General features: G+C 59.9%; 4 protein-coding genes and 1 non-coding gene across 17 annotated transcripts; 4 read left to right on the plus strand and 1 right to left on the minus strand.

The window, feature by feature from the left end:
- The first annotated feature begins 535 nt into the window (after positions 1-535).
- Positions 536-52,206, plus strand: ARID3A (AT-rich interaction domain 3A). 4 transcript variants are annotated; one of them, XM_055250065.2, is made up of 9 exons: positions 536-692; positions 3,970-4,604; positions 6,892-7,216; positions 35,726-35,798; positions 40,185-40,368; positions 40,775-41,022; positions 42,490-42,786; positions 44,331-44,429; positions 48,361-52,206. In XM_055250065.2, exons 2-9 carry the CDS (start codon positions 4,237-4,239, stop codon positions 48,543-48,545), a joined length of 1,779 nt encoding a protein of 592 aa, XP_055106040.1. In that variant the 5' UTR covers positions 536-692; positions 3,970-4,236; the 3' UTR covers positions 48,546-52,206. The 4 variants fall into 4 exon arrangements, with proteins under 4 accessions (XP_055106040.1, XP_055106042.1, XP_055106041.1 ...); XM_055250067.2 differs by lacking the exon at positions 536-692 and adding an exon at positions 751-831; XM_055250066.2 differs by lacking the exon at positions 536-692 and adding an exon at positions 838-969.
- Positions 52,207-59,190: 6,984 nt separating this feature from the next.
- WDR18 (WD repeat domain 18) lies at positions 59,191-70,281 on the plus strand. Of its 5 annotated transcripts, XM_055248463.2 has the most exons (11): positions 59,191-59,295; positions 59,397-60,800; positions 62,105-62,215; positions 65,756-65,889; positions 66,228-66,369; positions 66,858-67,001; positions 67,102-67,166; positions 67,241-67,365; positions 67,677-67,843; positions 69,721-69,789; positions 69,945-70,281. In XM_055248463.2, the coding sequence occupies exons 2-11, from the start codon at positions 60,555-60,557 to the stop codon at positions 70,074-70,076; spliced, it is 1,335 nt and encodes a 444-aa protein (XP_055104438.1). In that variant the 5' UTR covers positions 59,191-59,295; positions 59,397-60,554; the 3' UTR covers positions 70,077-70,281. The 5 variants fall into 5 exon arrangements, 3 of the variants coding, with proteins under 3 accessions (XP_055104438.1, XP_063476089.1, XP_055104439.1); XR_008652040.2 differs by lacking the exons at positions 59,191-59,295; positions 69,945-70,281 and adding an exon at positions 68,023-69,103 and having other exon boundaries at positions 59,526-60,800; XR_010116391.1 differs by lacking the exons at positions 59,191-59,295; positions 69,945-70,281 and adding an exon at positions 69,127-69,566 and having other exon boundaries at positions 59,705-60,800.
- A 5,608-nt stretch (positions 70,282-75,889) lies between these two features.
- GRIN3B (glutamate ionotropic receptor NMDA type subunit 3B) lies at positions 75,890-85,509 on the plus strand. The gene is made up of 9 exons (XM_055247108.2): positions 75,890-76,570; positions 78,886-79,478; positions 80,261-81,293; positions 83,395-83,540; positions 83,627-83,742; positions 83,911-84,062; positions 84,375-84,539; positions 84,615-84,685; positions 84,937-85,509. The coding sequence occupies exons 1-9, from the start codon at positions 76,145-76,147 to the stop codon at positions 85,364-85,366; spliced, it is 3,132 nt and encodes a 1,043-aa protein (XP_055103083.1). The 5' UTR covers positions 75,890-76,144; the 3' UTR covers positions 85,367-85,509.
- On the minus strand, positions 85,449-96,883 carry TMEM259 (transmembrane protein 259). 6 transcript variants are annotated; one of them, XM_063620022.1, is made up of 11 exons: positions 96,504-96,882; positions 90,019-90,303; positions 89,049-89,166; positions 88,273-88,383; positions 87,883-88,005; positions 87,709-87,809; positions 87,558-87,615; positions 87,397-87,480; positions 87,184-87,316; positions 86,897-86,996; positions 85,449-86,696 (listed from the first exon to the last, which is right to left on the minus strand). In XM_063620022.1, exons 1-11 carry the CDS (start codon positions 96,726-96,728, stop codon positions 86,151-86,153), a joined length of 1,884 nt encoding a protein of 627 aa, XP_063476092.1. In that variant the 5' UTR covers positions 96,729-96,882; the 3' UTR covers positions 85,449-86,150. The 6 variants fall into 6 exon arrangements, with proteins under 6 accessions (XP_063476092.1, XP_063476093.1, XP_055103067.1 ...); XM_063620023.1 differs by having other exon boundaries at positions 87,397-87,429; positions 89,049-89,148; positions 96,504-96,881; XM_055247092.2 differs by having other exon boundaries at positions 89,049-89,148; positions 96,504-96,881.
- A 371-nt stretch (positions 96,884-97,254) lies between these two features.
- LOC129467183 (U6 spliceosomal RNA) lies at positions 97,255-97,361 on the plus strand. The gene has a single exon (XR_008652306.1). It is a non-coding gene; the product is annotated as a U6 spliceosomal RNA (small nuclear RNA).
- Positions 97,362-101,372: the final 4,011 nt, after the last annotated feature.

The raw sequence follows: 101,372 nt of genomic DNA on the forward strand, positions 1-101,372 counted from the left end.
GAAGCTGGTGACAGCCGGGCCGGGCAGGGTCGTCCTGGTTTCACAAAGGGGCTCCGGGTCCTTGCGCGCACCTCCCCACCTGCAGCCCGTCCCTCCCAAGAGGGAGGCCGGCGGGACCCTGGCTCCCTCCCTCCGACGCCGCCTGCCCAGGTTTGCACCGGGTCTTTCAAGCCCATTTCACAGACTTGGAAACGGCGGCTCCGGAGAGTGAAGTCACTCTCAGGGTCGCTCCATCTAAGGGGCGAAGGTGAAACTCCGAGTCCACGAGGCCCTTCCTAGGTGCTCCGTAAGAAGGGAAGAGTCTTGGTCCCGGATCCGGCTCCGATGTCCCCCGCAGCCCGCCCGGGCGGAGCCCCAGTCAGTCCCCTCTTCCTCCCCCGGGGCGCTCCCGCCCCAGCCCCTGCCCCTCGGCACCCTCTGCGCCTGGGGCTGCGTCACGCACTTTGCCCACCGTCCCTAGGCCGGGGGCGGGGCCTCCCGCGGCGCTGTTCCCCTTCCCGTTTATTATTTATTATCCTTTAAAGGGGCCGCGACCTGAAAATTTCCGTTCACTCTGCCCGGCTCCCCAGCGCCCCCGGGTTGGTTGCGCGTCGTCAGACCGCGGGAGGGAGGCGAGGGGGCGTCCGGGGAAAAGTGGGGAGCCCTGGCGAGCCCCTCCCGCGCCCGGGCCGCGGCGCTGAATCACCGGCCAGGTATTTGCATCCGAGAGCGACTCGTCCCCTGGTGATTTGTCTGGGGGTGGGGGAGGGGCGGGGCGGGGGCCGGCCGCGCGCGGGGCGCCTCTTACCAATCGGGCGGAGGGGTGTAGACGCGGACGCGGCTGGCGGCTCGGTGAGTCGGCGCGCGGCACAACCCCGTGGGTCTGGGGCCGGGAGCCAGCGGCGCGCACCGGCGGCTGGAGGCCAGGCGGGCCCGGGCAGGCCGACCCCAGGCGCGGGGCCCGCGCCCCCCTACGAGCCGCCCTGCGTGGTAAGGCTGGCGGGCGCGCTGGCCGTTCCCAGCGCGGGTTCCGGTGCCGGGGTGGGCGCAGTGCGTCCTGGAAGCCAAACAAGGGGATCCCCAAAGTTGGGCGGAGATGTTGGTGGGGGTCCCGGGCTGGGAAGGCGGCTCTGGCGGGCCGGGGTTCGGGGAGTTTTCTCTGCGCCCCGCTTGGAGACTTCACTCCCCACTGGATCAATCGCTCAGGGGCGAGCAGGGGCGATCGGGGGTCGCGAGTGCTCGCCCCCCCGTCCCCAGCGGAAGGAAATGGTCTCTGCGCGCGCGCGGGGGGCTACACCCCGATATTTTATTTCATTTTTTATTCTTTCTCCCCGAAATCAGGGGTTTATTCGGGAGCCCAGAGAGGAGGGAGGGTAGTTCCCGGCGAGCCTTCCCAGCCGGGCTGGTTTATTTATAAAGTGTCCGCTCCAGCGCAGAGAGGGGCCCCCGGGGGAGACACCGCGGCCCCCGCGCGCCGGGGTGGGTTGGGCCCTGGCGCCCGGTTCCTCGGCGGGGATACCCAGGAAGAGCCCCCTGACCCGTTTCAGGGCCCCCCAGACACAAAAGCGGGCGCAGGAAGCGCTGGGAGCGCGCGTTTGTCAACTCCAACGTTCGGCGTCGACCCCAGGCGGCGGGTTCAATTATCTTCCGTTTTTAGGCGCTCAGGCTGGAGGGGTTCCCCCCCCATGCAAATCGGCCGCTTTCCAAGAAGCCTTTGAAATCCGGACCAGGGTTTCTGTCTTCTTGTTTCTTCTCCTTCTTGAGTTTTTTTCTCACTTCCTCCAGGCCCCCCCAACCCAGGACTTTCTTAGCCCCCTCCCCAGCTTTCTGCCCCGCCCCTCCCCCTCCTCTTCTCTTCGTGGAGTGAGGGGCCCCTTTCGCCACCCGCGGGCCCAGGGCCTTGCACAACTCTTTAAATAACCATGTTTTGCAAGGCCCGGGCCGAGCGGGTGACCTCTCTCCGGAGGCCTGGGGGGAGGAGGGTGTGGCCCAGGATCCCTCCGCCCCCCACCCCTGCCAGGTCCAACGACCACCCAGCGCCCCGTCCCAGCCTCTCCCTTGGGGCTGTCATAAAATGGGGGTGGGGGTCGAGGACAAAGGGCTCTTGGGGGGAGGGGTCTGAAGGGGGTGGGCGTTGCCAGTTTAGGGTTAATGGCGGCGATGGCGGGGGCACCCAGCCCTCACCTAGCGGGGAATCTGGGATCCCCACCTGCCCCCTCCACCGGCCCCAACGTGGAGGTCTGTCCTGCTCCCCTCCCCCACCCGGCGACCCGGAAGGGTCATTAAACCCAGCAGGGCTCAGAGCGGGCTGGTGGGGGGAGTGGCTTCCTTTGGCCTCTTCCTTCTGTGCCCCCAAAGAGGGGGGGCTTTGCTTGGAGCTCTTCCGTGGGGGGGGCCTTGTCTTGAAGTTGTCCCAGGTGGGGGAGGGGCGACAGACCGGACCAGACCCTGAGTCAGAAATGCCCCCTCAGCACTTTCTTGGGTTGGGTGGGTGGGGGGTGACCGCCGGCCTGGGGGTGGGGGGCTGGGTGCCGTCCTGGTGGCCTCTGGACCACCAGGCTCTCCTGGTCACAACCGAGCGCTATGGCCCTGAGGTCTTTGTGACCTGGGACCTCTGTCCCCACAACAGATGGAACAGAGGCTATTTTGGAACGTGCCCTCCCTGCTTTCTCTCAGGGGCCACCCACCTGCCCCCCACTGCCTTTCACCCATGGGGCCGAAAGACTCAGGGGTTTGGGTAAAGGGTGTCTGGGGCAGAGGGGCCGCAGGGCTCTCCTGTCCGGTTACTGGGGAGGCTTGGGGGGGTCTGCTGTGCAACACTGACCTGGGTGGGGTTGGGTCACGGGAGGGATCTGAGTCCCAGGGGCCCCTGCCTCCTCCTGTCTCCAGGCCTTGTCTGCCCAGGAGCTGTGTATGAGTCTTGGGGGCTCCTTTGCCAGGGTAAGGGTTGGGGGTGGCCTCCTGGGCCCAGCTGCCTCTCGGGAGGGTGGAGCTTTGCCCCCTCTGCTGTCCCCATGATGTGCCTTCCCTCTGGAGTGTCACTCCAGGCCTGTCGGGTTCTGCCCGGCCTGTTTTATTGGCGGCCTGGGTGGGTAGAGGTGTGGCCTGGGCTAGGGGGTGGCTCGGGTGGGACCCAGGCCCCAGGAAGTCTCTGTTCCTCACCCAGGCCATTAGGACTGGCCCTGGGTGGAAGGGACTCTAGGCTGGGTGAGTGTGTTGCCATCCGAGACATCTGGCCCACTTGGGGTTGCCCGGCGGAGATTGTGGGGTCTGCGTGGGAGGCTCTGCGGTCACCCAGACCTGGGTTCAAAACCCAGCCCCATGTGTCCAAGCAGAGGGTCCCTGAGCCTCAGTTGTCCTCAACCATGAAATGGGACCACCCTGGTGCCCCCTTCTCTGACACCTGTTGGTGCCCACCTTAACCTCCTGAACTCGATTCATCCCTCCTTGAGTGCCATGGGGCGGGGGTGGGTACTGTTATCAACACTGTTTTGCAGGTGGGGAAACCGAGGCCCAGGGAGGTGGCTTGGGCGTTGCTGTTGAGTGGCTCTATCTCGGCCAGCCCCTGCCTCTGTCTGCCTGAGATGGGAGGATACCTAGATACCTGGAGGCCAGGCTGGGCCGCTCCAACAGGGACTCAGGCAGCAACTGGAACTTAGAACCCACCTGACTGGGGCCCGGAGCCCGCTAGCCAATCACAGGCCAGGAACGCCCATTCCCCCACCCTGCTTGTGAAGCAATAATCCAAGATCTCCTGGGGCAGACAGTCTGGCCACAGCGTGTTTCTCTGTGGCCCAGTGCGGGGCGACCTTGCTACCCAGGCCTACAGTAGGCTGTATGCGAAGAGCCTGCGCCTCTGCCTCCAAGAAGGCCTCCAGGTCTGCATCCTGCATGAGATGGACATGAGAGCTGATCCCTGGGGCCTTCATGGGGAAGGAGGGGGCCTGAGGAGCTCAGGCCTGCTCTGACCGTCCCTTTTTTCCCCCTCAGGTTTCTGCAAATTCGTGAATGAGCCGGACGCCCGCCTCTGTCCCCTGGAGCCCAGCTTGAGGAAGAGGCATGCCCCATCAGCCTTCAGCTTGAGCCCGGCGGCCCCCGCCCCCGCCCCTGCCCCCTGCCACCCTGCACTGCCCCGGCTCCCCCTCGGCCCCCACGCTGCAGTGCGGCCGGGCCCCCTCCCCGCAGGGGCCGCCCCCGCCGCCCACCCCTAGCGCCCGTGGTGGTGGTAGTGGTGGTGGTGGCCCGGGCCGCAGGGCCATGAAGCTACAGGCCGTGATGGAGACGCTCTTGCAGCGGCAGCAGCGGGCGCGCCAGGAGCTGGAGGCACGGCAGCAGCTGCCCCCCGATCCCCCTACTGCACCCCCCAGCCGGGCCCGGGCTGCCCCTGACGAGGACAGAGAGCCCGAGAGTGCCCGGATGCAGCGGGCTCAGATGGCCGCACTCGCAGCCATGCGGGCTGCAGCTGCAGGCCTGGGACACCTGGCCAGCCCCGGCAGCTCTGAGGATGGGCCCCCAGGCTCGGAGGAAGAGGACGCGGCCCGGGAGGGGACACCAGGCTCACCTGGCCGAGGCAGAGACGGGCCGGGAGAGGAGCACTTTGAGGACGTGGCCTCCGACGAGGACATGTGAGTTGGGGTCTGGGGCAGGGCCTTCTGGGGGCTGTTACTGGCTCTGAGTGACACTCTGCTCATCTGTAGAATGGGAGTAAGGGTCTGGTCGCAGGATCTCCTTCCTGTAATTCCAGCAGTTTGAGAGGCCGAGGTGGGAGGATCATGTGGGCCCAGGGGTCGGAGATCAGCCTGGGCAACATAGCAAGACCCCATCTCCACAAAAAACTAAAAAGTTAGCCAGGCATGGTGGTGCACCTGTGGTCCCAGCTACCGGGGAGGCTGAGGCAGGAGGATCCCTTGAGAACAGAAGTTGAGTTGTGATCGTGCCACTGCACTCCAGCCTGGATGACAGAGACAGACCCAGTCTCAAAAGAAAAATGGTTTTTTTAGCTGGGTGCTGTGGCTCACGCCCGTAATCCCAGCACTTTGGGAGGTCGAGGTGGGTGGATCACCTGAGGTCAGGAGCTCAAGACCAGCCCGGCCAACATGGCGAAACCTCATCTCTGCTAAAAATACAAAAATTAGCCAGGCATGATGGCAGAAGCCTGTAATCCCAGCTACTCGGGAGGCTGAGGCAGGAGAATTGCTTGAACCCAGGAGGCGAAGATTGCAGTGAGCCAAGAACCAAGAATGTGGGTTTTTTGTTTTTTTTTTTAGACAGAGTCTTGCTCTTTTCACCCAGGCTGGTGTGCAATGGCACGATCTCAGCTCACTGCAACCTCCGCCTCCTGGGTTCACGCCATTCTCCTGCCTCAGCCTCCCAAGTAGCTGGGACTACAGGCGCCCGCCACCATGCCCGGCTAATTTTTTGTATTTTTAGTAGAGACGGGGTTTCACTGTGTTAGCTAGGATGGTCTCGATCTCCTGACTTTGTTATCTGCCTGCCTCAGCCTCCCAAAGTGCTGGGATTACAGGCGTGAGCCACCGCACCCGGCCAACTTTCTTTCATCTTAGTTAACTTAAAGCAACCTAGCCACCGATGTCTACTGCAGATTCAGCGGCAGGGGCAGATAAAATCTGCAGCCAGCCAGACCTGCATAGCGTGTGGGTCCCCCCCAGGGCTGGCTGAGGGCTCACTTGCTGTGGGACCCTGGCCTCCAGGAACCGGCATCTTCCTGGGAGGACCTGAGCAAGCAGAGATGCCGGGTGTGGTGGCTCACACCTGTAATCCCAGCCCTTTGGGAGGCCGAGGTGGGAGGATTGCTTGAGCCCAGGAGTTCAAGACCAGCCTGGGCAACATAGTGAGATACCATTTCTACAAAAAGTACAAAAATGAGTCGGGTGTTGTGACATGCATCTGTGGTCCCAGCTACTCGAGAGGCTGAGGCGGGAGGACTGCTTGAGCTCAGGAGGTCAAGACTGTGGTGAGCTGTGATCATACCACTGAACTCCAGCCTGGGCAACAGAGAAGACCCTGTCTCAAAAAACAAAACTGGCCGGGCGCGGTGGCTCACGCCTGTAATCCCAGCACTTTGGGAGGCTGAGGCAGGCTGATCACAAGGTCAGGAGATGGAGACCATCCTGGCTAACACAGTGAAACCCCGACTCTACTAAATATAAAAAAAAAATAGCCGGGCGTGGTGGCGGGCGCCTGTAGTCCCAGCTGCTTGGGAGGCTGAGGCAAGAGAATGGCGTGAACCCGGGAGGCGGAGCTTGCAGTGAGCCGAGATCGCGCCACTGCACTCCAGCCTGGGCGACAGAGCGAGACTCCGTCTCAAACAAACAAACAAAACGGCTGCCAAGGAAGTCTAGGAGGGTGCCGTGGAGGGGCAGTGGCGAGGGTGGGCGGATTTCAGATAGTGGTGGGAGAATTCTCTCTGTGGAGGGGAGGGGCGGTGGAGCTGGGACAGCATGCATGGTGCAGGAACCAGCCTGCCACAGTGATTCCCGTTGTTTTTTTTCCGAGAGAGTCTCGCTCTGTAGCCCAGGCTGGAGTGCAGTGGCGCCATCATAGCTCACTACAGCCTCCACCTCCTGGGCTCAAGGGATCCTCCCGCCTTGGCCTCCCAGAGTGCTGCAGGGATTATAGGTGTGCGCCACCGTGCCTGCCTGCGTGATGCTTTTCAAGGCCCCAAAATTCACGCTGTAGGGACGGCTTGTGCTGTTCTGGGCTAATTGGGAACAAAATGGGTGTCATGGGTGCTCCATGCAGGCTGTGCTCATGGGTGCTCTCTGCAGCCTGAGCTGGCGGCAGCCGGCTCTTCCTATTTCCAGAGAGGGAAACTGGGCGGGGAGTGGTCTTTCCTTGGGCTGGGACGAGCCAGCACCTTCTCCCCTGACTCCTGCCCTCTGCTCACCCCAGGAAGCCCAAATGGGAGGAGGAGGAGATGGAGGAAGACCTCGGGGAGGATGAGGAGGAGGAGGAGGAGGATTACGAGGATGAGGAGGAGGAGGAGGACGAGGAGGGGCTGGGGCCCCCAGGCCCTGCCAGCTTGGGCACCACGGCACTGTTCCCCCGAAAGGCCCAGCCACCCCAGGCCTTCCGCGGCGATGGCGTTCCCAGGGCGCTGGGGGGCCAGGAGCGGCCGGGGCCTGGCCCTGCCCACCCTGGAGGGGCCGCCCACGTAGCCGCGCAGCTGCAGCCGCCTGACCACGGGGACTGGACTTATGAGGAGCAGTTTAAGCAGGTGAGTGGGCGCGTCCCGCGTGGCGGCCGAGGCACCTGCTCCCGGGCCAGTGGGGCCCTTCGAAGGCCCACGTTGCGTGGGGTGTGTGCTGAGCCGGGCGTCGAGTTGAGAGCTGGGGGTTCCTGCGGTGGCTGTGCTTCCTGTGCTTCCCTCCTGGGCGTGGGCTCGACCGGCCCGCTGTTCGTTGCTCTGATGTGGGATGTGTGAGGAGCACCCGGCCGGGTAGGAGAAACCTGGGGGGCTCCACGGCCCTCATATCGGAGGTGATGGGGCAGAGATGGAAAAGCGGGTCTGGGAGGGAGAGGCTGGCGCCGGGCCGAGCTGGGTGTGGGCTGGAGGAACCAGGCATGCGGGCGATGCGGGCAGAGAGGCCGGGGCCTTGGTGACGCGGTGACTTGGCCTCCTCTGTCCCCTGGCAGCTGTGGAGAGCCATGGGGGGTTGCGGGCTGCAGCCGGCAGCCGAGGGGACGTGGGGGTGGCTCAGGTGTGACTGCAGGAGACGCAGGAGCCAGGGCCTGCGAGGCTCTGAGTGGGCGGTTAAGGCCGGGGCCGGCAGGGGGTTCTCAGGGACCCCAGGCTGAAGGAGGAAGTAGGGGCCGCCCCAGCCTTTCCCCGCAGGCGGCCAGGCCAGAGGAAGTGGCCGAGCGGGGGATGCTTTGAAGTTGGGCCGTGCTGGGCCGGGCAGATGGAAACCAGATGGTGGCCAGGCTCACATTCCAGCCCTCGGCCAGCTGGGCTCTGCCGCGACCTCTGGGTGCGGCTGGGGGGAGCCACCTCCTCGCCCGGGGCTGGAGCTGGTCTGGGCTCCCACAGGGAGGTGGATGATGGACACGCTGGGACATGCCTGCCTCGGGGCAGCCCCGTCGGCCCTGGGCTTCCAGAATCCGCTCTGAGGAGTCTCCTAGGAGGGGCCAAGGCACAGACACCCAGTGGGGCCTCCCCGGGGCTCCTGACTCCAGCGGCGCCTCGTAGCTTAAGGGACGGCTCTCACCCCAGCAGCCCTCAAGAGACTGAAGTTTGGGCTGCTTGGAAACTCACAAATAGTAAATTGCTGAAAGCCGGACACGGTGTGGGAGAACGGCCAGGGCAGCGGCGGGGACTCGGGGTGGGGGGCGTCTCGCTGAGTCCACCCTGCTCCGTGCCTCAGTTTCCCTCTCCTGCAGAAGGGGATGCTCCACGGGCCACACCGCCGTGGGTCCCATTTTGCCAGTCAGAAAACAGAGGCTCAGCGTTGGGAGAAGGGGTCTTGTGATCTTTTCTGGGTTTAAGATGATACAGATGAGCATGTCGAGAGTGGATTCTCTTTAATTTCATTTGTTTCTTCACCCAATATTGGCCGTCTGCCCGGGACTCAGCCTGCAGGGAGCCCTGGGCTGGAGGGGCGGGCAGGAGCTGGACAGAGACCTCCATCCCCACAGGGTTATAGCCAAGCCGAGGGGGAGGGTCAAGGCCCCCCATACAGTTGGTCCTTTGGGGTCAGAGGTGGATGGGACCCCCTGACCCTGGACACACACTCGGCCCAGACAGCCCCGGCCTCCAAGGCCCAAAGCAGATGGGGGAGTTTTGGGGTGACTGGCCCAGATCAGGCAGGGATGAGGGGCCAGGCGCCCTGACCCCACAGCCCGCAGCGTGTCCGAAACGAAGGCAGGAGGCAGAAGCCACTGGCCGCCACTGTCCACCTTGTCTGGGCGACACCGCAGGTCGAGGTCGTAGGTGCCATGCAGGGTTTTTCTGCAGCGGGAAGCCGAGATGGGGAAACTGAGGCCAGAGCAGGGAGGGGGTCACTGTGTCACCGGCAGCCTCAGGTATTCCTGGAGCTCCTGCCACCCCTTGCCTGCCCCCTGGGTGTACTGGGCAGTGCAGAGGCCCTGAGGTGGACTAAAGCTCGGCTTGTGTGTAGGGACCCAGTGCCGCCTCCGGGCTGGGTCTTGTGTATAGGGACCCGGTGCCGCCTCCGGGCTGGGTGTTGTGTGTAGGGACCCGGTGCCGCCTCCGGGCTGGGTCTTGTGTGTAGGGACTGGGTGCTGCCTCCGGGCTGGGTCTTGTGTGTAGGGACCGGGTGCCGCCTCCGGGCTGGGTGTTGTGTGTAGGGACCGGGTGCTGCCTCTGGGCTGGGTGTTGTGTGTAGGGACCGGGTGCTGCCTCTGGGCTGGGTGTTGTGTGTAGGGGCCTGGTGCCGCCTCTGGGCTGGGTCTTGTGTGTAGGGACCGGGTGCCGCCTCCGGGCTGGGTGTTGTGTGTAGGGACCGGGTGCCGCCTCCGGGCTGGGTGTTGTGTGTAGGGACCGGGTGCCGCCTCCGGGCTGGGTGTTGTGTGTAGGGACCTGGTGCCGCCTCTGGGTCTTGCAGGAGATGGGATTGGAACTCCGAGAAGATGAGGGCTGAGGGATGGGCGTGGGCAGCAGGGGTGAGGGGAGGCCCCTGCCCTGCAGTCCTGTGATTTTTTTTTTTTTTCTCTAAAGGGCTTTTGCTGTGTTGCCCAGGTTGGTCTCAAACTCCTGGGCTCAAGTGATCTGCCTAACTCAGCCTCCCAAAGTGCTGGGATTACAGGACTGAGCCACGGTGCACGGCCAGTCCTGAGATCTTATCCTGGGCCGTTTGTGGCAGGTCCAGCCGCCGATGCCGCCACCCTCCCAGCTGGCCAGGCACCTGCGTTCCCAGTGTCAACAGTGGCCTGGGCCCAACCAGCCCAGTCAGTGTTACCCCCCCACCCCCGCTGGGGCCCCTGTTGACTCTGGCGCCTGCCCCACCCCCTTCCTGGCACGTGGCAGGCCTGGCCCGCCGGCCGGCCGCTTGGCACCGTCTCTGCCTCTTCCTCCCGGGTCCTGGCAGGGCTTGGGGCTAACTTCCGCCTGCAAATCCTCGACAGCTGTGAAATTCTGCTGTCGGCTGCAGGTCTGGTGGGTGGCCAGGCCTCGGCGGGGGTCGGGCGCAGCAGGCTCAGGGCCTGGGTTCTTTCCGTGGACACCTGGAACCTTGCTGCCTGGGGCCTGGGGACGTGCAGTTTTGGAGGCCAGCACGTGTGGGGCAGTGATTAGGATCTCAGCCTTCTGATGTCTGACGTAGCCTCCTGGTGGCCTCCTGTCACCCACACAGCAGGCCTCGGTTCTAGAAAGCGGCCATGGTAGGATTTTATTGGATTATTATTATAATTTTTGAGGCAGGGTCTTACTCTGTCGGGTAGGCTGGAGTGTAGTGGTGCTGTCCTAACTCCCTGCAGCCTCGATCTCCTGGGTTCAAGCGATCCTCCTGCCTCAGCCTCCTGAGTAGCTGCGAGTACAGACGGGCGCCACCAAACTCAGCTAATTTTTGTAGAGACGGGGTCTTGCTATGTTGCCGAGGCTGGTCTAGAACTGCTGGGCTCAGGCGATCCGCCCGCCTTGGCCTCCCACAGTGCTGGGATTACAGGCGTGAGCCACCACACCCCACCATGGTAGGATTTTATTTATTTATTTATTTTTTGAGATGGAGTTTCACTCTGTCGCCCAGGCTGGAGTGCAGTGGCGCTATCTCGGCTCACTGCAAGCCCCGCCTCCCAGGTTCACGCCATTCTCGTGTCTCAGCCTCCCGAGTAGCTGAGACTACAGGCGCCCGCCACCATGCCTGGCTAATTTTTTGTATTTTTAGTAGAGACGGGGTTTCACCACGTTAGCCAGGATGGTCTCGATCTCCTGACCTCGTGATCCACCCGCCTCGGCCACCCAAAGTGCTGAGATTAGAGGCGTGGGCCACCGCGCCCCACCTGTGATGGGATTTTAAACGCACAGGCTGTTAATCACAGATCTTCAGCTGCTTAAGGATTTGAACCTTTAGTCTCAACAACTCTAATAAGTATTGAATGAATTTGAGATGAATCTTAAAAAACAGCTTTATTGGGCTGTAATTCATATGCCATACAATTCACTGTTTTAATTGTACTGTTCCGGCCGGGCACAGTGGCTCACACCTGTAATCCAGCACTGTGGGAGGCCGAGATGGGCAGATCGCCTGAGCCCAGGAGTTCTAGACCAGCCTGGGCAGTATAGCAAGACCCCGTCTCTACAGGGCGTGGTGGCGCACACCTGTAGTCCCAGTTACTTGGGACCCTGAGGTGGGAGGATCCCTTGAGCCCAGGAGGACAAGGCTGCAGTGAGCCGTGATCGAGCCACCACACTCCAGCTTCAGTGACAAAGCGAGACCCTGTCTCTTAAAAAAATAAGAAGGATAGGGTGGGTGCGGTGGCTCATGCCTGTAATCCCAGCGCTTTGGGCGGCCGAGGCGGGCGGATCACAAGGTCAGGAGATCGAGACCATCCTGGCTAACGCGGTGAAACCCCATCTCTACTAAAAATACAAAAAATTAGCCACGCGTGGTGGCGGGCGCCTGTAGTCCCAGCTACTCAGGAGGCTGAGGCAGGAGAATGGCGTGAACCCGGGAGGTGGAGCTTGCAGTGAGCTGAGATTGCACCACTGCACTCCAGCCTGGGCGACAGAGGGAGATTCCGTCTCTAAATAAATAAAATAAAATAAACCCTGACCCTTTAACTATTATCCCCCTATTCTACCAACACCCCTCAGCCCCTGGCAACCACACATCCCCTCCTGCCTCTGTGGATTGGCCGGTTCTGGACATTTTATAGAAATGGGATCACACAGCCGGGTGCAGTGCCTCACGCCTGTAATCCCTGTACTTTGGGAGGCCGAGGTGGGCAGATCACCTGAGGTCAGGAGTTTGAGACCAGCCTGGCCAACATAGCAAAACTCTGTCTTTACTAAAAATACAAAAATTAGCTGGATGTGGTGGCGGGCACCTGTAATCCCAGCACTCGGGAGGCTGAGGCAGAATCGCTTGAACCCAGGAGGCGGAGGTTGCCATGAGCCGAGATCGCGCCACTGCACTCCAGCTTGGGCAACAGAGGGAGACTCCATCTCAGAGAAACAAGAACAAAGAAAAGAAATGGGATCACACACTGCGTGGCCTTTCGTGTCTGGCGTATCTCACTGAGCGTGACGTCCTCAAGGTGCATCGGCGCTGTGGCCTGGGTCAGAGCCTCCTTCCTTTTCATGGCTGAGTCATATTCCGCTGGATGGATGTGCCGTATTGTGTTTGCCCGTTCCGCTGTCGATGGCCACTTGGCCTGTTTCTGCCTTTTGGGTTTGTGGTGCTGTACAAGTTTTTATGTGGGCGTACGTTTGTATTACTTTTGGGTGTGTGTCTGGGAGAATTGGTGGGTCTGCTGGTGACTCCATATTTACCCATCAGAGGAACTGCTAGACCGTTTAGCAAGCAGCTGCCCACGTTACCTTCCCGCCAGCCACAGATGTGGGTTCCAGTTCCTCTGCATCCTCACCACTTGTTATTGTCAACTTTTATTTTTTATTTTTTATTTTGAGACAGAGTCTCACTCTGTCTCCCAGGCTGGAGTGCAGTGGCGCGATCTCGGCTCACTGCAAGCTCCGCCTCCCGGGTTCACGCCATTCTCCTGCCTCAGCCTCCCGAGTAGCTGGGACTACAGGCGCCCGCCACCAAGCCCGGCTAATTTTTTGTATTTTTAGTAGAGACGGGGTTTCACCGTGTTAGCCAGGATGGTCTCAATCTCCTGACCTCGTGATCCGCCCGCCTCAGCCTCCCAAAGTGCTGGGATTACAGGCGCCTGCCACCACATCCAGCTAATTTTTTGTGTTTTTAGTAGAGACGGGGTTTCACCGTGTTGGGCAGGGTGGTCTTGAACTCCCAACCTCAGGTGATCCTCACACCTCAGCCTCCCAGAGTGCTGGGATCACAGACGTGAGCCACCACGTCCAGCCTATTGTCGACTTTTGATCCTAGCCTCCTTGTGGGGGTGGCATGGTTTCTCCCTGTGGTTCTGATTTTCATTCGGTGTCAGGATCCCTCCCTCTGCTTTCCAAGGTAAAGCTCGCTCCCCATGTAACTTGCAGATGAGCTCAGAGGTGTAGGAATGATGGCACTCATCAGTATCTGTTGCTTCACTGTGTGAAGAAAGTGACTAAGTGTTTTAGATGGGTTAGCTCACATATCCTCACTTGATCCCACGAGGAAGGAGCTGCCGTTGAACCTGTCGGGCAGACGAGAAACTGAGGCATGGGGCGATCACATGACCGTGCACAGTCTCCTGGGGACGTGTCAGAGCTGGAATTTGACCCCCAGGATGCACTCGCCAGAGAGGACCCAGGGGTGTGTGGATGGATGGCCCAGGGAGCTGCTGGCGGGACGGTTTTAGGGAAGCCCAGCTGCCCCTCCGTTTTTCTTTTTGTCTGGAATAAAAGTGGTTAGACCAGGGCAGATCTCAGTGCTGTGCTCGTATCCTGGCCTCCGGGCCTGACAGCTGGGCGTGTGTGGGCCCTGGGGCAGGGACGGCCACCAGCAGCCTCTCGGGCTCAAGGTCAGACACACCTCTCTGGACCCAGCCCCAGAGACCACTGGGTCCTCATCACGGTGCCTGTCAGGCAGCTCTCGGGGGTGAAGTAAGACCCCAGCAAGAAACGGGCGTCCAGGTTTTGGTCTTTTTTGGTCTTTTCAGCTCTTTTTTTTTTTTTTTTGAGACGGAGTCTCGCTCTGTCTCCCAGTCTGGAGTGCAGTGGCGCGATCTCGGCTCACTGCAAGCTCCACCTCCCGGGTTCACGCCATTCTCCTGCCTCAGCCTCCCGAGTAGCTGGGACTACAGGTGCCCGCCACCATGCCCAGCTAATTTTTTGTATTTTTAGTAGAGACAGGGTTTCACCGTGTTAGCCAGAATGGTCTCGATCTCCTGACCTCGTGATCTGCCTGCCTCAGCCTCCCAAAGTGCTGGGATTACAGGTGTGAGCCACTGTGCCCGGCCTCATTTGTTTTTTTTAACTGTGGAAAATACACATAGATACATCTTTTTATCCTTTTTTTTTTTTTTTGAGATGGAGTCTTGCTCTGTCACCCAGGCTGGAGTGCAGTGGTGCAATCTCGGCCCACTGCAACCGCTGCTTCCCGGGTTCAAGCGATTTTCCTGCCTCAGCCTCCCAAATAGCTGTGACTACAGGCGCCCACTACCACACCTGGCCTATTTATTTATTTATTTATTTATTTATTTATTATTTTAGACGGAGTCTTGCTCTGTCACCAGACTGGAGTGCAGTGGTGCCATCTTGGCTCACCGCAACCTCCGCCTCCCGGGTTCAAGCGATTCTCCTGCCTCAGCCTCCAGAGTAGCTGGGATTACAGGCACCTGCCACCATGCCCAGCTTGTTTTTGTATTTTTAGTAGAGACAGGGTTTCACCGTGTTAACCAGGATGGTCTTGATCTCCTGACCTCGTGATCTGCCTAACTCAGTCTCCCAAAGTGCTGGGATTACAGGCGTGAGCCACCGCGCCCGGCCTGCCGCCTGGTTCTTTTCAGCTGTATGGATGTTCCCCTCATGGCACTGGACACCCCCACGTCCACACACTTCCCTCGGTCATTTCCCTGTTGTAAACAATACTGTAATGAACATCTTCAGGGCGTGAGAGTTGCTCAGAGCAGTGTGGGGAGGAGGTGGGGAGCTGGAATTGCCAGGGCTCTGGGAGAAGCGGGCGCACATTTTCTTCATCGTGCCCCAGAGACCCCCAGGCTGGTGGGAGCCAGAGCTGGATGTGAAGGTAGCATTGGGATCTGCCCTGGCCTCACCACGTCCATTTCAGACCGAGGCCCGGAGGGGCTGCTGGGCTTCCCCACATCCCTCGAGGGGTCAGGGCTGGGCTAGAGGGGATTGAAGGGGAGGCTGCCCAGAGGAAGGGGCATTGGGGCTGGGGCTTTGCAGGATGTGTAAGAGTTCGTTAGCGAGCCAGAGCAGGGCAGGGCCTGCCTCTTGGATTGCTGCGGCTGGAGCATAATGTGTAGGGCCAGAGTGGCCAATTTTTTGGCTTCCCTGGGGCTACATTGGAAGAAGAAGAATTGTCTTGGGCTACACGTAAAATATAGTAACACTAATGATACTTGATGAGCCAAAAAATAATTGCAAAAAAATCTCATAGTGTGCTAAGAAATGTACACATTTGCATTGGGCTGCATTTAAAGCCATCCTGGGCCATGGGTCAGTCAAGCTCGGTGTAGCAGGAGGGGTGGGCAGAGCATGAGGGCACTTGGCAGTGTTTGGAGCTGGGAGAACCCCTTCTGGAGCCTGTTTTGGGGACAGAACAGAGGCACCCTTGGTCCAGGCAGGAGTAGAAGAGGCCAACACTGCAGCTGGGCTTCTGGGGCCTGAGAAGAAGGAGAAGGAGAAGGAGAGTTTTCCCAGCACAGGCAGGTGCTCTAGGCAGATGATGCAGCCGGGGCCTTTGCCCAGAGGTCAGGCCCCAGCTTCCGAGCGCACAGAGGCAGCGGCTGTTTTTGAGACTGAGTGTGTTTGTCGAGAGCGCCCCGAGCCAGGCCCTGGCCGCCAGCCCTGGTGCCGGTGGCTGCACGTGAGCGGCGGGGAGGGCTGTCGGGAAGCCCCCCGGGCACCTGGTCCTCCCCGCCGGGGCAGTGCCTGCCTCATCAAAGCCACTGTGGCTGCTGGCGCTAGGCCAGCTGGGCCCTGGCGGGTGAGGGGCGGGCGCCTGCCCGCCAGCCCCTGGCAATGTGCCCCGGCCCGTGCCCGTGCCAGGAGCCTCGCTGACTCAGCCGGAAGAGCCTTATCTGGCCCCTGCGCCACCGCCTGGCCACCGGGTCACCACCGCGGGGTCACCGCCGCCGTGGCCTGGCCCCACGCCCACCGCCGGCGTCCCACCCTGGTGGCTGCTGCCAAGTGCCGGCCCCGCCCCATGCTTTCTAATAACACACGCGGCGGCCCGAGGGAGCGGTGCCCGCAGGCAGAGAGTGTCCCCGCGCGGTGCCTGGGCAGGGGAGTGGGCGTGGTGAGCCGCCGTGGCGTGCGTGTGAGTGTGCACGCTGGGGCTGTGGCCAGGCGGCTCGTGGGTCCTGTCTCGTGGGACCCTGCCTGGGAGGGAATCTTGCTCCAGAGACATCTTTGGACCCTCCATGGCCTCTGCCCGCCGGGCACCCGCTGGATTCTGTGGGTCTCGTGTGTGGGGCTGTGTGCACCCAGCCAGTGGCACCTCACACGCCCGCCTGCGCTGCACCCCACACGCCCGCCTGCGTGTCCCCAGCCAGCACCACGGTGTTTGTTTAGGTCTCCGTGTGCCGAGTGACGTGGCAAACTTCCCATGTCCCTGTTTTGCGTGGACCTGTTGGTGAGTGTGTCCAGACGTGCGTCTGCCCTGACGTCCTTTGTGAGTGTCTATGTTGGGGTGATGGTCTCCTGTGTATGCATTTTTTTAACTATAAAGTTGGGGTCTTGCCATCATGTTGCCCAGCCTGGTCTCAAACTCCTGGGCTCAAGTGATCCTCCCACCTCGGTCTCTGAAAGTGCTGGGATTACAGGCATGAGCTGCTGTGCCGGACTGGTCTCTTGTGTTTTGTGTGGATGTGGCTGTGTGTGTGTGTGTGTGTGTGTGTGTGTGTCAGGGGTGGCTGCAAGCGTATGTGTGTGTGCACGTCGAGGCTGGAGAGTGTGTGTCCAAAAGCGTGCCTGTTTGGGCTCCCCGCGTGTGCACACGTGTGCCCGTGATGGGCGACCTTCTTGTGTGCCTGAGCGTCTGGGAGCCTCGTGCTGGACCCTGAAGCATGAGGTCACGGTGGGGCCTGTTAACCATCAGCCCCCCAGGGCTGCTAGAGAGTGGCGCTGTCTGTCTTGGTCAGCGGAGTGCGTCGATCGCGGGGCACAGATCAGCGTCCGCCCTGTCCGCCGTGGGCTCTGGAGCCGGCCTAGCCAGTGGAGCCCCAGTGACCACCGAGCTATGGACAGGGCCACTGGGTGTGCAGCCCCACCCTTTCCGACCCCGAGGAGCTGCCAGCAGAGCCCTGTCTACTCTTGCCTCAGTTTCCCTGCTGGACACAAAGGGCTGAAGTCCAGGTCCCTTCGATGGCCCAAATTCTCTGACTGTCGGTCCTGACTGGGGCGGCGGCGACACGGGCCCCGCAGCTGCCCCGCAGCGGCACCCAGGGGCTTCACCCACGAGGGACACTTGACTCAAGGTCCTCTCCACTGGCGGCCGGGAGCCGGGCCAGGAGCCGCTGCGGTGCCGACCTGGTGGGTGGCACACGGGGGGCGGCTGCAGACCGCCTCTTCTCCGCTCTGCCGGCTGCACATGGCCAGAGGACAATTGGGGGTCACAGGGTTAAACGGTGACTAATCTGGCCATTGAAGGCCCCGGCGCCGGGATGCAGCCTTGCCCCTTGGTCAGGGCTGGGCTGGGGGTCCCGTGGGCCCAGGCGGGTGAGCAGGGAGTGGGTGGAGACCGCCCCTCCCGCTGCCCCGCAGGCCCTGATTCTGGCGAGGCTCAGGAGGTGAGCTCCCTGGGGACCCAGGCCCCATGCCCAGAAGCCACACTGGACACAGTGCCCAGATTCCATGCCCAGCAGCCTCCTCTGCCACCCTCGGGGACAGAGAATGTGAGAGCAATTAAGAACCCGCCTTCCAGGAGGAGCCCCGTCCTGGATTGGATGGCGTCCCCCAAAACTCACGTCCACCCAGAACCTCAAGATGGGACGCATTTGGAAATAGGGTCTCTGAAGACGTCGTTAGTTTCAGTGAGGCCCTGCAGCGTAGGGTGGCCCCAAATCCCATGCCGGTCGGTTGTCCTCTAAGGGGGAGGTCACACCTGTGATCCCCGCGCTTTGGAAGGTCAAGGCGGGAGTTTTGCGTGAGCCCAGGAGCTTGAGACCAGCCTCAGTAACAGAGTGAGATCCCTGCCTCTACGCAAATTAGCTGGGTGTGGTGGTGGCGCCTGTGGTCCCAGCTACTCAGGAGGCTAAGGCAGGAGGATTGCTTGAGCCCAGGAGGTCGAGGCTGCAGTGAGCTATAGTGGCAGCACTGCACTCCAGCCTGGGCGACAGGGCAGGACCCTGTGTCAAAAAAAAGAAAAAAAAAAAAAAAAGGACGGGCGCGGTGTCTCACGTCTGTAATCCCAGCACTTTGAGAGGCCGAGGCAGGCGGATCACCTGCGGTCAGAAGTTTGAGGCCAGCCTGACCAACATGGTGAAACCCTGTCTCTACTAAAAGTACAAAATTAGCCAGGCATGGTGGCAGGTGCCTATAATCCCAGCTACTTGGGAGGCTGAGGCAGGAGAATTGTTTGAACCCGGGAGATGGAGGCTGCAGTGAGCCGAGATCGTGCCGCTACACTCCAGCCTGGGTGACAGAGTGAGACTCTGTCTCAAAAAAAAAAAAAAAAAAAAAAGAAAAGAAAAGAGAAATTTGGACACGGACACGTAGAGAGATAGCTGTGTGGAGACAGAGGCAGAGGCTGGAGCGATGTGGCCACAAGCCAAGGACACCTGGAGCCCCCAGAAGCTGGGAGAGGAGGGCAGGACCCTCCCCTGAAGCCCCAGTGACATGCTGATGTCAGACTTGTGGAGAGAAGAAATCTGCTGACGTGGCACCGTGCCCTGGGTAAGGTTAGGGCAGAAACACCAGGCTGTACCTCCCTGGGCACACATGTGTCTGAGCCCGACCCTTTCATGGGCATTTATGGAGCACCTGCTGTATGGCAGCCCGACCCTCTCATGGGCACTTATGGGGTACCTGCTGTATGCCAGCCTGACCCTTTCATGGGCACTTATGGGGTACCTGCTGTATGCCAGCCTGACCCTCTCATGGGCACTTACGGAGCACCTGCTGTATGCCAGCCCGCCTGCGTGCTAGGGACACAGCCGTGCATGGAGCAGAAGCTCCCGCCCCTGGTACTGGAGTCCTGACGGCGGCAGCGCGGTGGAGGGCGGGTCTGTCTCGCCGTTATCTCCCGGGCGTGTCTGCTCCCCGTGTGTCTGGCTGCAGGGGCGCGTCCAGGGTGTGTGTGTGTGTGTGTCTGCGTGGGAGTGTCTGGCTGTGTGTCTGGGTAGGAGTGTCAGTGGGGGCGGTCCCACGCGGCCATGGTGTGTGTCTGCCATGGCCTCAGCCCCGTTGCTGTGGTTGATGCCCCCAAACCTTGACCCATCTCAGGGGCACCACGCTCACTGCTACAAATGTGGGTCTTCCGGGCAAGTGAGCGTCCCCTACCCAGGACCCCCGACCCCGGCCCTGGGAGGGCCCGACTGCCAGCCTGGCTGGACCTCCTTCATTGTCAGGTTTTCGGGGGTGGATTTTGAGACAGGGTCTCGTGCTGTCACCCAGGCTGGAGTGCCGCGGTGCAGTCATAGCTCACTGCAGCCTCGACCCCCCGGGCTCTGGTGATCTTCCCGCGTCAGCCTCCCGAGTGGCTGGGACCACAGACACTCGCCACCACACCCGGTAACTTCATTTTATTTTTTGGAGATAGGGTCTTGCTGCATTGCCCAGGCTGAACTCCTGAGCTCTTAGGGGAGCTGGGATGTCCCCGGGTTCTGCAGTCGCTCTCCGTCTGCATCTCTGCTTTCTCCTCTCCCCTGTCTCTCTCTGCCACCCGCCCCATCCCCTCCACCACGTCACCCGTAATTCCTCCTTGACGGCCATTTCTCCGGGAGTGGCTGGGCGTCTCTGCCCCAGCTGGCGCTCTGCCCAGCGACTGCCCACCCCCCCCCAGTTGGCCACATGCCCAGCTCATGGGGGCACTTGGACCTGGTTCCTGGGGAGGACCTAGGCAGATCATCTCTGTGGTTATTCATTGCTTTAATGCCACCTGGGGGAAGAGAGCCTGGCCACACCAACGTGTGGAGATCCCAGCTCTGCCTGACCTGGGCCAGCCACCTGTGAGCGCCTCCTCTGGGCCTCAGTTTCCCCGCCCATAAGATGGGGATGCTATCGGAAGGAGTGCAGCTCCTATGACTTCGTTTTCATCCTTGGCCTGTACGGTTCACCACGTTTCTCCTCTGACTCCTGTAGAGAGGGGACGGTGTGCGGCGTGGGCCCTGCTGCCTGCCCCAGCCCACCTCCGTCTACTCCCTGCAGGGGGAGGTGTCCCTGGTGCCCCAGCCCACCTCCATCTGCTCCCTGCGGTGGGTGGGGGGGGCTGTCCCTGGAGCGGGCAGAGCTTTGAGTGACTGCTCCGAGGCTGCTGCCCATGGTAGGGGCAGTTCCTGTGCTGCCCTCAGCCTGGGGTCTGGCAGAAGCTCCAGCCAGGTGTACCCCGAGGGACCCTGGACCCTGAGCCCACCAGGGAGGGCCCTTCCTCTTGACTCCTGGGTGGGAGGCGGGAAGCAGCCCCTTCCTTCCTGCAGCCTCTTTGGGCTCGGACTCCGGGCGGGCCCGTGTCCCACTGTGGGGATGGCGTCGACGTGGCCGGGGCAGGCGTGTTCTGTCCCCTTGGACTGCCCGGCTCCTCCTGCTGGTGCTGGGCTGCGTTTCTGTTCAGAGAACCTGGGCTGGGAGTGATGGGACCGCAGTCTCCCGCCAGGTGCCTCTTTCTGAATGGACACTTGGGCTGGGGATGACACTTCTGGTGCTTTCTGGGACTGGCCAGGTCCCGTCTGCAGGGAACCCCAGGACGGAGTTAATTGCCGAGTGCCCAGCTCTGGGCAAAGTGCTTGGACCCCGCGGTTACTCCGAGCCCATCTCTCAGCAGGGGAAAATGAGGCTCGCGGAGGCAGGGCCCTGGTATCCAGGTGGGAGCATGAGGGCGTATTGTGGGTGGGCTGGCCGGTCTGCGGGGCGGGGACCCTGTACAGAACGCCCCGGCCGCGTGGAGTGGCAGGTTCGTCACTGCTTAGGGGAAGAGGACACTGGGTATTTCATTTTTTGGTTTTTTTTACTTTTAGTTTTTCCTATTTATTTATTTATTTATTTATGAGACAGAGTCTTGCTCTGTCGCCCAGGCTGGAGTGCAGTGGTGTGATCTTGGCTCACTGCAAGCTCCGCCTCCCAGGTTCAAGCGATTCTCTTGCCTTGCTCAGCCTCCCGAGTAGCTGGGATTACAAGTATGCACCACGACACCCGGCTAATTTTTTGAATCTCTTTCTTTTTTTTTTTTTTTTTTTTTTTTTTTTTTTTGAGATGGAGTCTCACTGTCTCCCAGGCTGGAGTGCAGTGGCACGATCTCGGCTCACTGCAAGCTCCGCCTCCCGGGTTCAGGCCATTCTCCTGCCTCAGCCTCCCGAGTACCTGGGACTACAGGCGCCCGCCACCACACCTGGCTAACTTTTGTATTTTCAGTAGAGATGGGGTTTCACCACGTTGGCCAGGCTGGTCTCAAGCTCCTGACCTCAAGTGATCTGCCTGCCTCGGCCTCCCAAAGTGTAGGGATTACAGGCGTGAGCCATTGCACCCGGCTAATGTTTTCTTTCTTTAACCCCAAAGGCTTCAAAACTAAAACTCTGTTTGTTTGTTTGTGTGTGTGTGTGACAGGGTCTCACTCTGTTGCCCAGGCTGGAGTGCAGTGATGTCATCTCGGCTCACCGTAGCCTCGAGCTCCTGGGCTCACATGATCCTCCTGCCTCAGCCCCCCGAGTAGCTGGGATTACACGTGTGCGCCACCATGCCTGGCTAATTTTTTTTTTTTTTTGTAAAAACAGGGTTTTGTCATCTGGCCCAGGCAGGTCTCAAACTCCTGGGCTCCAGCAATCCGCCCGCCTTGGCCTCCCAAAGTGCTGGGATCACAGGTGGAAGCCACTGTGCCCAGCCCACACTGAGATTCTGCATTTGTGGCTTCCTGATGCTTTGAAATGTTTGCTGGGTGCCCCCCAGTGCTGGGCACCGTGGGGTGGGGCGTGTCTTGAGTGTGGCCTGGGGCACCCCCTGCCGTCAGCCCAGATCTGCGTCTGTGTCCACATCTGTGAAACGGGTTTCCTGGCAGACAGAGGGGCTGCTTAAGGCCAGTGCCCTGGGCGGGGACTTCGTTAGGGACTGCAGGCCCGGGATTTCCATGTCATATCTTGCCGCCATGGGGCTGCCTCCTGCCTCCTCTGCACCAACTTTCTGGAAGTGCCTGTCAGCTGATCCCACCCCGGCCACATCCCAGCGCCAGGCCTGTCGCTGCCGTCCCGGACTCGTGGGCCTCAGTTTCCCCAACTGTGAAACGGGCCGGCGGCCGGCCAGCATCTCCTCCCTGAGCGAGGGACTCCCCCATCCATGTCTCAGCCCCCACCCAGATGCCCCAGGACCGCTTCACAGATGAGAAGACCGAGGTTCCAGGGTGGCACTCGCGCAAAGGGCCCGTCACGGGAGAACGAGGAGGGTTTGGCGTCAGCGAGCTCCCGCGGAATCTCGTGATCCGGAAATCCACAGAGAAGCACCTTCGCCGCGCTGGCTTCCCGGGCCGCGCTTCATGGTCATTTCTGGAGCGTGTTATTAATATCCGCCCCGTGGGTGCGGCGCTGTGTATTTCCAGAGAGGGGACTCGGGCCCATCAGGGCCGGGGGAGTGGAGCTGGCAGATGTTCGGCCCTGCCCAGAATCACTTCCCCAATTTCCCCACGCCCGGCGGGGCTCTCAGCATCTGCATCCGCCGAGGCCCGGCTGTGCTGACGGGAATTGAAAGGACCTCGTGGCTTAGGCAGGCGGGGGAGCCCCCGGCTGGTCAGGTGCACCAGGAGCAACCCATGGCTGGGCAGAGCCCAGAGAGGGCGGGGAAGGGCCTGAGGTCACACAGCAGACGCTAGCTAAGTAAGCGCCTGCTGTGTGCGGGCAGCGGGTCACCCTGTAAGTAAGCGCCTGCTGGGTGTGGGTGACCCTGCCCTCCCCGACCCGTCAGTTCAGGTCGGTCAGGGCCACCTGTCCCCTGGTGTTTCACTTCGAAGCCCACCCGCCCCAGCTGACTTCTTCCTCCTGCTCCCTGAACCGGGAAGTCCGGGCCCTTTTTGGACACTGCATCTCCCCGGCATACAAGATAGTCCAGGAAATACAAGAGGTGCTCCATAACAGCTGCAAAGTGCACTGTCCTGGCAGAAACCCTGTGGACTGACAGCCCCGTGCGGCTGGCCCTGTGGTCCGCACTCAGCTCCGCCGCCTCTGTCAGTCCTGGGAGTTTCCGGAATGGGAAAAACACCAAGACTCAAAATCCCCCGGCCTCCCGGGGCCGCAGTCCTGTGGGACCGCAGCGCCAGCTTCTGCTTCTTGATGGCGTCGGCCCCATCCCCACCATGGGTAAACTGAGGCCCGGAGAACGGGCAGACTGGGGCGTGAGACTCCAGGTCCTCCTGCCCCCCTGCCCTCCTCCCGCCTGCAGCCCAGGCTCTGCCCAGTCTTCATTCCTGCTTCATTCCTGCCTCATCTGTCCAGCTGTTCATTCCTGGCCTCTGGACTCTGTGGGGAGGGGGAGAGGGGTGAGGCCTGGAGTCTTTTTTTGTTTTTTTGAGACAAAGTCTCACTCTTGTCACCCAGGCTGGAGTGCAATGGCGTGATCTCCGCTCACTGCAACCTCCGCCTCCCGGATTCAAGTGATTCTCCTGCCTCAGCTCCCGAGTAGCTGGGATTACAGGTGCCTGCCACTACGCCTGGCTAATTTTTGTATTTTAGTAGAGACAGGGTTTTACCACGTTGGCCAGGCTGGTCTCAAACTCCCGACCTCAGGTGATCCGTCCGCCTCAGCCTCCCAAAGTACTGGCATTATGGGATTACAGGCATGAGCCACAGCGCCCGGCCATCCTGGAGTCTGCAGCAGTGATGTGGCTACGGGGGCGCACTCTGGCCGCCTCCTTCCCGCCTCTCTGGGCTGTGGACAAGTGAGGGGCTTTGCAGGTTGCTGGTGCTCTGCAAACCTGGTTACCGGAGAGGTGTGGACCCCCTCCCTGCCTCAGTTTCCCCAAATGCAGAGCAGGGCCCCAGGGGTGTGGGGAGGCAGTGCTGGGTCCCGCCCTGTCCACCCCTCCCAGCGGCAGCGTGGGTGCTTGTGTGGAGGGGGAGGCCCCGAGGCCCCCAGGGACCCTGCCCACCTGGGGAGCAGCAGCCGCAGGTGCTGAGTCATCTCAGCCTCTGCCCCAGGCCTCCGCCGTGTCCGATAGCAGGGTTATCAGGGCCTCTGGGAGGGGGCGGGGGGCTGAGGGTGCTGTCAGTGGATGGGAGCTGCCAGGAGTGGGGCTTCACAGAGGGGCCAGGAAGGGGACACCAGCATTGGAGGAAGGAAAGCTCCTTACGGCCTCTTTCTTTTCCTTCTTCCTCCAACTCCTGGCCTCGAGCCATCCTCCTGCCTTGGCCTCCCAAAGTGCTGGGATTATAGGCAGGAGCCGCCGCCCCTGGCCTTTCCCTCCCTCCAGTGGACGCCTGCTGGATTTCCGCCACTGTGCCCCATAGACCCTGATTCTGTCTTTTTTTTTTTTTTGAGACAGAGTCTTGCTCTGTTGCCCAGGCTGGAGTGCAATGGCGTGATCTCGGGTTACTGCAACCTCTGCCTCTCAAGTTCAAGTGATTCTTCCGTCTCAGCCTCCTGAGTAGCTGGGATTACAGGGGTTCACCACCACGCCCAGCTAATTTTTGTATTTTTAGTAGAGACGGGGTTTCTCCATGTTGGCCAGGCTGGGACTCCTGACCTCAGGTGATCTGCCCACTTTGGCCTCCCAAATGCTGGGATGACAGGTGTGAGTCACCACATCTGGCCTAGATTTTGCCTTCATGGGTGGGAGGTAGGCAGGAAAGATGGAAAGAGGCCGTCCCCAGAATAAATGGATGAGCACCCAGCCTGACCCCGGGAAGGTGCCGAGGGTCAGCGCAGGCCGCCTGCTGCTGCAGGAGTGAGAGGGGCCCACGCAGGGAAAGGGGGGTTCAGGGAGCAGCCAGCGTGTGTACAGATGGCTGTAGCCATGTGGAGGCTCGCATGGGGCCCGGCAGGCAGGCGGGGAGTTGGGCCTTCTCCTGGGAGCGGTAGGGAGCCATGGTTAACCATGGAGCAGGGGAGAGACCTGGTTTGATCTTGATCTTGACTTCTAAGCCCCTTGGTGCCTCCAACCTTGGAGGCTGCTGGAAGGAGGGGGCATCTCATTTACCATCCTAGCTGCTTCATGGGGATTTGGGAGATAAAAACCAGCTCTTTCAGTTTAACTTTGGTTGCAGGAGTCACAGTAAGTTAGTTCTTTATTTTGTTTTTTTTTGAGATGGAGTTTCACTTTTGTTGCCCTGGCTGGAGTGCAATGGCACGATCTCGGCTCACCACAACCTCCGCCTCCCGGGTTCAAACGATTCTCCTGCCTCAGCCTCCTGAGTAGCTGGGATTGCACGATCGCGCCTGGCTAATTTTGTATTTTTAGTAGAGATGGGGTTTCTCCATGTTGGTCAGGCTGGTCTCAAACTCCCGACCTCAGGTGATCCACCCGCCTCAGCCTCCCGAAGTGCTGGGATTACAGGCGTGAGCCACCACGCCCGGCCTCACAGTGAGCTATTTCTTGTCTCAGAACCAGAGAAAAAAAAAAAAATAGGTGCGATGATTATACATGCATGTTCAAACCAGCAGGACTCACGAGAGCCAAAAGGTGGAAACAGCTCAGGTGTCCACTGAAGGATAAATGGACAAATGCAGTGTGGCCCATCCACCACGGAACAGACACAGCCGTGAACAGGAGCCAGGCTCTGACCCGGCCACAGCGCAGGTGAACCCTGAGGACGTCACGCTCAGTAAGAGGTGCCAGACACAGAAGGCCACACAGTGTGATCCCGTTTCTATGAAATGTCCAGAACAGGCCCAGCCACAGAGACAGGAAGGGGATGCATGGGTGCCGGGGCTGGGAGAGGACGGGGAGTGAGTGATGGCTGATGCGGACAGAGATTGTGGTTTGCATAACACAGTGGATACACTAAATGTCACTTAATTGTAAACCTCAAATTGGTTTACACTCCAGCTGGAGGCTGGAGTGCAGTGGCGCGAACTCACAATCTTGGCTCGCTGCAGCCTCTGCCTCCTGGGTTCAAGCGATTCTCCTGCCTCAGCCTCCCAGGTATCTGGAATTACAGGTGCCCACTACCACACCCACCTAATTTTTGTATTTTTAGTAGAGATGGGGTTTCACCAGGTTGGTCTCAAACTCCTGATGTCAGGTGATCCACCTGCCTTGGCCTCCCAAAGTGCTGGGATTACAGGTGTGAGCCACCACGCCTGGCTGGTTAATTTTATATTATGTAAATGTCACCTCAATAAAGTGTTTTTACGATTTTTTTCTTTTTTTTTTTTTTTTCTTTTTTGAGACAGATTATCAGCTCTTGCTGCCCAGGCTGGAGTGCAATCGTGCGATCTTGGCTCACTGCAACCTCCGCCTCCCGGGTTCAAGCAATTCTCCTGCCTTGGCCTCCTGAGTAGCTGGGATTACAGGCATGCACCACCACCACGCCTGGCCTATTTTGTATTTTTAATAGAGACAGGCTTTCTCCATGTTGGTCAGTCTGGTCTCGAACTCCTGACCTCAGGTGATCTGCCCGCCTCGGCCTCCCAAAGTGCTGGGATTACAGGCGTGAGCCACCACAACCAGCGTTTTATAAGATCTTTTAAGGCCGGGCGCAGTGTCTCACGCCTGTAATCCCAGCACTTTGGGAGGCCGAGGCGGGCGGATCACAACGTCAGGAGTTCAAGACCAGCCTGGCCAACATGGTGTGAAACCCCATTTCTACTAAAAATACAAAAATTAGCCAGGCATGGTGGGGCACCTGTAATCCCAGCTACTTGGGAGGCTGAGGCAGGAGAATCGTTTGAACACGGGAGGTGGAGGTTGCAGTGAGCTGAGATCATGCCACTGCACTCCAGCTTAGGTGACAGAGCGAGACTTCATCTCAAAAAAAAAAAAAAGATCTTTTAAAAGTTGACTGCATTGGCTGGGCGCTGTGGCTCACACCTGTAATCCCAGCAGGTTGGGAGGCTGAGGCGGACTAATCACTTGAGTCCAGGAGTTCGAGACCAGCCTGAATGAGCAACATGGTGAAACCCTGTCTCTACAAAAAATGCAAAAATTAGCCAGGAGTGGTGGCAGGTGCCTGTGGTCCCACCTAATCAGGAGGCTGAGGTGGGAGGATCACTTGAGCCCAGGAGGCTTCAGTGAGCTATGATTGCACCACTGCACTCCAGCCTGGGTGACAGAGTAAGACTCTGTCTCAGAAAAAGGAAAAAAAAAAAGTAGACTAAAGAACCAAACCTCAGAGTTCCCCGGCTGGTCTGGGTGGGCCCGGCCGTTGGATAAATTCTCTTTTTCCCTCTGACCCTTCAGCCCCGCTGGGTGCGTGGGCGCCTGGGAGGCTCAGGCCGCTGCCTGGAGGGGGCGGCTGCTGACTCAGATCTATTGCTGCCTCTTCTGAGCATCCGCAGACCTATATCTGGCCTTAGAGGAAAACATACTTCTTCAGTTCCCAGAAGCCATATTGGACAGTGCAAAAACATGCCTTGTAGAACATTTCTCAGGCTGGGCACGGTGGCTCATACCCAGAATCCCAGCACTTCGAGAGGCAGAGGTGGGAGGATGGCCTGAGGTCAGGAGTTCAAGACCAGCTTGGCCAACATGGTGAAAGCCCGTCTCTTCGAAAAATACAAAAAAAAAAAATTAGCCGGGCGTGGTGGCGCGTGCCTGTGATCTCACCTACTCGGGAGGCTGGGGCAGGAGAATCGTTTGAATGCGGGAGGTGGAGGTTGCAGTGAGCCAAGGTCACACCACTGTACTCCAGTCTGAGCGACAGAGCAAGACTCGGTCTCAGAACAAAAATAAAGTGTCTCAGGCTGGGCGTGGTGGTTCATGTCCAGAATCCCAGCACTCTGGGAGGCCGAGGAGGGAGGACCGATGACTTGAGCCCAGGAGTTTGTACCCAGCCTGAGCAACATAGCAAGACCCCATCTCTACAAAAAAAGTTAAAACTGGGCATGGTGGTTCGTGCCTGGAGTCCCAACCACTCCAGAGGCTGAGGCAGGAAGGTCACTTGAGCCTGAGAGGCTGAGGCTGCAGTGAGCTGTGATCGTGCCAATGCACTCCAGCCTGGGCCACAGAGCAAGACCCTGTCTCAAAAAAAAAGAAAAGAAAAGACAATTTCTCTTCTTCTGACGTCTCTCTGCCAAGTCTCGGGCCGACCCTCCTGGAGGCTCAGGGCTCGGCAGTCCCTGGACGCTAGACACTTGGATTCTTTCTTGGATTTCGCTGAATTCTGTGGCCAAAGAGAGCGTCTGAAGGGCTGCAGCTGACCAGGTGCCTCCCAGCTCCAGCACCGCCCCCCCACCCCTGCCGTGGCCTCATCTCCAGGTGGGGCCTCATGGACTTTGGAGCCTCCTGGGAGACGGGAGGCCTGGGGGGCAAAGGTTCTCCCAGGGGGCCCTGCAGACAGGCAGTTTCCTTACAGCCTGGGCCTCTGGGCCCAAGGACACCACCCTGGGCCCCCCGCAGCTGCTGGGACCTGGTGGGAGTGCCCAGGTGGGGCCTGCCTGGGGACTGAGCAGGGAAACCACAGCCCCAGCGATGTGACCTTAGGCGCTGCTCTCCTGTGACCTTGGGCACTGCTGGGGGAGGGGCCGCCTGTGCTCGCCCTGGCCACCTCCTCCTGTCCTGGCCAACCCTTTCCTTGGATTTCCTGCAAACCTCTGGGGTCTTTTTCTGACCTTCCTCCCATGTCCCAGAGCCGGTGGGCTGGGGAGGGGAGTCCTGAGCCAGGGCTGAGCTCCCTGGTTCCAGGGGGGTCCGGGTGGCCGGGGAACCCCCTCCCCCCTCCCAGGTGGCCCTGGGACTTATCTTGCACCCTGTCCGCCAGCAGACTCCACTGACCCCCTCGGAGCTGTCGTTTCTCTGCGAGGTGGGGTGGAGAAAATAAGCAGCGTTTCGCCACAAACAAGAATTTCCTGTTTGCCCTTCCAGGGCTTGGGGGGTGGCGGTTATCTCACTTTTTCCTCCCCTCCCCCACCGGCACCACCACCTGAGCCCCGTCGCCCTCCCTCCTCACAGGTGCCCCTTCCAGAAGGGCCCCATCCTCATCAGGTGGGGGCAGCACCTCCCACCCCCCCCCAGGCCTCCCACACCCCCAGTGCAGAGCCGGGCGAGTGTCGGGGACCGGGGGCGTCTTGCCTCTATCCCCAGAGCCACAGAGTGTGTCTTGCAGATCCGTGTAACGGGGCTCAGGCGTGCAGCGTTCTGGGAAGAAAACCAAAGAGGAATGAAGGGGTCAGAGGCTGAGGGGGGCTGTGGAGGGGGCTCTGTCAGAAGGCGACGTTTGGGCGGGAAGGCAGGAGCCGAGCAGGGACCTGGGAGCTGCATTCCAGGCAGAAGGAACAGCGCAGCGGAGGCCCTGGGGTGGGGGCGTGTGTGTTTTACTCAGCCGCCAAGGCTGGGTCTGGTGGCTCCTGCCTGTAATCCTGGCGCTTTGGGAGGGTGAGGCAGGAGGATCACTTAAGGCCAGGAGTTTGAGACCAGCCTGAGCAATATAGCAAGACCTTGTCTCTATAGAAATGCAAAAATTAGCCGAGCGTGGTGGTACCCGCCTGTGGTCTCAGTGGCTCAGGAGGCCGCAGTGGGAGGTGGAGGCTTCAGTGAGCTGGGGTCTCACCACTGCACTCCAGCCTGAGTGACAGAGCGAGACCCTGTCTCTAAATAGGGCAGCCCAAGGCTGGGGCGGAGGGAGCAGGAGAGGGCAGAGAGGGGCCAGGAGGGTGCTGGGGGGCCCTGGGAGGCTGTGGCCAAGGGAGGGTCATGCTCAGATGTCTGTGAAAACCCCCCCACCCCACCCCACCCAGCTGCTGAGCGGGGAAGTGTCTGGCAGGAGGGGCGGCTGGGGGACCTGGAGGTGGCTTGGCTCCATGCGCTCTGTGCCTCGGTTTCCCCTTCTCCGAAGCAGGTGGTGCTGGGAAGGGGAGACGACGGGCCCAGCCTTGGTAATTAGGGGTCCACACCTTCCATCCCCCACAGCAGGAAGTGGACAGAGGGGAGGGGACCCCCTCAGGGAAAGACCACCAGGCCTGCCCTGTGGCCCCACATTTTCTCGGGATCTGACTGAGAAAGCAAGTTCATTTAATTTGTATTTATTAGGCAACTGCTGTGTGCCCGATTTTGGATGCTGGCAACAAGATAAGAATTCCGCATGTTCCAGGGCAGACAGACGAGAGACAAATGCGTGAATCCACACAGCTGGGGCCATGCGAGGGCCGGGGGAACAAGGGGGGTAGTGAGCCAGAAACCCCGTGAGGCCGGTAGTCGGTAAAGGTGGGTGGGAGCGGAGCATCTGCAGAGGTGATATCGGTCCTGGGAGGACGTGGGCTCCCCTCCAGGGAGGGAATGACCACAGGGGACCCGGACGAAGGGAAGGGGCTGAGAAGGCCCTGCAGACGAGAGGAACAGCCCAGGCGAAGGTGGCCGGTCGGGGCTGATGGCAGGGCGGTGGGGGTCTCAGCGGAGGGGCACCTTCAGAACCTCACACCCGACCCCTCCCGTGATCAGAGCAGGCCCCAGGGAGGTCAGGCAGTGGGGAGGGGAGGGCAGGCCGCTTATCTCGGCCCTCAGCCCCCGGGGAGGGAGTTTCCGGAGATTTTGCCCAATCTCCAGCCTGGGTTTAGGGCTCCTGTGGGTGTGTGGTGGGTGGCTGATTTCAGAGCTTTCTGGTCGATGTTTCAGAGGGGCAGGGTTTCAGCCACAGAACCCAGGTGAGAACCAAGGCCTGGGTTTGCCGTGGGGTGTGCTGTGGCCCAGCAGTTCAACCTGGGATCTGGCCCACAAGGGGGGCCTGGACACCGCCATGGGCAGCCTGGACACCGTCCCCTGCTTTCCCATCCCTGGGGCCTCCGCCAGCTGGCCAGGGCGGGGCGCCCCCCGCAGGGGAGCGGAACCGGGGGGCCGGAGACCCATAAAGCCCAGGTGGCCTTTACTGCTGGCTTTGTTGCTGGCTGCCCACAGCAACGGCCATTAGAGCCGCCTCCCCCAGCAGCTGGGGCCCCCGCAGGTCCGCCCTTCACTGCCATGCATCAGTGCCCCGGCCCCACGGGGGTCCGACCGTGCCTCGCCACTGGCCCAGTTCGCCACCATTTGGCCTGGGAGTTAATGGCTTCCCCCTCCAACCCCAACCTTGGATGGCTGTACATGGGGCAGCTGATTGCTGCCTGGCGCCTCGGTTTCCCCACCCGGGATGTGAGGATTGCTGGGGCGCCAGGTGCTTGGGATAAAGCTGCTGTGTTTTCTCACACACTCTCCTTGAGAGGTGGGGAAACTGAGGCAGGAGGTGCGGTGAGGTTTCTTGTAGGGGCTGTGCTGTGGAAGGGGGCGTCTAGGCAGGGTAGACCCTCCAATACCGGGTCAGAATCTCGGAGGAGACGACCTTCCGCTCGCCCTGGAAGGGCCCAAGGTGTGCCGGCCTCTACGTCCGCATCTTAGCGGCGGGGGGGCTGCATAATGAAGGACCTCAAACCACCGGCGTAAAACAAACGAAACCCGTTCTCCCTCCGTCCTGGAGCCCAGAGTCCAAAATCAAGGCGTCCGCAGGGCTGCGCTCCCTCCAGGGGCCGCAGGAGGAGCCTTCCACCTCTCCCAGCTCCTGGGGGCTCCGGGTGTCCATTGACGTGTGGTCGGCCTCTGTCTCTGTGCGACCGTCTCCATGTCTGAGGACACAGCCCTGGATGTAGGGCCCACCGGCCTTCACTGTGACTTTTTCTCAATTTGGTCACATCTGCAAAGGCCCTTTTTCCAAATAACGTCTCGTTCTGAGGTTCTGGGCGGATGTGAATTTGGGTGAGGGGTGGCGTTCACCCCAGCACAGCCCCAGCGGTGAAGTCCTCCCCATTCCAGTACCTCCTGCCTCAGGCGTTTCCCTGTCCCCCTCGTCCCCGTCCCCCTCTCCGCCCTGTCCCCCTCTCTGCCCTGCCTGGCTCACTTTTGCAGCTGAGAAAGTCAAGGTTCAGATAACGAGCATTTATTAGGCAACTGCTGTGTGCTCTGCCGATTCCAGACTCTGGGAACAAAATGGACTAAACCCCAGAGAGACTCCTAGATCCGTGACTCGGTGATGGACGGGGTCTCGAGGAAGAGTGTGGAGGGGAGGGGGCGGGAGCCGGGCCGGGGTCAGAGGACGAGGCCGGGCGTGTGGCCATGTGTGCGTGCCTGTGCTCATGGGACCCACCAGCCCAGCCAGCCGGGTCTACCTGCGGGCCCCACACCCCTCAGGCAGCTGAAGGGGAAAGGACCTCCCCCACCACCATAAATCAGCGCAGGAATGCAGGCTGGCCAGTCTGGTGCTGGCCGGCGTGGGGCGGAGACAAAGGCCAGGCAGCTGGACCTCGGGCAGCCTCGACCACCCAGGGCAGAGGTCAGGACTCCTGCCTGCCCCCCCCCCCCACCACCAGCCCCTTCCCAGAAGGCCTCACTGGGCCTCCAATACACAGACAGGGAAACTGAGGCCCAGAGGGGCAGGATGGCTGCAGGGTGATGGGGCCTTGGCCGGCCTCCCCAGCACCCAGGGTGTCCTCGCAGCAGGGGCTGGGCGTGGGTCTCCTTCCTGGGCCCTAATGACGGCTCATCCCAGCTGAGGCCTAATTGGTGGTTTCAAGGCTCCCCACTGCCCACAGCCAGCCACATTCCCCCGAGCTTAATTGGCAGCCTGGTATTTGTCGCAGCTCCTCCTCGGCAAATTGGCCCCCGCCTGAACTCTACTTTCTAATTATCCCTGCCGGCGTTCCCCCACCCTGCCCGCCCCTGCCTGCCCGCCAGAACCAGTGGGCGGGGGGCTGGGGGACCTCCTGGCCCCTTGTACCCCAGATGGAGCCTCTTTCCCCTCTGGAAGACATTCCGAGGCCTGGTGATCTCCTTCCTCCCCAGCCACCGCCCTGGCAGGCAGAGGCGGTCGGTGGCTCATTTCATAGCTGGAGGCCGAGACTTCAGGCTCCAGGTGCGGGGAAGCCAGCAGGAGGCAGGAGGACCGGGCTGGGAAGCAGGACGGGGCTCTGGGCCAAGTCCCCGACAGCCCCCAGCCTCTGGTTCCACACTCACCACTGTGCCTCAGTTTCCTCATCTGCAAAGCAGAGCCAGTTCTCGGAGCAAATGCGCTCCTGTCCGACCCTCAGGACAGCCCCGGGAGGCATGCTGGTGATTTTTTGCAGTGATTTGCTGTGTGAACTCAGGCAGGCACTGTCGTAGGGTAAATTGTGTCCCCCAAAGAAAAGGTGGAGGGTGGTGGCTCCCGCCTGTGACCCCAGCACTTTGAGAAGGTAACATGTGAGGATCGAGGGAGCCCAGGAGTTCCAGACCAGCCTAGGCAACATAGAAAGACCCCATCTCTACAAAAGAAAATGTAAAAACTTACCGGGTGTGATGGCGAGTGCCTGTGGTCCCAGCCACTTGGGCAGCTGAGGCAGGAGGATCCCTTGAGCCCAGGAGGTTGAGGCTGCAGTGAGCTATGATTGCGCCACTGCACTCCAGGCTGGATGACAGAGTGAGACCCTGTCTCTAAAAACCAACAACAAAAAAAGACTTTGGGAGGCTGAGGCAGGCAGATCACTTGAGGTCATGAGTTCAAGACCAGCCTCGCCAAATAGTGAAACCCCGTCTCTACAAAAAATACAAAAATTAGCCGGGCATGGTGGCAGGTGCCTGTAATCCCAGCTACTCAGGAGGCTGAAGGGGGGAGAATTGCTTGAGCCCAGGAGACAGAGGTTGCAGCGAGCCAAGATGGCACCATTGCACTCCAGCCTGGGTGACAGTGCGAGACTCCATCTCAAAAAATATAATAAAAATTAAAAAAAAAAAAAGAAATAGGCCGGGCACAGTGACTCACGCCCATAATCCCAGCACTTTAGGAGACTGAGTCCGTTGGATCACGAGGTCAGGAGATCGAGACCACGGTGAAACTCCGTCTCTACTAAAAATACAAAAAAATCAGCCAGGCGTGGTGGCGGGCGCCTGTAGTCCCAGCTACTCAGAGAGGCTGAGGCAGGAGAATGGCGTGAACCCGGGAGGCGGAGCTTGCAGTAAGCCAATATCGCCCCACTGTACTCCAGCCTGGGCGACAGAGCAAGACTCCATCTCAAAAAAAAAAAAAAAAAGAAAGAAAAAGAAAAGAGGAATAGGTTCAAGCACTGGATTCCCAGTACCTCTGACAGGACCTCATTTGGAAACGGGGGAACTTACTGACGTACAATCATGTGTTGACACTTTGGTCTACCTCAGACTGCAGATGGGATGGTGGTCCCACAGGATTAGAATTCCGTATTTCTAGTGGCTCATGCCTGTAATCCCAGCACTTTGGGAGGCCGAGGCGGGCAGATCACGAGGTCAGGAGATTGAGACCATCCTGGCTAACACGGTGAAACCCCGTCTCTACTAAAAATACAAAAAATTAGCTGGGAGTGGTGGTGGGCACCTGTAGTCCCAGCTACTCGGGAGGCTGAGGCAGAAGAATGGTGCGAACCCGGGAGGCGAAGCTTGCAGTGAGCCGAGATCGCGCCACTGCACTCCAGCCTGGGGACAGTGAGACTCCGTCTCGAAAAAAAAAAAAAAATTCCATATTTCTCGTGCACCGTTCCTGGGTTCAGCTGTGTTAGATGCACAAACACTCACGCTCGCGTTGCCGTTGCCTACAGGACCCAGGACAGCCACAGATTTGTAGCCCAGGAGCGCTGGCTGGGCTGCGCCTGTGCCTGGGTGTGTGGGAGGCTCCACCTGTGACGTGTGTGTGACTCACTCTTTAATGTTCACGCTGACGAAATCACCAACAGACACATTTATCAGGACGCATCCTGCACGAAGACAGAGGCAGAGGCTGGAGCGACACGGCCACAAGCCCAGGAACCTGGAGCCCCCAGAAGCCGGGAGAGACCGGAAGCTTCCTCCCTTGGAGACTTTGGAGGGAACGCAGCCCTGCAGACACCTTTTGTTTTGTTTTGTTTTTAGAGACAGGGTTGCGTTCTGTCGCCCAGGCTGGAGTGCAGTGGTGCGGTCTCAGCTCACTGCAGCCTCCACTGCCCAGGCTCAAGCAATCCTCCCACCTCAGCCTCCCGAGTAGCCGGGACTGTAGGCATGAGCCACCCCACCTGGGTAACTTTTTGTTATAATGTAGAGATGGGGTCTCACTATGTTGCCCAGGCTGGTCTTGAATTCCCGGGCTCAAGCAATTCACCCGCCTTCCAAAGTGCCGGGATTACAGGTGTGAGCCGCCACCCTGAAGAGAACTCGGTTTTGGACTTCTGGGCTCCAGGACTGCGGGAAAATAGATTTCTGTTGTTTTAAGCTGCAACGTGTGGCTGTAGGGAGTTAAGGATTGATTTGAGATGACGTGGCCCTAAAACCAGCAGTGTCCTGAGAAGAGGAGAGAGAGACGGGGAGACGGTCTTGTGGAGATGGAGGCAGAGACTGGAGTGCTGTGGCCATAAGCCAGGACGCACCTTGATCTGGGGTTCCCGGGCCCCTGGACCGGGAGAGGACACTGTCTTGTCCCACCTGGTTTCTGGTGCCTCCTTGCAGACCCTCTGGGAAGCTCGTTCACTGGCATTTCTGTCTCACAGCCTTGCGGTTCTTCACCTGTCCAGCGCCCAGCGGGGCCTCTGGCTCTGTTTCGGCTCTGGCAGTGGCTCGGGGGTCCTAGGGGAGGCAACCCCTGCTCCTGTCCTCCTGTCCTGGCCTCCAGTGCAGGAGGGACATGGTTCCCACACCTGAGCTCTGGCACCAACTAACCCATCCCCTCTCCGCCCTCACAGCTCTACGAACTCGACGGGGACCCCAAGAGGAAGGAATTCCTGGATGACTTGTTCAGCTTCATGCAGAAGCGAGGTGAGCCCTCTGCCCCCACCCCCCTGGAGGGAGGTCACAGAAACAGGGCTGGAGGAGGGGCCCTAGTGGCTCCAGGTATGTCGGGGCGGTAGTGAGCACCCCGTGGCTGGAGGCATCCAAGGCTCCTAAATCAGGAGGGACTTCGGGGTGTCTTGGGGGGAAACACATCCTGCCTTGGAGGTTTGATGCGGGAGGCACGCCTGTGAGTCTTGGTGGGGGCAGGGCAGTCTCAGGGCCCCAATCCAGAACAGACAGTTCAGGTCGTCTCCTTAGCATCCAGGGTGCAGTGAAGTGGGGGTCCCCGCTACTGGGTGCTGGGGGAGTGGAGCCAGCCTCTGTGTTTAGGGAGTGGGGTCAGATCCGGGCTGGCCAGGTGCGTGCAGATGCCCCAGCCGCCAGATGGCTTACAGTCTAATGATCTCATGGCGGCCGATGCGACGTTTGAGTCCTGGCCCCTCCTGTCCTCCCACCAGGGCCTCAGCTTCCCATCTGTAAAAGTGGGCCAGAAACAGTCCCTGCCCAAAACTCAGTGGCCAGCAGGTACCCCCGATGTGCTGAGTGCAGGGCCGCTGTTTACTGTGTGCACTTATTGGGCACCAATGGTATACCAGGCTCTGTGCCCCCGAAGTCTCCTGGCCTGGGGAAGGCAGGTCTGGGCTGGTGTCCAGGTGGGGAAACTGAGGTCCAGACACAAGAGAGACTCAGAGACGACCAAGGGTAGCTGGAGTGTCTCCAGCGGCCATTCCCAGGCCTCACCCCAGCTTAGAGGGACCACGGGGCAGAGAGAGTGCAGCAAGGGCTTCCGTCTCGCCTCCACGTCCTCGTCGGCTGGGGAGGGTCCTAGGAGCGTCTGCTGCCAGGTAGGAGCTGCTCCACCCCCCGGACACTCCTCTAGGGTAGGGAGCTCGCTCCGATCCCCACTGTTCAGACGGGGGAGGAGGGGAGGAGGCCCGCACAGAGGCAGGAAGGGGAGGGGCAGAGGGCTCTGTCCCCGCACTTGGGGCCTTCGCAGGGGCCCGCTGTGTCCCAGCCTCCGCCCACCCCTCCCCTGGCTTCTATAAACACAGGCCCCAGACCCGCCACTGCCAGCCGCCCGGAAGGGAAGGAGAAGGAAGAGGGCTGTGGGCCCCCCGGCCCACACTGCCCAGTGGCCTCCGTGTTAACCCCTCCCGTGCTGGGAACAGAGGATCCAGACCCGGGACCTGGGCGGGGGCCCCTCCTGTGTTATCCTACAAGCCCAGCCTTGACCAGGGCCCACTGCCCCTTATGAAGCTGGACAGATCCTCCCCATGACCCTTTATCATCCTGTTCACACCTGCTCAGCCCTGACCACTCTGCTGTGAGGCTCCAAGCTCCTGGGTCCAAAGCCAGCCTGTTTTGCTGTTACCCGTACCTGGTACAGTGCCTGGTGTCCAGGGGGTACTTAGAAAGCACGGTGAGGGCTGGGCGCGGTGGCTCACGCCTGTAATCCCAGCACTTTGGGAGGCCGAGGCGGGCAGGTCACGAGGTCAGGAGATCGAGACCACGGTGAAACCCCGTCTCTACTAAAAATACACACACAAAAATTAGCCAGGCGTGGTGGTGGGCGCCTGTAGTCCCAGCTACTCGGAGAGGCTGAGGCAGGAGAATGGCGTGAACCCAGGAGGCGGAGCCTGCAGTGAGCCGAGATTGCACCACTGCACTCCAGCCTGGGCGACAGAGCGAGACTCCGTCTCAAAAAAAAAAAAAAAAAACAAATACAAAAATTGGCCAGGCGTAATGGCAGGTGCCTGTAATCCCAACTACTTGGGAGGTTGAGGCAGAAGAATTGCTTGAATCCAGGAGGCAGAGGTTGCAGTGAGCCAAGATCGCACCACTGCACTCCAGCCTGGGTGACAGAGCAAGACTCTGTCTTTAAAAAAAAGAAAGCACAGTGAGGCTGGGTGAGGTGGCTCGCACCAGTAATCCTAGTGCCTTGGGAGGCCAGGGAGGGAGGATTTCTTGAGCCCAGGAGGTTGAGGCTGCCGTGAGCTATGATTGCATCACTGCACTTCAGCCTGGGTGACAGAGTGAGCCCCTGTCTCAAACAAACAAAAAGCAAGCATGGTAGGCTGCTCACGAGTGTGGGTGAGATGGGGCCCCGGGCACGTGGGGCCGTGAGGGTTGGTGTCCAGCTTTACCTCCCTCTCCAAGCTGGGAATTCCTACAGGACAGGAGCCAATGAGCTCCTATGCATCCCTCAAAACCCACCCTCAAAGCTCCCTCTTCCTTGCCTTCCTCCAGGAGCTTCCTGCTCTGTAATGGGGGCCGTTGGAGCTAAGAATCTGTCAGGTGAACCCGCCCATCACCCCAGACTCCACAGTCTTCCTCTCCTTCACTCCAGACAGAGGGAAATATTTTTTTTGTTTGTTTTACTGTGTTGCAAAGTAAAAACCTCTAAATTTCTCAGAATTCTGTGGGGGCTGGAAGTGAGGGAAGGGTCCTGACCACACCCCCTTCCCTCAGCAGCAGCAGCTGGACCACCTGACCTGCTGTTCCCTGACAACCTCCCCACCCTTCCTTATCTGGGCCCCACGACGGGCCCTGGTGATGCTCCCAGCTCCTTCTGTAAACATCCTCCTCCCGCCCGCCGCCGCAGAGCCAGGGCGTGGCCCTGGGAACTAACCCTCTGCTGCCGATCCTTTTTTTCTTGAGACAGAGTTTTGCTTTTGTTGCTGAGGCTGGAGTGCAATGGCGGGGTCTCGGCTCTCTGCAACCTCCACCTCCAAGGTTCAAGTAATTCCCCTGCCTCAGCCTCCTGAGTAGCTGGGATTACAGGCGCCCGCCACCACGCCCGGCTAATTTTTGCATTTTTAGTAGAGATGGGGTTTCTCCATATTGGCCAGGCTGGTCTCGAACTCCTGACCTCGGGTGATCCGCCCGCCTTGGCCTCCCAAAGTGCTGGGATGACAGGCGTGAGCCACCGCGCCCGGCCTGATGCCGTTCCTTTTACTTTGCAAATTCTGAGGCCTAAACTGGTGTCCAGAGTGGGGCCGGGCGGAGGCTCTGGGCAGGTTTCCCGGCTGATCCTGCAGCTAAAACCCGGCACGGCTCCTCTCGCTTAGGCTGTAAAGTGGGTTTCAGGTGGGGTCGGGTCTGAGGCTCATCTTCCTCCAATCCGGGATCTCCTCCATTCACTGGGGGTTTTGCAACCTGGGAAGGGCCTGGAAGTGGCCGAGGGTGGTGGGAGGTGGTTCCGGAAGGTCAGGCACCGGGGGTCCCGGGGGTAGCAGGCATCACCCAGGCAGAGGGCCGGCCGCTCATTCAGGGCTGCACCCGCTCTCCAGCCAGTCACATCCCAGAACCTTGATGTCCACGTCCCTATCCCTAACGGGGCGATGGGCGTCCCCTCCCACCCCATGGCGAGTGGGCAGCAGCTGTGGCCCGGGCCACCTGCACTCACTGGTCTTCACTGAGCACCTACTGTATGCCGCTGGGTGCCGGGACCCCACGTAGGCAGAACATGGGGTGGGGGCCACAGACAGTACACAATTGATCTCATAAGCACAGAATTTCACTGACGGGATGAGAGGTTTAAATAGGGGCTTGCCTACTGTCAGGCCAGGGAGGGGCTGGGCAGAGGCGGAGCTGACAGCTGAAGCCAGAGGCTCCCGGTGCAGGGACAGCCTGGGAGAGCCCTGGAGGGGGCAGGTAGGGCTGGAAGGGTGGGGAGGGGCCATGTCTGCAGCCGGCTCCAGGAGATGAGGTTGCAGGAAACTGAGTCATCCCAGCCCCCTCCTCTTCCTGGGCTAGCCCACCTACCGCCCTTCCCGTGCCTAGGCTAATCCTCCCCCTTTCGCACCCTGGCATAGCATAGCCCACAACCCTCTCCACCTGGGCTAGCCCAACCCCCCATGTCAGGGCTAGCCCATCCCCTTCCCCTCCCTAGACCAGTCCACAGCCCTCCATTCTCCAAACTCGAAATTGGGTAAGCCAGGCTTTACCCCTCGCCTGCCTGAGGCTGCAGAGCCCCTGTCAGTGTGGAGGGAACAGGCCTCTGGGAACACAGGCAGAGTTGTTTTAGCAGCTGCTGTGGTGTGTGGCGTGGAGAAGGAATAACAGATCCAGGCGTCTCCCGCACGTCCCTCCTCTCAGTAACCCTTCTCCCGAGGGCTGCGCTGTCCCTAAGCCCAGGTTACTGGTGGACAAACTGAGGCAGAGCTTCCCCCTCAGCACCCTCTAGAGCAGCGGTTCCCAGCCTGGATGATCCTGCACCCACAGAGGGCCCTGGGCAATGTCTGGAGACCTCTGTGGTTGTCACAGCCTGGGCGGGGGAGTGCTCCTGGCATGGAGAGGGCGGAGGCCAGGACACTCGGCTCCCTGCAGTGTCCAGGTGGCCCCCAACCTCCCTCTCGCCCCTTCCCCCAGGGACACCTGTGAACCGTATCCCCATCATGGCCAAACAGGTCCTTGACCTGTTCATGCTGTACGTGCTGGTGACGGAGAAGGGCGGCCTCGTGGAGGTCATCAACAAGAAGCTGTGGCGTGAGATCACCAAGGGCCTCAACCTGCCCACGTCCATCACCAGTGCAGCCTTTACCCTGCGGACCCAGTGAGTGGCGGGCGGCTGTGCCGAGGTCGGGCCAGGGCACTCTGAGCAGCCAGTGCAAGAGGCCTGCAGAAGAGGGAGGGGGGCAGTAGGCAGCTGCAGAGGAGGGGGCGGTGGGCAGCTGCAAAGGGCACAGGGCCACACTGTGCATCCAGGGCCCGAGAGTGTCAAGTAGGGGTACGACGACCACACAGGCTCGGGGTTATGCAATCAGGGGCCATTGCGAGGAACAGCATTGAGGCACAGGGAACAGCATGGGCAAAGGCCCGGCAGCTCTGGGGGCTGCTGAGCAAATCCACGGGAGGAACCAGGGATGGTGGTGCCACAGTGGGGTTTACTTTGTACTGAAGGCCAAAGGGAGCCATAGGGGTGACCTGGGTGCCATCCTCTTCCCTCATCCCACCCACAGATACATGAAGTACCTGTACCCCTATGAGTGTGAGAAGCGGGGCCTCAGTAACCCCAACGAGCTCCAGGCAGCCATAGACAGCAACCGACGGGAGGGCCGGCGCCAGAGCTTTGGGGGCTCCCTCTTTGCCTACTCACCAGGCGGGGCACACGGCATGCTCTCCTCACCCAAGCTGCCCGTGTCCTCCCTGGGCCTGGCCGCAAGCACCAATGGCAGCTCCATCACCCCCACCCCTAAGATCAAGAAAGGTAAGGGCCTGTATGGGGCCTGGGGCGTGTTCCCAACTGAGCTTCAGCATGGCTGCCTGACCTTGGGGGATACCTCTTCCCCTCTCTGGGTAACCAGGATGAAAAACCCTATAGTTGGCATGGAAAAGGGCTTCCAATCTACCAGTCTGCTGTCCATGGCAGACATTACCAATCCATCACCATTTTCTAATCCCACACAGGTGGCAGGCAGACATTGCTAATCAATCTGTGTTTCCAGTCCTGTGGCCAAGGCAGACATTACTAATTGATCACTGTTTTTCCAGTCTACACTGAGGCAGGCATCATCAGTTGATCAGTTTTCCCTCCCACTGAGCCTCTGAATCCTTCATAACAGAGAGGTACCAACAGCACACACAGCAGTGTCGCCTCAGTTTGCCTGTCTGAGTTCCCATTTCTCATCTGGGCAACATAGTGAGACCCCATCTCAAAAAAAAAAAAAAATAGCTTGGCGTGGCAGCATGCACCTGTGGTCCCAGCTACCCAGGAGGCTGAGGTGGTCAGATGGGTTGAGCCCAGGAGGTCCAGGCTGCGGTGAACCAAGATTACACCACTGCACTACAGCCTGAGCAACGGTAGTGAGACCCAGTCTAAAAAAATTATTTTTAGGCCAGGCACGGTGGCTCACGCCTGTAATCCCAGCACTTTGGGAGGCTGAGGCAGGTGGATCGCTTGAGGTCAGGAGTTTGAGACCAGCCTGACCAATATGGTGAAACCCTGTCTCTACTAAAAATACAAAAATTAGCCGGGTGTGTGGTGGCGCATGCCTGTAGTCCCATCTACTTGGGAGGCTGAGACAGGAGAATCGCTTGAACCCAGGTGGCAGAGGTTGCGGTGAGCCAAGATCACATCACTGCATTCCAGCCTCGGCAACAGAGTGAGACTCCGTGTCAAAAAAAAAAAAAAATTAGCTGAGTGTGGTGGTGGGCACCTGTAATCCCAGCTACTCAGGAGACTGAGGCAGAAGAATCACCTGAGCCTGAGAGGCGGAGGTTGCAGTGAGCTGAGATTGCGCCACTGCCCTCCAGCCTAAGCAACAGAGTGAGACTCTGTCTCAAAGAAAAAAAAAAAAGCCAGGTGCGGTGGCTCACGCCTGTAATCCCAGCACTTTGGGAGGCCAAGGCGGGCGGATCACCTGAGGTCGGGTGTTGGAGACCAGCCTGGCCAACATAGAGAAACCCCAACTCTACTAAAAATACAAAATTAGCTGGGCGTGGTGGCGGGTGCCTATTTCTCAGCTACTAGGGAGGCTAAGGCAGGAGAATCACTTGAACCCGGGAGGTGGAGGTTGCGGTGAGCTGAGATCGCACCATTGCACTCCAGCCTGGGCAACAAGAGTGAAACTCTGTCTCAAAAAAAAAAAAAAAAAAGAAGGTGCATGTTCCTGCCTTGAGTGGAAGGCAGGGCCCAGCCCTTCCTGGCTACCACTTCCCCTTCTTTCCTACCTAGAGGAGGACTCAGCCATCCCCATCACAGTCCCTGGCCGCCTGCCTGTCTCCCTGGCGGGCCACCCTGTGGTGGCAGCCCAGGCAGCAGCTGTGCAAGCAGCAGCTGCCCAAGCAGCTGTAGCCGCACAGGCAGCTGCCCTGGAACAGCTACGGGAGAAGCTGGAGTCTGCAGAGCCTCCTGAGAAGAAGATGGCCCTGGTGGCTGATGAGCAGCAACGGCTGATGCAGCGGGCACTCCAGCAGAACTTCCTGGCCATGGCGGCCCAGCTGCCCATGAGCATTCGGATCAACAGCCAAGGTACTGCCCTGGTGCCCAGACCCACTGTGCTTCCTGTGTGTGTCACACAGTGAGGGCCTTGGAGCCTACATATGTAAAGAGCGCCAACAAATCAATAAGAAAAAAAGGCCAGGTGCAGTGGCTCACACCTGTAATCCCAGCACTTTGGGAGGCCGAGGTGGGTGGATCACTTGAGGTCAGGAGTTCAAGATCAGCCTGGGCAACATGGTGAAACCCCATCTCTACTAAAAATACAAAAAATTAGCCAGGCATGGCAGCACCCCCCTGTAGTCCCAGCTATTTGGGAGGCTGCGGCAGGAGAATCACTTGAACCAGGAGGTGGAGGTTGCAGGGAGCTGAGATAACGCCACTGCACTCCAGCCTGGGCAACAAGAGCAAAACTTCATCTCAAAAAAAAAAAAATAAAGTAAACTGGCTGGGCACAGTAGCTCATGCCTATAATCCCAGCACTTTGGGAGGCTGAAATGGGAGGATTGCTTGAGCCCAGGAATTTGAGATCAGCTTAAGCAACACAGTGAGACGCCATCTCTACAAAAGTTAGCTGGGCGTGGTGGCACGCTCCTGTAGCCCCAGCTGCTTGGGAGGCTGAGGGGGGAGGATCACTTGAGCCCAGGAGGTCGAGGCTGCAGTGAGCCGTGATTGCACCACTGCATTCCAGCCTGGGTGACAGAGCAAGACCTGGTGTCAAAAACAAGGTAAAAAAAAAACAAAGCAGAATATGGACAAATACGCTTATTCAGCAAATAAATATTGAGCACCTACTGTGTGCACTGGTGACAGCATGAATGTGACAGACACTGTCTACACCTTGTAAAGCTAAAATCTAGTTGGTGAGACAGACAGAAAACAGAACATGTCACAGGTGTCTTTATGATCAGAAATGGCAGTTTTGGCCGGGCGCAGTGGCTCATGCCTGTAATCCCAGCACTTCGGGAGGCCGAGGCAGGCGGATCACCGGAGGCCAGGACTTCAAGACGAGCCTGGCCAACGTGGTGAAACCCCGTCTCTACTAAAAATACAAAAATTAGCTGGGTATGCTGGTGTATGCCCATAGTCCCAGCTACTCGGGAGGCTGAGGCAGGAGAATTGCTTGAACCAGGTAGAGGTGGCAGTGAGCCAAGATCGCGCCACTGCACTCCAGCCTGGGTGACAGAGTGAGACTCTGTCTCAAAAAAAAAAAAAAAAAAAAGAAAAGAAAAAAAAGAAACTCATTTGCTCAGCCGGGCGCGGTGGCTCACATCTGTAATCCCAGCACTTTGGGAGGCCGAGGCGGGTGGATCACAAGGTCAAGAGATCGAGACCATCCTGGCTAACATGGTGAAACCCCGTCTCTACTAAAAATACAAAAAATTAGCTGGGCGTGGTGGCGGGCGCCTGTAGTCCCAGCTACTCGGGAGGCTGAGGCAGGAGAATGGCGTGAACCCGGGAGGCGGAGCTTGCAGTGAGCCGAGATCGCGCCACCGCGCTCCAGCCTGGGTGACAGAGCGAGACTCCATCTCAAAAAAAAAAGAAAAAAAGAAACTAATTTGTTCTTCTTCCCACAGCCTCCGAAAGCCGTCAGGACTCTGCTGTGAACCTGACGGGCACCAACGGCAGCAACAGCATCAGCATGTCCGTGGAGATCAACGGCATCATGTACACAGGTAGGACCCCTGAGGCCACGCCCTGCCTGGACCTCCCCTCTTCCGCCACGAACTCAGGACCCTGAGTTGCGCCTGGTCCCACCTACTTGAACCCAGGTGTGCGGGCAAGCAGGGCACGGCCAGGGGCTTTGCAGGACAAACAGTTAAGGCTGATGGAGAGGATACCATCGTTCACCCAGTGCCATGCTCAGCCCAGAGGGGGTCATCCACAGATACATATTCAGTGTGACCTTGGATGGTTCACATTCCTAGTTTTTTGTTTTAATGAGATGGAGTCTTGCACAGACATTCACCAACACACCTGGTTAATTTTTAAATTTTTTGTTGCTCTTTAAATTTTAAATTGCTAGGCCGGGCGCGGTGGCTCACGCCTGTAATCCCAGCACTTTGGGAGGCCGAGGCGGGCGGATCACGAGGTCAGGAGATCGAGACCATCCTGGCTAATACGGTGAAACCCCGTCTCTACTAAAAATACAAAAAAATTAGCCGGGCGCGGTGGCGGGCGCCTGTAGTCCCAGCTACTCGGGAGGCTGAGGCAGGAGAATGGCGTGAACCCGGGAGGCAGAGCTTGCAGTGAGCCGAGATTGCGCCACTGCACTCCAGCCTGGGGGACAGAGCAAGACTCCGTCTCAAAAAAAATAAATAAATAAATAAATAAATAAATTTTAAATTGCTTTGTTGCTCAGAACGGTCTTGAACTCTGGGCTCACGCAATCTTCCTGCCTCGGCCTCCCAAAGTGCTGGGATTACAGGCGTGAGCCACCACACCCAGCCAATCCCAGCATTTTCGAAGGCTGAGGAGCAAAGAATGTATAAGCCCAGGGGTTAGAGATGAGGCTGCAGCGAGCTGCGATGACGCCACTGCACTCCAGCCTGGGCCACAGACCAAGACCCTGTCTCTTGAAAAAAAATTTAATGAATTTCTTTTTTATTTTTTTTAATTTTTAATTTGTAATTTTTGTGGGTACATAGTAGGTATATATATTTATGGGTTTTATGAGATGTTTTATTCTGGCATCCAATGCCTAATAATCACATCAGGGTAAATGAGGCATCCAAAAAATTGAATCTAGGCTGGGTGCAGTGGCTCACGGCTATAGTTCCAGCACTTTGGGAGGCTAACACGGGAGGATCACTTGAGCCCAGGAGTTCGAGACCAGCCTGCGCAATGTAGCGAGACCCCATCTCTCCTAAAAATACAAAAATCAGCTGGGTGTGGTGGCAGGCGCCCATAGTCCCAGCTACTCGGGAGGCTGAGTGAGGAGGATCACTTGAGCCCAGGAGGTGGAGGTTGCAGTGAGTCAAGATCACACCATTGCACTCCAGCCTGGGTGAATGAGTCTATATCTATATCTAGATATAGATATAGATTTAGATTTACATGTATCTGTATATAAATATATATTTTTATATCTATATCTATATAGATATAGATATATAGGTTTTTGTTTTTTTTTTGAGATAGTCTTCCCTCTGTCACCCAGGCTGGAGTGCAGTGGCGTGATCTTGACTCACTGCAACCTGTGCCTCCTGGGTTCGAGCGATTCTCCTGCCTCAGCCTCTCCAAGTAGCTGGGACTACAGGCGTGTGCCACCACACCCAGCTAATTTTTTTTCGTATTTTTAGTAGAGGTGAGGTTTCACCATGTTGGCCAGGCTGGTCTCAGACTCTTGACCTCAGGTGATCCGGCTGCCTCGGCCTCCCAAAGCGCTGGGATTACAGGCATGAACCACCGTGCCCAGCCTATGTACACATATTTTTTTAATAAAATGAATTAAAAAGTTGCCGGGCACAGTAGGTCACGCCTGTAATCCCAGCACTTTGGGAGGCCGATGTGGGTGGATCACGAGGTCAGGAGTTCAAGACCAGCCTGGTCAACATGGTGAAACTCCATCTCCCCTAAAAATAACAAGAATTAGCGAGGTGTGCTGGTGTGTGCCTATAATCCCAGCTGCTTGGGAGGCTGAGGCAGGAGAATTGCTTGAACCCAGGAGGCGAAGGTTGCAGTGAGCTGAGATCACGCCACCACACTCCAGCCTGCGCAATGGAGCAAGACTTCATCTCAGAGAAAGAAAAAAAAAGAATTAAAAAATTTAATTAAAGAAGTGGAGTCAGAGCCAGGGGCAGTGGCTCACGCCTGTAAACCCAACACTTTGGGAGGCTAAGGAGAGAGGTTTGCTTGAGGCCAGCCTGGGCAACACAGAAGACCCCATCTCTACAAAAGAACATAAGTAAATGAATAGTTTTTCTTTTCTTTTCTTTTGAGATGGAGTCTCACTTTGTTGCCCAGGCTGGAGTGCAATGGTGTGATCTTGGCTCCTGCAACCTCCGCCTCCCAACTTCAAGCGATTCTCCTGTCTCAGCCACCCAAGTAGCTGGGATTACAGGTGCATGCCACCAGGCCTGGCTAATTTTTGTATTTTTAGATGAGATGGGGTTTCACCATGTTGGTCAGGCTGGTCTTGAACTCCTGACCTCGTGATCCGCCTGTCTCGGCCTCCCAAAGTGCTGGGATTACAGGCATGAGCCACCACACCCGGCTGTAAATGAATAGTTTTTCTTAAAGTGGAGTCAGGCCGATGGCTCATAGCGGCCACCAGGTGGCGCTGTCAACACTGAGCAGCCTTGTTGCAGGCGCCCTGGCTGTGGTCAGAGGCTGAGCTGAGGTCAGTAGTGTCCTCACAGGTCCACAGATGGATTTTTGAGGGGTCTGTGCCCTCCTGAAATCAGACGTAAAACATGTGTACATTCATATTGAATCTTAGAGGGGAGAAGGCCAACTGTGTGCTAGGGGTCCCGCAACCCCACGTCGGCAAACCATGGGCATCAGGGTTCTCCCTGCAAGAGCTGTGTGCATGCTGATGTGCATGTGTGGATTAAACACACGTGTGCACTCATGTGCATCCATATATATGCACATGTGTGTGATGTACGAGTGAGCAGACACAGTGGGGAAGTTTAAGCTGGGCTCACGTCTGTAATCCCAGCACTTTGGGAGTCAGATGCAGGAGGATTGTTTGAGGCCAGGAACTTGAGACCAGCCTGGGCAACATATTGAGAGCCCATCTCTACAAAAAATAAAAAATTGCTAAAAAATTGCCAGCCGGCCGGGTGCAGTGGCTCACGCTTGTAATCCCAGCACTTTGGGAGGCCGAGGCGGGCGGATCACGAGGTCAGGAGATCGAGACCATGGTGAAACCCCGTCTCTACTAAAAATACAAAAAATTAGCCGGGCATGGTGGCGGGTGCCTGTAGTCCCAGCTGCTCAGAGAGGCTGAGGCAGGAGAATGGCGTGAACCCGGGAGGCGGAGCTTGCAGTGAGCCGAGATTGCGCCACTGCACTCCAGCCTGGGCGACAGAGCGAGACTCTGTCTCAAAAAAAAAAAAAAATTGCCAGCCACGGTGGCTCACGCCTGTCATCCCAGCACTCTGGGAGGCCGAGGTGGGTGGATCACCTGAGGTCAGGAGTTGGGAGACCAGCGTGGCCAACATGGTGAAACTCCGTCTATACTAAAAATACAAAAATTAGCTGGTGTAGTGGCAGGCGCCTGTAGTTAGTTCCAGCTACTCGGGAGGGTGAGACAGGAAAACCGCTTGAACCCAGGAGGTGGAGGTTGCAGTGAGCCAATATCGCACCACTACACTCCAGCCTGGGTGACAGAGCGAGAGACCATCTCAAAAAAATAAAAAATGAGCCAGACGTGGTGGCACGCCCCTGTGGTCTCAGCTACTCGGGAGGCTGAGCCGGGAGGATCACTTGAGCCCATGAGGTTGAGGCTGCAGTGAGCTCTGATGGCACCACTGCACTCCAGCCTGGGGGACAGAGTGAGAGAGTTGTTTATTCCCTGGAGCACCCCACTGGGTCTCCTTTGTGGCCCGCCTTGCATCTTCTGAAACTCTGCATGGCATACGTCTTCTGTTCTTCCCTTAGGAGTTCTGTTTGCTCAGCCGCCGGCCCCCACGCCAACCTCTGCTCCCAACAAAGGAGGCGGCGGCAGCGGCAGCAGCAGCAACGCAGGCAGCCGGGGAGGAAGCACCGGAACCAGCGGTGGCCAGGCTGGGCCAGCAGGGCTGTCTGCACCCTCCACATCTACCTCAAATAACTCGTTGCCTTAACCGCATCACTCCCCACCCGCCACCCACCCTACAGCCTGCCGGCCTGGGCAGGGGGTCCCAGTGGGCCACACAGGGGCCAGGATGGCGGAAGATACGGGTGGGGAGGGAAGATACCCAAAAAGGAGCCACAGCTGACGCCAAAAAGAAGAGAAAAAAGATATATATATATATATACGTATATATATAAAGAGAATTTAATAAAACAGGGGAAAACCAAGGAACACTTGAATTTCTCAGGTTTTGGACATTCAGAGAGATGAATTGTGAGAACAGCAAAGGAAATCCATCAGAAAAACAGAAAGAGGCAGACGTTTCCCAGGGCGTTCCGGCAGCCCTGACGGACCGAAGGCTCTGGTGTCTGGTTTGGCCCCACAGCAGCGTGGGCCGATCCTGTTTACCTCATACATCCCTGCACTGTGTGTTTTCATTTTTGTCTGTTTTAGTTCTCTTTTATTTTCTATTCACCACACACTCACCACTTCCAGCTTCTCGTGTCCAGTGAAACCCCTGAACCAAGATCACTGAATTTTTTTTTTCTTGTTGCTTTGGGAAATTTTTTTTCTCTGTAGGGTTTTTAAGAGGTTTCGGGGGTTTTGTTGTGTAAATATTCTATTTTATTCTTGGGGGGATCAAACCTTAGGAAAAGGATATCTATATATCTATATAGCTATATATTTGTGTTCCTTCAGGGAAACTGGTTTTGAAAAAGCAAGAAAAAAAAGCAAAAAAAAAAAAAAAAAAAAAAAACTCACCTTTTTATTTTTCCCATGACCAATTTGGGTCCCTTTGTCCGCTTCTGGGGATGCGTTGGGCAGCTGTGAGTCCAGCACATCAGATCCCTGGGGCTAGAGCCGCAGAGCGAATGAACTCAGGTGCTGTGGGCCGGGCTGTGGCAGGGGGTGCATGCTGGGGGGCCCCGTGACAGTGATTTGCTGACTGTGATATTCCACGATGCTTTTGCTTGTGCCGTACTTGTCTGCTGGGCTCTGCAGTCAGGGGCCTGGAAATTTTTTTTTTTTTTTTTTGAGACGGAGTTTTGCTCTTGTCGCCCAGGCTGGAGTGAGTGCAATGGTGCGATCTTGGCTCACTGCAACCTGCACCTCCCAGGTTCAAGCGATTCTCCTGCCTCAGCCTCCCAAGTAGCTGGGATTACAGGTGCCCGCCACCACGCACGGTTAATTTTTGTATTTTTAGTAGAGATGGCGGTTTTGCCATGTTGGTCAGGCTGGTCTCGAACTCCTGACCTCAGGTGATCTGCCCGCCTCGGCCTCCCAAAGTGCTGGGATTACAGACGTGAGCCTCCGCACTGGCCGGGTCTGGAAATCTTATCTAAAAAGTAGCAAGTGCTGGAAAAAGGGCCTGGGGGGCGGGGGTGGTTCTTGTCGCAGCCCCCAGGCTCCTGTCTCAGGGATGAATGTGGCGTCTCATTGGGATTCTTCTCTTGCCCGAAAGGGCTGCTTTTGGGGACTATCAATACTGGGGAGTGGGGGTGAAGCCGGACCTCGCTCAGGGTGAGATTTCAGGGCCCCGGCATCCTGAACACCCCCCACACCCCAACATTCTCCTCACTCTGTCCCTTCCTCTTCTCCTAACCCCTTTTGTGCTGGGGCTGCGAGCTTCCCGAGTTCTGCGGTGACTAAATCCAGGCAGAGAAGGGAGGCTGCCCCCCACCACCCCGTGGGTCAGTACCCCTCCTCCTGGCTTGGAGAAAGTGGGGTCACTGCAGCTGAGCTGGAGGGGTTATTTTGGCTGGAGCTGCTGGAGCAGAAAGGCTGGGTCTGAAATGCCCAGAAGGGTCTGGGGACCTTGTTGGACCCGCGTGGTGTCGGGCGGGGCTGTCGCGTCCTACACGGGAGCTCTGGGCTTTTATTTCTCTTGGTGTGTGGTGGGGATTAACTCAGCTATTCCCAGGGTAAGTCTGGGTCTCTAATTGGGCCCTGGGAGCCCTGTTAGGCCACCAGCATGGGGGCTTGGTGAGGAAGGGGACTCCCCAGCTCCCCCAACTCCCAACCACCTCCCCCTTGCCTTGGAGACCCCTGGGGAGGGGGCTGGGGGGCTTCTGAGCCCCTGAGTCTAGGTTCGCTTTCCCGTCGGGCTGTGGGAGGGGACTGTCACTTTCCTGTGTCTTTGGGGAGGGGACCCCACTTCCTTCTCGGATCTCAGGGCCGTGGACACACACCCCCTTTCCAGGAGGGGGTGGTGGGCATCTAGGTTTTCCTTGTCCCTTCCTGGGGCCAGCACCACAGCAGCACAATCACCCCGGGAAGGGGGTGTCTTTTTGCCTCCAGACGCAATCGGGCCCCACTCACAGAACCACCTGGACTCTGTCCGTGTCCGTCCCCGGCCTCCAGGGCTGCTCTCCTGGGACCCCTGTCCCACGCCTGGGGAAGCGCCTGCTGCCTATCTCTGTCTACCTCAGGTCTGACTTTTGATGCCAAAATCTGAGCCCCTGGGGTGCCTCTCCCCCGCCTCCCATGCACCAGGGTCTGCAGCAGCCACTGGGGCCTGGCTGCCCGCTGCATCTGGCGGCCCTGGACCCCCGGGGCCCCCCGTGCACCCGCCCGCCTCGGAGCCTGGGGAGGGGCTGCGCAGGGCCACGGGCTGGGTCGTCTCCCTCGGGCTGCGTGTGTGTGTGTGGGGAATCCTGCGTGTCGTGTCTGTGGGCGATCCAGCCTCCCGGCGGTGGGTGGACCTGGATTCTAACTCAGGGGACTTGGGCCTGCTGTTAACTCCGATGATTGTAGGGACAGGCGGGGTGGGTGGGGGGTGGGCACGAGGCTGGATCCCGGTCCAGGAGAAGGAAGTTGCTGAAGGCAGTGGCCATGCTGGCCGTGGAAATGGGAGGTGGTTGCAGGGGGTCTGTGGGGCCCGGTCCTGGATATTCGGCAGGAAGCCGTGTCTCCAGATGGCCCTCCCTGTCTCAGGTGGCCCGGTTCAACCCCAGCCGTGCCCATCTCCCGCCACCGCCTGTCGGTGGGGGTTTAAATTCGGGGTGGCTTTCTGGGGTGCAGCTCAGCACCCCCTCTTATGCAGACTGGGAGGGGGTCAGGCATCCCCCTCAGCCACAAGGACCCTGGACAGGTTCGAGTTCACTTGGGACCGTGGGACCTAGCTGCGTACTGAGTGGAGACCCCACAGTCAAGGCCAAGGGGGGCTCCCCTTGCTCTGAGATGTTGGGGGACAGGCAGCTTCTGGAACCTTCCGTGGGACCCGTAAGTGGCCGTCCAGACAAGCGGGAGGGTGGGCACAGGGCACTGGGGGCAGCTGGGGTCGTTGTTAAGGGTCGGGCATCTGTACAGTCGAATTTCCTTTCTTTTATCATTTTTTTACCCACCTTGTCCCTTTTTTCCCCTAATTGTGCTTTTGCATTTTTTTTTTCTTGGCAAATGTAAACTCAGCCTTTCATTCATGACGTGTGAAATTTCAGTTTCTCTGGAGTTTGTCAGACGGCGTGGCGACCACGCCTGAAACTCAGGTAATAGGAGAAAAAAAAAAAAAAAACTTAAAAAAAAAACACAAAACAAAACCATAAAACTACTCTCTACCTCTGGCTGGGCCCAGCCTGTCTCGCCCTGGCCGCGGCAGGGTGGCCTGTAACAATTTCAGTTTTTGCAGAACATTCGGGTATTAAAAGAAAAAAAAAAAAAAAAAAAAAAAAAAAGACCAAAAAAAAAAAGGTGTGATTTTGAAATTTAAAAGAACACTGAAAGTTTACATTTTATAATAACATTATTATGCAGATTGTATTTAAACTTCAGAAATATTTAAGACGATTGTAACCCTGTAAAGCTGATGAGATATTAAAACGAGACAAAACACTTCTGACTTTTAACAGAAAACTCTGTCCTGTGGTGTTTTTTTTTTCTTTCGGCGTCTCCCCAACCTCCAGCTCCACCCTATGCCCCTGCCCAGCACAGCCAGGGGTGAGTGGAAGGGGGTGCTCTGTCCCCCTCTGCTCTGCATCGCTCTAGGTTTGGCTCTGGGCGGCAGAAGACAGCTACAAAAGTGGGGGTCTGGCCAGGCGCCGTGGCTCACGCCTGTTATCCCAGCACTTTGGGAGGCCGAGGCGGGCGGATCACCTGAGCTCGGGAGTTTGAGACCAGCCTGACCAACATGGAGAAACCCCATCTCCACTAAAAATACAAAAATTAGCCAGGTATGGTGGCGAATGCTTGTAATCCCAGCTACTCCGGAGGCTGAGGCAGGAGAATTATTTGAACCAAGGACGCGGAGGTTGCAGTGAGCAGAGATTGCGCCATTGCACCCCAGCCTGGGCAACAAGAGCAAGACTCTGTCTCAAAAAAAAAAAAAGAAAGAAAGAAAAAAGGCCACGCGCAGAGGCTCATGCCTGTAATCCCAGCACTTCGGGAGGCCGAGGCGGGCCAATCGCCTGAGGTTGGGAGTTTGAGACCAGCCTGACCAACATGGTGAAACCCCATTTCTACTAAAAATACAAAATTAGCCGGGCGTGGTGGTGCATGCCTGTAATCCCAGCTACTCCGGAGGCTGAGGCAGGAGAATTACTTGAACCCGGGAGGCGGAGGTTGCAGTGAGCCGAGATTGCACCACTGCACTCCAGCCTGGGCAACAAGAGTGAAACTCCATCAAAAAAAAAAAAAAGAAAAAAGAAAAAAGCAGGGGTCCTTAGCCAGGGTCTGTGCCCCCAGGGGGACCCTGGTCCATGTCTGGGGGCATCTGTGGTTGTCACGGCTGGGGGGCACTCCTGGTGTGGAGCGGGTGGAGGCTGGGGATGCTGCTCAGCACCCTGAGTGCCCAGGACGGCCCCACCCCAGAGAAGGATCTGGCCGCAAGGTCCACAGGGCCGAGGGGAGCTGCTGGAGGCCGCTCTGGGCACCCCTGTGCCTCACTGAGAGCCCGACACCAATACCGTTTTAGGGATTTGGGATGACAGGTGTGGCAGGGCCAGTGTGCGCGCCCCCAGCCACCTGCCGGCGAGCCTGACCCCCTCACCTCCTGGAGGCCTCCTGCCTCAACGGGGCTCTGCATGCGGGCGCCCCTGGTGTTATCTGACCGGAGCTCCCAGGGCAAGTGGCCCGGTCCAGCCTCAGGGCCTTCACACAGCTGTTCCACCGCCAGGAACAGCCCTCTCCCCCTTTGCTCTGACAGACTCCTCTCCATCCTCTGCAGCCGACACACGGTCCCCGCCTGCCCCCAACAGGAGGGTGCAGCCCCTCGGGTGGCAGGCACAGGGCTCCCCCGTCCTCCGCCCTCTGCGCGGCCCAGATGGAGGCCCTTGTGCCCAGCGGGACACCCTGTTCCCAAGCCCCCCATAGGTTTGCCCTCCTTTACCTCCTAGGCGACCCCAGGAACCAGCCCACTGGTGAAGCCGCCTGGAGCTGAGGCCTCGGGTTCAGGGGCGTCCTGGTGGCTGGGGGAGAGAACTTTTCCAGTGCTGGCCACATTTTCACCTTTTCCCTTGCAACACCATGCGGGTCCCAGGAAACAAGACCAAGGGCCAGATTCGGTCCCTGGACAGCCAGTTTGCAGCCCCCAAACCCAGTACCTAGTAAAGGCACTCAGCTGGGGTCAGAGGTTCACACCCGTAATCCCAGCACTCGGAGGCTGGAGCGGGAGGATGGATAGAGCCCAGGAGTTTGAGACCAACCTGGGCAACATAGGGAGACCCCATTTCTACCAGAAATTAAAAAAAAATAAAAGCCGGGCATGGTGGCTGCGGTGAACAGTGATCATGCCATTGTACTCCAGCCTGGGCAACAGCAAGACCCTGTCTCTCTCTCTCTCTCTTTTTTTTTTTTTTTGAGACGGAGCCTTGCTCTTTCTCCCAGGCTGGAGTGCAATAGTGCGTTCTCGGCTCACTCCAACCTCTGCCTCCCAGGTTCAAGCAATTCTCCTGCCTCAGCCTCCCGAGTAGCTGGGAGTATAGACACACGCCACCACACCGGGCTAATTTTTGTATTTTTAGTACAGACGGGGTTTCACCATGTTAGCCAGGATGGCCTCCATCTCCTGACCTCGTGATTTGCCTGCCTCGGCCTCCGAAAGTGCTGGGATTACAGGCGTCAGCCACTGTGTCTAGCCTCTCTTTTTTTTTTTTTTTTTTTTTTGAGTCAAGGTCTCAACCAGGCTGCAGTGCAATGACACGATCTTGGCTCATTACAACCTCTGCCTCCTGGGTTCAAGCAATTCTCCCAACTCAGCCTCCCAGGTAGCTGGGATTACAGGCACGCGCCACCATGCCTGGCTAATTTTTGTGCTTTTAGTAGCAACGGGTTTTCACCATGTTGGCCAGGCTGGTCTCGAACTCCTGACCTCAAATGATACACCCACCTTGGCCACACAGGACCAGCCGGGACCCTGTCTCTTAAAAATAATAATAAAAGGCCGGGCACGGTGGCTTACGCCTGTAATCCTAGCACTTTGCGAGGCCAAAGTGGGTGGATTGCCTGAGCTCGGGAGTTCGAGACCAGTCTGGGCAACATGGCAAAACCCTGTCTCTACTAAAATAAAAAAAAATTAGCCAGGCGTGGTGGTGTGCACCTGTAGTCCCAGCTTCTTGGGAGGCTGAGGCAGGAGAATTGCTAGAACCTGGGAGGCAGAGGTTGCAGTGAGCTGAGATCGACCCACTGCACTCCAGCCTGGGTGACAGAGCAAGACTCCATCTCTAAAAACATTAATTAGGCCAGGCGCGGTGGCTCACACCTGTAATCCCAGCACTTTGGGAGGCCGAGGCGGGCGGATCACGAGGTCAGGAGATCAAGACCATCCTGGCTAACACGGTGAAACCCCGTCTCTACTAAAAATACAAAAAATTAGCCGGGCGTGGTGGCAGGCACCTGTAGTCCCAGCTACTCGGGGAGGCTGAGGCAGGAGAATGGCATGAACCCAAGAGGCGGAGCTTGCAGTGAATCGAGATCACGCCACTGCACTCCAGCCTGGGTGATAGAGTGAGACTCCGTCTCTAAAAACATTAACTAATTAATTAATTAATTAAAAATTAAAAAATAAAAGGCCTCTCGTTCTTAGCCCACAAACCCAAAGAAAGTGGTATTGCAACATTTTCCCAGGAAAGGGTTTCCTGGGCCGCCCAACCCACTGTCCACCCTCCCATTGCCCATGCCCAGGGGACGTGACTGGAGGAGGGTCAGCGTGGCCGGAGGTGGACAGGCCCAGACTCAGCTGCCCGGCCTCCCGCACACCATCCTGGCTGAGGCTGGCCGGGACACGTCCCTCCCCAGGGCTGTGTTGGAGGCAAGGGACCAACAACGCCCCTACATCTGTCCCAGCCGGTTGGTTCCCGAAACGAAACCCACATTAGGCCCCGGAAGGGAAAATGGCATTTTCCACTCCAGCCAGAAATGAGTCTGCTAAACCCTGGGTCGGGGGGATGGAGTCCCACTCACTGCCTGGAGGAGCCCGCTGGCCCCAGGGAGAGAAGGGAAGAACCCTGGGAAAGCCCCCACCCCAAACTGGATCGTCAGGCCTTGCTTGTTCACCCGCAGCTGAGGGCCTCAGAGGCAGGGAGTCAGGGAGGGGGTGCACCTCTCAGTTCCCCAGCCTGGGATGGAGGGGCTCAGCCCCCACCTCTCCCCAGCCAGGGAGGGACTCAGCCCCCCACCTCCTCCCCAGGCCCTCACCTCTTCCCCAGCCAGCGGGGGACTCAGCCTCCACCCCTTCCTAGCCAGGGAGGGACTCAGCCCCCCATCTCCTCCCCAGGCCCCCACCTCCCTCCCCAGCCAGGGACGGACTCAGCCCCCCACCTCCTCCCCAGCCCAGGAAGGGCCCAGCCAACCCCTAGCCTCTCAGAGCCCAGCCGCCTCCCTGGGCCGCCTGCTAGGTGCTTGCTAGGAGGGCGGGAGGCTCCCGGAGGTGAAGCTCAAACCCTCCTCTGATAGCAGATTTTCGGAGCCTGCCAAGAGCCCAGCCTGGAGAGGCAGCGGCTGAGACGCTTCCAAAAGCAGAGGGCTACCAGAGCCGGCTGCTGCTCTCCCCACTGGCATAGGTAATGATGGGGCTGCCGCGGGACGGCCGGAGCTGCTGGATTGGTCTGTGGGGCCAGGACCGGGGCAGCCAAGCCGACTGGCATCTGGCTGGGTTCATCAATGCCTGCAAACAGGCGGTGCTCCATAAATGTGCAGGGGATGGAGAATGAGGGCCTTACACCCCAAGGGGAAAGTTCCTGTCTCTGTGCCTCAGTTTCCCCTTCCTGGCTACCCCCCCTTCACAACCTCCAGCTGGCACCAACGAGATCCGGCCGCCGGGTGGTCTGGCGATGCCCCCAAAGTGTGGCTTCTGTCCCCCTGCTCCAACACAATTGGTCTGTCCTCATTCCAGGAACCAGGCTGGGGGCGGGGTGACCTCTGACCTCACACTGCAGCCTGGCCTGGCCACGTCCCCAGGGAGGGGAGGAGGGGAGGAAGGCCTGGCTCGGGCTGGGCCACAGCAGGAGGCCTGTGAGAAGGTGGAGACTGTAGTCCATCGGCTTCCTGCTGCCCCTGCCCTCTCCTGCCTGTGGCAGCAGCCCACACCTGCCCGGTCTGCTGGGTGTCCTGGAACCCAGGAATTTAAAAACTTCCAGGCTGGGCCGGGCGGTGGCTCATGCCTGTAATCCCAGAACCTTGGGAGGTGGAGGAAGGAGGATGGTTTCAACCCAGGAGTTCAAGACCAGCCTGGGCAACACGGCGAGAGCCCCATCTACAAAAATTAAAATGTTAGTCAGGCGTGGTGGTGTGCACCTGTGGTCCCGGGAGGCTGAGGTGGGAGGATCGCCTGAGCCCTGGAGGTTGAGGCTGCAGTGAGCTATGATGGTGCCACTGCACTCCAGCCTGGGTGACAGGGCCAGACTCTGTAAGAAAAACTAAAAATGAGCCAGGCGCGGTGGCTCACGCCTGTAATCCCAGCACTTTGGGAGGCTGAGGCGGGCAGATCACGAGGTCAGGAATTTGAGACCAGCCTGGCCAACATGGTGAAACCCCGTTGTTACTAAAAATACAAAATAAATTAGCCGGGCGTGGTGGCACATGCCTGTAGTCCCAGCTACTCGGGAGGCTGAGGCAGGAGAATCGCTGGAAACCGGAAGGCAGAGGTTGCAGTGAGCTGAGATCGTGCCATTGCACTCCAGCCTGGGCAACAAGAGGAAGACTCCATTTCAAAAAGAAAAAAGAAAAAAAGAAAAAGAAAAATGAAAAAAAGTCCAGGTGCAGTGGCTCACGCCTGTAATCCCAGCACTTTCGGAGGCTGAGGCAGGTGGATCACCTGAGGTCAGGAGTTTGAGACCAGCCTGGCCAACAAGGTGAAACCCCATCTCTACTGAAAATACAAAAATTAGCTGGGCATGGTGGTGAACACCTGCAATGCCAGCTAGCTCAGGAGGCTGAGGCAGGAAAATCACTTGAACCCAGGAGGCAGAGGTCAAAGTGAGCTGAGATCACGCCACTGAACTCCAGCCTGGGCAACAGAGTAAAATTCCATCTCAAAAAAAAGACCAGCCTGGGCAATACAGTGAGACCCACCTCTCCCGATTGTCTACAGAAAATAAAAATAAAGTAAAAATTAAAACAGGGCCAGGCGCAGTGGCATATGTCTGTAATCCCAACCCTTTGGGAGGCCGAGGCAAGAGCATCATCTGAGCCTGGGAGTTTAAGACCAGCCTGGGGCAACAAAGCAAGACCCTATCTCTGCAAAAAAACAAAAGCACAAAATTAGTTGAGTGTGGTTCCAGCTACTCGGGAAGCTGAGGTGGGAGGAAGGCTTGAGCCCAGGAATTTGAGCCTACAGTGAGCCATGATTGCATGATTCTCCTGCCTCAGCCTCCCGAGTAGCTGGGATTACAGGCATGCACTGCCACGCCCAGCTAATTTTCGTATTTTTAGTAGAGACGGGTTTCACCTTGTTATCCAGGATGATCTTGATCTCGTGATCCACCCACCTCGGTCTCCCAAAGTGCTGGGATTACAGGTGTGAGCCACCATGCCCCGCCGATTTTTTTAAATAATGTTTTTTAAATAATGTTGGAGGCCAGCCTCAGTAGCTGACGCCTGTAATCCAAGCACTTTGGGAGGCCGAGGCGGGCGGATCACCTGAGGTCAGGAGTTCGAGACCAGCCTGGCCAACATGGTGAAACTCCATCTCTACTAAAAATACAAAACTTAGCTGGGCGTGGTGGCGCACGCCTGTAATCCCAGCTACTGGGGAGGCTGAGACAGGAGAATCGCTTGAACCAGGGAGGCAGAGGTAGCAGTGAGCCGAGATCACGCCACTGCACTCCAACCTGGGCCACAGAGCAAGACTGTCGCAAAATAAAGAAAATAAAAATGAGGTTGGAGGAAACTCTGGAGGCACAGCAGGTCCTTGGATTGGACTTCCTCCCTCCGTCCCTTCCAAGACAAAATGAAATCCAGGCCTCGCTCACAAGGACCTGCACGGCCCGGCCCCGCTCCGCTCCGTGGTCCTGCCCCAGGGCTTTCGCACGGGCCTGCCCGGCACACGGTTCTCTGGGGGTCGTTGGCTCCCCGCTCAAACGGCCCCTCCTGCCGACCAGGCGGGTCCCCGGGGCCGCCCCCCCTCTGGCCTGGGCCCCGGGTCGGTAGCTCGCGCCTGCCACCTGGCGGCCAGCGGAGCTGCGGCGCCGCACGCTCTGGCACCAACCTCCTGCCCCGGCCGTGCCCTCCGCCGGGAGCCGCGGGCCGGGAGTCGCACCGCCTCCGGGGACCGCACCCCCGCATCCAGCCTCCAGCCCTTGCCTCTTGCTGCTCGAAGGTACACGACCCAGGTCAGCTACAACCCCAGGGCGGAAATCCAGTCTTTTAAACGAATGCTCCCTTTTTAAGGCGTTGGCAACTAATTGCACATTTTAAAACATACTGTTTTTAGGCCAGACGTTGTAGCTGAAGCCTGTAATCCCAGCAGTTTAAGAGGCCAAGGCTTGAGCCCAGGTGTTGGAGACCAGCCTGAGCAACACAGTGAGACCCCCACCCATCTCTACTAGATATATATTTAGTATAAATAAATAATATTTAATTTTTTTTTCTTTGAGACAGAGTCTCATTCGCCCAGGCTGGAGTGCAGTGGCGGGATCTCAGCTCACTGAAACCTCCGCCTCCCGGGTTCAAGCGATTCTCCTGCCTCAGCCTCCCACCACGCCCGGCTTTTTGTACTTTTTCTAAAGACGGGTTTTCGCCATGTTGGCCAGGCTAGTCTCGAACTCCTGATCTCAGGTAATCCACCCACCTCGGCCTCCCAAAGTGCTGAGATTACAGACCTGAGCCAAAGCGCCCGGACTTTTTTTTTGAATGCTGTTTTCAGACATGGCCCGTGACGGGCAGCCGTGACATAAGGTTAGACTCTGCTTGGCTCGGACAGAACTGGCGACTTGTTTGACCTACACCGAGTTATCCGACTAATAATTTAGATGCTGAGGCCCCTAAAGAGGGGTCAAGGGGGAGGCAGATGTCGACCAATAAGGAAACACTGGGCCGGGCACGGTGGCTCACGCCTGTAATCCCAGCACTTTGGGAGGCCGAGCGGGGAGGATCACTTGAGCTCAGGAGTTCGAGGCCAGCCTGGGCAAGACAGCGAGAGCCTGGCTCTACAAAACTAAATAAATAAGGAAGCAGTGAATTCCAATGTATTCATCGCCAACTAGCCATGTTGCTGGGTGTGCGCTCTTTTAGGTGCAATGTGTCATTTAGGCCTGTGACGTCGGAACTTTACTATTTGAACATTTAAAAATAAATGAATCCAAGAGGTTGAGTCACTTGGCCAAAAATGCCCAGGAGGAAAAGGCCAAGTCAGGTACCCCGGCTCTATAGCTCTAACTGATCGCCGGAGACCCTGGGCCTTGGAAGAAGTCGCCTCCCCAGATCTCTAAGCAGGCCGCGCGACCCTCGAGTCTCAGGTAAGCAGGAAACCCCATTTCACAAGGAAGCCCCGCCCCACTCCGAGGCACGGGCGCATGCGCAGGTCGGCCACCCGCTGGGGCCGCAGGGCCGCCGCTCTGGCCCGCGTGGCGCAGTCGTCCGCGTCTCGCTGATGATGACGCACGTCCGGGGCGGCGGGGAAAGCAAGATGGCGGCGCCCATGGAGGTGGCCGTGTGTACGGACTCTGCGGCCCCGATGTGGAGCTGCATCGTGTGGGAACTTCACTCGGGCGCCAACCTGCTCACCTACCGCGGCGGCCAGGCGGGACCCCGCGGCCTGGCGCTGCTCAATGGCGAGTATCTGCTGGCGGCGCAGCTGGGCAAGAACTACATCAGCGCCTGGGAGCTGCAGCGGAAGGTGCGGCGGTGCGGGCTTGCTGCTGGGCTCGGCTGCGGGGGTCACGGGGCGCCCGAGGCTAAAGTCGAGGGATGGGTTAGTGGGGGCCGCGTGCACCGAGTCGGAATTGGCGTGGGGGGCAGGTGGTCTACATTCGGACGCTCTGCGCATGCGCGGGTCTGGGGGCGTTGGGGAGATACGTGCAACCTGTCAGGCCTCTTTGCGCACGCGCGGGGCTCAGGCCTGGGCTGCGGTGGGGGCAGTGGGGGAAATGGAGACGCTCCGGGGGGTCCCTTGGGGCAATTGCGCATGCACGAGTTCTTGGAGCGCGAAATTTGATTAAAAGGGGCCTATGAGCTCTGTGGATGTTGTGGTTCTGGAGGAAAAGGGAGAAGGACCAAGGTCTGGGGGAGTCTGCCATGAAGGGGTGGCGCAGGAAACTCATACGTTTATCCCTCCAATAAAGCAACAGATACTCACCGTCGCCCACAGTTTCCCCTCTACCCCCAAGCCCAAAATGCAGCCAGTCCCTGAAGCTACTCGCTTCCCCCGTGTGCCCGCTGAGATGTCTTGGGACTGGCTCCGTGCTCCGGCATTGCCTGACGGAGTCCATGCACAACTCATACATTTCTCCCATTTTATTTAATTTTTGAGACAGGGTCTCACTCTATCGCCTAGGCTGGAGTGCAGTGGTGCGATCTCGGCTCACTGCAGCCTCCGCCCCCAGGGTTTAAGCGATTCTCGGACCTCAGCCTCCTGAGTAGCTGCGACTACAGGCCCGCACCAACCACCACACCCGGCTCACTTTTGTATTTTTTGTAGATGCAGGGTTTCACCATGCTGGCCAGGCTGGTCTCGAACTCCTGACCTCAAATCATCCGCCCACCTCAGCCTCCCAAAGGGATTACAGCCGTGAGCCACCACACCCGGCTGAGTTTTCCCATTTTAGAGAGGAGGAAGCTGAGGCTTGGGGTCTTAGGTTGGACATTATGGATAGAAGGATTAGGGCACAAGCCTACTGGGCTCTTGGGCCCCAGTGTCCTTCTAGATCCTCTGTTCTGTTCCTGTGCTCCTCCCACCCAGGGCCCCTCTGACCCTCAGAGGAAGCACCAGCCTCACATCTACCACCTCCAGCCTCAAAGCCTCTTGCAGGGGCGAACACTTCCTCGCCGGACCATGCATTTGCTCAAACCACCCTGCTCCCAACTCCTCTTCCTGGTGCTCTGACTAAGCCATTGCCCAGGCGTCCCCGCCCCTCGCCCTCCACTGCTGTAGGAGCTCCCGTGTCCTGCGCGGGGCTCACGAGGCTGACTGTGCATCCTTAGGACCAGCTCCAGCAGAAGATCATGTGCCCCGGGCCTGTCACCTGTCTGACCACGTCACCCAACGGTCTCTACGTCCTGGCAGGAGTTGCAGAAAGCATCCATCTGTGGGAGGTAAGAGGAGCAAAGCATGAGGCTTTCCCACGGGACATCTCAGCCCTGCTGAGCCTCGCCTGCAGCTCACTAGGGAACGACCATGCGACCTGGGGCCCTGGGATGGGTGACTGCTCAGGGGTTATAGCCTAAGCCTCACCCTGCTGCCTCCTTTCTCCAGGTCCCCTCGAGACTCTTGGGAATCCCAAAGCAGCCCTAATCCTGCCTTGAGTGCTTGGATAGAGCCCAGTGCAGCCCAGTCCCCAGCACTCACACACCGCAGCATCTTCCAGGGCTAGCGGGCATCTCTTCCACGCAGGGGGCAGCACCTGGCACTTGTGACTTGAAAGTTATAAAGGGCGGCCGGGCACAGTGGCTCATGCCGGTAATCAATGCAACCTCCACCTCCCAGGTTCAAGCAATCCTCCTGCCTCAGCCTCCTGAGTAGCTGGGATTCCAGGCGCCCACCACCACACTTGGCTAATTTGTTTGTATTTAGTAGAGACGGGGCTTCACAATGTTGGTCAGGCTGGTCTCGAACTCCTGACCTCAGGTGATCCACCCACCTTGGCCCCCCAAAATACTGGGATTACAGGCGTGAGCCACCGCGCCCGGCCAATGCCTCCTTTTTCTTACTGCTGGAGCAACCAGGTGACAGCAACTCCTAGACACGCTTACAGCCCGGATCCTGCCATGCTGTCGCTGTGAGACAGAGTGAACTGTTCAGGCTTTGCATTTAGGTCAGCTTCTCAGCTCTGCCCTGGTTAGGGGAAGCAGCCCTGGATGATGTGTGAGTGAGTGGGTGCAGAGATGTGCCAGGAAGACTTCATTCACAAAGTCAGGCCTCTTCGAGTTTGGCCCATATCGTAGCTGCGGCGTGAGATAAATGGTCCATTATATTTCGGGGGAGACCTGCCCTCAACCCCACATAGAGCAGAGCAGACAGTACAAGATTTGGGGCCAGAAGACCCAAAGGTAACCATGTTTCTGCCCTTCCTGACCTTGTCCTTGCCTCCCCCAGTGGGCTGCTCAGAGAACTGAGAGGGCTGGGTGGCCATGAGCATTCTCTGAGAGATAAAAAGGCCACCAGGGTATGGGCATGGTGGCTCATGCCTGGAATCCCAGCACTTTGGGAGGCAGAGACGGGCAGATCACTTGAGGCCAGGAGTTCAAGACTAGCCTGGGTAACATGGTGAAAACCCATGTCTGCAAAAAATACAAAAATTAGCTGGGCATGGTGGCATACACCTATAATCCCAGCTTTTTGGGAAGCTGAGGCGTGAGAATCACTTGAATCCGAGAGGCGGAGGTTGCAGTGAGATGAGATTGTACCACTGCACTCCAGCCTGGGTGACAGAGCAAGACCTTGTCTCCAAAAAAAAGAGGGGGCAGGACGGGGAGCACAGGAATGACAGGAGGCATCATTATCTCACCCTCAGGACACGTGTGTATGTATTTAATTTTTAAACTTATTTTTGAGATGGGGTCTCACTACATTGCTGTAGCTGGTCTTGAACTCCTGAGCTCAAGCGATCCTCCCAGGTAGCTGGGATTATAGGCATGCGCCACCATGCCTGGGATCCCAAGGCTTTTAAGTCTCAGTCCATGATTTTGAAACTAGGATGCTGTTGCTGAGAGGGAAACTGAGGCAGGGAGGCAGTAGCTCACGAGTCACCCCTAACGATAGACCTCCTGGCCCTGGTTGCTGTCAGTCTGGTGCAGAGGGGCATGTGGGTAGGAATTAAATGTGTCATCACCCCATGGGGGATGTCTTAGGCGGGACCCCTTCCTGTTCTTGCTTCAGGTCAGTGTGCTGGGTGGTACCCACTGCCAGACCCCTGCTCCCCTAGCCTCCTCCAGTTTTTGTTTTGTTTTGTTTTTTGCTTTTGTTTTTGAGATGAAGTCTCGCTCTGTTGCACAGGCTGGAGTGCAGTGGCTCGATCTCAGATCACTGCAACCTCGGGCTCCCAGGTTCAAGTGATTCTCCTGCCTCAGCCTCCCGAGTAGCTGGGATTAGAGGCACCCGCCACCATGCCTGGCTAATTTTTGTATTCTTATTAGAGACGGAGTTTTGCCATGTTGGCCAGGCTGCTTTCGAACTCCTGGCCTCAGTTGATCCGCCCTCCTCAGCCTCCCAAAGTGTTGGGATGACAGGGGTGAGCCACTGTGGCTGGCCCTCCTGGAGAGTTTCTGACCGGCGTGAGCTGTGACCACAAGGGGGTGCCCCACATAGCTGGAGCTCAGGCCAGGACTGCCTCCGCTGTACCCCCCTGCCACGGTTGAAATCGTCCAACTGTTCTCTGTGTGGGTGACAGGCACATGAGTGGTGAGTCAGGAGTGGGCTGGAAACCTGAGAACTGGGGCTGTGGGGTGGGAGCTGGTCCGCCCCTCCCATGCCACAGGGATAGGGACCTCCCAGGAGGCACCGATGCTCTGATGCTGCCCTGTCTGTCCCGTCCCCGGGCATTGGTGGTCACCGGAGCCGCCCTTTGTGGTTTGGGGCTGACCTGGACCCTGCTTCATCTCATGCCATTTAACCCTTCCCAGCCACCCTGGGTTTTGCATGTGAGGAAAGCGAGGCCCAGAGAGGGCATGGCCTGTCAGATCTCGGCTCAGCAGGCTCTGCCTGCCCCAACAAAGCACGATGCACAGGGACTTTCGACAACAGAAACTCGGCCCCCATCCTGGAGGCCAGATGTCCGAAATCAAGGTGTCTGCAGGGCCACGCTGGCCCTGGAGGCCTCGGGAAGAGCCTTCCCACCTCTCCGGTGGTGACCGGCGCCCCTTGGCGCCCTTGGCTTGTGGGTGACTCTCCCCTGCCTCTGCTGCCACCGCTGTCACGTGGAGCCCCTGTGTGTTTGCACTTCTCTCAGCCTCCAACCGGGACACACTGGATGGAGGCCCCCGCTCCAGGACCACCTCATCTTAACTTATTATATGTGCAGAGACACTGCGTCTAAATGGGGCCATTCGCAGGTCCCGGGTCAGGACTTTAACATGCTTTTGGGGGGAAACACACGATTCAACCCACAGCCCGCACCAGAGCATCTCAGCCCTTGCCAGGCATCCTGGAAGGGGCTTCCTGTCCTCTTCCTCAGACGGAGCTGCCTGGCTTTCTGCTGGAGCTCAAGCTGCCCCACCCCCGGTCAGGCCACCACCGCCTGCCCAGAAGCGACTTCCCGCTGAATGGTGGGAGCCGCCTGCAGGTCCTGAATGCAGCCGTTCCTACGGGGCCCACACAGGAAGCCTGTGCCTTCCCTGGGGTCAGGCTCACAGGGGACTGGCACCCCCCTGAGGCAGCAGGGAAGGGCAGGAAACTTGCCCCCTTCCTGGGCCGTCACGCAGGTGGGGACGAGGCGGGAACAGGTGCCCACCCAGCCCAGGCAGGGGTGCGACGAGGCCCCGCTGTCCCTGCTGGCCCCTGCCCTGGCAGGGTCGCCCCGCAGTCCTGGGGCAGGGCAGGCAGGGGGCGACAGTGTGGCTGTGGCCGTGCGGTGATGGGCTCCTGGGGCTGCGGCCCCCCTTTCCTCCCCTCACCTGGATACCCTCTGCCCCTCACAGGTCTCCACCGGGAACCTTCTGGTCATCCTGAGTCGACACTACCAGGACGTCTCCTGCCTTCAGTTCACAGGGGACAGCAGCCACTTCATCTCGGGGGGCAAGGACTGCCTGGTGCTGGCTTGGAGCCTCTGCAGGTAGCGCCTTGTGCACCCAGGCCTGCATCTAGACCTGCACCCAGGCTCAGGCGGGGAGAGGAGGCGCCAAGGCCCCTGGCCGGAAGGGGCTTCTCTCTTGGGGACTGGAGTGCAGAGGATGGAATGATCATCCCAGGGGTCCTGGATGCCCACTTTGGGGTCAGGTTTGTCCTGGGGACCGTGGCCCCCCCCCCCCCCCGCCGCCTTGAGTTTACTCAGGTGAGGCAGGCCAGGCTGCTGAGTGGAGGCAGGTGTGTGCGTGAGGTGGGTGCTGGAGGCGTGGACTGCCCTGTTCTCTCCCCTCCCTGCCTGCTGAGCACCCGCCCCACTCCGCTCAGTGTGCTGCAGGCCGACCCCTCCAGGATCCCGGCGCCCCGGCACGTCTGGTCTCACCACACGCTCCCCATCACGGACCTGCACTGCGGCTTTGGGGGCCCCCTGGCCCGGGTGGCCACCTCCTCACTGGACCAGACGGTGAAGGTACGCCGCCCCCACCCCACCACGGTGCATGAGCGGAGCCCTGCAGCCACAGGTCCTCAGCCAGGAATGCAGGAATCGCCTCCTCCCCCTCCCTGCTGTCAGGACTCCAGACGGCTTTTAATCCCCTGCTGCTCTGAGCCCAAGGATGTCCAGGGAGGTCTGCCAGCTTGGAAATTCCCACTCATTCACTGTTTCTGGCCCGGCTCCCTGGCCAAGCCTGGGGAATCGGAGGGCATGGCTATGCTTGAGTCGTGGCCGGTGGTCCTGCGAGGGAGACCCAGGGGTCATCGGCCAGAGACCAAGCTCCATTTCAGCACAGGCCGTGTCCCCTGGCCCCGAAGACCCACATGGTGACGGCTTTCACCCAAAGTCCCAAGCCCTAGGGCCAGAGGACAGCCGACGCCTGACCTCCCTGGTGCCCCTGTTCCCACGGGGTCCTCGGGTTCCCCCGCGCCGGGCTGAGCCCCACGACCTTTGCCCGCCCGCAGCTGTGGGAGGTCTCCTCGGGGGAGCTCCTTCTCTCCGTCCTCTTTGACGTGTCCATCATGGCGGTGACCATGGACCTGGCTGAGCACCACATGTTCTGCGGGGGCAGTGAGGGCTCCATCTTCCAGGTCGACCTCTTCTCCTGGGTGAGTGCCGCGGTCTGTGGGCTGCACCCTGCCCTGGGGCGGAGGGCATCGGGGCTGCGGGCATCGGGCCTGCGGCTCACACCCGTCTCGGCCTTCACAGCCTGGACAGAGGGAGAGGAGTTTCCAGCCAGAGCAGGACGCCGGGAAGGTCTTCAAAGGGCACAGGTGGGGACGTGGGAACGGGGCGGGGGCTCCCGGGCACGTCCTGTCTGGTGCCTGACCCCCGTCTGTCCGTCCAGGAACCAGGTGACCTGCCTGTCGGTGTCCACTGACGGCAGCGTGCTGCTGTCAGGCTCCCACGACGAGACCGTGCGCCTCTGGGACGTGCAGAGCAAGCAGTGCATCCGGACCGTGGCCCTCAAAGGTGGGCGTGCCTCTGCTCAGCCCGCGGCCAGCGCGCAGGGTGCGGGGAGGCAAGGCGTGGGGATCCAAGGGAAAAAGCCACCAGGAGCTCCGGGCTTGGCTGGGCTGGGGGCGGGGCCTGGCTGGGGGCGGGGACTGGCTTGCGGTGGGGTGGGGACTGGCTGTGGGCCTGGCTGGGATGGGGCGGGGCCTGGCTGGGACGGGGCGGGGCTTGGCTGGGATGGGGCGGGGACTGGCTGGGGGCGGGGACTGCCCTGGATGAGGCGAAACCTAGCGTGCTGTGGGGCGGGGCCTGACCTCCGCGCCCCCCAGGCCCAGTCACCAACGCCACCATCCTGCTGGCGCCCGTCAGCATGCTGAGCTCAGACTTCAGGCCCAGCCTGCCGCTGCCCCACTTCAACAAGCACCTGCTGGGCGCCGAGCACGGGGACGATCCGCGCCACGGGGGCCTCACCCTGCGCCTGGGCCTCCACCAGCAGGTACGGCCCCCAGCAGGGAACCCCCACTGCCCTTTTGTCGCGGAAGACCCTGCGGGCCCTGGGCTCCTTCGCTCCATTGGTCCTGGCGCCCGTGCGGCGGTTCCCCGCAAGCCCGGCACTGGAGGGCGCATCCTGTGAGTGGGATGGTGATGTTCAGTGGGGCCTCTGCCCACTCTCAGTGTGGACCCAGAGGCTCCGAGAAGTTAACCACCCCTCGCCCCCCGGCCAGCAGGGCCGAGCTGCGCGCCCCACACACCAGCCTTCCTGCCGCTGGAGATCCGACGACGGTCAGGTCTTTCTGCAAAGGGCCGATGCCCCATATTTTGGGCTGTGAGGGCCAAAAGGTTCATGTCTGGGCTGCCGAAGGTGCAGGAGCAGCCGTGGGGGCAGGGAGCAGGTGGGGCCCTGGTGGCTGCAGGTGGCTCCTATGTGAGCTGGGGGCAGCCTCTCGGCCTGGTCACAGTCACGCCCTCACTCCCTGCAGCTCAGCACCGACCCTCGCTCTGTGCAGGTACTAGGGTGGGCTCCCGTACCTTCTGAGGATAGAGTGACTTCCAGAACACTTCCCACCCCAGCCCCAGGACCCTCATAGAAGCCCGTGTGGTTGGCTGGGCTGGGCTGGGGTGGGGGCTGGGGGTCCTTGGGCCTGGGGAGGCTTCCCAGCGTGTTTCCGCCCCATTCCCCGACCTTCAGTGAGCTGCCTGCGTCCTTGGTGTCTCACGTCACTGTCTGTGTCCCTCGCTGGGCTCTGGCGCTTGGCACTTCTCCCCGCGCGCCCTCTTCTTACCTGAGTACAGATTGATTTTTTTATCTGGAGGGTGTCCGACAGCCGACGGCCTGACAGGCCCTGCACCAGGAGATGCTGTTATCTCCCTTGTCCGCGCTGCCTGATGGAGTGATGCTCTGTCTTCCCACATCTACCAGTGGGCTCGGAGCGGGCAGGCAAGGGACCCCCACCGTCTGGGCATCCGCAGGCCCCTCAGACCGCAAGGAGGCCAGGAGCACAGGCTGGACTGACTGCTAACAGCATGGGCGCAAGGATGAGGGGCAAGCCTTTTTGTTCAGAAAGTGCCAGAACCTTCGGAGTGAAAACGCCTCCAGCGGCACAGAGCCAGCTCCACACTAGGGCGCCTGCCCAGCCACTGCCTCCTCCCAGGGCAGCCGCGGCTCTCACGGTTCCTGCCCAGCCAAGCGCCCTCCCCAGAACCCCACCCAGCTGGCCACGGTGGGATTCCGGAGGGGGCCAGGCCACGCCCTCCGGTAATGCCGCCACCTTTCCCTAGCCGCCCCACCTGGCTCCCTTCCTCCCGCGACAGCTGCCAGTCCTCTGTGACCCTTGTTGCAATCCAGCTGACACTGGAGTGTCGGCCTTTCCCACAGGTGCTTCATCCAGGAGGCGGGTTTCCGACCTCTGATCCCCCAGCAGCGTCCCTCCATGTAACTGGTCCGTCTGTACAGGGCAGTGGCCTTAAACTGGGCCGGCCGGGCTCTCCCCATTGCTGGAGGTGCTCACTGTCCGTGAGGCCCTCGCCCGGCCTTGTGTCCCAGAGCCTTCCCTGGGCTTGTGGGTCCTTCCAGGTCTGGCGCAGGCCCCCTGTCTGTGGTGTGGCCATCTGCACCCCCATCCCCAGCCACATCCTTGGGTGCAGTCGTGGAGGACCTGAGGCGCTGGGTGGTGACTGCATGGCCAGGGTCAGGGTTGTCATCTGCAGGCTGGAGGGAGGTGAACGCCCCTGTCTCAGTCTCCCCTTCTGTCTGTGGGCATCACGGTGGCCCCTCCCTGGCCGAGTGGCTGCCCACACTATCGGGGGTGGGATGGGCAGCGTGTGGTGTGTGACAGGACGTGCCCCGAGGTCACGTGGCTCCCTGTATTGTAGGGCTCGGAGCCCAGCTACCTGGACCGCACGGAGCAGCTGCAGGCCGTCCTGGGCAGCACCATGGAGAAGGTGGGCGGGGCCTCGGGAAGGGCGGGGCCTCGGGAAGGGTGGCCTCGGGCTGGGCGGGGCCTGAGGCGGGGGTCAGTCCTGGCCAGTGGGGGTGAGTGGCCCCCCCCAGCACACCCCAGGCCACTTCCGCCCTCTGACCCCCACTTCTCCCACAGAGCGTGCTCGGTGGCCAGGACCAGCTGCGCGTCCGTGTGACGGAGCTGGAGGACGAGGTGCGCAATCTGCGCAAGATCAATCGGGACCTGTTCGACTTCTCCACGCGCTTCATCACGCGGCCGGCCAAGTGAGGCCCGGAGACCCCGGCCCGAGGCGCCTAGGCCTGAGCCTCACGCCTCCCAGTGACCAGAGCCCGCGGGCGTGGCCCCCACCAGCCCAGGCCTGGACTCTCAGTTCTGTGTCGTGTTCAGGTTTTTCGTCTGTGACTGGGCGGTCTTGGTGTCTCGTGGCACGCGTCACATTGGTGCTAGTTGTTTTTAACAAAAGAGGATAAAACCTCCTCCTCTCCGGCCTCTTTGTGTCTGGGTGTGGCCTGGAGCTGGGTGCAGCACACTCCACTCTGCTGCTCGGCCCAGCTCCGACCCCAGCCCACTCAGCACCCTCCGTCCGGAGGTGGAGGCCTTCAGCAAGCTAGGCCTCACGGGCGCTTTACGATGGAGCCCCGAGCACCTGTAGTTCTGACTCTGCTCTATTGCCCGAGGGCCTTTGCATGGCCCCCCTCCCGAGAAGGCACTGGGCTGGGGCGGTGGGGTTGAGGAACGAACCAGGAAGCCAGGCCCCTCCGGTCTGCTATGCAGGGGGTCTAAGTGGAGACAGCCCTGTGGGGTCCCTGAGGGAGGTGGCTTGGTGTAGAGAGACGGGCCTGGGGACGTTTGGGGGTGGACACAGCCGCCAGGGTTGAGGGGTTTCCCCGGGTGCAGGACCCAGCTCTCAGGGAGGGTTTCGGGGGTCCCTGGTCCCTGTGGAAACCCAGGGCTCAGGACCAGGCAGGAGGAGGGAGCTGGTGTGGGTGGGGCCTTGGAGCACAGGCTCCTCCCAGTGTGTCCTTCGGGTGCCTTGGGGTCCCTGCTGGCTTCCCCAGGGCCCAGCCAGAGCCGCCCAAGGGTGAACCCAGGGTGGTTCTGGTTCTCTGGGCAAAAGGTGCCCTGGCCTCCCCAGGCAGAGGTGGCTTGCCTCACCCAGCAGAGGTGGCCACTGCAGGCTGGGACCATCGTAAGGGGCAGGTCTGGGGGGTGGTGTCTGATCTGAGCCGGTCCCCAGAGGGAGTTGCCTCCGGCCACACCACGGGACGTGCTTGTGGGTATCAAGGGCTTGAGGGAGGCCAGGCCCTGCTGCCCTGGGGTCACTGCCAGCCAGCGCCTGGATCCCAGCCCAGAAGCCCAGAACCTTCCAGAAAGCTGCCCCTGACTGACAGTCCTGCCTAACGATCCAGAAAATCGTGTGATTTAGCGGGCGTGGTAATGACCGCAGCCTCTAGCCAGCCGCCAGCGCTGAGTTCATGCTTTTAGGTTAATTTGTGTCCTTGTCCCCTCTACGGGGCTCTGAGTCCTCTCGGCTGGCAGCCTGGCCACACTGCATCAGGGCGGCTGGGCCCTCACCTGGCACTGACATCCGCCCCGGCTGCTCAGAGCCCTGAGAGCCCCTCAAGGGTCCCTTCCCCTGGGCGCACAGCCTGCTTGTTCCTGTCCCATCATGAACCACTCACCCTGCTGACCTGCAAGGCCGGGTCCTGCATGTGGGGAGCATGCAGGTTTGGGGAGAGGCAGCTGGGGGTCCCTTGGGGTTGGCTGAGTTCCCTGGGTCTGTACCTGCTGTTCCCCTGGGGCCATTCCCATGACCCCTGCCCCCCCCCCGTCACCACCCAGAGGCTCCCAAAGCTCCCTCCCAGCACCAGTCAGGACCCCCAGCCACCAACTCGGGGTATCGGCACAACCCTGTGGCTGGTGCCAGGGCTGGGATGAGGGTGTGCACAGCCGTAGAGGGAGGGCTGCCCGGGGCCCTCAGGGGCCGGACTCGGCTGCAGCCGCTGCAAGAGCCCAAGGTGAGCCAGGCACGAACACACAGGCCACTGCGCAGCTGCCTGCACCACACGGCCGTCCCGGGTTGAGGTCGGCTTCCCTCTCCGCAGGCTGTAGAACAGGGTTAGAGTTCACCATGGGGCAGGGCCCGCAAATCGCCCGGTGACCTCAGGCTACACCTGGCCGGGTCGGACTCGATGTTCTTGTCTCCAGAAAGGGGGCATCTCCCGGCGGGTCGGCCAGGAGCCTCCGGGAGCTGGGCGGGGGCGGCAGGAGCTCACGCCTCAGTCCCTGCGTTTCCTTCCATGTGCCCCTGCACGCTGAGTCCTTGGACACAAGCCCCCTCGTTGCCTCTCCACGCCTCCTCCCGCACCGTCATCACACTCTCCGCCCAGAGTTCCGAGACGTGCTCGGGCACCGCGGCTCCACCCTGCATCGTAATTGACGGTCTGGGTGCGATGGAAACAGTGGAGACGCCATCGTTCAGGCCCCCCGCCCCTGGAGGCCCCACGGATTCTCAGAGGGACGGCGCAGGGATTGGGGAGGCCAAGCCTTGACGAGCGGGGATGCTAGTGTGCACAGGTGACCGGGCGGCTGGCGGGGCTTGACTGCAGACCACAGCGAGGTGCCCTTGCGCGCCGCCGGGACAGCTGCCAGCAATGCTGAGTGCAGAAAACATCATGGACGAGGAGGTGGAGAAGCCACAACCTTCCCATGCCCTGGTGTGGACATAAAATGGGGCTAATTTTTGTATTTTTAGTGGAGATGGGTTTTCACCATGTTGGTCAGGCTGGTCTCTCCTGACTTCAGGTGATCCACCTGCCTCAGCCTCCCAAAGTACTGGGATTACAGGCGTGAGCCACCGCGCCTGGCCGTTCTGTCAGGTTCTTAAAAAATTAAACAGCATTAAGGTTGGACCCAGCAAGTCCACTTCTGGGCATATACCCAAGAGAATGAGAAGCGGGGTTTTGAAATGATCCACACACCAAGCTCACAACAGCTCCATCCCAACAGCCAAAAAGTGGGGGAAGGCTGGGCACTGTGGCTTACGCCTGTCATCCCAGCACTGTTGGAGGCCAAGGCCGGTAGACCACCTGAGATCAGGAGACCAGCCTGGCCAACATAGTGAAACCCCATCTCTACTAAAGATACAAAAATTAGCCAGGTGTCATGGCACGTGCCTGTAATCCCAGCTACTTGGGAGGCTAAGGCAGAATTGCTTGAACCTGGGAGGTGAGATTTGCAGTGAGCTGAGATTGCCCCCTTGCACTCCAGCCTGGGTGACCGAGCAAGACTCTGTCTCAGAAAAAAAAAAAAAAAAGTGCCGGGTGCGGTGGCTCACGCCTGTAATCCCAGCAATTTGGGAGGTCGAGGCGGGCGGATCACGAGGTCAGGAGATCGAGACCATCCTGGCTAACATGGTGAAACCCCGTCTCTACTGGAAATACAAAAATTAGCCAGGTGTCATGGCACGTGCCTGTAATCCCAGCTACTTGGGAGGCTAAGGCAGAATTGCTTGAACCTGGGAGGTGGAGGTTGCAGTGAGCTGAGATTGCCCCCCTGCACTCCAGCCCGAGTGACAGAGCAAGACTCCGTCTCAAAAAAAAAAAAAAAAAAAAAGTTGGGGAAACCAGGTGTCCATCAGCGGTTGGATGGGTCAGCACAACATGGGTCCTCTGCACAGTGGAATATTACTCAGCCTTGAAAATGAATGAGAAGGCTCAATGCAGTGGCTCACCCAGTAATCCAGCACTGTGGGGGCTCAGGCAGGATAATCGCTTGGGCACAGGAGTTTAAGACCAGCCTGGGCAGCATCTCTACAAAACCCCATCTCTACAAAAAATATAAATCTTAGCCAGGTGTGGTGTGCGCCTGTGGTCCCGGCTACTTGGGAAATCAAGGCAGGAGGATCGCTTGAGCCCAGGAGGTTGAGGCTGCAGTGAGCTATGATCTCGCTACTGCACTCCAGCCTGGGCAACAGAGTGAGATGCAGTCTCAAAAATAAAAAATAAAGTAAGTGAGGCTCAGACACAGGCCAGAGCATGGATGCACCTTGAGGACGTCACGCTCAGTGAGACACCAGACACAAAAGGACACGTCCTGTCTGATTCCACTCCTGGGAGGTCCCTAGAGTCATCAGATTCACAGAGACAGAAAGTAGGATAGGAGGCGTCAGGGCTGGGAAGGGGACGGGGAGTGAGTGTTCCCTGGGGACAGAGTTTCAGTTTGGGAAGATGGGAAAGTTCTGGACAGGAGGGTGGTGAGGGCTACATAGCAATTAATGTGGCTGAGCTGTGCACCTAGAAATGGTTAAGAGGGCAAATTTCATGTTATGACTATTTTACCACAATAAAACATTTTTTAAAAGTATCCTCCACGTGTCCACTTGTTCACATGGCAGCTGGGAGTAGGAATGCCTACTGTTGCCCGTGTACAGATGGGGAAACTGAGGCAGGGCAGGAGGGTGAGTTCCAGGAGGGCAGACGCAGTCTCTGCGCCTAGGAACTCTTGCTCCTCAGAGGGAGCTGAACCCAGGGAGGGACGGGGCCCCAGTGGTGCCTGAGGACACCAGGACCCAGCACCTCTCGCAGACCCAGGAATGGGACCCCTTGTCCTGCTCCCGGGGACACCTAGCCAGGGGGCTGGAGGGGGTGGCCTGCGGGTTCCTGGAACTGAGCCGTCCCTCCCTCCCTCCCTCCCTGGTCTTCTCAAAATCCAATCCATTTTACCAGCTGCCGCTTGGCATTTTATTCATTTCATGGAGGATTTTTTTCCTACCTCTCCAACGTTGGCTCCAAAAGGAGATGAGGTTTGGGGTGTGTGTGTGTGTGTGAAGATAATCGCCGGAGTGTAGATCCATTCATTAGAGCTGAATGTTCCCAGCACAGCGGCTGCTCTGCTGCCCTGCGGGATCTGGGGAGACACCGCCGGGAGGACAGGATGAGGAATGTCCGGGCAGGGAGGAGGTCCTGTGCTAGATGGATAGGCGGATGCGGCCGGCCCCCGTCTATCAGGCGCTTGTGGGATGCCAGGGCCCCAGAAGGTCCCCCCCGAGGCCCAGAGGACATAGGCAGGCTTGGGGACTGGTAGACAGCGGGGAGCTATGGGAGGCTCTAGAGCACTGGAGGAGGGGAATGTGAGCAAGCATCCTTGTCTGGGCGGTTGCTCAAGCCACAAGCAATTATAGAGTGCCTACTGTGTGCCAGCAACCAAGCCAGACCCATCGCGACCCTCCCAGAGCTGAGTGGAAGAGATGGTCACTAAATAAGAAGGAAATGAACAAAAAGATGGTAGGCTGTTATGGAAATGTGGGGGGTTCAGGGTGGGTACCAGCAGGACTTCAATGGGGCAGAGAGTGGTGCTTCCTGCATTTTCTCAGTGGCAAGCACGGAATGTTTTTCAGGGCAGGGCATTTGGGACTGGGTTTTGAAGGGTGAAGAGGAGTTCTGTGGCCCAAGTTGCCTGCCCACTGCTGGAGGGCAGATCTACTCTATAGGTTTCCATCAGACATGCCTGTCTCAGTTTCCCCAGGGTGCACTGGATGTTAGAACACACCCCTGGGCTGGCCTGGTTAGAAACTGACCGTTCCCTGCATGTGCGAGACAAGCATGACCCTTCCTGGGCCTCAACTTCCCTGCCCGAGCAATGGTCGACCGTTGGTGGAAGGGGTCAGGGATCCTGGAGAGGAACGGCGTGGGCGTCCGGGCCATTTTTATGTTCTTATTTTATTTTATTTTTTTGAGACGGAGCCTCGCTCTGTCGCCGGGGCTGGAGTGCAGTGGCGCGATCTCAGCCCACTGCAAACTTTGCCTCCCGGGTTCAAGCGATTCTCCTGCCTCAGCCTCCCGAGTAGCTGAGATTACAGGTGCCCGCCACCACGCCCGGCTAATTTTTGTATTTTTAGTAGAGACGGGTTTTCACCATGTTGGCCAGGCTGGTCTCGAACTCCTGACTTCGTGATCCGCCCGCCTCGGCCTCCCAAAGTGCTGGGATGACAGGTGTGAGCCACCGCTCCCGGCAAGTCGGGGCCAATTTTAAAGCGCAGAGTCCTTTCCTGGCACCTCCATTCCATCTGTGGCCTGAATCAGAGCAGGGATGGGCAGTGGTTAGGCGTCCCCAGCCCCCGCCAGGTGTCACCGCCGCCCTCAAACAACCACTGGGAGGCTCTGTTTTCCCCCACCCTGGGCAAGGCACGTCCCACTCTCCCCGCCCGGTGGCTGGGAACCCCGGGGCGGCCCGGGCGGGGTGCCGAGGGCGCGTCGGAACCTGGCCGGGGCCCTTCACCCGCGCCGTGGTCCCGGTGGCTGCGCCCCGCGGCGAGCAGAGCCGACAACTTTGCAATGGAGTTTGTGCGGGCGCTGTGGCTGGGCCTGGCGCTGGCGCTGGGGCCGGGGTCTGCGGGGGGCCACCCGCAGCCGTGTGGCGTCCTGGCGCGCCTGGGGGGCTCCGTGCGCCTGGGCGTCCTCCTGCCCCGCGCGCCTTTTGCCCGCGCCCGCGTCCGCGCCGCCCTGGCCCGGGCCGCCCTGGCGCCGCGGCTGCCGCACAACCTGAGCTTGGAGCTGGTGGTCGCCGCGACCCCCGCCCGCGACCCCGCCTCGCTGGCCCGCGGCCTGTGCCAGGCGCTGGCGCCTCCGGGCGTGGCGGCCCTGCTCGCCTTTCCCGAGGCTCGGCCCGAGCTGCTGCAGCTGCACTTCCTGGCGGCCGCCACCGAGACCCCCGTGCTCAGCCTGCTGCGGCGGGAGGCGCGCGCGCCCCTCGGAGCGCCGGTACGCGGGACGCCTGGAGTCAGGACGAGGGGGACCCGGGGCGGGGGCGGGGGCGGGAGCCCCCGGGACGGCCGCAGTCAGGATGGGGGTGCCGGGAGTACGCAGGGAAGGGGATCCCGGGACGCTGGACGGGTCCCAGGGATCAGGGATGGGGAAGACCCGGGTGTCCCCGGAGCAAGGAAACCAGAACCCAGAGGAAGAGACCCAGGGGCAGGGACCTAGACGCGGGGTTGAGAGCCCCAGGGACGCCCCTGGAACGCCCCTGCAGACCCCTTCCCAGCGCCCTGGTGATGAGGACCCCACCACTGTAGCCTCTGCCCTTTCCTTGCCCAGGCCCCTTCCCTCCTTGCCCACAGACCCTTCCCTGGTCCCCACCCGGCTCTGGGTGGCTGGGCTGGAGGACAGGCGGTCTCCCTCCTCACTCTAGGGGTGCAGTTTCGGGGTCTGCAGGTCTGGATCTCCCTCCTTCCAGCATTCTCCCCGTCCCTTCCCAGAGGCCTCCAAGATCCCAGAGCAGCCTCCATCATTCCAACCCCGACTCCATTCCCACCCCCCAGTCCCCATCCCTGGCAGCCTTCAAGTTCCTCTCTTCTAATCCCACCCCAGGCCCAGATCCCGGGAGGAAACGGAGAAGGGCGGTTGGCTGGGTTCTGGGGACCCTGTTGTCCCCCCCAGCAGGGCTCACTGCGCCCCAGATAATAAGCCCCCTCCCGTGGCCAGCAAGGAGGTCCCAACTCCGGACATGGGCCTGGCTGAGCTCTATGCCCCAGCTGCCCCTCCTTCCCAACCCATGCAGAGGCCCCTCCAGCCCCTCTCTCTCCTCAGGGAGAGAGACCCTGAAGCTAGAGGTGGAGTCTCTTAGCCCATCTCTCCAGGAGTCAAGGGAACCCTTGTCCCCCCACCACCCTAGGGCTGGTGGGAGAGGCGGGGCCCAAACCCAGGCCTGGGACTCCCTCTGCTGCCTCCTCCAGAAGCTGCACCGCTGCAAGCCGGGTCGTGGGATGGACCCAGCAGCGTCTTAGGGACTGGCTTGGCCCCCTGGAGACTGAGCCGCATCCCAAGCCCATCCTCCAGCACTGAGCACCCTGCTTCCACCCTGGGAAGCGCCCTGCCAACCCGAGGGGCCTGGCAAAGCTCTCCCACCTTTAATACACTAAATTAAATCCAGGGCTGGGCACGGTGGCTCACGCCTGGAATCCCAGCACTGTGGGAGCCCGAGGTGGGAGGACAGCTTGAGCTCAAGGGTTTGAGACCAGCCTGGGCAATATGGCGAGACCCCATCTCTACAAAAGATACAAAAATTAGCTGGGCGTGGTGGTGGGCGCTTGTAGTCCCAGCTACTCAGGATATATATATATATATTGGCTGGGCGCCGTGGCTCACTCCTGTAATCCCAGCACTTTGGGAGGCCGAGGTGGGTGGATCACGAGGTTAGGAGATCGAGACCACCCTGGCTAACACGGTGAAACCCCGTCTTTACTAAAAATACAAAAAAAAAAAAAAAAAAAAGCCGGGCGTGGTGACGGGCGCCTGTAGTCCCAGCTACTCAGGAGGCTGAGGCAGGAAAATGGTGTAAACCCGGGAGGTGGAGCTTGCAGTGAGCCGAGATCACGCCATTGCACTCCAGCCTGGGCGACAGAGCAAGACTCCACTGCAAAAAAAAAAAAAAAAAATCCAGGAGAACTTTCTGGATAGCACTGGGCACAAGGGGGCCCCTCAGCCCTCCATGTGCCTGGCACGGGGCAGTAATGTGTGAAGGGGGTGCTAGGAGAAGCTACCTGGTTTGGCTGTAAGCACAAGGCCATCGGTGGACTCACCTTTATGGGCCACGGCTCTTGGCCCTAGAGGGGTTCCCAGGCAGGTGGGTGCCAGGTGAGGTCAGGACTGTAAAGGAATCAAGGAGGGACCTGAGGCTGGACGAGTTCCAAGCTGGAGCCTGGGCTCTGCCTGGAGGATAGAGAAGTCTGAATAGAGGAGGAGCAATGTGCTTGGGTTTTGAAGGATGTGTAGGAGTTGGTGGGCATACAGGAAGAAAGGTATTCCATCTGGGGAATGGCACATGCAAAAAAAAAAAAAACACCAAGTGTGCCCATGACAAGGGTAGCTGGAGCCAAGAGAAGCTGGGAGGCTGAGCTTTGTGGAGATGGTGATGGGGAGCGATGTAGGGGTTTAGAGCAGGGCTGGGGCTGGGGGTAGGTGGAGGGGAGGTGCAGCCATCCAGCTGGCATCTACTTACGGATCACCCGCTGCTGGGGTGGGAAGGGTTTTGTGGGGGTGGAGGTCGTCAACCCTAACTGTGGCCACCCCTCTCCCAGAACCCATTCCACCTGCAGCTGCACTGGGCCAGCCCCCTGGAGATGCTGCTGGATGTGCTGGTGGCAGTGCTGCAGGCGCACGCCTGGGAAGACGTCGGCCTGGCCCTGTGCCGCAGCCAGGACCCCGGCGGCCTGGTGGCCCTCTGGACAAGCCGGGCTGGCCGGCCCCCACAGCTGGTCCTGGACCTAAGCCGGCGGGACACGGGAGATGTGGGACTGCGGGCACGCCTGGCCCCGATGGGGGCGCCAGTGGGGGGTGAAGCACCAGTACCCGCAGCGGTCCTCCTCGGCTGTGACATTGCCCGCGCCCGTCAGGTGCTGGAGGCCGTACCTCCCGGCCCCCACTGGCTGTTGGGGACGCCACTGCCGCCCAAGGCCCTGCCCACCGCGGGGCTGCCGCCGGGGCTGCTGGCGCTGGGCGAGGTGGCACAACCCCCGCTGGAGGCTGCCATCCATGACACCGTGCAGCTGGTGGCCCGGGCGCTGGGCAGTGTGGCCCAGGTGCAGCCGGAGCATGTCCTCCTCCCCGCCGCGGTCAACTGCGGGGACCTGCAGCCGGCCGGGCCTGAGTCCCCGGGGCGCTTCTTGGCACGGTGAGTGGGGACCCTGCTTCCCTTAGGAGGGTGTCCAGGCCACTGAGTCTGCGCTGCCCATGGATCACAAAAGGCAACGTGAGGCCGGACGTGGTGGTTCACGCCTGTAATCCCAGCACTTCGGAAGGCCCAGGTGAGCAGATCACTTGAGCTCAGGAGTTTGAGACCAGCCTGGCCAACATGGTGAAACCCCATCTCTACCAAAAAATAGAAAACATTAGCTGGGCGTGGTGACATGCATCTGTAGTTCCAGCTACTCAGGAGGCTGAGGTGAGAGAATCACTTGAGTCTGTGAGGTCCGGGCTGCCGTGAGCTGAGATCGCACCACTGCACTCCAGCCTGGGCGACAGGGACCCTGTCTCAAACACACAAAGTCAGGATGCTTTGTTAGATGTGTTAGGTCCCCGGAAGCAGTGCCCACCTGGGGAACTATCTCAGGGAGAGCAGAGAATGAGCTGAACTAGGAGGGAGGGAATGGGTCTCTGGCCGAGCCCTGGGAGAGTTCCTGAGAATGAACAACTCCTGGACACAGGTGACCCCAGCTGGGAGCTTGTGTGTCAGTCACTGGCTTCAGGCGTATGTGGGATGGGGGCACAGCCACGGCATCCGGGCACAGATGCCCCGGGATCAAGGTGTTAGGCTTGGGGACACCAGGAGCGTCTACGTTTGTCCTCATGATACGGACAAGAGTGCCCAGTGGGAATCGGGCACGTGCTGCGCAGGGGTGAGAGGATGGAGGGTTGTGAACTTCGATACCTGACACCCCCCCGCCCTGCCCCTAGGTTCCTGGCCAACACGTCCTTCCAGGGCCGCACGGGCCCCGTGTGGGTGACAGGCAGCTCCCAAGTACACATGTCTCGGCGCTTTAAGGTGTGGAGCCTGCGCCAGGACCCACGGGGTGCCCCGGCCTGGGCCACAGTGGGCAGCTGGCGGGACGGCCAATTAGACTTGGAACCGGGAGGTGCCTCTGCACGGCCCCCACCCCCGCCGGGTGCCCAGGCCCGGCCCAAGCTGCGTGTGGTGACGCTGGTGGAACACCCATTTGTGTTTGCCCGTGATCCGGACGAAGACGGGCAGTGCCCAGCAGGGCAGCTGTGCCTGGACCCTGGCACCAACGACTCGGCCACCCTGGACGCACTGTTCGCCGAGCTGGCCAACGGCTCAGTGCCCCGCGCCCTGCGCAAGTGCTGCTACGGCTACTGCATTGACCTGCTGGAGCGGCTGGCGGAGGACACACCCTTCGATTTCGAGCTGTACATCGTGGGTGATGGCAAGTACGGCGCCCTGCGGGACGGCCGCTGGACCGGCCTGGTCGGGGACCTGCTGGCCGGCCGGGCCCACATGGCGGTCACCAGCTTCAGCATCAACTCCGCCCGCTCACAGGTGGTGGACTTCACCAGCCCCTTCTTCTCCACCAGCCTGGGCATCATGGTGCGGGCACGGGACACGGCCTCACCCATCGGTGCCTTTATGTGGCCCCTGCACTGGTCCATGTGGCTGGGCGTCTTTGCGGCCCTGCACCTCACTGCGCTCTTCCTCACCCTGTACGAGTGGCGCAGCCCCTACGGCCTCACGCCGCGTGGCCGCAACCGCAGCACCGTCTTCTCCTACTCTTCAGCCCTCAACCTCTGCTATGCCATCCTCTTCGGACGCACCGTGTCCAGCAAGACGCCCAAGTGCCCCACGGGCCGCCTGCTCATGAACCTCTGGGCCATCTTCTGCCTGCTGGTGCTGTCCAGCTACACGGCCAACCTGGCCGCCGTCATGGTTGGGGACAAGACCTTCGAGGAGCTGTCGGGGATCCACGACCCCAAGGTGGGTGGCCTCAGGGGGCTGGCGGCGTCCTCCGGGGGCTGCGGGTGGCCTTGGGGGGCTGGCGGCGGCCCTGGGCTGGGCTGCATGGGGCAGGGGTGGTCAGCTGGACGTGGAGGACGTCCACTAGGCCAACTCTGGTCCCAAGAGACATTTATTCAATTAACTAATTTATTTAAAGAAAAATAGCCGGGCGCAGTGGCTCACGCCTGTAATCCCAGCACTTTGGGAGACCAAGGCAGGCGGATCACCTGAAGTCAGGAGTCTTGAACTGGAGCCTGGCCAACATGGTGAAACCCCATCTTTACTAAAAAATACAAAGAATTAGCTGAGCATGGTGGTGGGCACCTATAATCCCAGCTACTCGGGAGGCTGAGGCAGGAGAATCACTTGAACCCAGGACACGGAGGTTGCAGTGAGTCAAGGCGGCACCATTGCACTCTAGCCTGGGCAACAGAGCAAGACTCCATCTCAAAAAACAAAAAAACAAAACAAAAAACACAGATATGGGGGGCTGGCTATGTTGTTCAGGCTGGTCTCAAACGCCGGGGCTCAAGCAATTCTCCCACCTCGGCCTCCCAAAGTGCTGGGATTATAGGCATGAGCCACCACACCCAGCCTATTTTTCTTGTCTTTTTTTGAGACATCTTGCTCCATCACCCAGGCTGGAGTGCAGTGGCATGATCTTGGCTCACTGCAACCTCTGCCTCCTGGGCTCAAGCGATTCTCCTGCCTCGGCCTCCCAAGTAGCCGGGATTACAGGTGTGCACCACCAAGCCTGGCTTTTGTATTTTCAGTAGAGACGGGGTTTCACCATGTTGGCCAGGCTGGTCTTGAACCCCTGACCTCATGATCCGCCCGCCTCAGCCTCCCAAGTGCTGGGATTACAGGCGTGAGCCACCACACCTGGCCGTATTATTATTATTATTTTTTGAGACAGAGTCTCACTCTTGCCCAGAGCTGGAGTGTAGTGGTGCAATCTCAGCTCACTGCAACCTCCACCTCCCAGATTCAAGCGATTCTCCTGCCTCAGCCTCCCACAGTGCTGGGATTAGATGTGAGCCACCGTGCCCCGCCTCCCCTTGTAATTTCTTGGCAAAGTCGGGTTTTCTGCCCCGTAGTGTCTCTGAACTTTTAGATCTGCCCAGTGGTGTCCCCTGGGGGTGCCTGGCCTGCTCCCCAGCCCCTGGTGTCCCCTGTGAAACGGTAGTAAAGCGTAGTTGCCATGCTGTCGGGTGAGCTGACTGCTCCCGGCGGCTCTTCCAATGTAAGCGCTGCACAGCTGAGCAGTCAAGAGCGTTTTCATCATGCGGAAAGTCCCATCAGCTGCTGCTGACCCACAGGCACGATGGGATTCAATTTTGGGTTTTTGGTGGTGCTGGAGTCTCGTGGGGAGGCCTTGGCTGGTGTGACCTCATCAGCCAGACCCGCCTACTCATTAGGGGTCTGCACCAGGTTGCCCTGGTAGCTGTGGGGAGAACAGACCACGGGTGGTGCAGGGAGGACCCTGCAGAGGGTCCTGGGCTGGTGGAGGATAATGATGGGGAAGGAGGCTGCGTTCAATGCTGGGCCCCAAACTGGGTGGGAGCCGTGGAGGGGTGAGCAGTGGGCAGTTCCCTGTGTGCTGCAGGTAGAGCCCCCAGGGTTTGCGGGAGAAACAGGGTGTCAGAGGCAGTGACGACAGAGCTGCCTCCACCTGGGGTAAGAAGAGTCAGAATGGGGGCAGATCAGGAGTGGGGTCATGGACATGTTAGAGTGGGGCTCCCGTGGGACCCCGAGGGGAGAGGCAGAGGAGGTGGTGGGACAGGCGTCGAGCCCAGGGCGAGGTCTGGGTGGAGATGGACTTGCCGGCGTTTAGAACAGAGGGTCTCCACCAGGGGTGATCCTGCCCCCCGCCCCAGGGGACCCTGGACATTGTGTATCTGGAGACAGCTGTGGTTGTCACGCCTGGGGTGTGCTCTGGGCATGGAGTGGGTGGAGGCCAGGAATGCGGCCTCGGCGCCCTGCAGTGCCCAGGACGGCCCCACCCCGGAGAACCGTGCGCCCCTCAATGGTCAGGGGTCCTGAGGGGCAGGCAGAGGGGCTGACGGGTTCCCCCGCGCAGCTGCACCACCCGGCGCAGGGCTTCCGCTTCGGCACCGTGTGGGAGAGCAGCGCCGAGGCATACATCAAGAAGAGCTTCCCCGAGATGCACGCACACATGCGGCGCCACAGCGCGCCCACCACGCCCCACGGCGTCGCCATGCTCACGTGAGCCCGGGCGCGGGGTGGGGCGGGGGCGGGCGGGGCGTGGGGTGGGCGGGGGCGACGGCTGACCCCGCCCCGGGCCCCAGCAGGAGCGACCCCCCCAAGCTCAACGCCTTCATCATGGACAAGTCGCTCCTGGACTACGAGGTCTCCATCGACGCTGACTGCAAACTGCTGACCGTGGGCAAGCCCTTCGCCATTGAGGGTGAGAGGCACCTGGGCGAGGCGGGGCACCGGGGTGTCTGGGGACCTCCTGGGGGCAGTGGGGAGCCACGGAGAGTTCGAGGCGGGAAGGGGCGAAATCCCATGTGTGCGGGCAGAGTTCCCCTGGGGCTGTCCCACCTGGCCCCACCGCCTGGCCCCGCGCCCCCAGGCTATGGGATCGGACTGCCCCAGAACTCGCCGCTCACCTCCAACCTGTCCGAGTTCATCAGCCGCTACAAGTCCTCCGGCTTCATTGACCTGCTCCACGACAAGTGGTACAAGATGGTGCCTTGCGGCAAGCGGGTCTTTGCGGTTACAGAGGTGAGGCAGGGCCTGGGACAGAGGGTGGGCGTGGGGGGCCCTGAGGCTTGTCTGAGGTGACCAGCCCCGTGCTCATTCCCCAGACGTGCGTTTGTCCGCTTCTGCGCACGTCTATTCGCCCTACAAAACCCCAGCTCCAGTGCCCCCTCCTCCACGAAACCTCACTCCCCCAGCCATGGAGTCCCTGCCTCCCAACCTGGCTCCACTGCCCCAGGCCCCTCTCTCTGGCCCAACCTGTTCTCCCCCAGTTCAAGGCTCTCCAGGGGCCTGCCATTACATGACACTGCGGGGCTCCTGCTGTGTTGCCCCCAGACCCTGCAGATGAGCATCTACCACTTCTCGGGCCTCTTCGTGTTGCTGTGCCTGGGCCTGGGCAGCGCTCTGCTCAGCTCCCTGGGCGAGCACGCCTTCTTCCGCCTGGCGCTGCCGCGCATCCGCAAGGGGAGCAGGCTGCAGTACTGGCTGCACACCAGCCAGGTGGGGACCGGGTGGGCGGCGGGTGGCCCCCCCAACCCCCGCCTCCTCACCAACTGGGTCTGTCTGGGGTCTTAGAAAATCCACCGCGCCCTCAACACGGAGCCGCCAGAGGGGTCGAAGGAGGAGACGGCAGAGGCGGAGCCCAGGTAAGTGGTGGTCGGGGCGGACCACGATCCAGGACGACCCAGACCCATCACCCCACCAGCTCGCCCCGAAGCCGGCCGCGGGGTGCAGGAGGTTCCCGGAGGTCCCCTGCCCACCCCCGGACGGCTGTGTGCACACCGTGGCTCCCTGGTTGTGCCTGTCGGCCACCCTCTGCTCTCAGCGGCCTCTGCAGAGGCCCAGGGCGCGAGACGGCTGCTCCGGCGGACACTGACCAGGCCGGTTCCGTCCCCAGCGGCCCCGAGGTGGTGGAGCAGCAGCAGCAGCAGGACCAGCCAAAGGCTCCGGAGGGCTGGAAACGGGCGCGCCGGGCCGTGGACAAGAAGCGCCGTGTGCGCTTCCTGCTGGAGCCCGCCGTGGTTGTGGCACCCGAAGCGGACGCGGACGCGGACGCGTATGCGGAGGCTGAGGCTGCGCCGGGAGAGGGCCCCGTCTGGTTGTGCTCCAACGGCCGCCCGCCCGCCGCAAGGCCTATGGGGGCCCCCCAGCCCGGGGAGCTGCAGGAGCTGGAGCGGTGCATCGAAGTCGCGCGCGAGCGGCTCCGCCAGGCCCTGGTGCGGCGCGGCGAGCTCCTGGCACAGCTCGAGGACAGCGCACGTCACCGGCCTCTGCGCTTGCTTCAGGCCAGAGCGGCCCCCGCGGAGGCCCCACCACACTCTGGCTGACAGGGGAGCCAGGAGTGAGGCGGCAGCCGGGCCCTTTGGGCTCAAGACACACACACACACACACACACACACAGCGCGGTGGGCCGCTGTCAACAGTTTATTCTATATACAAACACAATTTTGTACACTGCAATTAAATAGAATGGAATGAGCGCTCCTCCGCATTCCTCCCCGAGTGACTGACTGGTTTGGCCGCCGGCCCACTCCATCCCCGAGTGGGACTGGACCACGGCCCTGGCTGCTGCCACTGATGTTGGCGCCTGTACCCCACGCCCCTATGCCCAAGGCGCAAGCTCTGCTCTCCCGGGGACCCCAGGCCTGGCGCACACGCGGGGAGGGCCGGGCCATGGAGAAGGCACTGCAGGGAGCACCAGGCAGAGCCGGGCTGAGGCCGGCCGGCACTAAGGCCCGAGGCCCCACCCCATTCCGGCCTCTCCTCCACACCTCCGCCTGCTCAGAGACCTGCGCCATGGGACCCCACTCCATCCTCAGGACGGTTCACTGCAGACCTTTCACCAAGCCCCCTCCAGAACCTTCCGGGGAACCCCACCCCCTCTCCTTGCTGACCGGCTCAAACAGCTCACTAGTGGGTACAAGCCTCGGGCGCGACCTCACACCAGGGGGAGGAAAGCCGCCTTCTGGGCAAACCCCACGAAACCCTGAAAGCCCTGACACAAGCTGGGCAGTCCCAGAGGAAGGAGGTGGCTGGCCTCCCCCACTCCCACGGGCTCGGGGAAAGTCAGGCCCAGCCAGCAGGGGTCAGAGGCGGCTCAGCTGTTGCGGCTCAGGACCCCGCCTCCGAGGGCGCCTCCGTTGGGGCCATGGAGGCAGGGCTAGGCCCGCCTACCGCAGGCTCCAGGGGAGTTGTGTCAGAAGCTGCGGAGTCACTCGGGGGTACACTGTCCTGGGGGGTGTGGGGGAGGCCCCCAGCTGGGCCCAGCGGGCTGGCTGGACGCCGCTCCAGGAGGGAGGCGCTCAGGCCGGACAGGAAGGAGGCGTCTGTGATGATGGCAGCGGTCTCTGCCATCCAACCCAGGTCACCACTGGCAGCTGCCGCCACTGAGGCTGCCGCGGCCACCAGGGAGCTGGGCGCCGCTGCCACAGGCCCGGGACTCCCGCCGGACCCGGGCGAGACGGGGCCCAGGGCAGGGGGCTGGCCCGCAGAATCAGGGGCGGTAGCCGGGGCGCCCGAGTTGTTGTTCATGTCATCAGGCAGCGCCGTGGGGGTCCCGGGGCCCAGTGGCGGCGCCTGAAGCAGCATCTCCTGGATGCGGACCTGCTGCAGGATGGCGGGCAGCTCGTAGTGGTGGAAGAAGTAGATCATGGAATGCTGCGGGAGGGAGGGCGGGAGTCAGGACGGGCCCGCACCTGCCCCGCCCAGCCGCTGCTCACAGAGGGCAGCCCACCCGGGACCATCCACGCTGCCTCTGCCTGCTTGGACCAACCCCACAGGGCATCCTCCCCGGCTGCAGCCTCTCCTGCCTGGAAAGGCACGGCTGGCCCGCCCCCTGCTTGCCGCCTAGGCCTCACCTGGATGAAGAGCCAGGAGGTGACCAGGGCCAGGCTGCTATACTGCCCATTGAAGCGGTAGTGGTAGGCATAGAAGGCGAAGTGGTAGAGATAGAAGAACCTGCGGGGCGGGGTTGTGAGGGTGTCGGGGCTGCCCGGCCCCACCGCAGGTCCCACCCTGCCAGGCCCAGCCCCTGGGGTTCCCACTTGGCACAGCTGCCACCCCCGCCTCCAGCACCCCTCCCTCTGGCAGCCCCCTACCCCTGCCCACCAGCACCCTCTCCACCCTGCCCCCGCGCCACGCTCACCGCAGCCAGTGCCGCTTGCTGGTGCTGGTGTGGCAGCAGATGGCGTCGTACTGGTCCGCGAGCCACACGATGAGGATGATGTAGAAGGCCGTGGTGGTGTCATTGAAGAACTCCGACATGATGGCCTCCATCCCTGCAGGGAGAGGCGGCGCCGGGTGAAGCGGGCAGGGCGGGGTGCGGCGCGGGGCGGGGGAGGCCGGGTGGGGTCCTCACCGACGAGGGCCAGGATGACGGTCAGCAGGGGCGCTGCGGGGAAGGCGATGGCCATGTTCATCTCCAGCATCTGCAGCAGGTCCACTGCGGGCACAGGGCGGCGGGCGCCCGGTGAGGGCCTGGGGGACGCCCGCCCCGCCCTGCGCCGGCAGGACACTCACCAATGAAGACGAAGATCTGGTGGTGCGAGTACCGCAGCAGCATGGACACGCTCAGCGTCTGCAAGGGGCGCGCGGGAGGGACTGTGAGGGGCTGCGAGGGCCTGCTAGGCTCTCGCCCCACCAGCGCCTGCACCCGCCCCGAGGCACTCACGAAGATGACCATGATGACGAAGGCAGCCAGGTAGGACGTCCGCGCCATCCACATGCTCACAAAGCGGTAGTGCTCGCCCGACACCACATTCCGCAGGAAGCCTGCAGTGGAAGGGGCCGTGAGCACCCGCCCCCACCCGCGCCCTCGTACCCTCGGCCCCGGGGCATGCCTCACCCTTGTTCTCCTCGTTCTCCGCCAGGCCCTTCACGCTGGACATGAGGATGTCGTCGTAGCCCAGGAACTCATCCAGCAGCAGGCGGCTGAAGCGGTCCCCAAAGCACTGGTCCCGCGTGGGGTCTGCGGGTGGGTGAATCAGGGAGCCGGGAGCCCTGCCCAGGCTGCCCCCTGGGCCCTGCCCCAGCTGGCTCCATTGCTGAGGCCTCGCCTGCTTCCTGGCCCTGCCCATTCTTGGAAACCCATCCAGGACCCCAGTCCTGGAAAACGTGCCTGGGGCGGGGCAGACCCCAGTGCTTCCTGCACGGCCCCCAGCCCCAGCAGGAGGAGACCCGAGGGAGGAGGGAGGCCCTGCCACGGAGCTCCCCCAGCCCAGCTGCTCAGACTCACCCAGGGTGACCACCATGACGGGGATGCTTAGGCGCTGGCGGGTGGCCTGCGACAGGCGCAGGAAGCCATACTCTAGTGAGTACTCCACGATGTACTCGTCCTGTGGCCACACTGCAGGGCAGAACCAGGGGCCAGGTCAGCGCCCCCCACCCCATCCCCCCCATCACTGCCAGCAGGCGAGGCAGGCGTTGAGGGGTGGAGGGTGAGACCTGCTGAGCCCTGGGCCCCTGGTGGGTGCTGGGAGGACCCCTATGTGGACACTTGGGATGGTGCCCACCCAAGCTGGTGTCCCGCCCTGTGCACTACAGAGGCTGGCTAGGATCCTCCTCCCGTGGCCCCCTCTCCCTGGCTGGGGCTGGCTGGGTGCAGGGCTGCCCCTCTGCCCTGGCGGCCCCCAGCACACCCCCAACAGTTCAGAGGCCCCGGCCCTCTGGATAGACCCTCTGCTGCCAGATGGGCAGGGGAAGGGGCAGGGGCTTCCCTGAGCACAGCCCGCTAGAACTCTGAGCTCAGAGCTGAAGGGATCCATCCCCGTCCAAGTCGCCATTCACAAGAGGGTCCTAGAAAGGATGAGCTGAGCCAGTTACCCCAGGCTCCGGGGTGTCCCCACAGCCTCGAGGGCTGACAGATGGGGAAATCGAGGCACAGAAGTGCTCTCAACAGCTCAGGACATGCGGCCGGCAGGCTGGGGATGTTCGGAGGGACCCCGCCTGCACCCCAGCACCCCATGACAGGGGCAACCCCGTGAGGCAGTACACCTTTGGTGGGTGGCCTACCTTTGGTGGGCGTCTCGGGGAAGGGGAACTCCTGGCTGTCATTCAGGGCCTCTGGGCTACTCGGCGGCTTGAACACCTTGGGCTCGATGTCCAGCTCAAACTGTGGGCGACCAGGGACCTGGGTGTCAGCAGCGCCAGCCCAGGCTGTGAGGGCCTGGCCTGAGAATACGGTCCTGCTAACAGGAAGGGACTGGGAGCCTCAGCCTCTGCCCCACCACTGACCAGGCCAGGGTGGACTACGTGTGCCTCCCGCCTCAGCTGGGACCCCACCTCAACATCAAGCCTGCCCTGCTGTGAGGCCGTCTCCGGGCACAGCTCTGAGTCCTGAAGCTGGGGCAAGGGCCAGCCACAGGCAGTAGACCCCATGGGAGGGTCCATGATGCTCTGGCCAAACACTCAAACTCTTGGGGTTGGCTCTGTGGGAACAGGTGGGACCCGAAACCCTGACTGCTGAAGCAAAAAGGTCTCCCACCAGGCCGTGGGGCCCAACACAGCCACCTGGTCCCATCAGTGCCCAAGGCCACCACCACAAGCTGACCGGGAACCCAGCACCTCTGCAGGCAGCGGGGCCACCTCAGGACGGCCAGGATGGGCCCAGAGCTCTCAGCTTTCAGGCCCCAGGCCTCCTCAGCTATTCCTGCCCACTGCACCCCCAGCCCCAGCCAATCCCCTCCCCAGAACAGATGGACTCTCAAAGGCCCAAGTCTGCCCAGCCCAAGTCCTCCCAGAGATCCCCTACCCTGCCCAGGCCTCTCGCGGGGAGACAGGGCGAGGGTCTTGCTTCAGAGCCCCCAGGCCACCAAAAGGCCACGGCCAAAAGGCCACGGCAGGCGGGGGCGGGCTTGTCTGCATGCCAGGTCCCTGCAAATCAAGAACCCCGACACCCTGTCCATGTGAGGAACCGCCCCTTTGGCGAACAGCATCTACGGGGCGCCGGCCTCCGCCGCAGCTGAGCCCAGGCCCCGCTCACCTTGATGGAGCTATTCCCAAACATCTCCATGGTCAGCTCCTCCTCCTCCTCCTCCTCTTCCACGTCCAGGTCGCCGCCTGGCTCCACCGCCAGGCCTGGGAAGCTTCCGCGGCCGCCACTGCCACAGAACTGCAGGAAGACGGGCGCGCGGCTCGAGTTGTGCCGCACCTCCACACGCAGGATGCCCTCACGCGGCCACTTGTCACGCACGTGCTCCAGGCAGTTGATGGGCGAGCGGGAGAAGACGATGTGGATGTAGGCCAGGACGAAGAGCACAAACAAGGCCTAGGAGGCGGCCGGCAGTCAGTGGGGCACCCCAGGGCCAGCTGCAGCCGACACCCGAGGGCCTACATGATGGGGCGCACTGGGCTGCCCAGGACAGGGGAAAGGAAGGAAACCCCAGAAGCCGAATTGGGCTCTAAGAACCCCGGGTCCCTCCCACGCTGACTGCACCCGGCCAGCACCTCATGCAGTCCAAGTGACTAAGGATCCGGGGGATGCCCCACTCCAACCCCGGAGGGGCTCTGCCACCTGCAGCCCAGCTCTGACAGGCCCCGGGGCTTAGGCAAGGCCTGTGACTGCCCCGCACCTCCTCAGGGGTGAGCCGGACGAAGCCAGCAGGCCGGCGCCCTCTCAGATGCGCACAGGACCCCCCAAACCTGGGAAGAGACGAGGCTGGACTCAGACCCCCCCAAGTGGAGCATACCAGGGCCCTCTGCCAGCCAACGGCTCCCGCCCTGCAAGGAGCAGCATGGGTGTTGCTGCCACGCCAGGGCCACCAGCTGGACCCACTGTCTACGAAAGAGGGCACAGCCCTCCACAGCCCGACCTGCTGCTTCCTGCCTCACCTTCTGCTGTGTCCCCAGCACTCCCCTGATCTCACCAGCCGAAAATAGCTTCTCTCACCCGGCGGGGTGCCCTGTGTACCCCTCCCAGGCCTGGCGGGGCCAGCCGCAGCTGCTGGAGACACAGTGGACCTCCGTGGCTGGGCAGAGCGCCCTACGGCAGGGTGAGGCTGCCGGGCCCGAGGCACAGCCTATGAACTGGGGTGGCAGCAGCTCTCACCTGGGGGCGCCTGCCCAGGGGATGCCTGGGACATTTGTGGTTGTCACAATTGGGGGAGCTCCTGGCATGGAGTGGGTGAGGACAGGGATGCTGCTCAGCACCCAGCAGTGCCAAGGACGGCCCCACCCCGATGTCCACAGGGCTTGGGGAGCCCACGCCCCAGCATGCTGCAGGCACAACTCAGAGTAGGGACCCTCTAGGGGCAGTTCAGGGCAGCCCCTCTTCCAGGGAGCCCGCCTCACTGTCTGGGGGTTCAGGGCAGCCCCTCTTCCAGGGAGCCCGCCTCACTATCTGGCAGTTTGGCTGCCCACTGTACCTCCCAACCTGAGGTCCAGGCATCACCCCCGAGCCTGGTGAGGGTCACGTCTACCTGCTGCCCCGATCCGCAAAACTGAGGACCCAGCTGGGCCAAGGGGGCGCCCACGGCCACATGGAACCCCAGACTCTCAGGGAAGAATTGATCAGACTCAAAACCACAAGCCAGAGAGGCCTGGAGCACAGGGCCCCTCCCTGACCTGCTGGCAGGTGCACCAACGCCCGGGGTGCAGTGAGCCACCTATGGCCGCACAGCCACGGGCAAGACCACCAGGAGCCTCAACTCTTCCGCGCCCACAGTGAGCCGGGGCCTCCTCTCCAGAACCCTCTGTAGACTGAGCAAAGGGCCGAGTCAGCAAAGCAACCCGCTTCTGGCCTGGCCGCAGTGCTATGACCTGTGGGAGGCCCTGAGTCTGCGCATGGATGAAGCCCTGGGTCTAGCCACACCTGCAGCTGAGGCGAGCCCCATCACTCTCCCCAGCCCCAGGAGCTGGAGAATCCCTTGGGCTGATCTGAACTGCATTTCCAGTCCTTACAGCCAAAAGAGCTGCAGGGGATGAAGGTTGGCCCAGCGCTGAGATTTAAGCAGAAACAGGCAAGAGCAGAACCCTGACCGCCAGGCATTCAGATCCTGCCCACAGATGCCGAGCTACAGATGGGGGGCGGGCGGGGGGAGGGTTCCCCTGTGTCCTGGGGAAGACAGGGGAGGGCAGTGTGGACGGTGGGCAGCCCCGGAGCCTGAGATGCTTTCAAAGCCTAGCGCTTCCCCATATGGCATCTGGGGACAGGAGCCACGGAGGCCGGGCCCAGTGGTGGGTCACGGTCAGAGACGCTGACCCCACAGTCCCTCGGCTCAGCACTCTCAGGAGGGGCCCGCGAGGCCCACGGTGGATGCGCTGGTGGCCACGATCTGCCTTCCAGGCCCAGACGTCCAGCAGGAGCTGTGCCCAGGACAACAATGGACCCTGTGCCAAGATGTTCCAAAAAGTGCTGACACACAGTGGGCCGAGGTCAGGGCTGTCCAACGCTTCACAAGGGAGGCACGGCTGTTACCATCCCTGGTTTATAGACAAGGAACTGACACAGAGGTCCTGATGGACCTGGACCTGCTGAGGTCACATGGCCAGGAGGGAGGGGCCAGGGCAGTGCCAGGCTGCACACTTAAGGCCCCACGGGGAAGAGCAGCTCCTGAGGTTGCCCTGGGCAGGGTCAGCTTGGTCCAGGGTCAGCGGGAGAGGGCACAGGACACACATTCTGCCACACCCAGCACTGGTGTGAGTGACCCGTCCTATGAAGACAGCGGACGTGATGAGAGGGCGCCAGTGTCTTCGCAATGTGCACACACTCCAGTCGAAGACTCCAAGTCCACCAGATGCTATGACCGAGACGCCACTGTGTCTCTGCCCCATCAGGTGCTCCTCTTCCCTGACTGAGCATGACCAGGAAAATGCCCCTCTGGACAAGGCCCGTTGCTGCCAAAGCCTCAGCTCCCCGTCAATCTCTCACCACAAAACAAGGAGCAGGCACCACCCAGCCAGACACAGGCTCATCCCGAGTCCCGGGTCCTCCTCCCCAAGACCTGTCTGTCATCAGCCACCCTGCAGCAGCCACCTCACCCGGCCCGGCCCTGAGCCACACGCCCAGGCAGCCTCGTCCACGCCCACAGCAACCCTCCCCAGGGAGCTCAACTGCAAATGCTCCCATGGGCCCCTGGCCACCCTCCGCCCTCAGCCTGGCTCAGCCACACGCATGCCCTGGGTGGTCCAGCCCCTACAATCCATGACCCTGTTCCTGACCCAGGCTCCCCAGCAGGCGCCCACATGCTCCAGCCCCAGGGCCTTCCCACACGCCCTCCAGCTGCCTGGACACCCAGGCCCGTCCCACTGGCTGTGGCTCACCTCCAGGAGGCCCTGCCCACCCCACACAGGAGTCACCCCACCCCTGTGGTCCCTCCTTCCTCCAGATCAGCCTACACACGGCTGCACCCACAGGAGCACCTCCCCCAGCCGGGGGCTGTGCTCGCCGCCTCCTCCAGGAAGCTTCCCGGATGTTCCGGCCAAGGCTCTCAGGGCACCACAACACTCGGCCACCGGGTGGGCCTTTACTTCCTGTCTCCCCACAGACCTGGAGGGCCAGGAGCAGCCTGCCCGCTCTCTGGGTATTTGACTGACCCACAGACCGACTGAAAGACAAGCCTGCGGAGCCACACTCTCCTCCCAGGTGGGACACAGAGCCCTCAGCCCCAGCCAGGAAACACTACCTGGGGCTCCCCTTTGTCCATCCAGGGTGCTTCCTGCCTCCAGGCCACCAGGGCCTCTCCTTCCACTGCAGCCTCACAGTGGCCTCAATGTGACAGGTCCCCCATTCAGAGCAGGGCCCCTGGGGTCTCACATACCCCATCTTTAACCATCACGACCCCACAAGAGGAGCCCCATTACTCCCCATGGCTAGGGGCGGGCCCTTGCCCATGTCCAGGGGTGCTGAGTTGAAACCCCTTCACCCTGTGGGCATCCACTTGGTGGTCACCTAGGTCCAGAGCCCAACTGCACAGGTGCAGGCACCCAGTGCCCCAAGACGGACCGTCTCTGCCACGCTGGGCTCAGGGCCATGAAGGCCAGCAGAGGTGGATACTGAGGCTGGAGGGGGGTCTCCTGAGGGCCCCTGGAACACAGGCCCCTGCCGCCTCCTCTCCCCAGCACCTGGCACTGCCTGGCATTTCCTAAAACCACCCAGGCATGGGTGAGAGCCGGGGAACTCCATGCCAGCTCAGGGCTGGGAGCTCAGCTGCACAGGTGCCACAGGATGAAGCCACCTCGAAGGGATCATACCAGGGAGGACCTGGCCCTCTGCAGGGTGACCCCCGGAAGCCAGGCGGGCAGGAAGCAGAGGAGCCTTCTGGAACTCAAGGCAGCCTCTGAAATCAGCCAGTTCCAGCCTGCACTTTGCAGATAAGTAAAAGTGAAGGCAGCAGGGTCAGATTCTGTGCCACCAGATCACCAGGTGGAGAATTCACAACGAACAGATTTCCCCACCCAGGCCGGGCACGGTAGCTCACACCTGTAATCCCAGCCTTTTGGGAGGCCGAGGCAGGCAGATCACCTGAAATCAGCAGTTTGAGACCAGCCCAGCCAACATGGCAAAACCCAGTCTGTACTAAAAATACAAAAAAATTAGCCGGTCGTGGTGGTGGGCGCCGGTAATCCCAGCTACTCGGGAAGCTGGGGCAGAAGAATTGCTTGAACCGGGAAGGTGGAGGTTGCAGTGAGCCGAGATCAAACCACTGCACTCCAGCCTGGGCGACAGAGGAAGACTCCATCTCAAAAAAAAAAAAAAAAAAAATTTCACCACCCAGAGATCTCACAGTCCAGAGCCCCCTGCTGAGAGAGGAGGGACTGGGGGCGCTGAGAACCTCCCAAGAGTCTCCACCCTACACAGGACAGGGGGCAACTCCAGCTCTGGCCCAGCCCCATCTGACCACCTGTGAGTGGTACTGGCCTGGAGATGGAGCTGGGTAGGCTTGATCCCTTTCCAAACCGGGGCATGGTGGGACCAGGGCCCAGGCAACAAGGACGCACCTCCCAGGGAGGCTGAGCTCCATCGGGGGAACCTGGCCTGGCACCCAGCACACACCCGCCACAAGCCTAAGGACGCAGTGGCTCTATTCTGGACCCGGGCTACTCCATGGAGGGAAAACCCATGTCCACAGACCAGCCTCCGTCCACAATTTCAGGCCCCGTCTGTGGACCCCAGAGCCGGGAAAGGCCGCCTGCCTGAGTAACCCTTCACAGCCCTGCTCAGGTGCCTCCTGAGGTGACCATGCCACTCTGGGGGGCTGCAGGGAGGAAGGTGGGAAGGATGACAGGCTGAGCTCTGGCCTGGGGAGGCCACGGATCTGGAGGCTGGGGGGCCTTCCTTGAGGTGGCAGCAGGCTAGGACCCACACCCAGGTCTGCAGAACGGCCAAGGTCCAGCTCCACTTGCCGAGCCCAAAACAGCAGCCAGCTCCTGACCAACCTGTGTCAGGCTGGGAACTTGCCCTCGATCGCAGCCTGGCCCGCCAGCATCAGACCCCTCTTTGCAGGCTAGGTCCAAAGAGCTCACGGCGCAACTTCAGCAGCCCCCAAGCCCCGGCGCGGCGGTGTTCTGATGCAAAACGAAAACCGCCATGTCTCCACTTCCCCAGGTGGCCCAGGACCCCGGCCAGCTTGTTTTCTGAGGGGCTGCAGCTGCTACTGAGCCCCTCCTGTCACCCAAGCAAGACTCCTTCTCAGAGGGACTCAGGCCGATGCCTGTCCTGCACGGCTGAGACCTCTGCCATCTGAGGATGGCGGCAGGGGACAGAGCCCAAGACGCGGAGGCCGGTGCCTCATACGGGAGGCACGGACGACAGACCCCCAACCTGAGCTGGGGCAGGAAAGGGGTGGGGACCCAGCGGAGGAAGAGGCCGGGGAAGGGGTGGAACGCTGTTGCCGGTGACTTTGCCGCTAACCCTAGCGAGGTGACCTCAGCTAAGTCACATTCCTCTGAGGCTCAGGAGCAAGGAACGGGGTTGGGGCAGCTGGAAGGCTACAAGGAGGGAGAGAGGGGAGTGGGGAGTGGGGAGTGGACTTCCAAGGCAGGGGTTGGTCCGAGGGAGCCCTGGGTCATGCTGGGTTCTGGGCCAGCACATTGGGAGGGGAGAGAGGCCTCAGAACTGAGGGTCTCAGGCGGCAGAATCAGGGGTCAAAGGGCGGGAGGTGCTACCTCGCAGGCCAGGACGGGACTCCGAGCCTGGGTAGGTGGGGACCCGGGAAAGGCGGTCGCCGGGGACAGGATGGGCCCTGGAGGGGGCTGAGAGTGAGGTTTCCAGAGTAGAGAACAGCGGCTTCTAGTGCAGCGGGACCCGGCCTTCCCGGGAGGGATGGGGTCACGAGACGGTGTCCCTGGCCAATCCCAGGGTCAGAGGTCGCGAGGGAGAGCCCTAATCGATAGGGCCGGATCTAGGCCTCAGGATGCAGGGTGGCGCTCGGTGTCCCCAGCGGGGCCAGGGGTCGCGGTCGAAGGTAGCAGACTTGGGGGTCGGAACAGCCGCTGGGGTCAAGGATCGGGGGTCGGGGCCGCGGTCACCTTGAGCAACACGAAGAACTCGAAGAGACGGCGGAAGGCGGGCGGGAAGAGCCGCGAATAGGTGACAGCCATCTTGAAGAATAGCGCGTGGAAGAGCCGGTCGCGCACGTTGATGAGGGGGTTGGGGTTGAGGTTGGGGGTGCGAGGCCCGCGCGCGGGGGCCGGGCCGCCGCCGCCGCCATTGGGCCCAGGCCCCGGAGCTGCGGGCGCCGCGTGCTCCGACATGCCTCCCAGCGTCGCGCCCTAACGGCCCGCAGGTGTCCGAGGGCGCCTCCCGGCCGCCATCGGCCGCCCTCGCAGCCGCCTCGCTCCTCACGGCCTCCCGGCCGCCGCCGCCATCTTCCGCCTTCTCGTCCGGCTGCGGCGCTGCTGACGCTAGCGAGTCGGCACTCCGGGCAAGAGCGGCCCCGCTGCGCCCGCAGAGAACGCTGGGATGCCAGCGGCGCCCGCGGAGGCCTCACCCCCCCACCCCGGCTGCCCCAGGGGGCGGGACTGCTTCTGGCCCACCTCTTTTGCATATTGGCACCCACAATCCACCGTGTCTATGAGGCCAGTATAAGGTGGTAAAATTATGATAAGATATAGGATTTTACGTGATCGAAAACATCAAAGTAAGCGTAAGCACGGAAGTTGTTCTGCAATATACCATTGTAGGAAATTATGCTAAATATGAAATCGACCATGAGTTATCCTAGCCGTAAGGTAATTTGATTGAAGGGCTTTAAATAGATGTGACGGAGGGCCTCGAATCGTGCTCGCTTCGGCAGCACATATACTAAAATTGGAACGATACAGAGAAGATTAGCATGGCCCCTGCGCAAGGATGACACGCAAATTCGTGAAGCGTTCCATATTTTTGCTATGATTCGCAGCTGGTCACCTCGTTTGGCTTCTCCTGCCCGGATCCTGCCATGACGTCACAGGGCCAGTGATATCGTAGCCCTCCCATGTCCATCTCCCGTGGCACCACTGAGGTTGGCGATAGAACAATCTGGCAGTCCCCGCTCGTGCGTGGCGCTATGCCACCTGCACCCGTAGCCTTCGCACAGCAATAAATAAATAAATGCTCTTCAGGGGCACTTACCGAGTGCCGGCTGCGTACAGAAGAGGATACTATGGTTTTTGGGTTTTTTTGTTGTTTGTTTGAGACGGATTCTCGCTCTGTCGCCCAGGCTGGAGTGCAATAGCGCGATCTCGGCTCTCTGCAACCTCCGCCTCCCGGGTTCAAGCGATTCTCCTGCCTCCGCCTCCCAAGTAGCTGGGATTACAGGCATGGTCACCACGCCCGGCTAATTTTACATTTTTAGTAGAGACTGGGTTTCTCCATGTTGGTCAGGCTGGTCTCCAACTCATTACCTTAGGTGATTTGCCCGCCTCGGCCTCCCAAAGTACTGAGATTACAGGAATGAGCCACCACACCTGGCCGAGACAGGGTTCTTTGTAGAGCCATGTTGCCTATGGTCTGAACTCTTGGGCTCAAGCAATCTGCCCGCCTCAGCCTCCCAAAGTGCTGGGATTACAGGTGTGACCCACCAAGCCCTCCAAAAAAAAATGTTTGTTTTGTTTTGTTTTGTTGAGACGCAGTCTCACTCTGTCGCCCAAGCTGGAGTGCAGTGGCTTGAACTCGGCTCACTGCAACCTCCGCCTCTTGGGTTCAAGCAATTCTCTGCCTCAGTCTCCTGAATAGCTGGGATTGCAGGCTTCCGCCACCACACCTGGCTAATTTTTTTGTATTTTTAGTAGAGACCGGGTTTCAACATCTTGGCCAGGTTGGTATTCAACTCCTGACCTCGTGATCCACCCGCCTCGGCCTCCCAAAGTTTTGGGGTTACAGGCGTGAGCCACCGCGCCCGGCCCCCCAAAAAAAGTTTTTAAAAATGAACTGAGGATGGTGATGCATGCCTGTAATTCCAGCTACTTGGGAGGCTGAGATGGGAGGATCGCTTGAGCCCAGGAGTTGGAGGCTGCGGTGAGTCATGATCGTATCCCTACACTCCAGCTTGGGTGACTAAGTGAGACCCTGTCTCTAAAAAATAAAAAGTAAAAAAGCCAACAGTCAGTATTTTTAGCTTTTTTGAGTAGAGTAACTACTCCACTCTGCTGTGGTAGAGAAAACGCAGCCGTAAATGATACATAAATGGATGGGCACAGCTGTGTGCCAATAAAGCTTTGTCTACAGACACTGGAATTTGAATGTTACGTGATTTCCACGTTTGACAGAATTGTTTTCATCTTTTGGGTTCTTTCTCTCTCTCTCTCTTTTTTTTTTTTTTTTTTTTGAGACGGAGTCTTGCTCAGTTGCCCAGGCTGGAGTGCAGTGGCGCCATCTCGGCTCACTGCAAGCTCCGCCTCCCGGGTTCACGCCATTCTCCTGCCTCAGCCTCCCAAGCAGCTGGGACTACAGGCGCCCGCCAGCATGCCTGGCTAATTTTTTGTATTTTTAGTAGAGACGGGGTTTCACCGTGTTAGCCAGGATGGTCTGGATCTCCTGACCTCGTGATCCGCCCGCCTCAGCCTCCCAAAGTGCTGGGATTACAGGTGTGAGCCACCGCGCCTGGCTGGGTTTTTTTTTTTTTTTTTTCAACCACTTAAAAATATAAGAGCCATTCTTAGCTCACAGGCCACACAAAAATAGGCTGCAGCTGGACTTGGCCTACAGGTCAAGAACACAGCTGTCCAAGAGAAAGATAAGCAAATAACAAACATAATTTTAAGTGATCTGGTAGCCACAGTAAAACAACTAAAAAAGAGCAAGTGAAATTAATTTTAATGATGTATTTTACACATCTGAAGTTATCCAAACAAGGCCAGGCGCAGTGGCTCATGCCTGTAATCTCAGCACTTTTGGAGGCTGAGGCGGGAGGATCCTTTCAGCCCAGGTGTTCAAGACCAGCCTGGGCAACATAATGAGATCCCGTCTCTACAAAAAATACCAAAAATTAGCTGAGCATGGTGGTGTGTGCCTGTGGTCCCAGCTACTTGGGAGGCTGAGGCAAGAGGATTGCTTAAGCCAAGGAGTTGGAGGCTGCAGTGAGCTGTGATGGCACCATTGCACTCCAGCCTGGGCAACAGAGCAAGACCCCACCTCATTTAAAAAAAAAAGTGGGCTGGGCGCGGTGGCTCACGCTTGTAATCCCAGCACTTTGGGAGGCCGAGGCGGGTGGATCACAAGGTCAGGAGATCGAGACCACGGTGAAACCCCATCTCTACTAAATATAAAAAATTAGCCGGGCGTAGTGGCGGGCGCCTGTAATCCCAGCTACTCGGAGAGGCTGAGGCAGGAGAATGGCGTGAACCCAGGAGACGGAGCCTGCAGTGAGCTGAGATCGCGCCACTGCACTCTAGCACTCCAGCCTGAGTGACACAGCGAGACTCCGTCTCAAAAAAAAAAAAAAAAAAAAAAAAAAAAAAAAAAAAAGTGGCCCGGTACGGTGACTCACGCCTGTAATCCCAGCACTTTGGGAGGCCCAGGTGGGCGGATCACGAGGTCAGGAGATCGAGACCACCCTGGTGAACATGGTGAAACCCCATCTCTACTAAAAATACAAAAATATTAGCCAGGCGTGGTGGCGGGCGCCTGTAGTCCCAGCTACTCGGGAGGCTGAGGCAGGAGAATGGCGTCAACCCGGGAGGAGGAGCTTGCAGTGAGCCAAGATGGCGCCACTGCACTCCAGCCTGGGCGACAGACGGAGACTACGTCTCAAAAAATAAAATAAAATAAAAAAGTAACTGATATGCTACATCTTTTTGGTACCAAGTCTTCAGAATCTGGTGTGTTTCCCACTCATGGGGTGTGCCAATATGGATACCAGTGCTTCCTCAGAAATACTCATCTCCACAGTATTTAGATTTACAGCTTTTATACTGAAAAGGAAAATTTACACACACTAAGATATTTAAAATATACAAGAGGCTGAGCACGGTGGCTCATGCCTGTAATCCCAGCACTTTGGGAGGCTGAGGCGGGAGGATCACTTGAATCCAGACTGGGCAACATTGTGAGACCCCATCTCTACAAAACATTTAAAAATTAGCTAGGCATATGGCACATGCCTGTAGTCCCAGATACTCAGGAGGCTGAGGCAGGAGATCACTTGAGTCCAGGAGGTCCAGGCTGCAGTGAACTATGTTTGCACTACTGCACTCCAGCCTGGGTGACAGAGCAAGATCATGTTTCAAATATCTATATATTTACATTTATATGTATAATGTGTATATATGTGTGTACTTATATATTTGAAAACTTTAATGTGTGTGTGTATATATATATAGTCAAAAAACGAAATCATGTCAGTTTTTAATTTTTTTTTTTTTTTTTTGAGACGGAGTCTCGCTCTGTGGCCCAGGCTGGAGTGCAGTGGCGCAATCTCAGCTCACTGTAACCTCCGCCTCCCGGGTTCACGCCATTCTCCTGCCTCAGCCTCTCCAAGTAGCTGGGACTACAGGCGCCTGCCACCACACCCGGCTAATTTTTTGTATTTTTTAGTAGAGACGGGGTTTCATCGTGGTCTGGATCTCCTGACCTCGTGATCCGCCCGCCTTGGCCTCCCAAAGTGCTGGGATTACAAGCGTGAGCCACCGCGCCCGGCAGTTTTTAATTTTTAACTGAAATTAATTGAAATAGCCCGGCCACGGTGGCTCACACCTATAATCCCAGCACTTTGGAAGGCTGAGGCCGGCGGATCACTTGAGGTCAGGAGTTCAAGACCAGCCTGGCCAACATGGTGAAACCCGCATCTCTACTAAAAATGCAAAAATTAGCCAGGCGTGGCGGTGCGTGCCTGTGGTCCCAGCTACTTGGAGTCCCAGCTACATATATATGTGTATATATATATATATATATATATGTTTTCAAAAAATGGAATATAG

The sequence above is a fragment of the Symphalangus syndactylus genome, chromosome 17 (genome assembly GCF_028878055.3).
Source record: "Symphalangus syndactylus isolate Jambi chromosome 17, NHGRI_mSymSyn1-v2.1_pri, whole genome shotgun sequence".
NCBI classification, from domain to species: Eukaryota; Metazoa; Chordata; class Mammalia; order Primates; family Hylobatidae; genus Symphalangus; species Symphalangus syndactylus.

Bases quoted from the DNA above. Each gene is read 5' to 3' on its own strand.
- ARID3A (XM_055250065.2), top strand. From the start codon at position 4,237: ATGAAGCTACAGGCCGTGATGGAGACGCTCTTGCAGCGGCAGCAGCGG. The intron at 4,605-6,891 runs GTGAGTTGGGGT...TGCTCACCCCAG, and splicing joins GTGGCCTCCGACGAGGACAT to GAAGCCCAAATGGGAGGAGG. The intron at 7,217-35,725 runs GTGAGTGGGCGC...CCGCCCTCACAG, and splicing joins ATGAGGAGCAGTTTAAGCAG to CTCTACGAACTCGACGGGGA.
- WDR18 (XM_063620019.1), top strand. From the start codon at position 60,555: ATGATGACGCACGTCCGGGGCGGCGGGGAAAGCAAGATGGCGGCGCCC. The intron at 60,801-62,104 runs GTGCGGCGGTGC...GTGCATCCTTAG, and splicing joins CCTGGGAGCTGCAGCGGAAG to GACCAGCTCCAGCAGAAGAT. The intron at 67,844-68,022 runs GTACGGCCCCCA...GCCCACTCTCAG, and splicing joins GCCTGGGCCTCCACCAGCAG to TGTGGACCCAGAGGCTCCGA.
- GRIN3B (XM_055247108.2), top strand. From the start codon at position 76,145: ATGGAGTTTGTGCGGGCGCTGTGGCTGGGCCTGGCGCTGGCGCTGGGG. The intron at 79,479-80,260 runs GTGAGTGGGGAC...CCCTGCCCCTAG, and splicing joins CCGGGGCGCTTCTTGGCACG to GTTCCTGGCCAACACGTCCT. The intron at 83,743-83,910 runs GTGAGAGGCACC...CCGCGCCCCCAG, and splicing joins CAAGCCCTTCGCCATTGAGG to GCTATGGGATCGGACTGCCC.
- TMEM259 (XM_063620020.1), bottom strand. From the start codon at position 96,728: ATGTCGGAGCACGCGGCGCCCGCAGCTCCGGGGCCTGGGCCCAATGGC. The intron at 89,167-90,018 runs GTGAGCGGGGCC...GCTGACACCCAG, and splicing joins TTGGGAATAGCTCCATCAAG to GTCCCTGGTCGCCCACAGTT. The intron at 87,317-87,396 runs GTGAGGACCCCA...CTCTCCCTGCAG, and splicing joins CGTCATCCTGGCCCTCGTCG to GGATGGAGGCCATCATGTCG.